This window comes from Salvia hispanica, chromosome 6, assembly GCF_029641045.1.
Source record: "Salvia hispanica isolate PSC_SH4W2 chromosome 6, Shi_PSC_v1, whole genome shotgun sequence".
Taxonomy (NCBI): Eukaryota; Viridiplantae; Streptophyta; class Magnoliopsida; order Lamiales; family Lamiaceae; genus Salvia; species Salvia hispanica.
The window spans coordinates 35,577,564-35,690,956 of NC_142697.1; the positions used below are offsets into that span (position 1 = coordinate 35,577,564).

At 36.7% G+C, this 113,393-nt stretch overlaps 10 protein-coding genes and 5 pseudogenes across 11 annotated transcripts; 4 read left to right on the forward strand and 11 right to left on the reverse strand.

Annotated features, from left to right (window-relative positions):
- Positions 1–5,987: 5,987 nt before the first annotated feature.
- LOC125206730 (uncharacterized) lies at positions 5,988–19,951 on the reverse strand. Its single transcript, XM_089061592.1, has 3 exons — positions 19,084–19,951; positions 6,443–8,215; positions 5,988–6,355 (listed from the first exon to the last, which is right to left on the reverse strand). The coding sequence occupies exons 1-3, from the start codon at positions 19,949–19,951 to the stop codon at positions 5,988–5,990; spliced, it is 3,009 nt and encodes a 1,002-aa protein (XP_088917718.1).
- A 1,901-nt stretch (positions 19,952–21,852) lies between these two features.
- On the forward strand, positions 21,853–23,693 carry LOC125206732 (putative membrane protein At4g09580). Its single transcript, XM_089061593.1, has 4 exons — positions 21,853–22,007; positions 22,397–22,694; positions 23,015–23,185; positions 23,286–23,693. Exons 1-4 carry the CDS (start codon positions 21,853–21,855, stop codon positions 23,412–23,414), a joined length of 753 nt encoding a protein of 250 aa, XP_088917719.1. The 3' UTR covers positions 23,415–23,693.
- Positions 23,694–25,186: 1,493 nt separating this feature from the next.
- LOC125199391 (uncharacterized) lies at positions 25,187–28,429 on the reverse strand (annotated as a pseudogene). The gene is made up of 2 exons (XR_016132281.1): positions 25,777–28,429; positions 25,187–25,688 (listed from the first exon to the last, which is right to left on the reverse strand). The product of XR_016132281.1 is annotated as an uncharacterized LOC125199391 (transcript).
- A 3,092-nt stretch (positions 28,430–31,521) lies between these two features.
- On the reverse strand, positions 31,522–34,738 carry LOC125204591 (uncharacterized). Its single transcript, XM_048103281.2, has 2 exons — positions 32,028–34,738; positions 31,522–31,934 (listed from the first exon to the last, which is right to left on the reverse strand). The coding sequence occupies exons 1-2, from the start codon at positions 34,693–34,695 to the stop codon at positions 31,567–31,569; spliced, it is 3,036 nt and encodes a 1,011-aa protein (XP_047959238.2). The 5' UTR covers positions 34,696–34,738; the 3' UTR covers positions 31,522–31,566.
- A 5,542-nt stretch (positions 34,739–40,280) lies between these two features.
- Positions 40,281–42,110, reverse strand: LOC148923723 (L-type lectin-domain containing receptor kinase SIT1-like; annotated as a pseudogene).
- Positions 42,111–45,936: 3,826 nt separating this feature from the next.
- Positions 45,937–47,265, reverse strand: LOC148923724 (uncharacterized; annotated as a pseudogene).
- A 2,307-nt stretch (positions 47,266–49,572) lies between these two features.
- On the reverse strand, positions 49,573–52,846 carry LOC125206735 (uncharacterized). The gene is made up of 2 exons (XM_048105971.2): positions 50,112–52,846; positions 49,573–50,037 (listed from the first exon to the last, which is right to left on the reverse strand). The coding sequence occupies exons 1-2, from the start codon at positions 52,768–52,770 to the stop codon at positions 49,664–49,666; spliced, it is 3,033 nt and encodes a 1,010-aa protein (XP_047961928.1). The 5' UTR covers positions 52,771–52,846; the 3' UTR covers positions 49,573–49,663.
- A 5,653-nt stretch (positions 52,847–58,499) lies between these two features.
- On the reverse strand, positions 58,500–60,310 carry LOC125206736 (uncharacterized; annotated as a pseudogene).
- A 2,364-nt stretch (positions 60,311–62,674) lies between these two features.
- On the reverse strand, positions 62,675–63,043 carry LOC125206737 (uncharacterized). Its single transcript, XM_048105973.1, has one exon. The coding sequence runs from the start codon at positions 63,041–63,043 to the stop codon at positions 62,675–62,677; it is 369 nt and encodes a 122-aa protein (XP_047961930.1).
- A 2,493-nt stretch (positions 63,044–65,536) lies between these two features.
- On the forward strand, positions 65,537–68,761 carry LOC125206738 (uncharacterized; annotated as a pseudogene).
- A 1,415-nt stretch (positions 68,762–70,176) lies between these two features.
- Positions 70,177–73,445, forward strand: LOC125206740 (uncharacterized). The gene is made up of 2 exons (XM_048105975.2): positions 70,177–72,836; positions 72,905–73,445. Exons 1-2 carry the CDS (start codon positions 70,181–70,183, stop codon positions 73,276–73,278), a joined length of 3,030 nt encoding a protein of 1,009 aa, XP_047961932.1. The 5' UTR covers positions 70,177–70,180; the 3' UTR covers positions 73,279–73,445.
- Positions 73,401–77,205, reverse strand: LOC125203102 (calcium-dependent protein kinase 11-like). Its single transcript, XM_048101388.2, has 7 exons — positions 76,483–77,205; positions 75,189–75,332; positions 74,915–75,067; positions 74,724–74,839; positions 74,244–74,411; positions 73,894–74,118; positions 73,401–73,820 (listed from the first exon to the last, which is right to left on the reverse strand). Exons 1-7 carry the CDS (start codon positions 77,030–77,032, stop codon positions 73,674–73,676), a joined length of 1,503 nt encoding a protein of 500 aa, XP_047957345.1. The 5' UTR covers positions 77,033–77,205; the 3' UTR covers positions 73,401–73,673.
- Positions 77,206–77,911: 706 nt separating this feature from the next.
- LOC125203100 (erythroid differentiation factor-like protein) lies at positions 77,912–84,546 on the reverse strand. The gene is made up of 9 exons (XM_048101386.2): positions 84,214–84,546; positions 83,538–83,659; positions 82,991–83,198; positions 82,344–82,923; positions 81,959–82,210; positions 81,693–81,884; positions 81,548–81,622; positions 79,006–81,459; positions 77,912–78,641 (listed from the first exon to the last, which is right to left on the reverse strand). Exons 1-9 carry the CDS (start codon positions 84,372–84,374, stop codon positions 78,348–78,350), a joined length of 4,338 nt encoding a protein of 1,445 aa, XP_047957343.1. The 5' UTR covers positions 84,375–84,546; the 3' UTR covers positions 77,912–78,347.
- Positions 84,547–86,565: 2,019 nt separating this feature from the next.
- Positions 86,566–93,602, forward strand: LOC125205939 (cell division cycle protein 48-related / CDC48-like protein). The gene is made up of 10 exons (XM_048105158.2): positions 86,566–86,670; positions 88,289–88,527; positions 88,890–90,791; positions 90,890–91,078; positions 91,228–91,367; positions 91,917–92,159; positions 92,275–92,461; positions 92,723–92,788; positions 92,864–93,110; positions 93,198–93,602. The coding sequence occupies exons 2-10, from the start codon at positions 88,315–88,317 to the stop codon at positions 93,548–93,550; spliced, it is 3,540 nt and encodes a 1,179-aa protein (XP_047961115.1). The 5' UTR covers positions 86,566–86,670; positions 88,289–88,314; the 3' UTR covers positions 93,551–93,602.
- A 262-nt stretch (positions 93,603–93,864) lies between these two features.
- On the reverse strand, positions 93,865–100,052 carry ABCG25 (ATP-binding cassette family G25). The gene is made up of 3 exons (XM_048105160.2): positions 99,831–100,052; positions 98,847–99,690; positions 93,865–95,083 (listed from the first exon to the last, which is right to left on the reverse strand). The coding sequence occupies exons 1-3, from the start codon at positions 99,936–99,938 to the stop codon at positions 94,065–94,067; spliced, it is 1,971 nt and encodes a 656-aa protein (XP_047961117.1). The 5' UTR covers positions 99,939–100,052; the 3' UTR covers positions 93,865–94,064.
- Between the last annotated feature and the right edge of the window lie 13,341 nt (positions 100,053–113,393).

The window sequence follows — 113,393 nt, forward strand, 5'->3', positions numbered from 1 at the left end:
GGTTTTCAACTTGACTTTTTATGCTACATGTTATGAACTTAAAAAGTGGTTTCAAATATTATAAAACATATCACGGTTGCCTATATTAAATAAGATTTTGATGAAAATATCTTATTTGAGTGAGTTTGGGAAATACCAAACAAAATGCAAAGTTCGTGATATTATATATCAATTTCAAAGTTCATGGGAAATACCAAATTTTGGGCAAAGTTCATGGTTTTAGAGACCAATTTCCCAATAATTAATAAGAAGCTTGACTTTCTAAGTTCTATAGTAAAAGGGTAAAGATAAATTAATAAAAATTGTACATATAAAATACCCTCAAATTTTAAACCGGTTTTTATTTAAACCGGTTTTTTTGTTAATTATTATTTCTGTAAAGTTCAATCAATATCAAATTACATTAATATATATGGAAATAGAGTATGAAAATATTAAATATGGATGATCACTTCAAAATAAAGTGCCACTTATTTGGAGAGATCGCAGACATTGAGGTTACACTAATTGGTTGATACCATTTTTCCTAAAGCATTAAACATTACTATTTAATAAAAAAAAATTGAATAAAAAATAGTATTATTATTTTATTGGATGGCAAAGCATTACGAAATATTTAATAAGAAAATATTTGAATGCAAAATATTAGTATTATTATTTGGTTAAATGATAACATTAAAAAACTAAGTATATGTACGTGTAGTTGTTTATATAGCACAATGTAACATATAATTTTAAGAGTTATTTAATAATAAAATAATTAGATGAAAAATACTGATATTATTTCGTTGGATTAGCAATAAGAGATTATGTACAAATGAAGTACTCCCTCTGTCTCAGATAATTTGGGACACTTTGACCTGGCACGGATTTTAAGAAATCTAATGGAGAGTGAGTTGAAAAAGTTGGTGGGATGTGAGTCCTACTTTTAAAGTATTAGTTTTATAATAAAATGTGAGTAGGAATGAGTTAGTGGAATATGAGGTCCACTACCAAAAATGGTAAAAGTGAAGTGGGACAAATTATGTGGGACGGACCGAAATGGAATACTGGAACGAATTATCTGGGACGGAGGGAGTAGCATTTTTTATAATTACAAATTAAATATTAGTATTTAATAATGAAATAATTGAATGCAAATTACTACGATTACTCCAATTGATAATCACAATAATAAGAAATTAAGTACTACATATTCATTTAGTTGTTTTAATAAATTGAAATTTTAATAATTATTTAATAATTAAATGTGAATGACAATAATTATTTCGTTTGATGATAAAGATTAAGAAATTAAGTATATAAATAGTCATATTTATAACTTAAAATTTTTATTTAAAAAAATTAATAACAAAATAATCAGATATGAATGACTATGAATAAATTGTTTGATGATAACACTAAGAAATTTAGTATATATGCATGTAGTTGTTTCTATAACATAAAATTTTAAGAATGCTTTGATTATAAAATAATTGAATTAAAAATACTATTATTACTTATTTGGATAATAACACTGATAAATTAAGTATATATGCTTGTAGCCTTTTTTTAATTCAGAAATTTCAAAATTATTTCATAATAAAATAATTGGATGTGAACAACTGTGATTTTTTCATGTGATGATAATTCTAAGAAGTTAAGGAATCAAAATAAACATAAGAATTTAAAAACTAACGAATTAAATTACTTTCTCTGATAGATATTTGGCAACCAAACATGGCCTAAAAAATCAAGCATATGTTCATCCATGTTGTTATTTTTATAGCTTAGAATTTTAAGAATTATTTAATAATAAAATTGTCACTGGTTACGAGTGACTATGATTATTTTGTTTGATGGTAACACTTAGTAATTAAGTATACATGCATATAGTCATTATTTTAAGTATATACTGATATAGTCATTTTTTTATAATAAAAAATTTAAAAATCATATAAGAATAATTAGATGCAAATGCCTATGAGTATTTCTTTTGATGATAGCACTAATTAAGAAATTAAGTATACATGCATGTAGTCATTTTTATAAGTTAAATTTTAAGAATTACTTAGTACTAAAAAAATAATTGGATGCTAAAACTATTGTTATTTCTTTTGATAGTAACACTTTTTAATTAAGAATATATTCATATAGTCATTTTTAGGTGTATAATTTACAAATTTTAAAATTTATTTAATTATAAAATATTGAATGTGAATGACTATGATTATTTCGTTTGATGATAGCACTAATTAAGAAATTAAGTATATATGCATGTAGCATTTTTATAAGTTTAGAATTTTAATTAAGAATTACTTAGTAGTACTAAAAAATTAATTAGATGCAAAATACTATTGTTATTTCTTTTGATAGTAACACTTATTAATTAAGAATATATTTATATAGAAGATAATTTACAAATTTTAAAAATTATTTAATTGGAATATATTTTAATTGAATGTGAATGACTATAATTATTTCGTTTGATGATAATACTAAGAATTAAGTATGTATGCATGTAGCCATTTTATAATTAGAAATTATAAAAAATATTTATTAATAAAATAATTATTTCATTTGATGATAAAACTAAAAAATCAAGTTGAAGGAAGAAATATCCTCATTATTGTTAATGGAAGAATAAATTATACAACTTGCAAAGATGTAGTAGTAAATTATTTCCTAAAAGTGAAAACGCCGATTATGGAAAACTTAATTTTTCCTAAATGCTAATAGAAGGGTAATCACGTACTACATTGTTGTAATTAATTATGATTCATTTATTGTAAATATAAAATTCCTAAAATGTCCAACTTTGTATATACAATTTTTGTTAATTTCTCACTACCCATATTAAAAATGATATTGACAAACCAACGACCATCGTACATTTCGTTAAACACCAACGCGGTATAACTTGGCCTCTTTCTTACTTCTTTTCTTCTCCTTTCCATAATTGTAAGACAGAAAAATAATGAAAGTTGAACCCAAAATCTTCACCTTCTATAAAGAACAACTAAATAAATATTATTTAATCACTCTTATATAAAAGAAAATTGGTGAAAAAATATAGTAAAATGTAAGCCAATTTTTATATATTCATTTTATAATAAAATGTGAGCGAAATAAATTTAGTGGAATGTGGAGCTTGTTGCCATTTATGAAAGATTCTTACCGGAACTTCAAATATGGGACGAACTAAAATAAAAACCGGACGACTAAAGTGGAACAGAAAGAATATTTAAAAACAATATTTAAAAAGATACTGCTTTTTTTTTTTTTTTATCAACAGTGCTTTTACAATAAAAAAGTTAATCGCAGCAAATATAAACATTATTAACAAATGGCTCTGTACATGCACTCAAATAAAAGTACAATTATCGGGAATATTTCTGTAAATGGGTCAATACTTCAAACGTAACTTAGTAGAAAGTAGAAAACAAAAGTATTGAGTATCTAGATTATTTTTGTAAATTCTTAATGATTTTTATATTTAGCATTGATTTGGGCTAGATCATGATAGACCGTGAGCCTGGCCAATATTGAAACCCATTTACAGAAAAGACCACAGCTGAGTCCAATCCATGGAAGGCCCTTAACTAGATTCATCCACCGATTGTTGTCCCATTTTGCAATTTTTATTAAGCCATTAATAAATGTTTTATTGCCTGCTTACAATTTTTTGGTAATACATCACACAGTTCATTAACTTTTTTCACTTATATTTTTTATAAAATTATTTCATTAACTTTTTTCACTCATATTTTACATAAAATTATTTCATCAACTTTTTCCACTCATATTTTTTATAAAACTAATTTATAAAAATAAGACTCATATTCTACGGATTGTGATCAATTGCTAACTCAACTTTTAATTGATAACTACAACTAATTTAAAATCACATGATTAGTAGACATCTAGTAGTCTACAAATTATCACGTGTAATTTCGTTTTATTATTATTATTTAAATTTTAAAAAATAAGATAAATACCATAATTAGGGTTTTTGGTCAAAATGTCAATATAGTATATTAAACATATCAATACGAGTCATTGAATATGTCAATACAATTTAGCATTGACATTTTATACGTATTATACTGACATATTATGATAGTTATATTGACATTGAACTACTACAAAAGAATAAACGAAAATCCAAGATTTTTTTTCAAATTTTGACATTGGAACATATGCAAGTTATATCTTGTTAGAATCCTTATAAAATCTTTAATTTGATATAAGTTGTGTAAAAAAATAATTTAAATTGCGATAGTTATAATCAATTAAAATTTTTGAATGTTTTTTTAAAGTTGGTTATAACTAATTTTTGGTCAATTGACATTAATACCCTTAATTGACATTTTGTGTGAATTGTATTGATATTCATGGATGGGTGATCTCATGCCTTGATTTCATAATTCAATATATATTATTTAGTGGGATGAGTTAGCAATATAAGTATAACACACCCACACATTCCACTATCCTTTTCCAATAACATTTTATTACATTTCTTAAAATCTATGTCTACTCATAAGGATGAATGTGAGATGGTTAATTATAAGATACAATCTAATGCGAAACAGAGAATATAGTATAGACCCAGGACAAAATTTTTAGAAATATAGGGAGTTGATTGTATTTCCAAAAAGTTTTTGAGAGACCTGATTATAAGAGCATCCGCAATGGTGCTTAGGCTAGCTATAGGCCAGCCATTCTCTCCCCTGCCACGTCAGCAACACTAAAAAATCCACCTGCCACATCAGATTTAGGCCAGCCATAGGCCAGCCGCAATAAAAATAATTCAAAATATACTACATTTACGGAATTAAAATTACGATTAAAATACGGCATTAAATTTACGAGACATATACGGGAAAATTCATTAATTTTATTTAAATAAAAAAAAGTACATTAACTAAAAATCATAAAAATAACATAATAAAAAAAAATCCGGGCTTCCACACACGAGCCACCTTGAATCTGTTATAGTTTGCCGCTAGCCGAATCGGTATGACATATTTCTGTTTTAGGTCTTCATTTTGTATTGGGCTAGTTGTTGTTGTCCATCGCTAGATGTTGCTCTTGTACAGAAATTTAGAGATAGAGAAAATCGCGTTTATATAGTTTTTCAAAAATTAAAAAAAAGAATTAAATTTTTTTTTAAAAAGAATTTAAAAAAATTAAAAAAAAGAATTAAAAAAAAAAACAAAATTCGGCGCTGGCCGATCGCTGGCTGATCGGGCCGCCACAATGGCGGCCAGCGCATCGGCTAGCGCATCGGCCAGCGCCGAGCGATCGGCCAGCCCACGCCGATCGGCTCGCCGATTTCGCGCTGGCCGACTCCAATGGTTCGGCTAGCCGATCGGCCAGCGCGACGAATCGGCTAGCCGGTCGCTAGCCGCCCATTGCGGATGCTCTAAATGTGAAGAAGTTTAGCGATCAAACTGTAATCACCCAAAAGTGGAAGGAGCTTCTCGAAATTTGGTAAATTTGACAAATCTCAATGAGTTTTGATCTATGTAAAACCCATTCTTAATACAAAAATAATGAACCAAGCGTACAAAGGTCATTTTTAGGTCATCGTAAGCTTATTTTTACGTCATTATAATAAAGATGACATAAAATGATCTTAACATTTCCTCAAACCCGAATTTTATAATATTACCTAAAACTTCTTTATAATAACCCACCGTGTTTTTCTTTAATTATTGACAATTAGATTGAAAAATCTCATGGTCAAGATTTGGTCTGGATTTTGTATGGAGATGCATTTTTGTATTAATCATTTTCCTATATAGATATTGAAGAATTTAAAAATAAAAGAAAACATAAAGAAACTGCACAACAATTACAACTGAAAACATAGATAGAAACGAACATCTATTTCAGTGTTGATACGAAGCAACATTTCTGTAAATGAGAGAAAACAGAAACTGCCTGTACAACTGTAAATGTTGCCAATACATAGAATGGAACATCTATTTTAATGTTAGCAGTTAGCACGAACCCACATTTCTATCATTTTTATAAACTGGAAACACTTTTTTAATCTTTTCCAATTCATTGAAAACCTCTGTCATCGACATGCGATCTCTTGGAAGTTGCTTCGAGCATCTCACTCCAATCCTCAGAATTGAAACAATGCAATCCCAAAACTTTTCATCGACATTAAGTTCTTCATGCAGGCATGGATCCACTACTTCGGTTACACGGTCGGTTAAGGCTGTGCTAACGAAGTCCTGGAGATTTAGGCATCCTTCGAATGCATCACTTGTTGGTCTTCTGTTTGTGAACATCTCAAGAACAAGAATTCCGTAACTGTATACATCCCCTTGAGTTGATGCAACATAATTCATGCCATACTCTAAACAGAAAACATACATAGACGGCAGACTTAGCTATATGCATATAAAATACTAGTCAATTAAAGAGTTTAAAATTTGAAGTAAACCTGGAGCAATGTAGCCTATGGTACCCTTTATTGCAGATGAACTGCTTCTTTCCGCGGATGGCAAGCTCTGTGTAATGCTTGAAACAATTTTGGCTAAACCAAAATCACCAACTTTGGCAACCATGTCTTGATCCAATAGAATGTTACTCGGCTTCAAATCTCCATGAATAACTATGGTGCCAGTTCCACAATGCATGTACTCAACTGCCGATGCAATATCTATGGCAATATTGAGTCTCTGAATAGCACTTAGAGCTCCCCTGCCTTCACTCTCAGAATGAAGCCAGTTCTCGAGGCTTCCGTTGGCCACAAATTCATATACCAATGCCTTAAATTCATTCCCTTGAAAATCAGAGCTGTCACATACACTCACAATCTTGAGCAAATTTCTGTGTCGTATGCCTCTCAATGCATTGCATTCTGATGCCAAACTCTTACAAGCTCCTCTTACGTTAAGATTAAGAACCTTCACTGCCACATCTGTCTGCTCATCATCTTCATTGATAATTCCTTTGTAAACAGATCCAAATATCCCTGCACCAAGTAGATTTGTCTCCGAGAATCCTTCTGTGGCAGTCAAGAGATCTGCATATGATAGCCTCAAAAAGTCCGACATTTGGAATATGGGCATTTCAACATTTTGCGGTGCTCGTCGCTTGTAGATTATGATCACAGAGAAGCACACTGCAAGGGCTACTAGGCATGTGACTCCAACAATAGTTGGGATCAATATATTACCTATACCTTTGTTGTTCGATTTTGGTGATGATGGACAAGAAGGAAGGTTTAGGATTGCAATACCTCCACACAAGTATTGGTTTCCTTCAAGTGAGACTACACTTTCATTTTGGAAAACTCCAAGAATAGGGACTTCACCTTGCAGCTCATTGAAGGAAAGGTTAAGGTATAACAGACGAAACTCGCTAAGAAATCTTGGAATGAATCCTGAAAGGTTATTATGTGAAAGATCCAAATATTGTAAACCTCTCAAACTCTTGAGGCTGTCAGGTATCTCTCCTTGAAGAGAATTCCTACTGAGGACAAGCCAACTGAGCATGATGCAACTACTCAAAGAAGTCGGGATGTTTCCGGTTAATCTATTGTAGGACAAGTCCAATTCCACAAGATTTCTCAATGCACCAACTTCTGATGGAATAGCACCCATCAAGGCATTGTGGGATACGTTAAATCCGATAGAAATGGATGAAAGCCTCATAATTTCAGGAGGTATTGAACCATTGAGATTGTTCTCTGCAAGATCTAAGAGTGACAAGCTGGTGCAGTTGCCAAGACTTGCAGGTATACTTCCATAAAGATTGTTTTGCTTCAAGAGGAGAAAGTTCAACAAAGTCAAGTTCCCAAATGACATTGGTATCTCATTTGTCAGCCTATTTCCTCTTAGGTAGATTTCTTGCAAGTCATGAAGTTTTCCAATGGACCAAGGAATTGGACCTTCGAGATCATTGGCCTCAGCTGATAGAACGGAGAGACCAATGAGGCTTCCAATACTCGATGGAATCGTTCCTATTAACTGGTTTCCATCAATGCTCAGGAAATTCAACTGCCTGGAAAGATTGCCAATGGAATTTGGCAATGAACCAGTGAAGTGGTTATTTGCCAACAATAATTTTCTTAGTCTGGTGCAATTTGTGAGGGATGATAAAATAGTATGAATATCTCCTCTGAAATTGCTAGCTGAAGCCCCAAGACTTCGGAGGACTGAAAGCCTAGTAAAATCTATCAGATTTCCGGTGAAATTGTTTGCAGATAAATTTATAATTTAAAGGAGGGAAGATGATAGGGATCTCAACAATCAAATGCATCAGAGACTACAAGTCGACGTGCAAGACGTCAACAACACCAGCCATGCAAACGTACCAGACACCGATCATGAAGAGGAACCGCCGAGTGAGAAAGGTCGATCGAGAAGCATAACAAGGAGCAAGAAAGATAGACCCCAACGCAACAGATCACAACCAGCGAAATTCAAGGACTACACGACCTACTGAGATAGAGATGGAAGATTTGTTTAGTTTTCCTTATTTTATTTTTTTGCCTTGGTTATTTTATTTCCTTGTTGAACGCTATTTTGTTTAGGTTAGTTTTTGATAAATTTTTTCGGGTTTTCTTCTTGATTCTTTCCTGAATCGTAGAGTCGAATCAAGCAGGGTCCGAACTCTATATATAGAGTTCATTAGAGAGTCAAAAAACCAACGAGAAATAAGACAAATATTATTTTCTCGAAATATCGTATCTTCCAAACCCTAGTGACTGCTAGGGTTCTTCCTTCAAATTTACTCAACTTCACAAACGTACAGGTGCTCTAATTCTTGTTAGGATCCTAAATCCTATCAATTGGTGCTTTTACATTGAGCTCTCTTCCTCCAAATTGCAACAATGACGGCTGATACAGAATCTTCTTCAGCAAACAAACCACCACCAATGACCAATGAAGAACTCAGCGATTTGCTGCTCGACTTGCGTGTCCGATATGCCGGCCAGGACAAGAAATTGATGTCTCATCAGTTCGACCTTGAGGCCTTCACCCGCAAGCAAGAGGCGACGAACAAGCGGATCGAGGATCGCCTCGAGATTCTGATCGAGGCAAGTTTGGAAAGGAAGCACAACCCACCCGATCCGGACGCGCGAGGACCTAAACCTAGGCGTTGGAAATTACCGCCGTCGGTTGTTACACCGTCGGCCGGTGCAGATACCGACCCCTTGCCGAAGGTCAAACCGGAAGCCCCTCGTTTCAACGGAGAGAACGCAACGGAATGGATCCGCAAGATACAACGGTACTACAACCACCACTTCACCCCACTCGAGGATCGCATATACCTCACGTCCTACCTTTTCGACCACCCGGCATCCAGTTGGTTGACATATTGGGAGGACAACTGCAAACATAAGGATTGGGACGATTTCCTCTTGGCAGTCAAGCATCGATTTGACCCGGATTTGTACGTTGATCATGTGGGCTGCCTTGCGACACTCCGCCAAACCACTACAGTTGATGCTTATCAGACTGAATTCGAAGATATTATGCAAAAGACCTCTAACGTCACCGAAGAGACCCTGATGTCACTTTTCATCGCTGGGTTGAAAGAACCGATTAAGCAGCAATTGCTGACCAAGGGCCCTACGTCGCTCGATGAAACTTTCGCTCTTGCCAAGCAGTTCACAGCATGCCTAAAGCTCACTACAGCCGCGACACAGCCGTCCCACGCAGCCTGGTCTGACCGTGACAGCCGGCAGCGGCAAAATAATGCACCCACGCTGACTGCCGTTGTCCCCCCTCGCGCGTCTCAAGCGGGCCAACCACGTTCCGACATTCCGGTTGTCCGCATCTCTGCAGCTGAACGCGCTGACCGGACTCGGAAGGGATTATGTTGGTACTGCCCAGAAAAATACTCCCGCGAACATGTTTGCGGCACCAAATTTTATGCTTTAATGGGTGCCGACGATGAGGATGACCTCCTGGAGACCGAGACAGACCGGCATGGGGACGAAGATGGAGAGACCATGGTCATTACCGGCGACGTCTCGAGCATCCATGTTATCAGCCCCAAGATCAGACCACGAGCAATCCGATTGAAGGGACGGATCAATGGTTCTGAGGTGTCCGTACTGATCGATGGTGGCAGTACACATAACTTCATCAAGCCCACCATCGCTGAACAGCTAAGTCTTCCTGTCCATGCTATTAGTCCCTTTCGTGTATTTGTAGGCAACGGCGAATCTTTGCGTTGTTCTTATGCTTGTTTACAGACACCAATTATGATGCAAGGGCACGCTTTCGACATAGATTTGTTTATCTTACAGGTGAAAGGGCCGGATGTGATTCTGGGTGTGCAATGGCTCCAGGAGTTAGGAGATGTCACAAAGAATTATCGGGATTTGACGATGCAATTTGATTGGGGTGACCACACGGTCTCTCTTAAGGGTGATGGCGCTGCCCAAAGCAAATCTCCTACAACAATTTATTTTCGTTGATCGGTCAGGAGCCGGAGTGTGATTTATTTGAGTTGTTCACGGCTGAGAAGGAGGCCACCCCATCAGACGAGGTTATTACTCTGCCGAACACCGACTCTAGCCTCACTGCCGTTCTGGAGGATTTTCGCGATATTTTCGCACTTCCAACATCCCTCCCTCCCCCACGACAATGGGACCACAAGATTTATCTTCCAGAGGGCACGCGACCAATTAATGTCAAACCATATCGCTACCCCTACTTCCAGAAATCCGAGATTGAGCGCCAAGTGCGCGAGATGTTGACACAGGGAGTCATCCAGCACAGTACTAGCTCGTTCTCCTCACCCGTTTTGTTGGTTAGAAAGAAGGATGGAACCTTTTGGTTTTGTGTGGACTATAGAGCCTTGAACGCGGCCACTACAACGGATCACTTTCCAATTCCTACTGCCGACGAGCTATTTGATGAGCTTCATAAAGCACGAGTTTTCTCAAAATTAGACTTGCGCTCCGGATATTACCAAATCCGAATGCATACCGCTGACATTCACAAGACGGCATTTCGGACTCATGATGGGCATTTTGAGTTTCTAGTTATGCCTTTCGGATTGACCAATGCACTGTCCACGTTTCAGGCTGCCATGAACAGCATTTTTCGGCCATTCCTTCGCAGATTTGTAATAGTATTTTTTGATGATATTCTGGTATACAGTGGATCTTTGGCTGATCATGCGGTGCATCTGGAGCAGGTCTTGCATGTGCTCCGCATAAATTCCTTTTACATAAAGCTATCTAAATGTTCTTTCGGTGTGGATACGATCGAGTATTTGGGACATATAATCTCGGCAGGGGAGCTCCGGGCTGATCCAGCAAAAATCGAAGCCATGACGACCTGGCCAATTCCGAAAACAGTGAAACAATTGCGAGGTTTCTTGGGCCTAACGGGTTACTATCGTCGTTTCGTTAAGAACTACTCCATCATCGCAGCTCCAGTCACCGACTTGTTGAAAAAAGATGCTTTTCAGTGGCCTCAATCTGCGGCCGATAGCTTTGATGCTCTCAAGGCCGCGATGTCAGCAGCCCCGGTCTTGCATCTGCCAGATTTTGAGAGCCCCTTCTCCATCGAAACTGATGCTTCAGATTTCGGGATAGGCGCCGTCCTCCTCCAACACGGCCACCCGTTAGCCTATTTCAGCAAAAAGTTGGGGCCGAAGAGACGTGTGGCATCTACTTATCATAAAGAATTGTATGCTATAGTGGAGGCAGTACAAAAGTGGAGACAATATTTACTAGGCCGTGAATTTATCATCCGCAGTGATCAACGTAGCTTAAAGGACTTGTTATCTCAAATCGTTCAGACGCCGGACCAACAATTCTATTTGAGAAAGCTTATGGGCTTCAAATTCACGATAGAGTACAAATCCGGCGCTTCCAATCGTGTCGCAGATGCATTGTCACGTCGGGATGTGGATTTACCGGGCGATGACCCCTCGATCTTGGCCTTGTTGTCACAGCCTGTTTCGGCCATTATGCAGCGCATTCGGAATGAAAATAAGACCCTCCCAGATTTGATTGAGCTACATCAGGCAGTAGCAGCACGCACGGCACCTCTGCATGTTTCAGTCGCTCATGGTATCCTATTCTTCAAGCATCGTGTATATCTCAGTCGCGACTCCGACGTCCGCCTAGATATTCTGGCAGAATCTCATGATGCAAAAATGGCCGGCCACCCAGGGGAGAAAAGAACGTTTGCGCGGGTGTCGTCCTCTTTTTTCTGGCAAGGTATGAGAGCCGATATCCATCGATATGTAGCAGCGTGCGCAGTATGCCAGGCCACAAAGTACATCACGGATCGACCGTCCGGGCTAATTCAGCCTTTACCGATTCCAGATAAAGTTTGGGCGGCGGCATCAATGGACTTCATCGTTGGTCTCCCTCCGTCGTATGGATACACGGCGATAATGGTTGTGGTCGATCGTTTGTCCAAATATGCCCATTTTGGAGCACTTCCGACTGGATTCGATGCGCTCAAGGTCGCTAAACTATTTGTGAGAACTGTGGTTAAGCTGCACGGCTTTCCGGAGAAACTATTGACTGATCGGGATACCATATTCATGAGTGATTTTTGGAAGGAGCTCTTAACTATGAGCGGGACAAAATTACAATTCACCACCGCTTACCACCCGCAAACGGATGGCCAATCGGAGGTGACAAATCGGTCGCTTGAACAATATCAGAGAGCTTTTTCCTTTGAGCAACCTAGGAAATGGTTCGAGTTTCTTCCATGGGCCGAATTGGCCATGAATTGCAGTGTCAATACAAGCATCGGGATGTCTCCTTTTAAGGCTCTTTATGGTCGGGACCCCCCTAACATTTTCGGCACTCCGGCGGTGCCCGCAGAAAATGCAGCTGTCGCTGCGAATTTAGGGGAGAGAACAGAGCTGTTGCAATTGTTGAAACGAAATTTGGCTTTGGCCCAGAAGCGCATGGTTCACACAGCAAATCAGCATAGGAGGCACGTGGAATTTCAAGTGGGTGATCGCGTTCTTTTACGCCTTCAACCGTATCGGCAGGTTTCGGTAGGCCGACCAGCTTCGGCGAAACTTAGTCGACGATATTACGGACCTTATGAGATATTGGAGCGGATTGGGGCAGTCGCGTATAGGCTGCAACTTCCGGTTGGGAGCCGAATCCATGACGTATTTCATGTCTCACTTCTTAAGCCATTCGTTCCCCCTTTATCGGAGTCCATTACAAGTCAACTTCCGACCACTTTCAAGAATGGTCGACCGATTGATGTACCAATCCGAGCAACGGCGGAGAGGACAGCGTTGTATGAGGGATTGCCGCAACAACAATGGCTAGTTTATTGGTCTTCCAATCCAGCTGCACCTACTTGGGCACCGAAGTTGGAGCTTTTGAAACATTTTCCTTCACTCAGCCTTGTGGACAAGGCTGTTCTTAACAGGGGGAGTTGATAGGGATCTCAACAATCAAATGCATCAGAGACTACAAGTCGACGTGCAAGACGTCAACAACACCAGCCATGCAAACGTACCAGACACCGATCATGAAGAGGAACCGCCGAGTGAGAAAGGTCGATCGAGAAGCATAACAAGGAGCAAGAAAGATAGACCCCAACGCAACAGATCACAACCAGCGAAATTCAAGGACTACACGACCTACTGAGATAGAGATGGAAGATTTGTTTAGTTTTCCTTATTTTATTTTTTTGCCTTGGTTATTTTATTTCCTTGTTGAACGCTATTTTGTTTAGGTTAGTTTTTGATAAATCTTTTCGGGTTTTCTTCTTGATTCTTTCCCGAATCGTAGAGTCGAATCAAGCAGGGTCCGAACTCTATATATAGAGTTCATTAGAGAGTCAAAAAACCAACGAGAAATAAGACAAATATTATTTTCTCGAAATATCGTATCTTCCAAACCCTAGTGACTGCTAGGGTTCTTCCTTCAAATTTACTCAACTTCACAAACGTACAGGTGCTCTAATTCTTGTTAGGATCCTAAATCCTATCAATTGGTGCTTTTACATTGAGCTCTCTTCCTCCAAATTGCAACAATGACGGCTGATACAGAATCTTCTTCAGCAAACAAACCACCACCAATGACCAATGAAGAACTCAGCGATTTGCTGCTCGACTTGCGTGTCCGATATGCCGGCCAGGACAAGAAATTGATGTCTCATCAGTTCGACCTTGAGGCCTTCACCCGCAAGCAAGAGGCGACGAACAAGCGGATCGAGGATCGCCTCGAGATTCTGATCGAGGCAAGTTTGGAAAGGAAGCACAACCCACCCGATCCGGACGCGCGAGGACCTAAACCTAGGCGTTGGAAATTACCGCCGTCGGTTGTTACACCGTCGGCCGGTGCAGATACCGACCCCTTGCCGAAGGTCAAACCGGAAGCCCCTCGTTTCAACGGAGAGAACGCAACGGAATGGATCCGCAAGATACAACGGTACTACAACCACCACTTCACCCCACTCGAGGATCGCATATACCTCACGTCCTACCTTTTCGACCACCCGGCATCCAGTTGGTTGACATATTGGGAGGACAACTGCAAACATAAGGATTGGGACGATTTCCTCTTGGCAGTCAAGCATCGATTTGACCCGGATTTGTACGTTGATCATGTGGGCTGCCTTGCGACACTCCGCCAAACCACTACAGTTGATGCTTATCAGACTGAATTCGAAGATATTATGCAAAAGACCTCTAACGTCACCGAAGAGACCCTGATGTCACTTTTCATCGCTGGGTTGAAAGAACCGATTAAGCAGCAATTGCTGACCAAGGGCCCTACGTCGCTCGATGAAACTTTCGCTCTTGCCAAGCAGTTCACAGCATGCCTAAAGCTCACTACAGCCGCGACACAGCCGTCCCACGCAGCCTGGTCTGACCGTGACAGCCGGCAGCGGCAAAATAATGCACCCACGCTGACTGCCGTTGTCCCCCCTCGCGCGTCTCAAGCGGGCCAACCACGTTCCGACATTCCGGTTGTCCGCATCTCTGCAGCTGAACGCGCTGACCGGACTCGGAAGGGATTATGTTGGTACTGCCCAGAAAAATACTCCCGCGAACATGTTTGCGGCACCAAATTTTATGCTTTAATGGGTGCCGACGATGAGGATGACCTCCTGGAGACCGAGACAGACCGGCATGGGGACGAAGATGGAGAGACCATGGTCATTACCGGCGACGTCTCGAGCATCCATGTTATCAGCCCCAAGATCAGACCACGAGCAATCCGATTGAAGGGACGGATCAATGGTTCTGAGGTGTCCGTACTGATCGATGGTGGCAGTACACATAACTTCATCAAGCCCACCATCGCTGAACAGCTAAGTCTTCCTGTCCATGCTATTAGTCCCTTTCGTGTATTTGTAGGCAACGGCGAATCTTTGCGTTGTTCTTATGCTTGTTTACAGACACCAATTATGATGCAAGGGCACGCTTTCGACATAGATTTGTTTATCTTACAGGTGAAAGGGCCGGATGTGATTCTGGGTGTGCAATGGCTCCAGGAGTTAGGAGATGTCACAAAGAATTATCGGGATTTGACGATGCAATTTGATTGGGGTGACCACACGGTCTCTCTTAAGGGTGATGGCGCTGCCCAAAGCAAATCTCCTACAACAATTTATTTTCGTTGATCGGTCAGGAGCCGGAGTGTGATTTATTTGAGTTGTTCACGGCTGAGAAGGAGGCCACCCCATCAGACGAGGTTATTACTCTGCCGAACACCGACTCTAGCCTCACTGCCGTTCTGGAGGATTTTCGCGATATTTTCGCACTTCCAACATCCCTCCCTCCCCCACGACAATGGGACCACAAGATTTATCTTCCAGAGGGCACGCGACCAATTAATGTCAAACCATATCGCTACCCCTACTTCCAGAAATCCGAGATTGAGCGCCAAGTGCGCGAGATGTTGACACAGGGAGTCATCCAGCACAGTACTAGCTCGTTCTCCTCACCCGTTTTGTTGGTTAGAAAGAAGGATGGAACCTTTTGGTTTTGTGTGGACTATAGAGCCTTGAACGCGGCCACTACAACGGATCACTTTCCAATTCCTACTGCCGACGAGCTATTTGATGAGCTTCATAAAGCACGAGTTTTCTCAAAATTAGACTTGCGCTCCGGATATTACCAAATCCGAATGCATACCGCTGACATTCACAAGACGGCATTTCGGACTCATGATGGGCATTTTGAGTTTCTAGTTATGCCTTTCGGATTGACCAATGCACTGTCCACGTTTCAGGCTGCCATGAACAGCATTTTTCGGCCATTCCTTCGCAGATTTGTAATAGTATTTTTTGATGATATTCTGGTATACAGTGGATCTTTGGCTGATCATGCGGTGCATCTGGAGCAGGTCTTGCATGTGCTCCGCATAAATTCCTTTTACATAAAGCTATCTAAATGTTCTTTCGGTGTGGATACGATCGAGTATTTGGGACATATAATCTCGGCAGGGGAGCTCCGGGCTGATCCAGCAAAAATCGAAGCCATGACGACCTGGCCAATTCCGAAAACAGTGAAACAATTGCGAGGTTTCTTGGGCCTAACGGGTTACTATCGTCGTTTCGTTAAGAACTACTCCATCATCGCAGCTCCAGTCACCGACTTGTTGAAAAAAGATGCTTTTCAGTGGCCTCAATCTGCGGCCGATAGCTTTGATGCTCTCAAGGCCGCGATGTCAGCAGCCCCGGTCTTGCATCTGCCAGATTTTGAGAGCCCCTTCTCCATCGAAACTGATGCTTCAGATTTCGGGATAGGCGCCGTCCTCCTCCAACACGGCCACCCGTTAGCCTATTTCAGCAAAAAGTTGGGGCCGAAGAGACGTGTGGCATCTACTTATCATAAAGAATTGTATGCTATAGTGGAGGCAGTACAAAAGTGGAGACAATATTTACTAGGCCGTGAATTTATCATCCGCAGTGATCAACGTAGCTTAAAGGACTTGTTATCTCAAATCGTTCAGACGCCGGACCAACAATTCTATTTGAGAAAGCTTATGGGCTTCAAATTCACGATAGAGTACAAATCCGGCGCTTCCAATCGTGTCGCAGATGCATTGTCACGTCGGGATGTGGATTTACCGGGCGATGACCCCTCGATCTTGGCCTTGTTGTCACAGCCTGTTTCGGCCATTATGCAGCGCATTCGGAATGAAAATAAGACCCTCCCAGATTTGATTGAGCTACATCAGGCAGTAGCAGCACGCACGGCACCTCTGCATGTTTCAGTCGCTCATGGTATCCTATTCTTCAAGCATCGTGTATATCTCAGTCGCGACTCCGACGTCCGCCTAGATATTCTGGCAGAATCTCATGATGCAAAAATGGCCGGCCACCCAGGGGAGAAAAGAACGTTTGCGCGGGTGTCGTCCTCTTTTTTCTGGCAAGGTATGAGAGCCGATATCCATCGATATGTAGCAGCGTGCGCAGTATGCCAGGCCACAAAGTACATCACGGATCGACCGTCCGGGCTAATTCAGCCTTTACCGATTCCAGATAAAGTTTGGGCGGCGGCATCAATGGACTTCATCGTTGGTCTCCCTCCGTCGTATGGATACACGGCGATAATGGTTGTGGTCGATCGTTTGTCCAAATATGCCCATTTTGGAGCACTTCCGACTGGATTCGATGCGCTCAAGGTCGCTAAACTATTTGTGAGAACTGTGGTTAAGCTGCACGGCTTTCCGGAGAAACTATTGACTGATCGGGATACCATATTCATGAGTGATTTTTGGAAGGAGCTCTTAACTATGAGCGGGACAAAATTACAATTCACCACCGCTTACCACCCGCAAACGGATGGCCAATCGGAGGTGACAAATCGGTCGCTTGAACAATATCAGAGAGCTTTTTCCTTTGAGCAACCTAGGAAATGGTTCGAGTTTCTTCCATGGGCCGAATTGGCCATGAATTGCAGTGTCAATACAAGCATCGGGATGTCTCCTTTTAAGGCTCTTTATGGTCGGGACCCCCCTAACATTTTCGGCACTCCGGCGGTGCCCGCAGAAAATGCAGCTGTCGCTGCGAATTTAGGGGAGAGAACAGAGCTGTTGCAATTGTTGAAACGAAATTTGGCTTTGGCCCAGAAGCGCATGGTTCACACAGCAAATCAGCATAGGAGGCACGTGGAATTTCAAGTGGGTGATCGCGTTCTTTTACGCCTTCAACCGTATCGGCAGGTTTCGGTAGGCCGACCAGCTTCGGCGAAACTTAGTCGACGATATTACGGACCTTATGAGATATTGGAGCGGATTGGGGCAGTCGCGTATAGGCTGCAACTTCCGGTTGGGAGCCGAATCCATGACGTATTTCATGTCTCACTTCTTAAGCCATTCGTTCCCCCTTTATCGGAGTCCATTACAAGTCAACTTCCGACCACTTTCAAGAATGGTCGACCGATTGATGTACCAATCCGAGCAACGGCGGAGAGGACAGCGTTGTATGAGGGATTGCCGCAACAACAATGGCTAGTTTATTGGTCTTCCAATCCAGCTGCACCTACTTGGGCACCGAAGTTGGAGCTTTTGAAACATTTTCCTTCACTCAGCCTTGTGGACAAGGCTGTTCTTAACAGGGGGAGTTGATAGGGATCTCAACAATCAAATGCATCAGAGACTACAAGTCGACGTGCAAGACGTCAACAACACCAGCCATGCAAACGTACCAGACACCGATCATGAAGAGGAACCGCCGAGTGAGAAAGGTCGATCGAGAAGCATAACAAGGAGCAAGAAAGATAGACCCCAACGCAACAGATCACAACCAGCGAAATTCAAGGACTACACGACCTACTGAGATAGAGATGGAAGATTTGTTTAGTTTTCCTTATTTTATTTTTTTGCCTTGGTTATTTTATTTCCTTGTTGAACGCTATTTTGTTTAGGTTAGTTTTTGATAAATCTTTTCGGGTTTTCTTCTTGATTCTTTCCCGAATCGTAGAGTCGAATCAAGCAGGGTCCGAACTCTATATATAGAGTTCATTAGAGAGTCAAAAAACCAACGAGAAATAAGACAAATATTATTTTCTCGAAATATCGTATCTTCCAAACCCTAGTGACTGCTAGGGTTCTTCCTTCAAATTTACTCAACTTCACAAACGTACAGGTGCTCTAATTCTTGTTAGGATCCTAAATCCTATCAGAAGAATTCGAGATGGAAGCTGGAAGCTCTCCAGTCAAATGGTTGGAGCTCAAATGAAAAGTTTTCAAGTTGGGAAGTGTAAAGGAAGGGATGATGCCATTGAGTTGATTATCAGCCAATGAGAAAATCTCGATGGTCGACAGATTAAAAAGGCCTAATGGCACCGAACCAGTTAGATCGTTGTTGATCACATTTAGCAGCCGCAATCTTCTAAGCTGAACAAGCGACTGCGGAATCTCTCCCTGCAAGCCACAATCTCTTAAGGAAAGTTGGAACAGATCTGTGAGGTTTCCTAGGAATGGTGGAAAAGTCCCTAAAAGCATGTTGTCCGACAAGCCCAAAGATTGGAGGTTGACAAGTGAAGATATCCCGGGGACTATGGCTCCGATGAGCTCATTGTCGATCAAATTCAGATAGTAAAGATTTATGCATTGTGATAGGTTTGATGGAATCCCACCTCCCAAAGAATTATTACTAAACTCGATCTTTCCAAGCCTTCTGAGGCGGCCAATCTCCTGAGGGATTGGGCCTCTGAAGGTGTTGTTTTGCAAGTTGATGGTTTTGAGGAAAGAGAGGTTACCTATATGAGGCGAAAGAGATCCCACGAGGCCTTGTGATGGAAGAGAAAGAGAGACAATTCTGTTTGGATGCCTTTTGCTGCATGAGACGCCATTCCACAAGCAGAAATGCGTTGTTTCGTTCCATGAGCTCAAAGACTGCAGTGGATCGTCATGTATGGATTTCTTGAATGCCAGAAGAGCTTCAAGATCAGTATGGTTGTTTGAATGTGAAGAATGAATGGTGTTAAAGAGGATGAAGAGAACAAGGAAGGGAGTAGAGATGACATGTTTTGCCATGGTTTTTTGGTGTCTTCCAAGTAGTAGTATAGTTTTTCTAGCTTGTTTGAAGAGGAAGATCATATACTCAATTTTTCAAAAACCAAAACTTGTGTTCATACTAGAAACAATTTGATCAAAATTACACTTAAATTTCTTCATGCATAGTCTACTTTGGACTTTTTCATGGCCATGTTATTGTCTCAAGGGACAAGAGGATGAAGAGAGGGATACGAATAAGGAAGTGATTTTTGGTGTCATGAAATAGTATAGCTTGATGTAATAGAAAGATCAACTATACAAATATACAATTTTCCACAACCATAAGTTGTGTTCATATTGAAATGAAGTTAATATTCTTCAAGCATAGTCTACTTTGGACTTGGTCATTCCATCTATAATTTATTATTATGGACCCCTTCGAGTTAGACTTTCATAACTAATTTGGACTTTGTCATTTCAATATGTTTGGGTAGGAGGAACAATGAGCGATGAACATAAAATCTCCACATGTAACAACGAACATCTAAAAAAAATATAGTACCATAACTTTATCATATTAGTTACTCTTAATAAATTGACATGTTATCGGTTTTTAAATTATTTCAAATAAACTTCTTTTTGTTAAGGATTGCAAAGTAGATTAATGAATTAGATTTGCCATGTTACCAATATTTGGTCATCCACGTTTTGTATCACAGTTAAAATGGCTGTCTTTATTGGACTATGGTTTTGTAAACATGATTTAGTTTTGGGCTAACTTCTAAGTGACCATATTAACCTCATTACATTTTCATATTTCCAACTTGACCAGTGAACTCTACGTCCGGCATCCTCTTATCTGTCGCCGGCGAAAAGTAGGGTGCGGTGAGCAGTGGCGCCTTTTTCTCCTTCTCAATCTCAGTCACGGTTGCGTCGCCTAGGCTGGAGAGACTGTATAAATTTCGCTGGGTTTCAATTGCTCTATAAGGATTGATTTGTCCATTTGATTATTAGTGTTGGTAGATTAATCTTGATATTTACCCAATTAAGGATTCAGATTTGTTGTGTATTTTATCTTTTTTTCATGTGTGTATTGAGACACTGATCGACACTACTCTCAAACCATATTGAAAATTATTGTAAAAGTTCATTGTATAACATTTTTGACCTTTTATATAGAGCTGACAAGTGACAAGGACTCTAATGAACAATGCACATGTTATTGACAATGGAAATTTAAATATACATATAATAGAAAAGAGTATTTGTTTCAATATTGTTACGGAGCAACGATTCCGTTATCTCTATGTACGGGAAACACATTTCGTATCGTTTTCAATTCATTAACAACCTCTGCCATTGACATGCAAAATTGAAACAATGCAAGTCCAATACTTTTCATCCACATTTCACTGTCGGGTAAGGCTCTGCTAATGAAGTTTTGGAGATTTAGGTACCCCTCGAATGCATCACTTGTTGGTCTTCTGTTTGTGAACATCTCAAGCACTAGAACTCCATAACTATATGCCTTCCCTTGTGTTGATGTAACATAGTTCATGCCATACTCTTAGCCAAGTACATACATAGAAAAACTTAGGTATATACAAATAAAAAACATTTCAAGTGAACTTGGAGCAATGTAGCCTATGGTACCCTTGATTGCAAATGAACTGCTTCCTTGGCAAACATGTCTTGATCCAAGAGAATGTTACTCGGCTTCAAATCTCCATGAGTGATTATGGATTCAGTACCACAATGCAAGTACTCAATATCAATAGCAACATCGAGTCTCTGAAGAGCACTCAGAGCTCCTCTGCCTTCATTCTCAGAATACACCAGTTCTCGAGGCTTCCGTTGGCCACAAATTCATACACCAATGCCTTAAAATCATTCCCTTGAGCTCATACACCAGCGCAAGAGACGCCATTCCACCCGCAAAAATGCGTTGTTTCGTTCCAAGAGCTCAAAACATGCAGCGGATCATGGTGTATTTGCTTCTTGAATGCAAGAAGATCTTCAAGATCAGTATGGTTTTTGAATGTGAAGGAGTGGTTGTGAAAAGAATGGGAGTAGAGATGAACACGAGAGAAAACTAGTTAGTCTACTGTGTGTGTGTGTGAGATAAAAATGGCTTATGTATAGGTTAAATTGGTATATTTGATGACTTTGGTTGCTCGATTAATCGATGATAGGTAGCTTTAGCTCAATTTGCTTTTGAATGCGTTTCGATTTGGAATTTGAGGGTTGTATTATGCAGTATTTTATATGTAAATTCATGAGATAGAGTTAGACAGTTAGCTAAAAGTGAAAGGAACAGACCATACGTGATCGAAAATCCGAGACTCTGCTCAATTTGCTCAAGTTCATCTCCTGCCAAAAACAGATTAACATTAATGAGAAATGTAAGAAACTCGACTTGCATAAGCTATGTTGTGTAGATATCATTAGTTCTACTCAATTCTGGTTGGATTTTTGTAATGGTAGCATTGTGACATTTATATCGTGTTCCAGAGATCATCTTGGAAGTTATGCCCGACACTACCCAGCAAAGTTCATTCTTGGTTACTGTTCGACATACATATTCATGCAGACATTTATGATACCAGGGACAATTTTCATGTCCTTGCTAGCTGGAGCTCTTTTTGGAGTTGGCCGAGGCCTATTTTTGGTTGTCTTTAATGCCACTGCTGGTGCATCGTCTTGCTATTTTCTGTCTAAACTAATTGGCAAACCCATTGTTCTCTGGTTGTGGCCTGAAAAGCTGCGATACTTTCAGACAGAGGTGTGCTTCTCTCTCCCCTTTTAATCTCAAGTAGCAAGTATCCTATGTAATATCCCCACGATTCATTTGATCAATGTGGTGGGGTGCTGTGTTGTTTGGATATCATGTTAAAATGGATGAACGGCGGAGAAAACTAGTTAGTCTACTATGTGTGTGTGTGTGAGATAAAAATGGCTTATGTATAGGTTAAATGTAGACACCTTGGATTTTGCTTACTTTTTAAGTATGTGCATCAATGATTCTACTTATGTTAGCTAGTCCCATTATCCAGAACTTTTGACTTTGACATGCTGCTGATATTCGTCTTTTATTGATAGCAGATAGGGAGGCATAGAGACAAGTTGCTCAACTACATGCTCTTCCTGAGAGTTACCCCAACATTGCCCAATCTTTTCATCAATTTGGCTTCACCAATTGTAGATATCCCATTTTATATCTTCTTTCTTGCAACTGTCATCGGTCTCATACCAGCCTCCTATATTACTGTCAGTGTAAGCCTTTTCACTTTCCTCAATCATACATATCTCTTTCTGAGTTTATTATGGCCATTGGAATTTGATTAGATAAGCATGCGTCGTTTTCATTGTTTAGGCTGGTCTTGCGCTTGGAGATCTAAAGTCGGTGAAAGATCTATACGATTACAAGACATTGGCTGTGCTCTTCCTTATTGGGTCTGTTTTATTATTTCCAACCCTCCGGAAGAGAAAAGCAAGTGTATGAATGGATCGGGTCGTGTATTTCTCCCGTCTCCGAGGAGCCCAGGGAACAAAAGGATTCTTTCATCGGGGTGAGTATTGAAGGCTATTCATTTTTTGTTAGAAGATAACACAGCAGAAATTGTGAGATATTACATTGTGGCATGAAGCAACACATGATGTTGCTGTATGTATATATATTTATTCAACTCAAATTTCTAATATCAGATAATAGAATAGTTATTCTTGTGTTTGATCCATACATTATTATTCAGGGATTATACTATTCTCATACATTATTGTGTTCACGTCTATTACTTGTCTCATTTACCTCAATGAATACACATTCGTATCATTACCAAATCTTGAAGAATATATAAATGAGACATAACATCAGAATATAAAAATTAGACACAACATAACAACAAACAAGGAAAAACTGCCCAGTTAGATTATTGTCACCTATATTTAGCCACTGCAATCTTCTAAGCTGACCTAGGGACTCGGGAATCTCTCCTTGCAAGCTGCATTCGCTTAACGAAAGTTGGGATAGAATTGTGAGGTTTCCTAGGAATGGAGGGATAGTCCCCGAAAACATGTTTATCGACAAGCCTAACGCTTGGAGGTTGACAAGAGAAGCTATCTTGGGAACTATGGCACCGGTGAGCTCATTGTCAATAAAACTCAGATAATCAAGATTTGTGCATTGTGTTTGATGGAATCCTGCAAAAAAATTATTACTAAGCTCGATATGTTGAAGCCTTCTGAGGCGACCGATCTCCTGAGGGATTGGGACGTTGAAGGTGTTGTTTTGCAGGTTGATGGTTCAGAGAAAAGAGAGGTTACCAATGTGAGGCGAGAGCAATCCCACGAGGCCTTGAGACTGCAAAGAAATAAGAGACTCTGTTTTGCTTTGGGTCAAGTCCGCACGAATTTGTTTTTGGGTCAGCGACACAAACATGGGTCGTTCCAGCCCTGGCCCCTGGGTCATCCTGGGCCCGACCCTTACCGGGGGCTCATCCAGGAACAACCCAAAGCCAACCTGGCTCTGATACCTCTTGTTACGATCGTTGATTGCAACATTAGTTTTATATTGTCCGCTTTGGGTCAAGTCCGCACGGATTTGTTTTTGGGTCACTCCCAAAAGGCCTCAAATTAATTGGGGTTGGACAAAAAATTATATACACTTCCAACTTCTCTCTCAATCGATGTGGGACATGTTTTTAACCCAACATTTTCTTAGTAAGATGGTTATAAAAATAGTTGTATTGATAAACATCAAGGTGCATCATGATTTAATATTGCAAAAATAAATTATCGTGAATACTGACTTTTCTGTATAGCCAATATGACAAAAAACAACAAAATATAAAAAATTTAAGCTAATATTATGACCATAAAATCAAAAAGCCATCGTGCATTACACGACAATATTGCAAAAAATTTAAGCTATGACCATAAATCAACAAGCCATCGTGCATTTCATTACAATATGACAATAAAATCAACTCTATCTTTCTTCTTTTCATATCTTATTGAATAAATTTGGATGAGGCTGACTATTCCACGGCTTTCCTATCTCTTCAACGGATGAAGCTACTCTGCTCCCCCTGTGTTTCTCCTCCCACCATTCCGGGAAACCGACCACCTCAAAACATGTCTCCTTTGTATGTTTTCTTGTTTGTATGTCTCATCCATACTCTGATACGATTTTGAACGACATCAAGAATATATATTTGGGACACAACATAAAGGAACTGCAAATTATTGACTATTGTAAACATTAAAGCTAGATAATGTAAAGAAAGTTCAATTACAACAACCAGAGCAACTGCTACAACTGAAAGATATTGTACACTCAACTTCAAACATAAGAAGATGAGAGACAAAATTTAAAGCAATAAGTAACAGAAACAAACATTTTTTCAGTGTTGATATGGAGAAACATTTCTGCCATTTCAGAGTATAGGAAGAACATTTCTTATCTTTTTCAAGTCATTAACAACATCTGCCATCGACATGCGATCTCTTGGAAGCTGCTTTGAGCATCTCACTCCAATCCTCAGAATTGAAACAATGCAATCCCAATACTTTTCATCCACATTAAGTTCTTGATACAGAAATGGATACACTACTTCCATTACACGGTCGGTTAAGGCTGTGCTAACGAAGTCTTGGAGATTTAGATACCCTTCGAATGCATCACTTGTTGGTCTTCTGTTTGTGAACATCTCAAGCACAAGAACTCCGTAACTGTATACATCCCCTTCAGTTGATGCAACGAGGCTCACGCCATACTCTGAACAAAATACATAGATAGACAACGGACATAGATAAATGCATGTAAAAAAACTTGTCAATTAGAAAGTGTAAAGTTTGAAGTAAACCTGGAGCAATGTAGCCTATGGTACCCTTGATTGCTGATGAACTGCTTCCTTCCGTGGATGCCAGGCTCCCTGAAATGCTTGAGACAATTTTGGCTAAACCAAAATCACCAACTTTGGCGAACATGTCTTGATCCAAGAGAATGTTACTCGGCTTCAAATCTCCATGAATAACTATGGAGTCTGTACCACAATGCAAGTACTCAACTGCACATGCAATATCAATTGCAATATTCAGTCTCTGGATAGCATTGAGAGCTCCCCTGCCTTCATTCTCTGAATGAAGCCAGTCCTCGAGGCTTCTGTTGGCCACAAATTCATACACCAATGCCTTAAAAGCATTCCCTTGAAAATCAATGCTGTCACAAACACTCACAATCTTGAGCAAGTTTCTGTGTCGTATGCCTCTCAATGCATTGCATTCTGATGCCAAACTCTTACAAGCTCCTCTTACGTTAAGATTAAGAACCTTCACCGCCACATCTGTCTGCTCATCATCATCATTGATAGTTCCTTTATACACAGATCCAAATCTACCTACACCAACTAGATTCATGTCCGAGAATCCATTTGTAGCATTCAAGAGATCTCCGTAAGATAGCCTCAAAATGTCTGGCAGTCGGAATATTGGGTTTCCAACATTTTGCAATGTTCTTTGCTTGTAGATAATGACGACACATAAGAACAATGCAAGCGCTAGGCATATGGCTCCGACAATAGCTGGGATCAAGATTTTCCCCAAACCTTTCTTGTTGGATTTTGGTGATGACGGACAATAAGGAAGGTTCAGAGTTGCAATACCTCCACACAAGTTTTGGTTTCCTTGAAGTGAGTTGCACTTTCATTTTGGAAAAACTCCGAGAGTTGGGACTTCACCTTGCAGGTTATTGAAAGAAATGTTGAGATACAACAAGCTAAACTCAACAAGAAATCTTGGAATCACTCCTGAAAGGTTATTCTGTGAAAGATCCAAATATTCTAAACCTCTCAAAGCCCTCAAACTATCAGGTATCTCACCTTGAAAAGAATTTCTATCTAGGTAAAGTGAGCTGAGCATCACACAACTCCCCAAAGAAGGAGGAATGGTTCCGGATAATCTATTGTTGGACAAGTCCATGTATCCAAGATTTCTCAAAGCCCCAAGTTCTGATGGAATAGTACCCGTCAAAACGTTGCCAGATAGATCAAGTCCAATGGACATGGAGGAAAGCTTCATGATTTCAGGAGGTATTAAGCCACTGAGGTTATTGTATGCAAGACCTAATTCTAACAAGTTGGTACAGTTGCCAAGACTTTGAGGTATACTCCCAGAAAGATTATTTAATGCTAAGGAAAGAATGTTCAACAAAGTCAAGTTGCCCAATGAAAATGGCATCTCATTTATCAGTCTATTTTTATGGATAGTGATAAGTTGCAAGTTATGGAGTTTTCCAATGGAGGAAGGAATTGGGCCTTTTAGATTATTGGTATCAGCTACTAAAGAAGTGAGACCAACAAGGTTTCCTATACTGGATGGAATGCTTCCACTTAACTGATTTTTATCGAGGCGTAAGGACGACAAGTGATCAGAAAGATTGCCAATGGAGTCTGGTAACGAACCAGTGAAATGGTTTCCATTCAATTCCAAAGTTTCAAGGTTGGTGCAGTTTGTAAGGGATGACAAAATAGTACCTATATCTCCATTGAAACGGTTAGATGCAACCAAAAGCACTTTAAGAGCTGGAAATCTAGTTAAATCTATCATATTTCCGGTGAAACTGTTTTCAGATACTTCTATGAGTTCAATGAGGGAAGAGTTAGATAGCGAAGCTGGAAGTGCTCCACTGAAATTATTACCATTCAAATAAAGGTACTTCAACTCGGGAAGTGTAGAGCCTATGTCGACAGGTATGCTTCCATGAAGTCGATTGTAATCAAATCCGAAATACTCGACACTTGAAAGATTATAGAGGCCGAGTGGAATAGAACCAGTTAGATTATTGTCATACATAAGTAGCACCTGCAATCTTTGAAGTTTAGCGAGCGACTCTGGTATCTTTCCCTTGAAGCGGCAAGAACCTATCGACAGTAGGGATAGATCTGTGAAGTTTCCTAGGAATGGCGGGATAGTCCCTGAAAGCATGTTTTTCGTCAAGCCTAAAGTTTTGAGGTTGACAAGGGAAGCTATCTCGGGAACTATGACTCCGGTGAGCTGATTGTCAACCAAATTCAGGTAATAGAGATTTGTACATTGTGATAGGTTTGTTGGAATCCCACCACCAAAAGAATTATTGCTAAACTTGATCACTTGAAGCCTTCGGAGGCGACCCATCTCCTGAGGGATTGGGCCGCTGAAGGTGTTGTTTTGCAAGTTGATGATTCTTAAGAAAGAGAGATTACCAATGTGAGGCGAGAGCGATCCCACGAGGCCTTGAGACTGCAGAGAAAGAGAGACGACTCTGCTTGGATGCCTTTTGCTGCAGGAGACACCATTCCATCTGCAGAAATGCATTGTTTCGTTCCATGAGCTCAAAGTGTGCAACGGATCGTCGTGTATGTATTTCTTGAATGCTAGAAGAGCTTCAAGATCAGTATGGTCGTTTGAATGTGAAGAAGGAATGGTGGTCAAGAGGATGAAGAGAATAAGAAAGAGAGTAGAGATGACATGTTTTGCCATGGTTTTTAGAGTGTTCAACTAGTAGAATAGTTTTGCTAGCTTCCTAAAATATATAGAAAGATAATCTACCCAATTTTCCACAGCCAAACTTGTGTTCATACTTAAAAGGACTAGATATTTAACAACAGTCTGCGTGATTAAATATCTTAAATTATGTTACAGTAGTAGTAAATTGGGCTTTGAATTTTTTTCAGTAATTGTATTAATTCTTAAAAGTCCATTAAAAATATATTATCATCTTAAAATATTAATTAATGTTAAATAGTAGTAATATTTTTTATATATCAAAATCAACTTATCTAAATTAAATATACTTATATAAAGTAAATTAAATATTTCTTTATTTCCTTTAATTTTAGTTTTATAATTTAAAATTTCAACCTTCTTATTCATTTTCATTTTTTTTAATTTTCTAAAAGTTTGGGATGTTATAGAAAAATTATACTACTTCAGTCCCACCATAAGTGATTCATATTTTTTTTTTATTACGTCCCAACTAAGGTATGTCATTTTTTTTGTTAAAATATAACACAATTTTTCTTTCTTACTTTATTACTCCATCCGTCCCAAGTTAAGCGAGTCATATTTTTTTTAGGATGTCCAACTATAAATGAGCCATTTTTTTTTTTAGCAAAAAATCATCCCTCTTACTTTATTATCCATCTACTTTATTCTCACTTTACTTGTTCACTTTTCTCTCTCAAATGCTTTACTCTCTCTACTTTTACTTTTTAAATATCAATTACTTAAATTCCATGCCCAAAAGAAATGCTTCGTTTATTTTGGGACGGAGGGAATATATATTTTCACCTTTATTTTTTTTCTCACATCCTAATTTGTTCTTTTTTCCACTTAACTTCCTAAAATCTTTTTCTTAAATTTTGTATCCTAAAGAAACATCTCGTTTATGGTGGGACGAAGAAAGTGGGATATGTTTTTTAAGAATATCTCGCATGAATTATTTAAATTAAAATACATGCTTGTAAAAATAATTAAGTTAAAATTATTTAAAATATTTACTATCTTGTTCAATTCCACGATATTTAGTTCCTGGATGCACCATTGGTTATAAAGTATTGCTAAACATCAATGTGCCATTCAATTGTTTTGATAATATTATTAGTAATGTTTATTTATATGAAATTCTTTTATAAATAAATATATATATTTCTATGGTATAAATGAAAAAAAAAATATAGCTTATATCTACGAAAAACAAATATAGCTTATATCTACGAAAAAAAATAGTACAGTACTACCTACTATGTTGTTACCAGCCATATAAAAAGGAATCAATCAAGACTAATGTCATTCCTCTTTCTACGTTCATTTCATGCCACAAATATTTTATTGTAGCATGAATGATTTAAGATTATAATCTTGTAATTGGTACTTTTATGGGAACTTTTTATTTCTGTTGCAACGGGTCTATTATTCTTAACAAAATTTTCAACATAATCAATAAGAAGACTAGACTTTTTTGTATTTATATAAAATCATCAACAAACTATCGTGCATTTCGTGGGGCTCCGACAAAATTTTTAAGCCAATATGGACAATAAAATCAACAAGCCATCGTGCATTTCATGAGCCTCCGACAAGTAAAATTAAGTCAATATGACTCTCTCTTTCTTTCTTCTTTTCATATCCTTTCAAATGTATATAAGAGCACTCCCAATGGAGTTCCCTAAAAACTCCCTTATTTCTCCCTAACTCCTGCCACATCAGCGCCACATCAGCACCAAAATTTATCCCCAGTTTTTAGCCAAGTGCTACATTGGTTTCTCCCTTATTTCTCCCTTATTTCTCCCTAACTCAACATTTCATTTTTACATCATTATTTTTTATATTATTTAATTTTCCCTACAAATGTATTTAATAAATAGACTAATAATGAACAATTCATCGTTGTATTAATCATTGGAAAATATAATACAACGAGAAAAAAAAAACTACAAATAAAAAACGCAAATAAACAAAGATTTAAAAAAAAAAAATCTAAGACGGAGGGGCCGGAGGGGCGTCGGGATCGAGCCCCAGCGTACTCTGCAGGTGTTGGATGCAGGAAGTGGAGGAAATATTTATAGGGGTGGAATGTAAAATAGCCGTTGGGTTCAAAAAAAAAAAAAAAAAATTTTAATTATCGCCGATTATCGCCGAGCGTCGCCACAGTGGCCGGCGATCGCTCGGCGATAATCCGGCGTTAGAACGCCACTCGGCGAAGCAACGGCAACATTATCGCCGAATTATCGCCGACTTCGCCACAATGGCCGGCGATAATTCGGCGATAACCGGCGATTTATCGCCGAGAATTCGCCACCTCCATTGGGAATGCTCTAAGTTGAAACTAAAAATTCTAAAGAGAACAACTAAATAAAAGTACAGTTAAATTGAAAATAATTTATCGTACTACTCAAAAAGTTAATTGTAGCAAACATAGATATGTAAACAAAATACAACTGCAAACAATTATACTCGAACCAACAAAAATCTTATAGAACGGCCCATATTTTAGATAAAATATATTCCCTGTCCACGATTTAAAATATCGTTTTAATTTGTTATGAATTAAAATTTTTTTAGAGAAAATGAATAAAAAAATTAGTAACATGTAAATCTTAGTTTTATACGAAGTATCAGTTTTATTATAATAAATGTGAGTTAATAAATATGAGTTAATGAGCATAAAGTCCACTTATAAAATGAACAAAAGCAAATGAAATTTTAAATCGTCGATAGAGTGAAATGTCAAATGCACCTATTATTTGGTAGATGGAGCAAATATATTTTTAAGTGTAGAATATTTTTACAAATTTGAAATTACTTATGTTAAGCATCGATATGGACTAGGCCACAATAGACCTCAGCCCGGCCCACCATATACTGAAAATAACATAGCTGAGTCCAATCCATGGGATGACCTTAACTATATTTTGGTGGGTTAGATTAATCGTAATGAGAAATGATTGAAAAATCATTCCAATTTTAGTACTCCCTCCGTCCCCTATTTTGTGATAGTTTGATCGGACATGATTTTTAAGAAAAATAGTGAAGACTATTCATTTTTAGTTTGAAGATAATACAACTGAAAATATTGCAAAAGCTAGAAAGAACATCTATTTCAGAGTTGGTACAGACTACAGAGCAACACTTCTGCTGCCACTTTTATAAACTGAAAACACGTTTCTTATCTTTTCCAAGTGATTAACAACCTCTGCCATCGACATGCGATCTCTTGGAAGCTGCTTCGAGCATCTCACTCCAATCCTTAGAATTGAAACAATGCAATCCCAATACTTTTCATCCACATTAAGTTCTTGATGCATAATTGGATCCACTACTTCTGTTACACGGCCGGGTAAGGCTGTGCAAACAAAGTCTTGGAGATTTAGGCACCCCTCCAATGCATCACTTGTTGGTCTTCTGTTTGTGAAAATCTCTAGCAAAAGAATTCCGTAACTGAATACATCCCCTTGCGTTGATGCAACATAGCTCATGCCATACTCTGAGCCAAATACATACATAGTCACCGACGGAATTAGCTATATACGTATAAAAAAACTTGTCAATTGAAAAGGCTTTAAACTTGAAACTAAACCTGGAGCAATGTAGCCTATGGTACCCTTTATTGCTGATGAACTACTTCCTTCCGTGGATGGCAAGCTCTGTGAAATGCTTGAGACAATTTTGGCTAAACCAAAATCACCAACTTTGGCGACCATGTCTTGATCCAAGAGAATGTTACTCGGCTTCAAATCTCCATGAATAACTATGGAGTCTGTACCACAATGCAAGTACTCAACTGCACATGCAATATCAATTGCAATATTCAGTCTCAGAACAGCACTGAGAGCTCGATCTTCACTCTCAGGATCGAAATGCAGCCAATTGTCGAGGCTTCCGTTGGCCATAAATTCATAAACCAATGCCTTAAAGTCATTCCCTTGAAAATCAGTGCTGTCACATACACTCACAATCTTGAGCAGGTTTCTGTGTCTGATGTCTCTCAATGCATTGCATTCTGATTCCAAACTCTTAGAAACTCCTCTTAAGTTAAGATTAAGAACCTTCACTGCTACATTCGTCTGCTCATCATCATCATAGATAGTTCCTTTATATACAGATCCAAATCGCCCCGCACCAAGTAGGTTCGTCTCTGAGAAGCCATCTGTAGCACTTAAGAGATCTGCGTAAGATATCCTCAAAAAGCCTGGCACTTGGACTATACTGATTCCATCATTTTGAAATGTCCGTCGCTTGTAGATAATGATCACACATAAGCACATTGCAAGTGCTAGACATATGGCCCCAACAGTAGTTGGAATCAAGATTTTCACTAAACCTTTCTTGTTGGATTTTGGTGATGATGGACAAGAAGAAAGGTTTAGGATTGCAATGCCTCCACACAAGCCTTGGTTTCCTTCAAGTGAGATTCCACTTTCATTTTGGAACACACCGCGAGTAGGGACTTCCCCTTGCAACTCATTGAAAGAAATGTTGAGGTACAGCAGGCGAAGTTCGACTAAAAATTCTGGAATATTCCCTGAAAGATTATTTTGCGAAACATCCAAATATTGTAAGCCTCTCAAAGCTCTTAAACTATCTGGTATTTCACCTTGAAGAGAATTTCTCTCTAGGTGAAGCGAGCTGAGCGTCACACAACTACCCAAAGATGTTGGAATGGTTCCGGACAATCTATTGTTGGAAAAATCCATGGCCTCAAGATTTCTCAAAGCCCCAACTTCTGATGGAATAGTACCCGTCAAGACGTTGCGAGAAAGGTCAAGGGAAATGGCAATGGAGGAAATTTTAACAATTTCAAGAGGTATTGGACCATTGAGATTGTTATATGAAAGAGCTAAGAATAACAAGTTGGTACAGTTGCCGAGACTTTGAGGTATACTCCCAGAAAGATTGTTATGTCCCAAGTCGAGATAATTCAACAAAGTCAAGTTGCTCAATGAAAATGGTAACTCATCTGTTAGTCTATTTCTAGAGAAACTTACTTCTTGCAACTTATGAAGTTTCCCAATGGAGGAAGGAATTGTACCTTTTAGATGATTGGTGTCCACTGAAAACTTGGTGAGACCAACAAGGTTTCCAATACTAGATGGAATGCTTCCACTTAACTTATTTTCATTGAGGCCCAAGAGCCACAAGTGATTAGAAAGATTGCCAAAGGAATCTGGCAACGAACCAGAGAAATGGTTTTCAGACAATGTCAACATTTGAAGGCTCGTGGAGTTTGTTAGCGATGATAAAATAGTACCTATATCTCCATTGAAACGGTTCGATAATACCAAAAATCTTTGAAGAGCTGAAAACCTGGATAAGTCGATCATATGTCCGGTGAAACTGTTAGCATTTAGTTCTATGCGTTCAATGAGGGAAGAGTTAGATAGGGAAGCTGGGAGCGCTCCTGTGAAATTATTATGATTCAAATAAAGGCGCCTCAACTTGGGAAGTGTAGAGCCTATGTTGGAAGGTATGTTCCCATGGAGTCGATTGTAATCAAATCCGAAAATCTCGACACTTGAAAGATTGTAGAGGCTTAATGGAATAGAACCAGTTAGATCGTTGTCGCCCATAACTAGCCGCTGCAATCTTTGAAGCTTAGCGAGCGACTCTGGAATCTCTCCTTGAAACAGGCACGTTACTAACGAAAGTTGTAATAGGTCTGTGAGGTTTCCTAGGAATGGTGGGATAGTCCCTGAAAGCATGTTTTTCGACAAGCCTAAATGCCTGAGGTTAACAAGAGAAGCTATCTCGGGGACTATGACTCCGGTGAGCTCATTGTCAATCAAATTCAGGTAATTAAGATTTATGCATCGTGATAGGTTTGTTGGAATCCCGCCTCCCAAAGAATTGTTACTAAACTCGATCATTTGAAGCCTTCTGAGGTGACCAATCTCCTGAGGGATTGGGCCTCTGAAGGTGTTGTTTTGCAAGTTGATGGTTCGGAGAAAAGAGAGGTTACCTATGTGAGGCGAGAGTGATCCCACTAGGCCTTGAGATGACAGGATAACCGAGACAACTCTATTTGGATGCCTTTGGCTGCAAGACACGCCATTCCATCTGCAGAAATGCGTTGTTTCGTTCCACGAGCTTAAGGCATGCAGTGGATCGTCGCGGATGAATTTTTTGAAAGCCAAAAGAGCTTCAAGATCAGTATGGTTGTTGGAAAGTGAAGAGGGAATAGTGGTGAGTAGGATGAAGAGGAGGAATTGAATAAGGAAGAAGGCACTGGAGATGAGAGGTTTTGCCATGATTTTTTGGTATGTTCGTGTAGAAGGGTAGTTTTGCTAGCTTGCTTTAATAGAATGATTATCTCCTCAATTTTCCAAAACCAAAACGTCTGGTCATACTTATTTGGACTTGGTCAAGTGAACTTGATGTGCATGTTTGATGGGGGAAGGGTCTACATAATTAGTGAGAATTAAATGAAAAGGTAAGCCAGTATCGCATATTTTTTTCTTATGGGTGTCTCCAACGGCGCCCTTCCCACTCGCCCGTCGGCGACGTCCGACCGGACGGGCGCCATTGTGGGAGGGAAGGGCGCCCACGCCCGTCCCGAGTGCCCCTGCGATGGGCTCGCCCCTCCCGTCGACGGGCGAGTGGGACGGGCGCCACTGTGGTGAAGGTCGTCCGTCCCACTCGGACGTCCGACATTTTATATATATATATATATTTTTATTATTAATAAATAATAAACTCTATAAATAGGGCTCCCCCAACTTCATTTCATTCACACCACTTGTGTTAACAAGTTTCTCTCTCTCTACAAATTTCATTTCTACTACAATGGAGTACAATAGAAACTCCCCCACCACGAGCGGAGGGAACACACACTCTATTCCCATCGGCACGGAGGGAAATTTTGCGGGGATGAATCCCCAAATGGCGGGGATGGGGGTATGCCGACGTTGACTCCCCAAATGTTCTACAATATGTACACTTGGATGAGTCAAATGGGTCAGATGATGCCGGGGGCAGCGGGTATGCCGGCAAATATGTCGGGGATGGGTGGGACTGCGGGATTGGGCGGTATGCCGCCAAATATGGCGGGGATGGGTGTGACTATGCCAGGGGCAGCGGGGATGGGTGGTATGCCGCCAAATATGGCGGGGGTGAGAGGGATGGTGCCCGGGGCAGTGGGGATGGGCGGTACGCCGCCAATATGTCGGTGAGTGGGTCGATGCAGCACAGGAGCCCGAGGACGCCTGGGGAATCTGTCTATCGGCCATATATAGATTTGTTGGCCGATGACTCCCCTTCTTCTGTTCCGGAGACTCAGTACGCCGGCATCGAGACTTTCTCCTTTGAGGATCTGGGGCTATCGCCGATCCATGAGACTCCCCAGGAGGAGGCGGGGCCTGCAAGGGGCAGGAGAAAAAGCAAGGCCACGGCCAGGAGCGGGGGTAGGGGCAAGGGCAAAGTCCTGAGCTCTTCCTCACACACGGGGATGGGAGGGGAGGAGGGTATGGATGAGACTGAGCGGAGGACGATCTGGACCGTGTGGGAAAATGTCGCGCTTGCGAAGGCATGGGTCGGTGTTGTAGAGGATCCCTACACCGGAGCGAACCAGTATGTTGACCGAATGTGGCATCGCATCAGTGCCGCCTACTGCGCCAACAAACCGCCTGGGGCGAAGCCTCACATCCCCGAGCAATGCCGGAAACAGTGGCTCCGGTTGAGGCCTAAGCTCAGTCGTTTTGCCGCAATCTACCAAAACAACATGCGCATGGTAAGCAGCGGCATGTCTGAGGATGATGTGCGGAGACAATCCTTATCCCAGTACCCCAGCAAAGACTTGGGGATCAAAGAGTTTGAGCAGTGGGAGGCCTTTCTCGTGGTCAAGGATTCGCAAAAGTTTGTTGTGGGTGTCGAATCGGGCTGGACGCGGACGAAGATCAACTCTTCCGGTGAGTACAGCAGCAGTGCTGGTTCGCACGAGCTTCCCGAAGCCGAGGAAGTGGCCCCGCTACCGCGAACAGACACTCGTCGTCGTCGTCGCCCGATGGGGCAACAGGCTGCGCAGCGGATGGCGAGGGGAAGCGGCAGCGGCAGCGGGTCCTACGAGGTCGAATCGGAGGTCCCAGGAGAAGAAGATGACGACAGCCTCGCCCGCGCGCAGCAAACGAAGACCCTGATGCAGATCACTTTCAAGTGGTATAACACGCACGATCCAGTCTTGAGAAGGCTGTGCAAGGAGATGGTCGACCGATGTCGGCGCGATTTAGGGATGCCACCCATTGATGATGATGACGTCGAGATCGGGGGCGGGGACGTCGGAGGTGGCAGCGGCACGGGCGACGGGGACGAGGACGAGGAGGAGGAGTGAAAGCCGAGGGGATTATGTAATTTTAATTTTATTTTTAAACTAAGGTTTTTTTTATAATGTAATTTTGTGTTTTAATGTAATTTTCGTATTTCCCGTTCGTATTCGTGTCGAATTTTATTTTCGTGAATTTAAATTTTAATTGTGAATTAATTTAATTGTGGGAAGGGCTAGTGGGAGGGGCGAGTGATGTGGCAGTGGAATGGGAGGGGCTAGTGCTGACGTGGCATGGGAAGGGCGAGTGGGAGGGGCGCCGCCGGAGACACTCTAATTTACTAGCTTGACATGAGTTTTTTCAATAACTTAAAAGGAGGATCTCTGACAAGGAAAGGTATATGAAAGAGATATATCATATGTTTATCTTTTCAAAAAATGAAATATACCCTTTCAAAAAATAACACATTCCAAGGAAAAGTATATATAAAAAGGTATATCATTTTTAAAAAATTAAAAGAATTGTACAAAATGCATTAAAAACATAAAGTGTAATAATATTTTCTAAAATATCTTCTCCATTGGAGAATAGTTTTCATGAAAAGAGGGCAAATATGATAGTGAGCACTGATGGAGAGGTAAAGATTCCTCTTCAAAATAAAAATAGATATAATACCTTCTCAAATATCTTTTCCATTTGAGAATAAGTTTATATAAAAAAATAAATATGGTAGTTATATGACTTACCTCTCCATTTATCTCTCCCACCGAAGATACTCAATAAATAATGCGAACAAATATTTGTTGTACTTATTTAATTAATAGTACAATTCACCAATATGATTTCTAACCCCCTTTTTTCTTATGAAATACAGCCTTTTCAATCTTCTCAAAGTGATCAAACGTGATATAAAAATGAAATAAATCTGATACTTCCCCCTTCCTCATTAGTTGGCATCGGTTGACTTGATACGTGTTTTAAAAAATATAGCAAAAAAAATTAATGAAATATGAGTCATACTTTTATATATCATTTATATAATAAAATGTGAGTAGAAAGAGTTGGTGGAAAGTGCGGTTTGTTAATTGGGAATTGACGAAAACGAAAATTGGTGTCAATTAGTAGGGGATGAAGGAAGTATATAAATAATTTTGAGGCGTCGACTTCACCTAAACTAAACCAGATGATTTTATAAAGAATTATATTGTATGTAATGAAAATGAATTGTTGTGTGTGTGTTGTGTAGAGATGCAAACAATATTTCAACTGATCTTTTATATTTTTGAGTTTTTAAGATTTTCAAACAACTTACAAATAATGATTTTGTTGTTATACAATCAATTTTTAATCATTATTAATACATTTCGAATTAAAAAAATTACGGTGTCTGATTCTTTATAATTGGTATGGTCATTTTTGTTGTATGTTTCCATAATATTACTATAATCTACAATCTCATAATTGCTGCGTTAATGTCATCATTTATTATCTGTCTCTTTATCCTGATACACATAATTTTCAAATAATTAATAAGAAGACTTGACTTTCTAATTTCTATAGTAAAAATGATATTGACAAGCCAACGACCAACGTACATTTCATTAAACACCAACGCGGTATAACGTGGACTCTTTTTCTTTCTTCTTTTCTTTCTCCTTTCAATAATTGTAATTTTTATATATTCGTTTTCTAATAAAGTGCGAGTGAAATAGGTTTAGTGGAATGTGGAGCTTGTTACCATTTATGAAAAATTCTGACTGGGACTTCTAATATGGAACGAACTAAAATAAAAAGCGGACGGCTAAAATGGAACAGAAAGAATATTTAAAAAGATACTGCATTTTTTTTAATCAACAGTGCTTTTACTATAAAAAAGTTAATCGCAGAAAATATAAACATTATTAACAAATGGCTCTGTACATATTTAACTTTTAAGAGTATCTAGAATATTTTTGTAAATTTTAAATTAATTATTTTTATATTTAGCATTGATTTGGGCTAGATCATGATAGACCGTGAGCCTGGCCAATATTGAAACCCATTTACAGAAAAGATGATTCATCCACCAATTGTTTTCCCATTTTGCAATTTTTATTAAGCCATTAATAAATGTTTCATCGCTGTTTACAATTTTTTGTTAATACATTCCACAGTTAATTAAATTTTTTCACTTATATTTTTTATAAAATTATTTCATTAACTTTTAGATCAGATAACTCCAAATTAGAGGACAATTTGATAATTAGGTACGATTTGATAGAGGGTAGTGATCCATTGCTGAACCAAAACGAATGGTCCGTCCAGACCCAACACTGGTCCGGAACCGTTGATGGTGATTTTGGGCAACCAGTCTACTGGTTTCAACATATTTTGACATATTCTTCATTTCTATCTATTTATCTTAATCTTCTTTCTCAAACTCTTCTCTGAACTCCAAAATCTTATCTAATTCACTCAACCTTGTCATTTCTTGCATGATAGTCATGCGAGGACTATGTGCTTCACATGAATAATTTCTACGATCCAACTCTTGTTCTATTTCAATTTCTTCGTTATTGACATGATGATGATCTTGTCATTTATATAAGTGACAGTCATTATCCTAATCTCAACAAATTTCCTAAATTTGAACCAAGTAATAATAATTTCACTACGAAACAGTCATTATCCCAATCTTAAAACAAGATATCAATCTTTAACAGAAAATTAGACGAGAAATGTATTTCCATAAGCATCCGTATTTTCAAATTAAAAGAATAGAAACTATAACATCAATTAGAGGAAAAAGAAGAAAGGAAAAAATCAAGAACACCATGTTATTATATATGAGAAAACTAGACTAACAAACACGCAGTAGAGATAAGTACCACTCACTGTGAATTCGAATTCAGCTTGATCTTGTCTTTGTAAACTCTAATGATTTGTAAGAAGAAAATGAGCACTATAAAATCTACAAGCAAAAATGTAGAAAGACAGCTATTTATCAAATGAAGGCGTTTATGACTAAATCCTAAGAAACACAGAATGCTTTCGAGTGTGAACAGGAAAGTTTAGATAACCTGTACCTGGTAGATCCATGTGTTAAATTGCTGAGAACTAGTGGCCCTCTAATCATCTTCAACAGAACCTAAAAGCAGCAAACCAACATTAGATTTTCTTTAAAATAAAAATTAGAGCCAAGTCAGTTTTCTTTAGTGGCTAGAAATTTTAAGACATCGAAAGAGTATAACAGAACTGATCACTCAACAACTGAAGGAAGTCATCCAATGGGAAGGAAAATGTAAGCACCAGAAGCCTACAAGGTTTGATATGATTCATTATTGAGAAATAGTGATCGATGATTTGTGACATTCTAATTATCAAGCAAATATACCTGAGAATCAACTTCTCCCCAGACTGCATATAACAAAATTACCAGAGCATATAACAATATTACCAGAGTCTTTCACATTTAAAACCTACAAAACCACTTACCTTTTAGAACGGCAAAGTGTAACGTAGTAAATTCCTACAGAACCATTCAATATCCGGAACTGATTCTAACAGGGTAACTCCATGTTAAATGAGAAACTCAACAATTATGACATGTCTCCTTTTGGCGACCATGTCTTGATCCAAGTGAATGTTGCTCGGCTTCAAATCTCCATGAACAACTATGGAGTCAGTACCGCAATGCAAGTACTCAACTGCACATGCAATATCAATTGCAATATTCAGTCTCTGAATAGCACTAAGATTTCCCCCGCCTTCACTCTCAGAATGCAGCCAGTTCTCGAGGCTTCCGTTGTCAACAAATTCGTACACCAATGCCTTAAAATCATTCCCTTGAAAATCAGTGCTATCACATACACTCACAATCTTGAGCAAGTTTCTGTGTCTTATGCCTCTCAATGCATTGCATTCTGATGCCAAACTCTTACAAGCATCTCTTACTCTATGATCAAGAACCTTCACTGTTAAATCTGCCTGCTCATCATTATCATTGATAGTTCCTTTGTATACAAATCCAAATCTCCCTATACCAAGTAGGTTTATCTCTGAGAATCCTTCCGTGGCACTCAAGAGATCAGCATAAGATAGCCTCAAAAAGTCTGGCCCTTGGAATGTCGGGGTTCCAACATTTAGATGTGCACGTCGCTTGTAGATAATGATCACACATAGGCACACTGCAAGCACTAGGAATATGGCTCCAACAATAGTTAGGATCAAGAATTTCCCATAACTTTTCTTGTTGGATTTTGGTGATGATGGACAAGAAGGAAGGTTTAGGCTTGCAATTCCACCACACAAGCCTTGGTTTCCTTCAAGTGAGATTGCACTCTCATTTTGGAAAACTCCGAGAGTTGGGACTTCACCTTGCAACTCACACTACTAGAAAATGGTATTTTATGGCACTTAAAAGTGTCAAGAGAAAATAATTATCATGGCACTTTGTCTTTAATGGCACTTGATGCAAGTGTCACTGAAGGATCATCAAGAGAAACAGGACCTATCTACATTGGATTGCAAATAAAGGATCATCAAGTTGGGAAGTGTGGAGCCTATGTCGGAAGGTATGTTTCCATGGAGTCGATTGAAAGCAACTATAAAAATCATGATACTTGACCTAATGGAATAGTACAAGTTAGGTCATTATAACCCACAGTTATCAGTTGCAATCTTCTAAGCTGAGCGAGCGACTCTGGAATCTCTCCATGGAAGCGGCATTCATTTAACGATAGTTGTAATAGATCTGTGAGGTTTCCTAGGACTGGTGGAATAGTCCCGGAAATCATGTCGTCTGCCAACCCTAATGCTTGGAGCATGGAAAGAGAAGCTATCTCAGGGACTATGTCTCCACTGAGCTCATTGTCAATCAAACTCAGGTATTTAAGATTTATGCATCGTGATATGTTACTAAAATCGATCACTTCAAACCTTCTGAGGCGACCAATCTCCGGAGGGATTGGGCCGCTGAAGGTGTTTTTTTCAAGTTGATGATTCTTAGAAAAGAGAGGTTACCTATGTGGGGTGAGAGCGATCCCACTAGGCGTTGAGACCGCAGAGACAGAGAGACGACTCTGCTTGGATGCCTTCTACTGCACGAGACGCCTTTCCATCTGCAGTAATGCGTTGTTTCGTTCCATGAGCTCAAAGCATGCAGTGGATCATCGTGTATGGATTTCTTGAATTCTAGAAGAGCTTCGAGATCAATATGGTTGTTGGAATGTGAAGGAGTGGTGGTCAAGAAAATGAAGAGGGGGAATACAATAACGAAGGTAGTAGAATTAGAATGTTTTGCCATGGTTTTTTGATGTATTGGATTTGTAGTAGTAGAATAGCTCTGGTGGCTTGCTTAAATAGTTAAATAGAAAGATCATCTACTCAGTAGAATAGCTCTGGTTGGCTTGGTGATGTGCATGTTTTGAGTCAAGGGTCTATTGTCCATATACAAAATTTTCTACATAATTAATGTGAAGACATTTCTTCGACGTAAAATTTATGCCATATTTATTATATAGCTTCCTCAAATTAACGTGGACGCTTTCTTTCTTCTTTTCCTTATGTCGTTTATAATAAGCTTGAAGCCAAAATCTCCCCCGTTTAAAAACAACAACTAAAGTGGGGTAGTATGTTTCAAATTATTTATTCATACTAATACTCTTTTTGGAGTAATAGTCATTTGAATCATGAATTTTAATTAAATTTTGAATGATTCCAAAAAATTTGGCAACAAAATATTAAATCACAAACATTCAACTTTTCTCAGTCTATAAAACAATGTTTGGTCAATGGATCTATACTATCACATGCAGTGAAGGCTAGAAGTAACTCGATGAAGGAATAGAGGAAGTACTAGACATTATATTTGGTGAATGGATCTATACTATCACATGCAGTGAAGGCTAGAAGAGAAAAATAAACTTTTTCATGTTGTTAACATGCATATTCACCATTACCACCACTACTTGTACTATCTTTGAATATAAAATTATGAACTCTAAGTATCTCTGATTTTCACCTAGAAAATATTTTTCTGTAAATTGAAGCAAACGTGGTTGCTAGTAGTGCCATTATGGCTAATAATTAAGTGTACTCCGCATAAGCTTTAAATTGAAGTTGACGTGTTTTTCGAGGTGACTTTTTATCTTTTGCCATGTAGATGGTAGGTAATATGCTAAGTGTACTCTACATAATTTTAATTTGACCAAAATTGGTCAGATCAATTCAAAGTTCATATATTTAAAAATTACAATTTTAAAAGAAAACCCAAAAATATTAAAAATTCGTGTATTAAAAGTTCACAGTTCTAGCTAATATATTTAGGAACTGAATTTAATTGGCAAACAAAAGCTCCATATTGGTGACCCATCCCCATTATCGAATTAAGTTTAGTAAGTTAGTTCTACTCCACTTTAGGTACCCTTGAATGCATCACTTGTTGATTTTCTGTTTATGAACATCTCAATTCTCAAGTGATTAGAAAGATTGCCTCTTGAGGCAAGAGCGATCCCACTAGGCCTTGAGATGGCAGTGAAAGAGAGACGGCTATGTTTGGATGCCTTTTGCTACATGTGACTCCATGGTTGGACCTACGTGCAAAGAGGGAAGGGCTTTAGCTCCTAATGAATCCAAATTTTTTAATTTTTTTCTATTGTGAAATTTTAAAATTTATTCATATTTTGAACATATTAGTATATAAAAGCTCCTAATAATAATTTAAATTACATGAAAATTTAGCCTCTACTCATGCTCATTCTGCCTCCACCCCTGATACCATTCCACTAGCTAGCAGAAATGTGTTGTTTCATTCCATGAGCTTAAAGCATGTAGTGGATCGTCGTGTATGGATTTCTTGAATGCTAGAAGAGCTTCAATATCGGTATGGTTGTTGGAATGTGAAGGAGCGGTGATCAAGAGAATGAAGAGGGTGAATAGAATAAGAAAGTGAGTAGAGATGGGAGGTTTTGTCATGGTGTCTTCAAGTAGTAGAATAGTTTTGCTAGCTTGGTTTGATAGAAAGATCCACTACTTAAATTTAAGTTCTTCGTACCTTAAAAATAAGAACTACTCCATTTTAGTCTGTCCCTTAAAACGTTGCTCGAGTTAGATTCAATTAATAAATTTTATAAATGGCATGTAGAACATGATCAAGATCTCAAGTTAATGATATAGACAAGTGGAATTAAAGAGGGTATATCCTCTACTACCCGGAGGTTAAACTGATACATTCACTTTTTTATGAGAAAATAGCTACTATTGGAAACTATCCAAAATTTGAGGAGCTCTTTGCGCAATTAAAACATAGATCAAAGATTAGACCACTGATTTTTGGCACCATTCCAAGAATCATTTAAGATATAGGGAGATGACATGTTTTGCTATGGTTTTTTGGTGTCTTCAATTAGTAAGAATAGTTTTGCTAGCTTGGTTTCTTTCATAAAAAGATCATCTACTCAATTTTTCCAAAACCAAAAATTCTAATTTCATCAAGTTTGAACACAATTTTAGTTTTGGAAAGTTGTGTACATTATCTTTCTGTTAATTAGGTTGAAAATTTGGTGTGGTTTGTAATTGTAACCATATTACTCTCTCCATCCTAGATAATTTGTCCTATTTTTCTGTTTTGGTCAGTCCCACTCATTTCACTTTTTAACATTTTTGGTAGTGGACCCCATATTCCACCAACTCATTCCTACTCACATTTTATTATAAAACTAATACTAGTATATAAAAGTAGGACCCACATTCTCACTTTTCATTACATTTCTTAAAGCCCGTACTCGGTCAAAGTGAGACCGGGACGGAGGGAGTAGTTATGAAATTCTAAGTCCAACGTAGACTTTACTTGTTGAAAATTAAGTTAAAGTAGACTTAGAATATTAGTTATGAAATTCTTCTTCTACCGAACAACAACCGTGCGGCCTCTCGGTGGATCTGCGGTGGCGCCACCTATTGGGAAAAATTCTTCTTTTGTTCTAGGAAGCTAATTGCATTCCATCTTAATGAAGAGGAATAGATTTATTCTAACTCAGGGAGCATGCGTCACTGTTAATGAAACGTATAAGCGTTGTGCGTTTTTGCGCAGCGACACATAACGCTGATGTGTCTCTAAAGATGAAACGCATAAGAATATTGCGTTTTTACAGTGACGCATAACACTTATGCGTCTTTCAGTAGTGACGCATAAACATTATGCGTCTTTGGTCGGGTTTGAAATCGGGCAGAGGCAGCAGAACAGAACACTTCTAAATCGGGCAGAGGAGCAGCGGCGAATTTCAACATTTTCAATCGGCGATTTCCAGCTTTTTCCGGCGAATTTCAACCGTTTGCAAATATCTTCCGGTAATTGTTCTTCAATTTGGCTACATTCATCATTTATTGCTTAATTTGTGTAGGTTTTCCCTAATTTAGCAAAATTAGGGTTTATGAGGAAATTGATGAATTTATGATGAAATTGATGAATTTAGGGTTGATTTTTGTTGTTTTGTTGCCTATTTGTGTGTTTCACATGTATATATAATTCAATGGATAGAAGAAGAGGGCGGGGATCAAGCTATGGGCAGGGAATCAGGGTCTGGGGAAGAAGATGAAGAAGTAATATCTCGACCACCAACCGAGGGATCGTCACGACCAACTGTGAAGAGTTCATCAAGTAAGTTTGGGAAGGCCATGCATAATGTATTCATGGGATTGTCAACAAGGAAGAACAAAGGGAAAGCTCCAACAAAATTCACCCCTTCGGAGAAATAGGTTTTTGATAGGGGTTGGCGTCATATGTATCTTTCAGTGTGAATTTATATGTTGTAATGGTCTTTGGTGAACTTGTGTTTATAAATATGTTGGTATTTGTTTATATTGAAACAAGTTTGGATCACATAATTAATGTAAATTCTTGCAAAAAAATTTTAAAAATTGACAATACAAAGTATCGATTGTCAAACACTCATTCCACCTGGTTGAAAAAAATGACAACAATATTCATCTGACATAATAACTGTCAAGCATGTAACAATACAAATCATAATAATTGTCAACAACGTCTACCACAAAATGTGGATAAGTAAACATAGTAACTGTCAAATAAGATCCATCACATATGCCCCAAAAACAAACATCAACAATATTCAGCCTCGAAGCCATGCCCTCTCTTGTCAGCCGTTCCTGCAAATCAACAAAAATTGTCAATAAAAAACCTAACAGCTCTCAAGTACACAACTCAATTCCAAAAGCTAGGAAATATATACCATGAAATTACTGAACAGCACCGTCTGAGCAATTTCTTCGGTCATGCCCCTCTTTCTCGCAATTTCTGCAACGACGGGGAGCTCTCGGTTCATCATCCTCGCGGACATCCATTTGATTACGTATCCTCCTTCTTCTAACTCGACCACGCCTTCTAGGAATCAACTGCTGAGGGGTGATGCGCAATTTCCATGAAGGTTCAACCCAATAATCTTCGTGTCTTTGTGCATCAAATGAAACTTGACCATAGTACTGTGATCTCCATGTACCTAGGTAGTAGCACTTATCTATGAGGTCAATCATGACGTGACCTTTGTCTCTAGCAACTTCACAACCATGTGAACAAGGAATTCTCCGCGTCTGCCACTTACCACAACTGCACGTCGAATCTAGATACTTGACTATTTGAACATTGTTGCCCTTTGACACTCCATTTTCTATTCTTCCTCGAGTTCGGACATGGTACTTTCCTATATCTCGGTCAATTACAGTAATGTAATGTTTTCGCCCCTTTGAGTCATTCTTAGCAAGCATGTTCCTCGCCCACGGGGTTAACTCACCTTCAGTGTGTTCAATTTTTGTCTTCTTCTGCACCCACCATTTCACCGTCCTCCAAAATGTCAAATCAACCAAAGATCTAATTGGCAACTCTCTAACACCCCGCAACACGTTGTTGTAGCACTCCGACATGTTTGTTGTGGCCACCCCCATCGAAGTCCACCATCGTAGCATAGTGACCAACATTCTTTTGTAATCCTATTGAGCATTCGCATTGCACCACGACTGACATCAGATAGTGCTCGACTTCTTCTGTCAAATTTACGTACCTGAGTACAGACTCCCTACTTCCTGATCATGGCCTTCACACTGGGGCCCTTGTGTTTCTTCAACGCATTTGCCCTCACATGGACCAAACAAAATTTGTGGTGTATCTGTGGGGCCCTTGTCATGATTTCAGACTTCATTGCTTTGAAGATTCCTTTATGCCTATCTGATATAATGCACACCTCCCTCTCGTATTTCACCACATGAGTTCTTACATGATCCAAAAACCACGACCAACTGTCATTGGTTTCTTCATCCACCACAGCATATGCAATAGGCAAGCATGTCTTGTTAGCATCAAAACCACAAGCAACAAGCAGCTTACCTTTAAATCTTCCTCAGAGGTGAGTCTCATATATTGTTAACACCGGTGCAGCCTTTTGGAAAGCATGTATTGCAGGGCCCAAATGCCCAGAAAACATAGTTGAACACATTTGTACGTCTCTGACTCAACAGCTCATTGTGCTTCCACTCAACAATTGTGCCCGGATTCTGTGACTGGAGTTCAAACATGTAGCTTGGCAACTGCCTAAATGATTCCTCCCATCCACCATATACAAACTCTATAACCTTTCACTTTGCATACCATGCCTTCTTATAACTGATTGACACACCAAATTTGCCTTGAACATCAGCTATTATTGAGAAGACCTTGAAATCGGCACATTGTCGCACATGATGTCGAATAGACCTCTTCTAGACAACCTTGAACTGTCATCAAATTCTTTTTTTTTTTTTATGCTTCTTCTTACAACAAATTACATACTCATCTCAAAAAGTAAAGGGATTTTAAAACTACAACTACAAATCACTAACAGCAGGAGAATTAAGTGACTTTCTGCACCAGTGTATACAGCTTAACTACGAAATATTTATACCATAAAAAAATTCAAGATTACATTTGTCAGAAACATATACAAAAAAAAAAGAAAAAAAAAAGTGAAAAGATTGTATGAATTTTACTCATCTTCCTCATTGTGTTCTTGTTTACCTTGGAGTGCATCGGCCAAATTAAATTTAAGATTCCCTCTCATGGTTCTCGAATTCGCCATAGTCAATGCGTCCATCCTTCACATTTTCAAAGCATAGTCAACTAAAAGCAGATGCCTACAATCTTCAAGGCGATTCAGGGGATACTTACGTTGTCTATGTCGATTTCTTTAATGATCTCATCTATCTGATCATCGATCAGGCCAAAATCTTTGCAAGCTTGTTGGAGCTCGTCAGTGGTGATGTAGCCACTCCCATCTTTGTCGAAGAAGGAGAAAGCAGCGAGAAGATTTTCCTCTCTTTCCATTTTGTTCATGTGCAATGTTGCTGCTAGGAACTCACCATAGTCTATAGTCCCATTGTTGTCTATATCAGCCTGCAATCAAACATAAATATTTAAACATACTTACCATTTGGGAAAAATAGGTAAATAGGAAAAAAATGTGCCACTTTTTGCCCCAAAAATTGGGATGTACAAACCGCGTTCATGAGTGAAAGGATCTCCGATTCCATTAGATCGGACCCGACTTTTTTCAAACCTTGTTTGAGCTCCTCATACGTTATTGTTCCACTGTTATCTGCATCGAGCATGCTGAATAACTGTCTCAAACCCCCGATTTCTTCCTCCGAGAGGCGTTCCGCTATAACCTGCACGTGCATCCACCCAAATTACAGTTTATCAATTTTATCAGTTGTCTTATACGTCTTTTGGTGATGTTCAAAACGGCATTTTTTTACTTATTTTAATCAAACAACGTTGTTGTGAACATCAGTTGTTTTGTACACAGATGAGACAACTGGAAAAAAATGAAACTTCGTGATTTAATATTCTGTTTCTAAAACTTTATGGGACTTCATAATTTAAAATTTTCGATTACTATATGTCATTTGTTTCTATAGGATAAATAAAAACGTTGATACTATATGTCATCTTGCCTTTCAAGATTGTTCTGAAGATTCCATTGTCGGTTTCTGCGAAGTTGAGCAACAGAAAGTCCATGAGATCATCACTCTATCAACTGTTATCTGTGTATCTTACATTTCGCACAAAGAGTCAGACGGACTAAAGGGATCGAGTAAAAAGGTTTATTACCTGCCCAAAATGGAGGAACACCACATAGAAATATGTAAAGAATTATACTCCTTGCGTCCACCCTTAAATGTATCATTTTTTTTCGTCCACCTGCCCATAAATTTTATATTTCACTTTTTCTATTCTGAGCAATTAGATCTCACATTCTATTAACTCACTCTACTCAAATTTTGTTACTATAAACTTAAAGTTGGACTCATATTATAGAAAATCCTTCCATCTCTACCCTTCTCATTATTCTATCTCTGTTCTTCATCCTCCTCTCTGCCATTCCTTCTTTATCATGTGTGTGTGTGATGAGAATGACTATTTAAAGGTTAAATACAACACATGATGTTGCTGTATGTATATATATTCATTCAACTTAAATTTCTAATGTCAGCTTATAGAGATATATAGTTATTCTTGTGTTTGATCCATGCATTACTATTCTCAGATTATTGAATTTCATGTGTGCTACTTATCTAATTTACCTCGATAAATTCACACTTGTATCATAAGCAAATATTGAAGAATATAAATATTAGACATAACTTAAGAATATAAAAATGCGACACAACATAAAGAAACTACCTTTACAACAAACATGGAAAAACTGCAAATTTCTCTATGGTTCTTTCAAATATGAAAAAGGGCTCTCTAAATAGTGAACAAAGAGTAACATCAAATCTTAAAGAATATAGCAATGGGACATAACATCAAGAAACTGCAAATCTTGAAGAATATCAAAAAGAGACTTAACACATAACATCACAATTAAAAAAAGAGTGAACAGAAACTGCCTTTACAACTGAAAATGTTGCCAACAGATAGAAAGGAACAACTATTTCAATGTTGGCACGAAGCAACATTTCTTCCATTTTTATAAACTGGAAACACTTTTTTAATCTTTTTCAAGTCATTAACAACCTCTGTCATCGACATGCGATCTCTTGGAAGTTGCTTCGAGCATCTCACTCCAATCCTCAGAATTGAAACAATGCAATCCCAATACTTTTCATCCACATTAAGTTCTTGATGCAGAAACGGATCCACTACTTCTGTTACACGGTCCGTCAAGGCAGTGCTAACGAAGTCTTGGAGATTTAGGCAGCCTTCGAATGCATCACTTGTTGGTCTTCTGTTTGTAAACATCTCAAGCACAAGAACTCCGTAACTGTATACATCCCCTTGAGTTGATGCAACATAGCTCATGCCATACTCTGATCAAAATACATACATAGTTATATCCACGTAAAAAATTTGTCAATTAAAAAGTGTAAAGTATGAACTAAACCTGGAGCAATGTAGCCTATGGTACCCTTGATTGCTGATGAACTGCTTCCTTCTGTGGATGTCAAATTTTGTGAAATACTTGACACAATTTTAGCTAATCCAAAATCACCAACTTTGGCGACCATGTCTTGATCCAAGAGAATGTTACTCGGCTTTAAATCTCCATGAATAACTATGGAATCAGTACCACAATGCAAGTACTCAACTGCAGATGCAATATCAATTGCAATATTCAGTCTCTGAATAGCACTGAGAGCTCCCCTGCCTTCAATCTCAGAATGCAGCCAGTTCTCGAGGCTTCCGTTGGCCACAAATTCATACACCAATGCCTTAAAATCATTCCCTTGAAAATCAGTGCTGTCACATACACTCACAATCTTGAGCAAGTTTCTGTGTCGTATGCCTCTCAGTGCATTGCATTCCGATGCCAAACTCTTATAAGCTCCTCTTACTCTAAGATCTAGCACCTTCACTGCTAAATCTGTCTGCTCATCATCATCTTTGATAGTCCCTTTGTATACAGATCCAAATCTCCCTATACCAAGTAGATTTGTCTCGGAGTATCCTTCTGTGGCACTCAAAAGATCGGCATAAGATAGCCTCAAAAAGTCTGGCACTTGGAATGTGGGGGCTCCAACATTTAGATGTGTACGTCGCTTGTGTATAATGATCACACAGAAGCACACTGCAATCGCTAGGCATATGGCTCCGACAATAGATGGGATCAAGATTTTACCTAAACCTTTCTTGTTGGAGTTTGGTGATGTTGGACAAGAAGGAAGGTTTAGTCTTGCAATACCTCCACACAAGCCTTGGTTTCCAACAAGTGAGATTGCACTTTCATTTTGGAAAACTCCGAGTGTTGGGACTTCACCTTGCAACTCATTGAAAGAAATGTTGAGATACACCAAGCGAAACTCAACAAGAAAACTTGGAATCATCCCTGAGAGATTATTCTGCGAAATATCCAAATACTCTAAACCTCTCAAAGCCCTAAGACTCTCAGGTATCTCACCTTGAAGAGAATTTCTGTCAAGGTGAAGCGAGCTGAGCATCACACAACTGCCCAATGAAGTTGGGATGGTTCCGGATAATCTATTGTGGGACAAGTCCATGGCCGCAAGATTTGTCAATGTGCCAACTTCTGATGGAATATTACCCGCCAAGGCATTGTGAGATACGTTGAGTACAACAGCAATGGAGGAAAGCTTAACAATTTCGGGAGGTATTGAACCACTGAGATTGTTGTATGAAAGATCTAATGATAACAAGTTGGTAGAATTGCCAAGACTATTAGGTATACTCCCAGAAAGATTGTTTAGTCCCAAGTCCAGATTGTTCAACAAAGTCAAGTTGCCTAATGAAAATGGCATCTCGTTTGTCAGTCTATTTTTATAGAGATAAATTACTTGCAACTTATGAAGTAATCCAATGGAGGAAGGAATTGGACCTTGTAGATTATTTCTAAAAGCTGATAATGTGGTGAGACCAACAAGGTTTCCTATACTAGATGGAATGCTTCCACTTAACTGATTTTGGTAAAGTCTTAGGAACCACAAGTGATTAGAAAGATTGCCAATGGAATCTGGCAACGAACCACTGAAATGGTTTGTAGACAACGTCAAACCTTCAAGTTTAGTGCAGTTTGTGAGGGATGATAAAACAGGACCTATATCTCCATGGAAATGGTTATAATCAGCTGTAAGAATCTCAAGAGATGAAAGCTTTGATGAATCAATCATTTTTCCGGTGAAATTGTTCCCAGTTAATTGTATGTGTTTAATCAGGGAAGAGTTCGATAGCGAAGCTGGAAGCGCTCCACTTAAATGATTGGATTGCAAATAAAGGATCATCAAGTTGGGAAGTGTGGAGCCTATGTCGGAAGGTATGTTTCCATGGAGTCGATTGAAAGCAACTATAAAAATCATGATACTTGAAATATTATATAGGCCTAATGGAATAGTACCAGTTAGGTCATTATAACCCACAGCTATCAGCTGCAATCTTCTAAGCTGCACGAGCGACTCTGGAATCTCTCCATGGAAGCGGCATTCGTTTAACGAAAGTTGTAATAGATCCGTGAGGTTTCCTAGGAATGGTGGAATAGTCCCTGAAAGCATGTTGTCTGACAACCCTAATGCTTGGAGGTTGACAAGAGAAGCCATCTCGGGGACTATAGCTCCACTAAGGTCATTGTCAATCAAATTCAGGTATTTAAGATTGATACATCGTGATATGTTTGTTGGAATCCCACCTCCCAAAGAATTGTTACTAAACTCGATCACTTCAAGCCTTCTGAGGCGACCAATCTCTTGAGGGATTGGGCCGCTGAAGGTGTTGTTTTTCAAGTTGATGATTCTTAGAAAAGAGAGGTTACCTATGTGGGGTGAGAGCGATCCCACTAGGCGTTGAGACCGCAGAGACAGAGAGACGACTCTGCTTGGATGCCTTCTACTGCACGAGACGCCTTTCCATCTGCAGTAATGCGTTGTTTCGTTCCATGAGCTCAAAGCATGCAGTGGATCATCGTGTATGGATTTCTTGAATTCTAGAAGAGCTTCGAGATCAGTATGGTTGTTGGAATGTGAAGGAGTGGTGGTCAAGAAAATGAAGAGGGGGAATACAATAATGAAGGGAGTAGAAATAAAATGTTTTGCCATGGCTTTTTGATGTATTGGATTTGTAGTAGTAGAATAGCTCTGGTGGCTTGCTTAAATAGTTAAATAGAACGATCATCTACTCAGTTTTCCAAAACCAAAACATTTGTTCATATTTGAAGAAAGTGAAGGAAATTACACATCATTTATTTCTTAAAGACTTGGTGATGTGCATGTTTTGAGTCAAGGGTCTGTTGTCCATATACAAATTTTCTACATAATTAATGTGAAGACTAATCTTCGACGTAAAATTTATGCCATATTATAGCTTCCTCAAATTAACGTGGACGCTTTCTTTCTTCTTTTCCTCATGTCGTTTATAATAAGCTTGAACCCAAAATCTCCCCCGTTTAAAAACAACAACTAACGTGGGGTATTATGTTTCAAATTTTTTATTCATACTAATACTCTTTTTGCATGGTATTTGTCTTTTATTAAGATTGCTTTAATAAACAAAACGTTAATTGAAGTAAATGCCGATATAATTACACGATTTTAAAAGTCTTCTCGATATTATTCTTTAATAAAAGAAGCAACTCAATTATGAAGAAATTAAGGGAGAAGAAATTAAGGGAGTAGTAGACTTTATTTTTGGTCAATCTATACTATCACATACACTGAAGGCTAGAAGAGAAAAACAAACTTTTTCATGTAATTGTTAGATTCACCATTACCACCACTTCTTTTGCTATCTTTGAGTATAAAATCATGAACTTTGAGTATTTCTGATTTTCATCTAGAAAATACTTTTCTTTAAATTGAAGCAAATGTGTTTGCAGTTAGAGGTGTCAAGTGGGCCGGGCCGGCCCAGGCCCGGTGAGGCCCAGCGACATTTCAGCCCAACCCGACCCAGGCCCATGTCGGTGGCGGTCCAGGCCGGGTCTGGGTTTTGGTATACATAATGAGCCCAGCCCAGGCCCGGGCCCAGTTGATATGTGGGTCGGGCCGGACCGGTTCTGGGCTGGGCCAAGTTCAAAACTTTTACTATGCTATAACTATTAATTAATCTGTATATATATTGCCACTAAATAAGGTAAGATTTTGTAGACAGGAGTTTTATATAGGAATATGTAATAATTGATTTGTGTATTACACATACACGCATATGTGATACAATCCCACAAAATTAGGAATTATAGAACCATTTTCAATTGAGATAAATCAATTAACAACTACTCCTTCCGTTCCAAGGAAGATGACCCCTTCTTTGGGCGGCACGGGATTTTATGCAGTTATATTTTGTGTGGTAAGAGGAGAGAGTAAGAGAGAGGGAATAAAGTAGAGATAAAAGTGTTTCCATTTTAAGTAATGGGTTATCTTGATTGGGACAAACCAAAAAGGAAAGTGGGTCATCTTCAATAGGACGGAGGGAGTAATATCTATAATGGGAGGTGATGAATGGCTAACTAATTAGCAATTCAAAATTGAGACCAATTTTTAACCATTAGATTAGAAGATCTTGTGGTTGATATAATGTCAAGTGTAATAAATTTTAAATTTAAATAATTATTAATTAGATTAAAAGGGTATTAATGTCAAATCCTATATGTAGTAATTATAACTAACTATTTTCTCTCTCCTCAAAATCATCTCAAATCTTTAAATTTACGTAACTCTCTCAATTTAAATTATTTTTTCATAAAAAAATATATCAAATTAAAGATAATTTAATAAGGATTCCAACGATATCTCAATTGCATATGTTCCGACGATGTTCGAGTGATGAAATTTGATAAATTATATTTCAATTTTCGTACATGTTGATAAGCAGCTTTTATCAACAAATGCAACAAAAAATCTCAATATGTTGTAGGCAAAGTCTCAATATTATGCATGTCCAATCTCAATAAAAATGTGTTGATATTTTCTTGTCCTTGTGTTGATATTCTAATTTCATATTGTTGATATTTGTAATACACAATGTTGATATAAAAAAACACCTACGAAAATCATATGATAACATAATGACGATATTACCCTTTTGTTGATATTTTGTCTACTATTTATTGAGATTTGTGAGCTTTAATCTCATCCACTCATTTTAAAATCCAAAGGTGGAGATTTAGTCTTGATTTTGGATTAGGGTGCTACAAGCATTAGAATAGGACCATATCTATAATTATGCAAATTAAATGTAATAATGGAAATCAAATGATTTAGGTTGAGTAATTGAATTAATTAATTATTTTTTAGTAATATCATTAATAAAATTTAGAATTATTTTGAAAACATACAAATATAAAATAATCATGTATCTGATAATATATTAATAAAATGGATATGTATGAAAATAATATCCAAACTTCATAGTCTATATTTTTTTTTTATACACACGTAAGGGAAGGGGTGCGATCATATCATAACTCATATTTATGTGATAGTCTAATAACCCTATCATTTTATGGGTCAAAAGTATCATTTTTATTAAAAATGATATGTATACATGATAAAATGATATTTTTCAGCATGCATAAAATGATACTTTTATTCCATAAAACGATATTCTGTTCCATAAAATGATATTTTTCATCCATAAAATGAGGGTTATTAGGTTATCACCATAAATATGGGTTATGATATGATCACATCCCCGTAAGGGAATATATTATATATACAAATTACATTTTGCATGCATATGGAAAACTAATCAATTACTCCTATATATATGGATTATATTTAGTAGAGATAAATTATTAACAACCAATCTCTACAATTATGCAAATCAAAATTATTATAGCACAATAGGATCCTCTATTTTTGAAAAAAAAAAAGTCAATAACTAATCTCTTTAATTATGAAAATCAAATTTATTAGTATAAGTTTTAATTTAAGTTACGTTTTATTAATAACGTATCTTCAAAATATACAAATATAATATAACCATGTGTCTAACGATAAATAAATACTAGGAGATATGAATATGTTATTTGTATTTTACTTATGTTATGCATAAATAAGACTATTGAAATAATTAAAAATATAGTATAGTATAAAACCAAGTACATAAGTTAGCTTCTGTCGGGCCTGGGCCGGTCTTGGGCCCGGGCCGATCCTGGGTTTATAAAACAACTCAATTGGAGCCCATTTCAACTAATGAGCCCAGCCCAGGCCCACTTCGTATAAAACCAAGTACATAAGTTAGCTTCTGTCGGGCCTGGGCCGATCCTGGGCCCGGGCGGTCATGGGTTTATAAAACAGCCCAATTGGAGCTCATTTCAACTAATGAGCCCAGCCCAGGCCCGCTTCGTTACACTAGTGGGTCGGGCCTGGGCCGGCCTGAGCTGGGTCGGTCCGGCCCATTTGACATCTCTGTTTGCAGTAGTACCATTGTGGCAAATAACTAAGTGTACTCCGCATAATCTTTAAATTGAAGTTGACGTGTTTTTCGAGGTAACTTTCTATCTTTTACCACGTAGATGGTAATATGCTAAATGTACTCCATGCAATCTTTAATTTTACCAAAATTGATCATATCAACTCAAAGTTTATGTATTTAAAAATTACAAGTTCAAGAGAAACCAAAAAATATTAAAAATTCGTGTACTCCCTCCGTTCCAAATAAGATGACCCCTTCTTTAGATGGTACAAGATTGTATGCAACTTTATTTTGTGTGTTAAATGGAGAAATTAAAGTAAGCGAGAAAAAATATATAAAAATAAAGTGTTTCTAGTTTTAGTAATGAGTCATCTTAATTAGGACAAATCAAACAGAAAACTGGATCATCTTCAATGAAACGAATGGAGCATTAAAAGTTGATAGTTTTTTCAAACAGTTTTAGCTAATGTTGAGGAACTCCTTATTTGAAATTTGAATGCTTGGCTAGAAACCCAATGCATATATCTTTGGGCTGAATTTAATTAACAAACAAAAGCTCCATATTGATGACCCATGCCCATTGTTCCTACATGGCATCACCATTTAGGCCCACCAACAAAGGTGTATTCATTATTTCTTGTTTGTTGGGCCTAGAAAATTAGTTGACAGCCAGATATGATGGAAGCCCATTTTCTTTTATTTAGCGTTCACACCCAAATTTTGCCTCCTCTTTTCCCTTTCTTCCACTATCGAATTAAGTTTTGTAAGTTAGTTCTACTCCTTTTTATTGGAAAATCAAAGTTTTAAAATTTTCATATTTCTATTTAAGTTTATAATTTCTGTATATTCGTGTTAAACATTAATCTAATGGAGTATAACTCTGTTAAAAGACTAAGCACATTTAAAATATTGTCATCGATTGCTAAGAAAAAAAGATGCAAGGAAAATAAATTGGTGAAATTTTTTTGACGACAAATATAATACTTTTAGTGTATGACACTTTGTAGTTAGAGTACCTTTCTTCGTAATATTGTCATTTTTAGGTCAATTGAAAAACTTATAAGTGAAGTACACATGTAGGCAGGAGAAAAACTAGTATAGAAAGAAAATTCTGGAAAGCTAATAATAACTACAAGATCGTAATTGAATGATCAACTAACAATCCATTACTATAAATGAGGTAATTTGCTAAGTTATATTGATAAAAATACATTAACTTTAGTTTTATCTCTTACCTCAAGAGTTAACAACCTCTAATTCAATACATTTGTCCACAAAAATAGACTATTTTTTCTATTTTTCACTGTCCATTAAAATTAGACCAATCTAAATATGGAAACTTTTTAACAAATACTAATCCTATACATCATTCTAAATGTGGACTCAACAATCCATAAACAATACTTTCACCACCTTTTCTCTACCTCTTTCTTACTTAACCAATAATTACGCATTAAAACCAATGTTTTTTAGTGGACGGAGGTAGTATATCTTTTCACAATGGTCATCTATAAACGAAGATTTGTGAGGTTTCCTATGAATGGTGGGATGGTGCCCGAAAGCATGTAGTCTGTCAAGCCTAAAGCTTGGAGGTTGACAAGAGAAGCTATCAACTCCACTGAGCTCATTGCGAATCAAATTCAAGTAATTAAGATTTATGCGTTGTGATAGGTTTGTTGGAATCCCGCCTCCAAAAGATTTGTTACTAAACTCAATCGCTTGAAGCCTTCTAAGACGACCAATCTCCTGAGGGATTGGGCTGCTGAAGGTGTTGTTTTGCAAGTCGATGATTCTGAGGAAAGAGAGGTTACATATGTGAGGTGAGAGCGATCCAACAAGGCCTTGAGAATGAAGAAATAAGGAGACTACTCTGCCTGGATGCCTTTTATTGCAGTAGACGCCATTCCACCTGAAAAAATGTGTCGTTTCGTTCCATGATGTCAAAGCATGCAGTGGATCGCCGTGTATGGAATTCTTGAAGGCCAAAAGAGCTTCGAGATCAGTATGGTTGTATGAATGTGAAGAAGGAATGGTGGTCAAGAGGATGAAGAGAATAAGGAAGGGAGTTGAGATAACATGTTTTGTATTGGTTTTTTAGTGTCTTCAAGTAGTTGAATAGTTTTGCTAGCTTGGCTTAATTTATAGAAAGATAATATACCCACCAATTTTACGTTATTTTCTTAGTAAGATGGTTATAAAAATAATTGTATTATGGTTATAAAAATAATTGTATTAATAAACATCAAGGTGCATCTGGATTTAATATGCACAAAATAAATTATCGTGTGTGTGAATAAGGGAGAGATATGTAAAGAATACTAGACCTCTCTGTATTTATATAATCGTGCATTTCGTGAGCCAATATGACAAAAATCAACAAACTAAAAAAATTTCAGCCATAAAATCAAAAAGCCATCGTCCATTTCATGACCATATGACAAAAAATTTAAGCTAATAATAACTACAAGATCGTAACTGAATGATCAACTAACAATCCATTACTATATATTAGGTAATTTGCTAAGTTATATTGATAAAAATACATTAACTTTAGTTTTATCTCTTACCTCAAGAGTTAACAACCTCTAATTCAATACAACATTTGTCCACAAAAATATGCAACCTCACTGAGCATCACGCAACTCCCCAAAGAAGAAGGAATGGTTCCGGATAATCTGTTGTGGGACATGTCCATGATTCCAAGATTTCTCAAAGCCCCATCTTCTAATGGAATAGTACCAGTCAGAATGTTGTGAGATAGGTCTAGAGCAATGCCTATAGAGGAAAGCTTAACAATCTCGGGAGGTATTGAACCACTGAGATTGTTATATGAAAGATATAACAAAGACAAGTTGGTACAATTGGCAAGACTTTGAGGTATACTCCCAGAAAGATTGTTTAATCCTAAGTAGAGCTTGTTCAACAAAGTCAAGTTGCCTAATGAAAATGGCATCTCATGTGTCATTCTATTTTTAAGGAGACTGATTTCTTGCAACTTATGAAGTTTTCCAATGGAGGGAGGAATTGGACCTTTTAGATTATTAGTATGAGCTGATAAAAGAGTGAGACTAATGAGGTTTCCTATACTAGATGGAATGCTTCCACTTAACAGATTTTTATGGAGGTTTAAGAAGGACAAGTGATTAGACAGATTTCCAATGGAATCTGGCAACGAACCAGTGAAATGGTTTTGATACAACGACAAACTTTTAAGGTTGGTGCAGTTTGTCAGAGATGATAAAATATTACCTATATCTCCATTTAAACGGTTATTTCCAGTTGAAAGATATTGAAGAGCTGAAAACCTAGTTAAATGTATCATATTTCCGGTGAAACTGTTATCAGTTACTTGTATGCTTTCAATTAGGGAAGAGTTAGATAGCGAAGCTAGAAGCACTCCACTGAAATTATTAGAATTCAAATAAAGGTGCCTCAACTTGGGAAGTGTAGAGCTTATGTCGACAGGTATGTTTCCATGGAGTCGATTGAAATCAAATCCGAAAATCTCGACACTTGAAAGATTGTAGAGGCCTAATGGAATAGAACCAGTTAGATTATTGTCACTCATATTTAGCAGAAACAATTTTTAAGCTGAGCGAGTGACTGGGGAATCTCTCCTACGAAGCCACAGGATCCTAACGACAATAGGGATAGATCTGTAAGGTTTCCTAGGAATGGTGAGATAGTCCCCAAAAGCATGTTATCTGACAAGCCTAAAGCTCGGAGGTTGGCAAGAGAAGCTATCTCATGGATTATGCCTCCGGTGAGCTCATTGTCAATCAAATTCAGGGAATAAAGATTTCTGCATAGTGAAAGGTTTGTTGGAATCCCACCTCCAAAAGAATTGTTAGTAAAGTTGATTTTTCCAAGCCTTCTGAGGCGGCCAATCTCCTGAAGGATTGGGCCACTGACGGTGTTGTTTCACAAGTTGATGGTACGGAGAAAAGAGAGGTTACCTATGTGAGGCGAGAGAGATCCCGCAAGGCCTTGAGAGTGCAAAGAAACAGAGACGACTCTGTTTGGATGCCTTTTGCTGCAGGAGACGCCATTCCACCGGCAGAAATGTGTCGTTTCGTTCCATGAGCTCAAAGCATGCAGTGGATCGTCGTGTATGGAATTCTTGAATGCCAGAAGAGCTTCAAGATCAGTATGGTTGTTTGAATGTGAAGAAGGAATCGTGGTGAGGAGGATGAAGAGCATTAGAGTAATACTGAAAAGTTTTTCCATGTTTTTTTTTGAGTTTCAAGTGGTAGAATAGTTTTGCTAGCTTGGTTTAATATAGGGACCATCTACTCTATTTTTCAAAACCAAAGATTGGTTCATAGTTGTAGGCTTTCACAAAATTTTCAACGTAAAGAAGTTTGGTTCTTACTACACTTTCCACAGAACAACGTCGGCTCTTTTTCTTTTTTCTTTTTATTAAGAATGCTTTTACAATCAAATAGTAGTAATTAGCTGTAACACACATAGATATAATTAGATTAAAGTCTAAAATTGATCTTGTACATGTTTAAAAAAACTTTAAGGTCTTACACATTAAGTTACTTTGCTTATGGTTTCAATTTTTTTTTCCATATTTAATGGTTCCATAAAAAATCTATTTAGTCCTACACATTTTAAAGTCTAGGTAGGTCAGAACCGATATCGGTGTATTTCATGAATACTAAAAGAGCTTCAAATGATGAAAGGTGTTGCCATGGAATATTGGTAGTAGAATGGTTTTGCTAGTTTTGATTTAATTGTAGATCATCTCCTCAATTTCCCAAACCAAAAGTTGTGTTCATACTTGAAGAAACTTGATGGAATTTAGTTTATGGTCTACTTTGGACTTGGTTATTCCATCTTTAATTTATTCATTTTGGCACCTTCAACATAGTCAATGATAAGACTATACTTTTCTCTATTTAAATCAAATGGACAAGCCATTGAGTTGGGTTGTTGAACCTTTTTAGGTTCATATGCACCTTACTTAAAGAAATGTATATTCTCTGAGTTAAGATCGAAAGAGACAAACTATATAAATCCAAAAGTCATTTTTCCAAGCATATTCGTAGAAAACATGTTGAAGAGTTCAATCATTGTAAAACCATCCAAAACATGCATCCATAAAAGTTAATTTCTTTATATATTAATTCGTTGTATAAAAGTCGAAAGAGCAAACTCTACGCTACAAATTGTAGTATCATTTTTTTTTCCAATGGGAATCCGAGAAATTTAATTTTGTACAAGTCGTCTGATCAATAAATTTTGTACTCCCTCCGTTCCCTCATAGTTGAGGCGAAACTTTTCGGCACGGAGTTTAAGAAATGAATGTTGAGTTTGTTAAATAAATAGATAAAAAAATAAGAAAGAGAAAAAGGTAGAGAGAATAAAGTAAAAAGTGAATAAAGTAAGAGAGAGTAAAGTAAGAAAGAGAAAAAAGTTACTATAAATGGAAATGACTCAACTATAAGGGAACTTTCCGAAATAGAAAAATGACTCAACTATGAAGGTACGGAGGGAGTACACAATATGTTGAGGCATATGTTCGAAAAATTGATCACAAAATAGACGACAAGATAGCTTTTTTTTTCACATATTTATTCTTCAAAAAACTCATGACAAAATAGAATTAAGAATGCAAGTACTCAACTGCAGATGCAATATCAATACCAATATAGTTACAAGGGTCAGTTTTACCTCAAATTTTATTATCTTAATATTATTAATATATTACTCCCTACATTCTAATTACTATATAATACCACCTCTATCATGAAAATTTACTTTGTAGTTGATAGAGAGCAAAAATTATATGGTCTGAACATACCAAATGACAATATGACATTATGTCATTATGTGTTCCACTAATGATTCCTTGATAAGTGGAATTATAGAGGATCCTCTTCTACCCGGAGGTTTAAACTAATACATTCACTTTTTTATAAATAAAATATCCATTATTGTAAAATTTGGAAACTATCCAAAATATAGGAGCTCCTTGCGCAATTAAAATATAGATCAAAGATGATTAGACCACTGATTTTTTGCTCCATTTCAAGAAGCATTTAAGATATAGGGTGATGACAGTTCATCAAATCTTAAATGAGGTGCAATGTTATTTTAACACTCACTCGACTTTTGACAATTATTCATTTTATAATCATCTATATATTTTATGTATACATATATGATTGTCCAAATTGGCATAGTTTCCATAATTTACAATAATACCTTTTTCTATAGAGAAATTTAATATATTTCCATAATTTATGCATCTAATTGGAATGTAGTTGGAAGTAAGACTTTATATATGTTTCCACATGTCAAAATTTCATTAGTAAGATATACCACGTCACTTTGCCACTTTAATATGGCATGACTAGGGAATTTTTTCTCGTTTTGCTATGTCTTTTTGGTGTCTTCAAGTAGTAAGAATAGTTTTTCTAGCTTGGTTTCTTTCATACTCAACTTTTCAAAACCAAAAATTTGTATTCATACTTGAAGGAACTTGATGGAAATTATGACAATATAGCTTTTTCCGTATTTATTCCTCTAAAAACTCATCACAAAAAAGATGAAAATAACCAAAAGTTTTGAAATACATGTAATCTAAGAGCAAGCCTCAATGAAATCGAGGACTTGTAACTGAATAGGATCCCAAGCATACGTAAATTCCACAAATTCACCACTATATAGAGGATTCAGTGTCTTCACGAGGCAATGACCGTCTTCATCAATAGAGATGACGGGAGGTTTGACCTCGATACTTGGTAAAAATTTTGGACACGTCAATTTCAAGAGAGTTAACGTGCACGCGCATTGGTTGGAGACCTTGACTTTCCACTCAGGTTTCGACTCGATTGACCGTCCTGTCGGGATTTGCTCGATCTTCACCGAATCCGTTAGGCATGTATTTGCCATTGAAACTTCAAACAAACCAACGCAGAGAATTGCTACGAAGCAAATGAACTTCGACATTGTATGATTTAGTAAGGGATGAGAATAGTCAATTTGGTTGTGGATGTTGTAATATTGCTGTCCATTGTATTTATACTACAAATTATTAATCCAATCCTAGAAAATATTAATATCTGCGTTATAATATAAAATTTAAGTGTGTCAATAATGGATATTGATTGTCAATCGGCTAGAATCATGTAAATTGAGTACAATAATATACTCCCTTCGTTCCATAGTAATGGCGACGTTTCTTTTCGGCACGAAGATTAAAAAAAATTATGTTAGGTGAGTTAAGTAAAGGGAGAGTAAAGTGGAAAATGAAAAAGGTAGAGAGATGAAGAGAAAATAAAGTAAGAGAGAGTAAAGTAAGTGTGAAAATATGTGTTGACTTTTACTAAAAAAGGAAATGACTCTATTACTATGGAAAGTACCAAAATGGCAAAATGATTTTATTACTATGGAAAGGTGGGTATGAGATTTCAAAAATCATCAAAAAGTGCTCTCAAAATTAAGTTATAAATTCCTAAATCGTCTGAGAGTGTAAAAGAAAGAAAGATGGACTATTCAAATCATGTGATTTTATTTATAAAAATATGCATCTAGAATAAGAAAAGGACATTCGTTTTATAAGGCTAATTTGCATTCCTACATGGAAGGTGTATAATCTTCAGTGGTATTAATAAGAGTTATTTGAGTTTATTTATGTAGCCCATTTTATGGCTCTAGGCCCATCGCGGCTTGCCAAGCCCCGCAGTGAATTAATTAGTTTTTCCAATTAATTCATCAGCTGAAGGGATGGTTTAGCATCCCAATTAATTAAATAAAAATTTCTTGATTCTTATCTTAGTGCTAGCTCATCTTATACTTAATTATCTTGTGCAATCTTAACATGTGTTCAAACCAGCACATTAGAAGATATAATCGGGAGATGGGTGTCCTAAATTACAATGTCATTACAATAGTTTTATATTACTGGAAGATGGGTGTCCCAAATAACCATGCCATAGCTATGTTTCTCAATTTGCAATGCCATGACCTCTAGTCTTCTAATTTATTTTATTTAAAATTTGTTGTCATTATATTGATGTGGAAATTCTAATTTTCATCATGTTTGAACACAATTTTGGTTTTGGAAAATTGAGTACATGATATTTCCGTTAATTAGGTTGGATATTTTGTGTAGTTTGTAATTGTAGCCTTGGGTTAAAGTAGACTTAGAATATTAGGTACGTATGAAATTCTAAGTCCAAAGTAGACTATACTTGTTGAAAATTAAGTTTACGTAATTTCCATCCAGTATGAACACAATTTTTTAGTTTTGGGATATTCAGTACATGAGCTGTCATTATGTGGAATTATAGCTTAGAAGTTGAAGTGGATTAGTAATGAAATTTTTGTAGTATACTTGAAGCAATTTCTGATTTGCAGTAAAAATTATGTTGAAACTTTTTCATACAGTACTTATACCGATGAAGTTAAGTAGACTTAAAAGATCGGGAAATTGAGTATAATTGAATAAAATTAACTGTTACTAATAAGAATAAAATTTCTGGTTTGGAAAATTGAGTACGTGATCTTTCTATTAATTGTATCGAAAAATTAAGTGAGTTATAGCTCGAGTTAAAGTATACCTGAGAAGATGAATTAGTTATGAAATTCCATGTCCAAATTAGTAGACTACACTTGAACAAAATAAAGTGAACATGACCGAATCAAAGTAAACTATACCTAGGGGTGGGTAGGTAAGGTATACCTTACCGAAACCATCATACCGTATACTTTATCGTAAATACGGTATGCGAAAAAGTCATACATTTACCTTATCAAAGTTTTCGGTATACCGAACTTCGGTATACCTTATTTTCGGTATGACAAATTTCCATACCGATACCGTACCTCATTTTCGGTATACCGTACCGAAGTTTGGTATACCTTACTTTTGCGGTATACCTGACTTTCAACATCAATTAAAATAGAAAATTAGAGTTTTTAAAATATTATTTATAATTTATAATTTTAAAAATAAATTAAATATAATGTATTCATAATTATATTTATATTTCACCATAGATTTTATAATTTAAAAATATATAAAATATATTTTATATATAATTGTGTTTATATTTTTGTGGTATATACCTTAATTTACGGTATATACCGAATTTCGGTATGCAGCGGTATACCGCGGTATTTGAAAATTCATACCGTTACCTTACCGGAATCTTTCGGTAAGGTATCATACCATACCGAAAGTCACGGTATACCGAAAATTCGGTATTTTTGATATTTTTTCAGTACGATAAGACCGGTATTTCGGTATTTTTCCCCAGCCCTAACTATACCTGTAGAAAATTCAGTGCACTAGACAAAGTTAACGTCGAGTATACGTCAGAAAATAAGTGCAAAAGTTCCACGAAAAACATGTTTTGGTTTTGGAAAATTGAGTAAACGAACTTTCTATTTAAAGCAAGCTGAATAAACTATTCAACTACTTGAAGACACCAAAAAACCATGGCAAAACATGTAATCTCAACTCCCTTCCTTATTCAATTCCTCCTCTTCATCCTACTCACCACCATTCCCTCTTCACATTCCAACAACCATACTAATCTTGAAGCTCTTTTGGCTTTCAAGAAACAAATACACGATGATCTGCTTTGAGCTCATGGAACGAAACAACGCATTTTTGCCGGTGGAATGGCGTCTCATGCAGCAAAAGGCATCCAAGCAGAGTCGTCTCTCTTTCTCTGCGGTCTCAAGGCATTGTTGGATCGCTCTCGCCTCACATAGGTAACCTCTCCTTCCTCAGAATCATCAACTTGCAAAACAATACCTTCAACGGCCCAATCCCTCATGAGATTGGTCGTCTTAGAAGGCTTCAAGTGATAGAGTTTAGTAACAATTCTTTCGGAGGCAAGATCCCAACAATCTTATCACAGTGCACCAATCTTTATAAACTGAATTTGATTGACAATGAGCTCACTGGAGGCATAGTCCCCGAGATAGCTTCTCTTGTCAGCCTCCAACATTTAGGCTTGTCAAGAAACATGCTTTTGGGGATTATCCCATCATTCCTAGGAAACCTCACAAATCTATCCCAACTTTCGTTGCGAGATTGTGGCTTGCAAGGAGAGATTCCGGAGTCGCTTTCTCAGCTTAGAAGATTGTGGTTGCTAGTTGTGGGTGGCAATTATCTAACTGGCTCTATCCCATTAGCCCTTTATAATCTTTCAAGTGTTGAGTTTTTCGTATTTGGTTACAATAAACTCCATGTGAAGACACCTGCTGAGGTAGGCTCTCTTCCTAAGTTGTCGCACCTTAGTCTATCCAATAATCATTTCACTGGTGTGCTTCCAGCTTCACTATCGAACTCTTCCATGATTGTAAATTTAAATCTAAATAGTAACAATTTCAATGGAAATATGATCGATTTAAAGAAGCTTTCATCTCTTGAAGTGCTTGTGGTTGACTATAACCGTTTGAATGGAGATATAGGTAGTATTGTATCATCCCTCACAAACTGCACCAACCTTAAGATTTTGTCATTGGGTGATAACCATTTCACTGGTTCATTGCCAGATTCCATTGGCAATCTTTCTAATCACTTGTTTGCTCTATCCATTATAGAAAATCAGTTAAGTGGAAGCATTCCATCTTGTATTGGAAACCTTGTTGGTCTCACTCTTTTATCAACTAGTATCAATAATCTAAGAGGTCCAGTTCCTTCCTCCATTGGGAAACTTTCTAAGTTGCAAGAACTCTATCTCTATAAGAATAGACTGGCAAATGAGATCCCATTCTCATTAGGCAACTTGACTTTGTTTAACTTTCTCAACTTGGGACGAAACAATCTTTCTGGTAGTATACCGCAAAGTCTTGGAAACTGTAGCAACTTGTCATTTTTAGATCTTTCAGATAACAATCTCAGTGGCTCAATACCTTCCGAAATCATTAAGCTTTCCTCCATTTCCCTTGCACTCAACCTATCTTGCAACAGCTTCACGGGTACTATTCCATCAGAAGTAGGGACTTTGAAAAATCTTGGAATCATGGACTTGTCCAACAACAGATTATCTGGAACCATCCCACCTTCTTTGGGGAGTTGTGTGATGCTCATCTTGCTTCACCTAGGGACAAATTCTTTTCAAGGTGAGATACCTGATAGTCTGAGGGCTTTGAGAGGTTTAGAATTTTTGGATCTTTCGCAGAATAATCTTTCTGGGATAATTCCAAGATTTCTGGTTGAGTTTCACTTGATACCTGGTAGCTTGTTGTATATCAACATTTCTTTCAATGAGTTGCAAGGTGAAGTCCCAACTCTCGGAGTTTTCCAAAATGAAAGTGCAATCTCACTTGAAGGAAACCAAGACTTGTGCGGAGGTATTGCAACGCTAAACCTTCCTCCTTGTCCATCATCACAAAAACCCAACTACAAAGGCTTAGGGAAAATCTTGATCCCAACTATTGCCGGGGCCTTATGCCTAGCACTTGCAGTGTGCTTATGTGTGATCATAATCTACAAGCGGCGTGCACATCTAGATGTTGGAACCCCCTGACATTCCAAGGGCCAGACTTTTTGAGGCTATCTTACGGAGATCTCTTGAGTGCCACAAATGGATTCTCGCAGACGAATCTAGTTGGTGCAGGTAGATTTGGATCTGTGTATAAAGCAACCATCAATGATGATGATGATGAGCAGACGGATGTGGCAGTAAAGGTTCTTAATCTTAACATAAGAGGAGCTTCTAAGAGTCTGGTATCAGAATGCAATGCATTGAAAGGCAGACGACACAGAAACTTGCTCAAGATTGTGAGTGTATGTGATAGCACTGATTTTCAAGGGAATGATTTTAAGGCGTTGGTGTATGAATTTATGGCCAACGGAAGCCTCGAGAATTGGCTGCATTGCGATCCATTGAATGAAGGGTTTAGAGCTCTAAGTGCTATTCAGAGACTGAATATTGCTATTGATATTGCATATGCAGTTGAGTATTTGCATTGTGGTACTGACTCCACAGTTATTCACGGAGATTTGAAGCCGAGTAACATTCTCTTGGATCAAGCCATGGTCGCCAAAGTTGGCGATTTCGGATTAGCCAAAATCATATCAAGCATTTCACATAATATGTCATCCACAGAAGGAAGCCGTTCATCTGCAATCAAGGGTACCATAGGCTATATCGCTCCAGGTTAACTTTATCTTTATCTCTATCTGTATACGTGTGCATTATAATTTGCGTGATGTTTTATCAACACGAGGGGATGTATACAGCTACGGAATTCTTCTGCTTGAGTTGTTCACAAACAGAAGACCTACCGGTGATGCCTTTGAGGGGTAGCAAAATCTCCAGGAGTTCGTCAGCAACGCTTTACCAAACCGTGTATTTGAAGTGGTGGATCCGTATCTGCATCAACAGGTGAACGAAGGTGACAAGTATTGGGGTTGCATGGTTTCGATTTTGAGTATTGCACTGAGATGCTCACTTGAACTTCCCAGAGATCGTACCCCGATGGGAGAGGTTGTTAATCAACTGCAAAAGATAAGGAATGTTTTTTCTTGAAGACAGGCGCGGCAGAAATGTCGCTTCCTATCAACGTTAAAACAGATCAATGGCGGACATAGTTAGGCAAAGAGATCGTTCTATTGTTGTTAATCTTGAGAACCTTTGTAATAACGAAAGAGATTTGTGAGAATAGTATAGATTATGCAATTTTCGTCCGTAGAACGAAAATGGAAAGATAGACGTGTTTTTGGGGTATAGAATGAGTAATTTCATCGAAGTAAACAAGATGATTAGACAAGAAATCAAGTTAAGTCCACTACTGTCATTATGTAGGACCAACCAAACAAGACTATTCCACTCACCCAAAATGTACTCCAGTTATATCCCTAAAAATGAAGTGTGGACTTGAAATAATTAACTTCTACCTCTGTCTATGAATAATAGACTTAATTTGACTTGACATGAATTACTATAAAATAAATCAAAAAATATGGGAAAATGTAGGTCCTATCTTTATATATTAATTTTATAATAAAATGTAAATAAAATAAAATCAGTGGAATGTAAGTTTATTACCAACAATAGTGTATTGATGAGGAAATTCTAATTTCCATCAAGTATGTACACCATTTTGGTTTTGGAAGATTGAGCACATGATCTTTCAGTTAATTAGGTTGAAGATTTTGTGAAGTTTATAATTGTAGCCTTGAAGTTAAAGTAGAATAAATAATTACTCCCTCCGTTTATGAAATTTTGTCACATTTTTCTATTTCACCTTTTACCATTTTCGATAATGGACCACATATTCCACTAACTCATTCAAACTCACATTTTATTATAAAACTAATATATAAAAGTAAGACTCACTCTCCACTAACTTTTTTAACTCATTTTCCATTGCATTTCTTAAAATTCATGCCTGGTCAAAGTGTGACAAAATTTAAAGGACGGAGAGAGCAGCACCTTCTATATAATAAGAATATTATTATAAAATCAAGGATATAGAACCTTAACATACCACAGTTAGGATTTGCAGTTGTTAATTAAATTCGACATTAAAGAGGCCTCTCATTTATTAGAAAAAATATAACATGCAAAGCAAACCAACACAGAGAATCACATTCTGAGCATAGCTAATGTGATATTGGCCTAAATTTTGTGTCGTGGGTTAAGAAATGTATCAGGGTTTGTCAATTTAATTTTTCTGTGAAAAAAGTCTAGTCTTCTCATTTATTATGTTGAAAATAATGTGTAAATATACTGATGAGGGGAAATCTAGTTTCCATTAAGTATTAACACAATTTTAGTTTTGGAAAATTGAGTAGGGTTAGGGTTAGAATGAACACAATTTTGTGGAAAATTGGTTGAAAATTTTGTGTAGTTTGTAGTCTTGAAGTTAAAGTAGGGTTAGAAGATATGAAGTTCTGAGTCCAAGGTAGACTATACTTGAAGAATATTAAGTGCACATGACCAACAAGTCCAGTTGACCAAGTCAAGGTAGAGTATGCTTAGAGAAAATAATGTGTAAGTTCCAAAAGTTCCATGAAGTATGAAAACAACAGGAGTATTTGGTTTTGGAAAATTGAGGAGATGATATTTCTATTAAAGAAAGCTGGCTAAACTAGCCTACTACTTGAAGACACCAAAAGACATGGAAATACCTTTCATTTCAACCCCCTTCCTTATTCTCTTCATCCTCTTGACCACCTTTCCTTCCTCACATTCCAACAACCATACTGATCTTGAAGCTCTTCTGGCTTTCAAGAATTCCATACACGACGATCCGTTGCATGCTTTGACCTCATGGAATGAAACAACGCATTTTTGCTGGTGGAATGGCGTCTCCTGCAGCAAAACGCATCCAAGCAGAGTCGTCTCTCTTTCTCTCCCGTCTCAAGGCCTTTTTGGATCGCTCTCGCCTCACATAGGTAACCTCTCTTTCCTCAGAATCATCGACTTGCAAAACAACACCTTCAGCGGCCTAATCCCTCAGGAGATTGGTCGTCTGAGAAGGCTTCGAATGATCAACTTTAGTAACAATTCTTTTGGTGGTGGGATTCCAACAAACCTATCACGATGCACAAATCTCTATGAGCTGAATTTGATTGACAATGAGCTCACCGGAGGCATAGTCCCCGAGATAGCTTCTCTTTCAAAACTTCAATCCTTAGGCTTGACACGAAACATGCTTTTGGGGACTATCCCACCATTTCTAGGAAATCTCACAGATCTATTATACCTTTCGTTACGAGATTGTGGCTTGCAAGGAGAGATTCCCGAGTCCCTCGCACAGCTTAGAACATTGCGGTTTCTAGTTATGGGTAACAATAATCTAACTGGCTCTATTCCATTAGGACTCTATAATCTTTCAAGTGTCTATGCTTTCGCATTTGGTTTCAATAGACTCCATGGGAATGTACCAGCCGACTTAGGCTCTACACTTCCCAAGTTGACGCACCTTGATTTGCAGTATAATCATTTCACGGGAGTGCTTCCATCTTCACTATCGAACTCTTCCCTTATTGAAAATCTGTACATACAAAGGAACAACTTCAACGGAAAGATTATCGATTTGACAAAGCTTTCATCTCTTGAAATGCTTTTGGTTGCATCTAACCGTTTCAATGGAGATGTAGGTGCTATTTTATCATCCCTCACAAACTGCACCAACCTTGAGGTTGTGACATTGGAGGATAACCATTTCACTGGTTCGTTACCAGAATCCATTGGAAATCTTTCTCATCACTTGTTTCTCTTGACCGTTCATCGAAACCAGTTAAGTGGAAACATTCCATCTAGTATAGGAAACCTTGTTGGTCTCAATACTTTAGCAGCTTTTAGCAATAATATAAAAGATCCAATTCCTTCCTCCATTGGAAAACTTCATAAGTTGCAAGAAATCAGTCTCGCTGAGAATAGACTGACAAATCAGATACCATCTTCATTAGGCAACTTGACTTTGTTGAACGTTCTTTATGTAGGATCAAACCATCTTTCTGGGAATATACCTCAAAGTCTTGGCAATTGTAGCAACTTGTTGTTTTTAGACCTCTCATATAACAATCTCAGTGGCTCAATACCTCCCGAAATCATTAAGCTTTCCTCCATCTCCATTGGACTTGACCTATCTCACAACGTTTTGACGGGTATTATTCCATCAGAAGTTGGGGCTTTGAGAAACCTTGGGGACATGGACTTGTCACACAACAGATTATCCGGAACCATTCCTCCTTCTTTGGGGAGTTGTGTGATGCTCAGCTCGCTTCACCTAGGGAGAAATTCTTTTCAAGGTGAGATACCTAATCGTCTGAGTGCTTTGAGAGGTTTAGTATCTTTGGATCTTTCAGAGAATAACCTTTCAGGGATGATTCCAAGATTTCTTGTCGAGTTTCGCTTGTTGTATCTCAACATTTCTTTCAATGAGCTGCAAGGAGAAGTCCCAACTCTTGGAGCTTTCCAAAATGAAAGTGCAATCTCACTTGAAGGAAACCAAGACTTGTGCGGAGGTATTGCATCCCTAAACCTTCCTCCTTGTCCATCATCACCAAAATCCAACAAGAGCGGTTTAGGTGAAATCGTGATCCCAACTATTGTTGTAGCCATATGCCTATCTTTTGCAGCGTGCTTCTTTGTGACCCTTATCTACAGGAGACGAGCATTGAAAAATGTTGGGTCTCCCATATTCAAAGCTCCAGACCTTTTGAGGCTCTCTTATGCAGATCTATCGACTGCCACATGTGGATTCTCTGAGAGGAATCTGCTTGGTGCAGGGAAATTTGGATCTGTATACAAAGGAAATATCATTAATGCTGAGGATGAGCAAACAGATGTAGCAGTGAAGGTGCTTGATCTTAGTGTAAGAGGAGCTTGTAAGAGTTTGGCATCAGAATGCAATGCATTGAGAGGCATACGACACAGAAACCTGCTCAAGATTGTGAGTGTGTGTGACAGCACTGATTTTCAAGGGAATGATTTCAAGGCATTGGTATATGAATTTATGGCCAACGGAAGCCTCGAGAAGTGGCTGCATTCAGAGAATGAAGGCAGGGGAGCTCTTAGTGCTAATCAGAGACTCAATATTGCAATTGATATTGCATGTGCAGTTGAGTACTTGAATTGTGGTACTGACTCCATAGTCATTCATGGAGATTTGAAGCCAAGTAACATTCTCTTGGATCAAGACATGGTCTCCAAAGTTGGTGATTTCGGATTAGCCAGAATTGTTTCAAGCATTTCACAGAGCTTGCCATCCACGGAAGGAAGCAGTTCATCTGCAATAAAGGGTACCATAGGCTACATCGCTCCAGGTTAACTTTATCTTTTATCTTTATACATGTGCATTATAATTTGCTTATGTATTTGCTTCTACACACAGAATATGGTATGAGTGATGTTTTATCAACACAAGGGGACGTATACAGCTATGGAATTCTTCTGCTTGAGTTGTTCACAAACAAAAGACCCACCGGTGATGCCTTTGAGGGGTACCAAAATCTCCACGAGTTCGTCAGCAACGCTGTACCAAACCGTGTATTTGAAGTGGTGGATCCGTTTCTACATCAACAAGTGAATGAAGATGACAAGTATTGGGGTTGCATGGTTTCGATATTGAGTATTGCACTGAGATGCTCACTTGAACTTCCCAGAGATCGTACCCCGATAGGAGAGGTTGTTAATCAACTGAAAAGGATAAGAAATGTTTTTCTTGAAGAGAGGCGCAGTAGAAATGTCGCTTCCTATCAACGTTAAAGCAGATCAATGGCAGACATGTTAGACTAAGAAATCATTTTACTGTTGTTTAATCTTGAGTTAGGCCACAATTAAGTAGCAGAGCCTTTTGTAATAAGAGATGAAGAGTTAAGAGACTCAAATTATGGACTAGACAACCTTCAACTGTTATCAAATTCTGTTCTTTTGATGCTTCTTCTTACAACAAATTACATCACTCATCTCAAAGAGAAAAGGGATTAAAAAAAACTATTCCTACAAATTACTAAAAGCTGGAGAATCAAGTGACTTTCTGGACCAGTGTATACAGCTTAACTATGAAATATTTATACCATAAAAAAAATTCAAGATTACATTTGTCAGAAACATATACAAAAAAAAAAGAGAAAAAAAAAAGTGAAAAGATTGTGTGAATTTTACTCATCTTCCGCATTGTGTTCTTGTTTACCTTGGAGTGCATCTGCCAAATTAAATTTAAGATTTCCTCTCATGGTTCTTGAACTAACCCCGGGATTACCTTTCCTCATCATCGTCGCGAATTCGCCATAGTCAATGCGTCCATCCTTCACATTTTCAAAGCATAGTCAACTAAAAGCAGATGCCTAGAATCTTCAAGGTGATTCAGGGCATACTTACGTTGTCTATGTCGATTTCTTTAATGATCTCGTCTATCTGATCATCGATCAGGCCAAAATCTTTGCAAGCTTGTTGGAGCTCGTCAGTGGTGATGTAGCCACTCCCATCTTTGTCGAAGAAGGAGAAAGCAGCAAGAAGATTTTCCTCTCTTTCCATTTTGTTCATGTGCAATGTTGCTGCTAGGAACTCACCATAGTCTATAGTCCCATTGTTGTCTATATCAGCCTGCAATTAAACATAAATGACTTAAACAAACTTACCATTTGGGAAAAATAGGTAAATAGGAAAAAAATGTGCACTTTTGCCCGAAAAAACAAGTTCTTGTAATAGGAAAATTGGAATGTACGAACCGCGTTCATTAGTGAAAGGATCTCCGATTCCATTAGATCAGACCCGACTTTTTTCAAACCTTGTTTGAGTTCCTCATACGTTATTGTTCCACTGTTATCTGCGTCGAGCATGCTGAATAACTGTCTCAAACCCCCGATTTCTTCCTCCGAGAGCCGTTCTGCTATAACCTGCACGTGCATCCACCAAAATTAGATTTTATCAATTGTCTTATACGTCTTTTGGTGATGTTCAAAACGACATTTTTTTCATTTAAATAAGTTTTTTTTTCCTTTCCTTTATTTTTTTACTTATTTTAATCAAACAACGTTGTGAACTGATGTAAAGACATCGTTTTATACACAGATGAGACAACTGAAAAAAAATGAAACTTCGTGATTTAATATTCCGTTTTCAAAACTTTATGGGACTTCATAATTTAAAATTTTCGATTACTATATGTCATTTGTTACTATAGGATAAATAAATAAATTGATACTTACACGAAGAGCCATCTTCTTGAGCTTGTTCATGGCCGAGAACTGCTTCAACCGCGACAACACAGCAGATCCTAGAGGCGCGTCAGGCGCGACCGTGTCGTCCACGATCCATGGATGGCCTGTGACAAAATCCTAATCATGTTGAGATCGGAATAGGAAGGTGTGAACGAGGAATGAAGAAAGATGGTACTAACATAGGACTTCATGAGCAGATATTCTTTGTTTGGGATCTCTTTCGAGCATCTTTTTCACCAGATCTTTCGCACTGTCGGAAATGTGGGGCCATGGTTCCGACACGAAATCAATCTTGCCTTTCAAGATTGTTCTGAAGATCCCATTATCGGTTTCTGCAAAGTTGAGCAACAGAAAGTCGATGAAATCATCACTCTACCAACTGTTATCCGTGTATCTTACATTTCACAGAAAGAGTCGGACGGACTAAAGGGATCGAGTAAAAAGGTTTATTACCTGCCCAAAATGGAGGAACGCCACATAGCAATATGTAAAGAATCACACCAGCACTCCATACGTCAATTTCGGGCCCATAGTATTTGTGCAGTACTTCGGGAGCAACGTAGTAAGGACTTCCGACAACATCGGAGAGAGATTGCCCTGAAAGAGTAAGATAAGCTTAACTCAAGTTCATCTAAACCATCATAAACACTCTATGTTGATCCATAGTTCCCTTGTATGGTTCAGGAAATTCATCAAACACCTTCTATGCATTCCTCAATTCTCTTATTTTGCGTATGATGCTGATATTTGTTGGAGATTATATCAGATAATATGATAATATTACAGCTCCGTAGTCTCATAGAATGGATATTCAACCCTATATATATATACTCTCTAGATTCTTTGAATGGTTCAGGAAATATATCAAACACCTTATGCACATTATCATAATCTCTGTTGTTTTGCTTGTGATCCTAACATTTCTTCGCAAAATAAAAGCTGATATAATATTATTACTGCTAAATAGTTTCACATGCTTCTTCTCCAAAATAACACACCAGGATGATTCACCAAAATTAAAATTAAATTTCAAAAATAAATCACACCACACAAAATCTCACTTCCAATCCTCCAAATTCTACACAAATATCATTTAAAAAATAAAATACAAAAAAATAATTATTCCGGCTGTTTCCACATATCCTCCTAGCTTATAAACTCATTTATGCACGAATTTTAAGTAACTATCTGATTTTATGAAGAAAAAATAGAGAAATGCGCTAGCGAAATATTGCACCATTTTTATACATTTATTTTTATAATAAAACATGTATAATGATTTAGATGGAATCCATTTCTAAAAGTAAGAATAAAAAAAATAAATGAGACTTTAAATTCACACATCCAAAATTATAAAGGAGACATTTTTTTCTAGATGAACGGAGTACATTTTAGGGTCAAATAGATTTTATAATATCCTTAATCTACTAAATCATATCCACCAACTTTTTCTTAAATCGTGCCATACATTTTTGTAGTACTACTATATTTTATTTAATAAAGAGTTTATTTAATACTCTCTCTTTTATAGTAGATGTCACACTTGGAAATTAGCAAATGAATTTAAGAGGTGTTGTTTCATGTGTTAAGTGGAAAGTATAAATAATATATTTATATTAATATGAGAGGAAACTTTTTCTAAAAATAAATGTGAATCTTTTTTGGGACAAACTAAAAAGGAAAGTGATGGAGGAAGTAATTAATTTAGCAACGGAACATACTGGCAAACCAAATCTCAACCACATACCTGGCTTATAAAAAACCGACAACCCGAAATCCGTCGCTTTCAGCTTGGCGTCCTCATCCGGCGTATCAAAGAGGAAATTCTCCGGCTTGAGATCCCGATGCATCACCCCGAGCGAGTGGCACGACTCCACCACCCCGACAATGGTCTTCATCAGCAGCGCGGCCTTCTTCTCACTGTAATGCCCCTTCTGCACGATGCGGTCGAAGAGCTCGCCGCCCTTGCAGAGCTCCATGACCAAGTGCACGAACATGTTGTCCTCGTAGGTGCCCTTGATCCGTACCACGCTCGGGCACTCCGAGAGGTGGTGCATGATCTGGATCTCGCGCCACACGTCGTCGCAGTCCTCCTTGCATAGGAGCTTGCGCTTGGGGATGGATTTGCACGCGAACTCGAGGCCCGTGGCCTTCTCGATGCAGTGGTAGGTGGTGCCGAACTGGCCCTGCCCGAGCTTGCGGCCGAGGCTGTAGTGGTCGCGGAGGCGCGGGGTTTGGTAGGGGAGGATCGTGGCCGTGACCTTTGAGGCTGATGATGCCGTGGATCGTTTCTTCATTTTTCTTGATTTTTTTTTATGGTGTTTTGGGAAGGGGAATTGGTTGTGTTTTTTGGTTTTGTTTGTTATTTTCTTTTGAGAAAGTAACTAACTTTTGGTTTTTGGTTTAACGGTATTTGCCGTGGTTTGTGGCTGCAAATTTGCGTTTTGGAGAGATGCGAGTGTTTTTGCGGATTGGGGCTCATTTTTTTCGGTTTGGAATTTGAGGCAATAAAATGGATTGTAATTATAATAGCAATGAAATTTATTACACCATTCGTCCCAACTAAGATGACATATTTCTTAGTCGGCGCGGGATTTTATGAGTTGTTGGTTAATGTGTTTAATTGGAGAGAGGAAAGGTACAGGTACGTGTAGAGAGAAAGAGAGTTGAATATTTAATTGGAGGGAAAAAAAGTGGTTCAATATATTAATTAGAGAAAAAAAAGTCTTCAAAAATAGAAATGTATATCTTATTTGGGACAAACTAAAAAGAAAAATATGTCATATTAAGTGGGACGAAGGGAGTATTTTATTATATACTACTCCCTCCGTCTCATAAAAATAGACTTTGAAGATGACACGAGTTTTAATGCGAAATTAGTAAAGTATGTAAGAAATAGAACGAAAAATTGATTAGAGTATTTCAAAAGGTGACAAATTTTGTGACACCACAAAATGAAAAAGGAATACTATTTTCATAGAACAAAGGGAGCATTAATTATTGTGTTATATTATCAATTAACAATTTATTAAGATCTTGATTTGATTATAAAAATTATGACTCATAATAACAAAATAATAATATAATTACATTAATTATATTTTTGAAATATTAGAATCAAAATAAACTGATAAAACAAAACAAAACAAAACAAAATAATTAACAGTGCTCACGGATAGTGTTCAAATAAAATATGTAGCATAACACGAGCAATAGTGTTCAAATAAAATATGTAGCATAACACGAGCACCATCTGTATCATGGTTCATGGTCAGCATCCTATTAACAAAAGACCATCCATGCCCGTACAACATCGGTCTAATTTACTAAAGGACCAATGCGCCAAACCAGAAACATGGTTCACGATCAGCATCATCGTTCTAACAGAAGACCATCCACACCGTATCGAGTCAAACCTTCAAAATTCAAACAATATTATCCATATTGGTCGAATCCACTACAATCTGAAACCGTACTAATTCCAATCAATCTTCGTCTTGACATCAAAGATTCAGGCAAAATAATCGAAATCCCAAAACTTCAGCAATTATGCATCTGCCCAATTCTAGTTAAATCTTCAGCAATCACGCATAGTTGCATTAGATATTCTAGCTACGAGGTCCACAAGCTGTGCATCTTGTTCAGCTGACCGAAATTGGGTGACTTCAAAGAGATCTTGTAAAGCTCTGAAAGCTTTTTTGCATCGGAAGATTTACTAGGGGTTTGCTGAGTGATGATAGGATGTTTATTTGCTCTCGTGGAGCGTGCTGTGGCCAGCATACTCTTCAAGACTGTTTGAAGCTGACTCCAAAACTTAGCACAAATCTCAGGAGTTTGATCACGAAGCGATGTGCTTTCAGATGCAAGGCGTCCTTCAAGCAGACGAGTTAGGGCTGATTCAAGCATCTGTGCAGAAGCCGCAAATCAATAAAATTAACACATAAAATTTAAATACAACTGTATACACTGCATACAAAGTGTGCAGATTTGCTAGAGGTGCATGCTAAACAACAACTGTAAGAAGATGCACAATTCCGGTCTATTAGAATTGCACAAAAGCTGTTCTCTCCTCACCCCAAATAAAAGTTTATAAGAAAGAGTGCGTAGGTATCAAGCAATTTTTGCCTAATAATGCAACAAGAAAAACAGATTTAGTAAGGAAGCAACACATTCAACATGATAATGTGTATACGGTGATTTCTGTGATGTGTCTTGTAAAAAAAGATATGCATTAAGATTTCATGTACACTGAGACAAGCAGGAGACATACCATGCTTGAGCGGAGGTAACTTGAAAGGCTAAGCAACAAAGCTGATCTATCAATAAGGATAGTCAAGAACATCACAGGGTGTGTTTTTGGCCCATAGAAATCAATGGACTTTTGCCAATTCCTTTCTGCGAGGGCAGCATACTGCTTTACCTTTTGAACAACACTGCTTTCAACTTTGTTTAAAGTGTTTTGCTTTTGATCCGACTCCATAAACCTCAAAACACAATCCCTTTGATAACAAGCAAGTTGAAAATAAGCATATGCCGCCTCTTGTCGCCTCACCTCACCAAGTGACTCATAGACAGCCAAGGCCTCCCGAATTGCATCATTTGCTGATATTTCATGCTTCCTGTGTTCAATTTGAGTTCGACTCGGTGAAGGACTAGAGCAATCTTCCAGAACACCATTTTCATAAACCTCGGCAAAAGTGTTTTCCCTAGCTAGTAGCATACCAAGCTTCAGATACGTATGTGCGAACTGCGTGTATACTTCATTTTTGACACTGCTGGATAGGGGACCGACTTTTTCAATAAAAGCATTAAGTTCTGTTTTGGCAGCTCCATAGTACCTGAGTGCTTCCCTGTACTGTAATTTGGCAGTCTCGAGTGCCTGCATATATGCATTTTGGAACATGGCATGTTTCTTGAGACTTTCAACTTTTGATGCCATATCTTCTGCTAATGCACGGCGCCCGTGGCCCAAGTTACAGTTGATCAGGATGACATTGGTGTGGTCCTCAACTTCTCTAAATGCATCTATTGCCTTGGCAAAAGCAGTTTCAGCTTTGCTCAAATCCTTCCTTTCGATCCTGTTTCTCCCTAATTCATTGCACACCCATCCTTTCTTTTTCAGTACTGATTGTGATTCCATTGAACTAGGAGGAAGCCTACCCATAGCTTTGAGAGCTTCTTCATAACAGCTTAGTGCACCAGACAATTTACAGTCTGCATCTCCACTCACAGAACCTCTCAAGAATTTAAATATACCACCACTTTTAGCTGCAGACTTTCCTGTGGAAATAGCTTCTGGATGAGTTTCTTCTGCGCCCCTTGCATTATCTTTTTCTTTTGAAACATCAGCTGTTTCAGAGCTGGCAGTTTTCAAATTCATCTCCTCCATTGCATCTGAAAGTGTAAAATTCTCATTCCTACTATCAATATCACTCTTCGGATGCTTTATATGTTCGGGTCCATAAGTATTTTTCAGGCCCACTTTATGAGAAACATGATTATTGTTGTCCCCAGTATGTGTATAGAGGCTGTTTCTGCCATGTGGTTTCTTATTCTGCTTTCTACCATAAGCAGATGGGTATGCATCCCGAGCACTGCTGCTGGCACTGCTGCCGCTACTGGCCCTGTCACTCTGGCAGCTGCAGTTCACTAAAGAACAAGAACGACAGTTTTCCGTAAATTGCCCTATCTTCTTCTTCAGCCTTACAACCTCTTTCAATACTTCAGATGATATTTTCAAGCTCTTGGTGCATTCTTTCACTTCTCTTTGGCTTGAGACGTCTTGACCTTTCTTCAAATAAAAGTCAACATGTACATCACCCACAAGAGTCCAAGCTTTAGACCAGAAGAGATAATTAGAGGACACAAGAACATCACCATTCATAGCAGACTCATTTTCCCTTTTATCATCATTTGGGGTGAATGAACTACAAACCATGGAAGAAATGAATCCTGTGTCTTGAGGCATTGATCCATAGACCAAACAAGCTAGCTCTACAACCTTCAAAGCTTGATACAGCTGGCAATCGTCCTTATAAACTTGACCAAGTGCCATATAAGATTCTCCCAACAATAGAACAAGTTTCCACAATTTATCATCTATTTTTGATGTGGGAAGCCACTCCCTAATATCACAAACTTCAATACAATCGGAGTCTCCACAGGCACAGACAGAGAAATCCATTGACGAAGTCAAATCATCTTTAACGTCATTTTCAAGGTTCAGATCTTGCCTAGCAGACTGAAATTGCCTTGTCCACCTGAGCGACTTGATGGCTTGAGAGACATGATGTATAGCAGCAAGCTTAGAGGACAGTGGATCAGAAACAGTCTGAACCAGATCTTCAGTTTTTTTCAGCAAATTAGAGGCTGCAAAGTCATAGCTATTAACATCCGAAAAATTCCTACCTCCTGCTGTCATATCTACTACTTCTTCCATTTCAGGTGAAGGTATATCTTGGCCACATGACTTCTGAGAAGTCTTTTCTAGTTCGACATGTTGTAGAGAACCTGCATTGTCAGGCTTTTCAACTGTGCTGACAGGTGGATACACAATATCTTGAATACTTGATGTTGAGCCACTAATAAAATCTACTGACTCTTCTTCAGCATCAGAAATAATAACTTCTGACTTTACCGGAGGCACTGCAGATGTTAACTCAAACTCTTCTTTGTAGGTCAAGAGGAGCCTTGCAAATTGTTCATGAGCAAGCGCGCGTACCACCTAGTCCCACACAATCATAATTAAAATCACACTGAGTCTTGCAAATAATTAAATCTATAAATATTCACTCAGTTGAACTGAAACATACTAGATGATCTGGTTCGTCCAAGAAACTAAGACACTTTTGGAAAAAGCTTGCGCATCTTGCCCTGTTATTAGAAGACTAAAAAAAAATTATCAACATACAGTAGATGGCAGAACATAATATTGAACATCAAGGATCTGCAGAATACCATTGACAGTGATAATCTATGTGCTATTCGGTAAAGTAGAGTGCCCAGGGAGAGAACGGAATCACTTCTTCTCCCATAAATCCAAGATGGCAACGGGCCAGTAGCATCATGACACTTATCAGCAGAATGGTTTTTAGGAATGACCGAAAGATCAAACAGCTGCACAACATCTTCTCCAGCACTTTTATAAAGCTGCAATAGAAATAAAACAAATCTTACAACAGGGACAAAAATCATAAACCGAACAATCAACAGAAAATGAGTACCCAGTAAGCCCCAGGGTCTTGTTTGCAGTTCTCCTCAAGGAACCTCATAACAGAAAGACCATTTTGCTGGACAACATTAGGATGAAAAGCAGGAGTTCCATCATCAGATACACCTTTCAGTAGAAAAATATCATCGGTTTTCAATAGCTCGTATCCCTGAACAACGCCATTCTCGTGATAGCAGATGGCCAATTCAGGAACACTAGCCATAAAGTTGTCCAACCATGCCTCAAGCCAGGTCAATGGAGTGACCTGCAAATGAAGTCAAACGAATATTCCTTGTCAGAAAAAGAAGGAAAAAGATAGGTGGTGATAAAAACACAGTTTTGTTGGTGTGGGGGAGGGGGGGGGAATAATTATGATCTTTTAAATGGTCAACACCCACCTTCCGTGAAACATCCCATAAATGCAAGCTCACGGCTGCAAATTTTTCATTGCTAAAGATTAGCAAGTCACTTCCCAAAAGCATACGGAAGTTATGGAACTGCCAGAATAGGATCCGTAGAAAATCATCTGCACCAACTTTTCTGTACTTTTCAGATTCTTGAACTGGGCACCTAAGCTTTTCTTTGACTTCTGAGACCTTCTTGGTAGTTTCACTACCTTTATGTCTTTTATTCTTTTTCTTCCCCCAGAAAGTATCATCCTCCTTTCTGCCTGAGGGGAACTCTTCTTGATGGCCATATTTGTCTTTCTGAACAATACCTTCACGCTGCCTATCCGCTGCATGATGCCCTTGCTTCGGGTGGTTTGAGGATCCAATCGACCCTTCACTTGTTATGCATTCATCAGTGTAAATAGATGATTTAAACTGCTCCTCCGTTGATGTGTTATGACTCGGAGGGCAATCACAAGCCTCCATTCTTACCGAATGCATAGCAAAGTTCAGAAACAAGGACTGATCTACACATTTTGGCTGATGGTTTTGCCTTCGGATAAGTTTTTCTCCTTCTTCAGTATCAGGCCTGTCAAACAACCTCTAAGAACTAAAGCATTCAGAACAAAGAAACTGAAATATGAATAGAATCTTACCCGCTATTCAGGACGAGTGTTTGTCCAACACGGTGAACTGCAATTGAGACTCGAGCCTTGGAGTATGGTATCTTAAATACTTGTTTTAGAATATCAGCTGGGGCTATCACATCTATCTCGTCTCCATATTCTGCTAAACCAGTTACAGCAAGTGCCTCCCCTTTCCTTGCAAGACTTGACGTAATAGGCACACCTTGCCAGGACGAATCTGCCAGAAGCAACATAATTAAACTAACTGATACCATAACTATAGCATATTACATACAAGAGCTAAAAATCATGGAAATGTCATACTCCCTCTGATGGCCATAGATAGATAAAAATTTCCATAATATTTATCCGAATAAAGGCTATGCACCTGGAGAAGAAATGGCATATCATCCCCTATGGATATGCAGTATTTTCTTTATCACCAACGTTAAAAGAATTATCTCTTCTATCCCATATTTTGGAGTATCTTGGTGTATGTCTATGTGTTTTGCATTAGTCTTCTGTATGAGCTAGCCCCTAAATGATAAAATATTTCAAGCGATGTGTGAATCATTACCTCCATCTGTTTTTGCCTGTGTGGCGGCAATTGGTAACACTCTTTCAGGAATACTTGATAGTAAAGGGAGCGCATTCAGATCAGTTTCTGCAGGAATCATCCGATACCTTGGAGCGCTTAACCTACGTTCCCCAAAATTCAATCAAATAACAATAGATAGATTTATTACTCAAATGAGTACACCATTGAACTTCTAAAGTAACGGACGTGTAATGGAGTAATATTTAATGATACAAAAAGGAGAGCCTAAGTGAAGACAAACATTATTTTGCAACACACATGCTATCATATCCTAAACAGAAATACATTTATCATCAACCACATCTCTATATTCAGTAAGCTTCACATCTTGTCACACTCAAATGTGGAAACACTTATGATACAACGCAATCGAAAGTTTTAAACTAATTGAAACATGTACAGGTACAAAATACACATGGATTCCCTGATAAATCAGTTTGCCTACACATTTCAACCAAACTAAGCATACACATCAGTAGGAAACACGATCACCCTATCTGCTAGTTCAATATACTGTTCCCACAATTCTGACTCCGAAATTTACATCCTATGAAATCACCAAACCTCCTATTACTTCAAATTACGAATCCAACAAATATGCTTGCACGGACTATACAGTATACACTACCATTATTCAACAACAAAATTCACATACGTATTCGGAGACGGAACTAGAGCGGCGGAGCTAAAATCGTGAAAAGCCTCATCGGTTGTCACCGGAATTGAGCCGCAAAGAAAACCGGCGGGCTTCGGCCGCGCGATTTCCAGTTTTCCGACGCATTGTAATTCCAGCGAACCTGATCCCTGCTTCTCCATTTATCTCTGAAAACGCTGAATTAATAAGCAGCAGAGCTGAAATTACACTTTTCTAGGGCTTAAAAAATGACAATCAATTTTGATGGCGAACCGAGTTTGCTGATCATTGAATGTTGAGGTTTTTCTGGAGTGGTTTTTCCCTCTTCTGAAAATTGCAGCTAAATCGCTTCAATCTAAAACTAAAATAGTCGTATGATTAAAAAACAATATAAAAAGGATAAAACAAAAGGAAACAGGATAAATAATAAATTAAAATATAAATAAATATGGCAAACAAAATAAAAAAAGGAAAAATATGAAATGGGGAAGAAAATTAGTTTAAAAAGAGAAAAGGGAGAGAGAAAACATATTACTTGAAATACTAAAAATTGTGAATTTTTCATTTATGAATTACTCCTGGTAATTAACAAGTTAATAAGCGAGGTAATTAATTCCGGTGTCATAATTTTTTATTGGGATATTGGCCTCTAATATCATGAATTATTTAAAAATTTGGGGTATTTTCCACAAATTTTTTTTATTGAATAATATCACGAATTTTATCCAGTGTTTGTTTTTTCCACGAATGAAAAAATTAATGTTATTTTAATAGATTGAGGAACAATTTTGGAGGGTGTGCTTAAAAAAAACTATCTTCAATGATTGAAAAACTTGAAGCTCTCAAAATTGTTGTCGAGAAATTACGAAAAAAAAAATATGTAACATAATATTATTTGTGGGAATTTTTTCATTTGTGGGAAAAAACAAACTAGGGGTAAAGTTTGTGATATTATTTGTCAATTTTAAAGTTTATGGGAAATTCCAACTTTATAAAAGTTTCATGATATTAGTACGTCAATATCTTTTTTTTTTATTTGATACTTAAATATTTTCTCATAAGTGATCGTACATAATTGTCAAGCGAAATAAAAAAGAATAAAATGTGGAAAAAGAGAAGAGTGAACTACATAAATGGTACCTGATCTTTCACTTTCGCACGTAGATGGTACCTAATCTTTATTTTATATCGTTTTTTGTACCTATAAATCACATTTTTGGTACCTAATGCAATTTTCTTCTCGAAATGCCCTTTAAACAAATATATTTTCCCATTTATGTCATAAAGGGTATTTTGAACATACATAAAATTAGTACCAAAAGTGATATTATAATAGCTTCTCTCATTCTCCTAATTTTTTATACTATTATTATTAATCAATATTATTTGTAAATTAATAATTAATTTATTTTTAATATCATCAAATTTACTTAAATATAATTTTAGTTATAATTATATTTAATTATTATTGTTATAATACTAAAAACTTATAGTAATTAATAAATAATTATAGTATAATTATATAAATTATGAATTGGATAATATTATGTAATAATAACGATTATTATTATTATTTTATATTAAATTAGTAACTAATCAATATAGCCTTAATAAAAATTTAACATTGTGAATGGTATTCATAATGATATAAAAAGTTGAATATTTTTAGTTAGGTGTTTCAACCTTAAAATGAGTATAAAATAATTTAATAAAAAATATTCAATTGATTTAATTACTTTAAAAAGAAGAAAAAAGAAGGAAGAAGGAAGAAGAAACATAAACTAAGGAGAAAAAAGAAAAAAGACAGGAAGATAAAATACTTTTAAAAAAATGAAGAAAAAAGAAAGAAGAAGAAAAAGAGAAATAAGAAAGGAAGAAAAAATAATCACATGTTCGGTACTATTTAATTGAAATTTTCAAAAATATCCTCCATGAAAAAAAATCACATATTTGATACCTAGGGTTATTTTTATCACTGGATACCAAAAACGATATAAAATAAAGATTATGTATCATTTATGTGCGAAAGTGAAAGATCAGGTACCATTTACGTAGTTCACTCAAAAGAGAAAAAGAAAGTAGTAATAAATGAATATATCATTTTTAGTTTAATTGCTAAAAAGCAGGTGTGAGGTATTTCTGCCTTTTTAGGGGAGGAAAGGTGAATTTTCACAAGTATAAGGGCCTATTTGGTAATATATTCAAACTTCGAGGAGCGTGGCTGCAATTGCAAACCTATTACCGTTGGGCCAATAATGACACAATTATTGTTATCTTTTTGGGCCTAAAAACAATATTGGGGCTATAAAGCCCTTTACCGTTAATGGGCCTTTAACGTAACAATAAATATTAATACTATATTTGTAATTTAAAATAGGCAATGAAAAAAGGAAAAACCTCTCTCTCTATATCACCGCAACCCCTGAGTTTTTTCACCTGACATCTCAGTTCTCAGCATTTGTTGGAAATCATCTGAAGGTAAACATTCCAATTCCTGCGAAAACTCTGTTGATTTTGTCTCAATTGCTGATTGTTTCCTTGTTGAGCTGTATTTATCTCCATCTCCTGCGAAAATTTTCCTCTATTTTTGGAAATGCATCTCCTGATTCTCCAGCTGCCGTCTGATGTTTACTCTAATTTCACGGCATACGGAATGCATGCAATTGCATTTCAAGCTATCGTGGTTTTGTAAACTGTATCGTTGTGATTGGTGTTTGTTGATTTAGTTTGTTAATCGGGAATGATTTTGGTTTGTTGGTGTTTTAAAATTGGCAATTCTATTGCTCTGTTTTTTTAATTTTTTGTTTCATAGGTTTAGGATATTGGATAACTGGATTTATTTTGACTAGATGTTTGCTTGTGTGTGTGTCGATTAAGAGGGAGAATCCCTCTTTTGTTACTCGTGAAATTTTTTTATAATTGTTGGTTCTAAAATTGGCGATTCTACTGCTCTTGTGTTTCTTTTTCTTTTTTTGTTTCCAAATTTTTGATATTGGAGGACTGGAACTATTTTGACCTGATGTTGTTAATTTACTTTTGTTACAAGTGAATAATTTTGGTAATTGTTGGTTCTAAAACCTGCAATTCTACTGCTCTGTTTTTTCTTTTTTCTTTTTTCTTTTTGATTTCCTAGGTCTAGGATATTGGAGGACTGGAATTTTAAATTGAATCAGGCGTAGCTAGGATTTCACTCAGAAGGGGCAAAAATATACTCCTATGTAGGAAAATTTTATGTATGCGAGAGGGTGCATTTAGTGTAGTTTATAGATATAATGGGAAATTTATGCATAAATATACAACGGTGAAGAAGGGATGTGGGGGGGCATTTGCCCCAGCTGGGTATATGCTGGCTCCACCCTTCACTTGATGTTTGAGTCTGTGTTGATTTAATAGAGAGAAGCACTTGGTGTGGTGGAAGATTGGGCTGAATACTAGTTTTTTTTTTTTGTCAGAGAGGAAGTGAAAGCTAATTATAAGCATGAACGATATTGATCTTTACTCTTAGTTCTAAGATGGTACTGATTTCTGGACAATGTTGTTATTCTATGGAAAAGAAAGTTATTTACTTAAGGAGTATTTATTTTCTAGCAGCAGTGGTAGTAGCTGTAGTGATGTTTGATTCAGTATTTTTGTGCTGGCTGAAGTTTAAACCCAAGCTGATATCATAAAGTGCTGGCATTGTTTCACTTTGTTAAAGAGTAGAAACATCTGGAATTTTTTTTTTGGTTAGCAACAGAAAATTGATTATTTGTTTTGCGTGTGAGGCATAATCTAGATAGAGTATTGCTGTTTATTAGGGACTTTCAAACTGTGGGTTTCTTTGTAGAGTGTGAACGATGTTGTAAATTTTCTGTATTGCTTGCGATTTTTACCAGCACCAAATTAAATACTTCTTCTTTTGGCATGGGTGAATCCCTAGCATCCTGTCTCAAACTGTTCCTTGGGGTGATTGCATTGGTCATATGGCCAAATTGCATATGTAGTTGCCTAGTGGTTCATTGTATTCCTTTTAATTAATTTTCATGATTATTGAGTTTCAGTTAAAACTTTCTATGTATTTGTAACTTAATATCTATTTCTGTTGTGTTACTTTTAGATCATGGGAAGACTGTAGTGGTTCTGATGTTCTCAAAAGGATCAGTTGTGGTGGATGGGCCAGATTCAAGGCCTGTTCGTACAAGTGATAGGCTCAAGAGTAGGCCAAGGCATCATAATCACCGCATGTATTATACTCCAAATATTGTTATGCGGAGTAAGAAAAAGAAGCAGAAGAAGAGAGCTTCATCTGCACATTTGGCAAAGTTTTTCCAACAGGAAAGAAACGCAAAAGAAAACGTATGAAGTATAATGTGATTGTTTTTTACGTAATTAATTACTTACTTTGTAGAACAGAGAAGTATAGAAACATACATGGAAGAAAAATATAGTATATTTCATAGAGAGAGATTCTCCTACATATACAGGGATTAGAAAGCTAAGATTACAACTAGGTTAAATCTAATCCTAAAATAATACCTAATAGATATACAAGGAAAGTTAAATACACATATATTCTGCAATATATTTATTTATTATTCGTCTGATTTGTTCAGTGAGGTCCAAGTTATACAATTCTCTTGCTGTAATATTTTGCGTCAAACTTCTACTATAATTGAGGGATTCCCTATTATAAAAGAAGTTATTTTTCTTGGTTGCAGTCAGCGGATGCCAATCTTAGGCGGTCAACCAGGAAGCGTAGGATGCCAATGAATCTTGAGGAATACACTGATAGTTCTGGAACAGAGGATAATGACTTGATGGTGTCTCCAGTGCCTAGGTATCGAAGATCCAGCAACAGAATAAACAATAACATTGCAAGCCAAGATGAGTTGACACCTCGTCGTGAAGGACTAAGACCTCGTCGTGAAGGACTCCGGCCTCGACGTTCCAGAGGAGGTTCTAGAAAAGCATTGCGCATAGAATCCGATGAGGAACAAAGCACATCTGATGAAAAGGAGGTAAATGACGAACCAGATAATGCTAAAGATATGGAGGATAATGATGCTGATGATGGAGAGGAGGAAGAGGAGGTTGCGGGTGAGGAGGATGGTGAAGATGAAGAAGAAGAAGATGGGGATGATGAAGAGGGGGAAGAGCAAGAGGGTACAAGGCGATATGATCTCCGCAATCGAGCTGAAGTCCGCAGACTCTCGATAGAGCAGAGTAAACAAATGCCAAGATCTCCACGTAGAGTACTTCATCAAGGAATGGGTTCTAAAGCAGGCAGGGATTCAAGGAGGGGCTCACGAGTTCATAAACGTCATCGAATGACTCGAGCTGACGACTCTGATGATTCACTTCTAGTAGATGAGCTTGATCAAGGTCCTCCAATACCATGGGGAAGAGGTGGCAGCAGATCAGCTGCGCCTTGGTTGCTTGGAGGGCTAGACATGCAAGGGACTGCATCATTGGGGTTAAATGTTGCTGCATCTGGTTGGGGTCATCAAAATGATACACTTTCTAATTTATCTTCTGGTATTCAAACTGCTGGTCCAAGCTCCAAAGGAGGGGCTGACATTCAGCCCGTTCAAATTGATGAGTCTGTAAGTTTTGATGATATAGGTGGTTTGTCTGGGTATATTGATGCCTTGAAGGAAATGGTATTCTTTCCACTGTTATATCCAGACTTCTTCGCAAGCTACAATATTACTCCACCCAGGGGAGTCTTATTATGTGGTCCTCCTGGCACGGGGAAAACATTGATTGCTAGAGCATTGGCGTGTGCTGCTTCAAAGGCTGGGCAGAAAGTCAGTTTTTATATGCGTAAGGGGGCTGATGTCTTGAGCAAATGGGTTGGGGAAGCTGAAAGACAATTGAAATTGTTATTTGAAGAAGCTCAAAAGAATCAGCCCTCAATCATCTTCTTCGACGAGATTGATGGGCTGGCACCTGTTCGGTCTAGCAAGCAAGAGCAGATTCATAATTCAATTGTGTCGACTCTGCTTGCCCTAATGGATGGTCTTGATTCTCGCGGACAAGTAGTCTTGATTGGTGCTACCAACAGAGTTGATGCTATTGATGGAGCCTTGAGGCGCCCTGGGAGATTTGATCGTGAGTTCAACTTTCCCTTGCCTAGCTGTGAAGCACGTGCTGAAATTCTGGAAATACATACCCGTAAGTGGAAGGAGGCCCCTTCAAAGGAGCTTAAACTGGAACTTGCAGCTAGTTGTGTAGGATACTGTGGTGCTGATTTAAAAGCTCTATGCACTGAAGCTGCAATACGTGCTTTTCGGGAAAGATATCCACAAGTCTATACAAGTGATGACAAATTCTTAATAGATGTTGATTCTGTGAAGGTGGAAAAGAATCACTTTCTAGAGGCTATGACAACAATCACCCCTGCTGCACACAGAGGCTCCATTGTGAACTCGAGGCCATTATCACCTGTTGTTTTTCCGTGTCTGCAACAACTTCTGGAAAAGGCTATGAGTATCATTTGTGACATATTCCCTGTTGTTTCATCAGATGTAACAAAGCTCTCAATGCTTTCCTATGGATCCGCAATTTCCCTTGTCTATAGGCCTAGGCTTCTATTGTGTGGTGACGATGGTGTTGGGCTGGTAAATGTCTTATTTTTTCTCCTCTTTTAAATATGTTTTTTATAAATCATTATTAGGCTTACATGTGACGAGTACGTAATGAATGCTTCGGTTTGCAGGATCATCTTGGGCCTGCAGTTTTACATGAACTAGAGAAGTTTCCTGTTCACTCTCTTGCTCTGCCATCTTTACTTTCTGATCCTGGAGCTAAAACGCCAGAGGAAGCTTTGGTGCATATTTTTGGTGAAGCCAGGAGAACTACACCATCTATACTATATTTGCCTCAGTTCCACCTTTGGTGGGAGAGTGTGAGTGAATTATCACTTATTTTTTGGTGATTATCTTGATCTGGTTTCTGCTGTTCATTGATTTATGTGTATGCACTACTCTTTTTATCAAGGAACAGTAGCATCAATATTTTGCTGTTGATTGGATCATTGGATAAACATTTTTTTAGGCACATGACCAACTCAAGGCTGTACTGCGAACACTGTTGGAAGAATTACCTTCGGGTTTGCCCATATTACTATTGGGAACATCTTCTATCCCGCTTGCTGAGATATATGATAGTCCCTCAATATTTTCCGACCGCCATGTGTATGTCTATCAAAACTTCATATATTATGACCTGCTTGCTTTCATGATTCCGGTCTAAGTTTAACTTGTAACTGCATCACATTGTCCAAACTTATACACCAAATATTTGTTCTTGATTTCCTATTTATAGTCGCTATTTATGTTTTCTTCTAATATGAGCAATGTCTAATGTTTTTTTAAAATTTTGTTGCTTTTTTAGGGGAAAAAAAATCAATTAGGATGCCAGAAAACCTTGATTTGGGACAGTCATTCATTTTCTTTTCTTTTTTGAGACAATCTATTATATGCCTATGTATTTTTACTCTAATTTTCAAGTAACTGCACTCCCTATCTGTATTCCAAGCTTTAACTGTGAAGGTTTTCTTTTTCGGTGGAAGTTAGGGCAATCTTTCTTAAATAATTGGAATGGAGAGGTCTTGTATGTAGAATTGCTAGATTTCCATTTTCCAATTTTGTGCTTTTACCTCTATTTTTCATCTGCTGTACATTGTTGTTCAAATTATGCTAAAATTTGTTCCTCTTCTTTGTTCATTTTGGGCCCTTTAACAGTTTGAATTTAAGCTCACCATCAAAAGAAGACAGATCATTGTTTTTTGATCGTCTGATAGAAGCAGCATTGTCAATTCAAACTGAGAGTGTGACGACATCAGCTACATCTAAGGGCCTTCCTGAACTTCCAAAAGCACCAAAAGTGCCTACTGGACCCAAGATCTCTGAGCTAAGGGCTAAAGCTGAAGCACAGGGACATGGTCTTCGTCGACTACGGATGTGCCTTCGAGATGTTTGCAATCGGTGAGAATTGAGATATACGTGATTAATTGCTGGTTTCCATGTCAAATTCATGTATACATCTTTTCATGGTTGTCTCAAAAGCTTTCCGGATTCTGACTCTTTTATTTCTCTACAGGGTTCTTTATGATAAGAGGTTCAGTGCCTTCCATTATCCAGTCACAGATGAAGATGCACCAAACTACCATGCCATAATCCAGAACCCTATGGACATTGCAACGTTGCTGCAGCGTGTTGACAGTGGAAAATATATCACATGTAAATCATTCGTGGAGGATTTCGACCTCATTTTGGCTAATGCTAAGGTTCGACTTTGTGTAAAACTGTCAAATAATGCTCCAAATATACCTCTGCATGTTGAATGGATAAAATGTGGCTACATTCATATTGATGTGCACTATAACTATAAAAACCATGTAAGACTTGCGACGAGTTCTGATGATTGCTGAATATTTCATCGTATCCCTTCAAGCGGCTTGACCTTACTATATCTGTACATTTGCATGTTCGTCCTTCTCTATAAATAATATGACTCATCTTCTGGCATTTCTTCTGATCTTCCACAGAAATACAACGGGGATGATTACAACGGATCTAGGATCGTCAGTAGAGCACATGAACTTCGCGATTCTGTATGTTCCTAAACCGTTTAAAACAATTATCTTTTCTAGCTGAAACCTCAAATCCTAACATTTTGCTCTTTTCAGGTTCACGGCATGCTATCCCAGATGGACCCTTCCTTGGTTACATTTTGTGACAAGATCGCTGAGGAAGGTGGCCCAATCTCATTGCCCGCTGAAGACGGGACTACTATCCCTCAACCTCCTGTTACCCAAATGATGTCGATGACTAGGGCAAGCGCCCGCCTTAATAATGTGCAGCCCGAAGTTAATCTAGATCGGTGCAACGAACCATCTAAGAAGTCGAAGAAACAAACCGATGCCTCTCAAACAGGTACCATCTTCACTTTTCATTTCAACAATATCGTCTAGCTGAACACCGTGTTTCTTGACAACTAATTTCTTGGACTGTTGGGAGCAGAAGAGGGATCGGACCTTGATTTGGATCCACCACCAAAGCCAACTGAAGAAGCCGAGGCAAACTGTACAGAGCAGCCGACAGTAGAGATGCCAGTTTCCGATGGCGATGAGCAGATGGGAAATACAACACAAGACAGTGCCATGTCGCATGCAGAAACTGCCGATCAAGTGGATTCCATCAAGAAGCTGCTGCTGGATCGGTCGGAAGATTACAACATCCCACAGCTTGAGAGATTGTACACAAGCATAATGAAGGGCGTTTTTGAAACAAAGGATAGGTCTGAGGTAAAAGATCTTAAAGCCTCGATTTTGCGGATTTTGCTTGAGTTTGCTAAAGACAAGTCTAGGTTCTAGCTCCAACCCATTTTCTAACTTTTATTATAGAGTTTTTTCAGAATTCAGTAAATTAATTCTTTCATATCTCTCTCACTCATTCACACACACACACAGAATTATCTCTTAAGGATCCATGGTTAAATCAGAATCGTTGGTTCGGGCCAAATTTGGATCAGTGTTGGCTTTTTGAACTGTAACTGTTACCCCGGAACCGGTCAAGTATGTTGTCGGGCAGATTATTGCTCCACTTCCGTTGGAACCGTACGGTTCGAACAGTTCTTGAGCCCACGGCGCCCGAGAAAGTACCAACATCCAAATACATGCGATCTTGATTAGAATTAAAATGGCAGCTAGCTAGTTAATTGCTAGCTCATGACATTGAAAAAGTAATTGTCTTACAATTCCTTAATTACAGTTGATGATCTTGATTCAAACTAATACTTTCCTACTTCCACGATTAGAGTTAGCTCGAATCCACCGCAAAACGTATCTCTTCAACAACCCACTTTTGTGTATATCCCCTCTTCCAACCTCAAGCTTTGATTCGCCTTAGGGCGAGATAGGCCAGCAATCTGTACCCTACAAACATGATCACCATAATCCCGACGCTCAACGCCGGGTGGATCTGCCCGGTGATGTCCTCGTGCACGAATCTGCAAGTCGAGGTCTCGTGGAGCCTCCTCGTCGAGGAGCAACCGAGCATCGAGGAAATGCTCTCCCCATCCCCGTATTGGACGTTGATCAGTAGCCGGTAAGTGTAGAACGTTGTGGACGTGTACTTTATCCACGACACGAACAGGGGTACTCTGTGCACGTAGTACCCCCCGGTCAGCACGAACGCGAGCATTATAACTGTGACCATCGTCGACGCCTGCTTGGCATCCATGATGAAGGCGCCAAGCGCGAGGCCGAGGCCGATGGACACCAACACGTATCCCAACAAGACGAGTAGCGTTAGGACGAAAGCTGTCAGCTCGGGCTTGAGCCCCGCCATCCAATAGAGTATGGATAGAAACAGGGTAGGGAGGATGAGCTCCATCGGTAGGTCCCCAGTGATCCGGGCCATGAAGTAGGACGACAAGGTGTACATCCCCGCGGCCTTCTCTTTCATGAAGATGGCCCGCTCCTGAGGGAAGGCGAACACCGCGTTGAACGAGGGGAACACGCCCCAGAAGATGGAGACGAAGAAGAGGAGGCCTAGCCGGTCTTGGACATCTCTGTAGTCGGAATGCCACCACATGAAGCCACCTAGCAAAGCGGCCGCAATCACTTGGAACACCCTCAAAGAGTTGAAAGCCTCGTGCTTTCGCTCTTTGAGGTTGCGTTGCAACAGAACGCAGAAATGGTTAGCCCAAGTCACTAAATGGCTCGTGCAGCTGTACTCCTTTGTCGGGGGGCTCGCGTTCCTCTCCCGCGAGCTTGCCACCACCACTGGAGCTTCCATGCAAGCCCTTTTAACCTTTGGAGCAAGCACATTGTTGTAGGATGACACTAGAGTTTGCCTCACATTAGGCCTTTCCCTTTCATTAAAACCATCAAGTTGGCATACCCCTACACACAATAAAAACAAGATTTATTACATCAACAAGAAAAATTACCAAAAAATCAACATATGGTAAAAGTATCACTCATATTGATCTTATGACCAAATAAACAAGATATTCCAACATATGACAATACTTATTAAAAAAGTGGCTAGATATTTAAGACATGTTATGAGTAGTAAACATAGAAATGAACTAATTAGAGCTGTCCAATGTTGGTGGTGAGTTGGGAGTCCACTCACTATAATGGCTGCTAATGGATTAATTTGGGCCACCATCACCACCACTTACCTTACCTAGCTTCATTTCCAATATTAATTTATTAATCTCACACCATAAAAGAATTGTAACAAAAATTCATTTGCTTTAATTAAGGTATATATGCAAAGAAAAGGCAACACCACTTTCCAGATCACAGATCTATGTCTCATGACGCATCCGCAAAATGTTGTCTTTTTTCCTAGTTTTATTGAAGAAATACAAAATAACACATAAATTAGAATATATCTAAACTATGTTGATATATTAAGTAAAAACATATTATTCCTCTTGTCGAATTAAACATCACATATGCCTAGTGTGTGTAGTGTGTGTGTGGAGCCATTGATGATGGACTTAAAATGCATCCATTCAAATATTCTTAGGTATTCAAAATGCCAACTTTTTAGTTGGATGCTATCCTACGCAAGCAATCATGTTTATCATAATCCACATTATCATAATTAAGTCTAGCCACAAAGAGAGATTAACAAAGCTAATCCATTCCTAATCTAATATTTAATTAGGTTGAATGCTTGAAATAGAACAACCTTAATTATTAAACAACTAACAAAAGAATATTGAGCAAGTGGGAGATGCTTTAATTTGTACTCTTTCCACAAATATAAACTTGTGTTAGTGACAATGTCCCACCAATCTATTTTCGACACCCAAATTAGTGCAAGAAAGAATCAACGAATTAATTAGGAAGTTCTTCAAAACCAACCCTTTTTATGTCACGGCCTCTGTTAAATCAATCTTGTCATTAAATAAATATTTTGTGACCTAGACTTTCACTAACTATAGTTGGCAAACATATTCAGGTGCTTGACAAATGACCATAGCACTAATATGCATAAGTACTAGCTATTTCTTTAAAGGCATTATTACTTTATCGTAGTACCATGTATGACTCTGGATCCTATTCAAATTCTAGTCGGTCCCACAAAATTTCAAGTTTCAATTTTTCGCAATTGTGTTACTGCAAAAAATTTGATGCCTATGATATTAATGTTAAGGAGGTGATGATTAGACGTGTCAGTTTAACGTGTGTGGCTAATTAAGTGGGACGAACTGATATTAATGTTAAGGAGGTGACGATTAGGCGTGTCAGTTTAACGTGTGTGGCTAATTAAGTGGGATGAACGTGTACTAAAAGACCTCTCCTTCTCTCTCTCTCACACACACACACACTAGTTTAACTTATGTCATCTAAGTCAAAAAAAAAAATTGGGAGTGAGATGGGGTCTTGTTGAAAAGTCACAATCTAGCTCCATCCTCCACCCTCCATCCATTTCAAAGTGATTTTTGTGCGTGTGTCAATCCAAAATTTTTTAAAGATTTTGGTTTGTGGGAAGGGGGTGGCCATATACCCTACCCTAGTGCAGCCACCACTTAACTCCAAGAAAATAAAACACACACACACACACACTAATAACATATCGTTTTCTCAATCCTTTTTCTACAATGATAGGTCAAAACAAACGAGCTATATATGTCGGTAAGGATCATCTAATCAAATAATGCATTCTTTTTTCCTATGCATAATTATCATACTACTATTTTCAATAATGCACATATACTTTTATCGAATATCTCAATGAGAAGAAATTGAAAATATGGTGACTTTTATCTCACACATTATGATAAAAAGAAAAGGGGCATATAAAGGACACTAGATACATAAATATTTTAGATGATAGAGAATTTTTTGTGAATTCTTTTAGATTAAAGAATCAAAAACAAAATGTGAAGATATAGAGATCGGGCCCACGTTCACAATAAGGGTAGGGAAATAGGCATCAAATGACACATTGCCAAAATTTTTATTTTTTTATTCTATCTTTTGTACAATGTTTCAAGATCCTACATTTTTTTTAATTGCTTTGTTTGGAGTTATTTTGTAAAAAGGGAACGAATCTGACGACGACACCAACTCCCATCTCAACAATTTAAATAAACTTTTTCGTGAAAAGAAAAAAAGTATAGAAATGCAATCTTCTTCGACTAGAACTAAAACGGATATTCTAGCCTTGTAGGTGTAATGTATTTGACATAATTAACATCTAAATCAATGTAACAAAAAAAATTCCATCCAATCCAACTATAGAAATTATGATAGACATGAGATATCATCACTTTTCCCAAAAATAAATAGTTGTGGAAAACACTACATCAAAATCACTAAAAGAAAGTGGGCATCATGAGGAAATGGCTTAAAGAAAAAAAAAGTGAGAAAGCAAAAAAGCTCAAAAGATAGGAGACACGTGGTATGAAAACCAAATATCACTCATTTATTCTCCTAATAAAATTCCCCCCACTACCTTTACATCTCATCAAGAAAATTTAAATTAATAAAATTAATCCCGATATTCGTCTACCCGTCGAGCAAAGGGGGTTGGCTACACTGAGTACTTACTAACTATCATATCAGATACTAATACTATTTCTAATTCGAAGTGTATACTTTGATTATAGTCGAATCCAGCTCACACTTAATATATAACTTATCAAATATCATTGTCACAACCACCTCTCAATGCACAACTTGTGCTGACCTAGAAAGTCGTTGATCTTTTCTTTCAAGTAGAGTGAATACTCACTAGAGTGTCAATTTCTAAATGAAAGTTTTGAATTATAAGTTGGCCCAGCTTTAATGTTGAAAACGACGATGTATATATAGTACAAATTGGGAGAAAAAATTTATGGATGCGGGAAAAGTATCTGTTCCCCAACAATTAAATGCTTTTATTAAAACAATTTCAGGTGTGACCACTCTTATTTCTTGGACCGTATTTGGCTTTGCTACAATGAGTTACACTACAAATATTGACATTAATTGACCCAAAAGTCAAAATTAAGTTCATACTATATAAACTCAAAAAAAATTCAAAACTTATGTATGGATATAATTAACAAAAAAGGGCAACCCTAGCTAGGTTCTAAGATTGACCTAACATATACTACTACTAAATTGATAATAACTATAGTGAAATTTAGGATTTAATTAAGATTTGAAAATGAGCAAGTGGGAAATAGGATTTTCTACAGAAAGAAACAATAGTGCAATAATGGTCTCTGTCTAATTAAAGACAGCAAATATGTTTGTTTTCAGCCAACAGACACCAAAAATCACTCTCATGAATCTTGTCAAACATTTATTAAGCTTGACTATATATGACTGCAAATAGCACTATATGCATATATCATTATCCTCAATTTCAGTATCATTAACATACGTATCCAATATAAATTCTAATCTTTTTGTACACTTACATCCTATTCATATCAATACATTATTTTTCTACACGTAATTTTATGCAGCGTGAAATAGATAAAACGGAGAATAAAGTAAAAAAAGTAACGTTTTTCCATAAAATGTTTCAATTTAATTGAGACCAAAGAAGTATGTATAACAAAATTTTATTCTATTAATACGAATAAAAATGTAGAAATAATCATCGGGTCCGCCAAAAATAGTACTATAAATTAATTAAATAGGAAAGACGTACCGTTAGCGAGATCAAGCAAGAAATCGGCCGGATTCATGGGGAAAGCCGGCGCGAAGCCGACGCTGTTGAAATACGGCGCGGCGTCGGCCCTGGCGCCGGAGTATATGCACCGGCCCTCCGACAGCACGAGCAGATCGTCAAACATCTGGTAGACGCGGCTGGAGGGCTGGTGCACGGACATCACGACCGTCTTCCCCCTGGCCGCGAGCCCGCCCAGGGCCGCGACCAGGCGGTACGCGGCCGTGGCGTCGAGCCCGGACGTCGGCTCGTCGAGGATGAGCAGGCTGGGGTCCACCAGCATCTCGTGCGCGATGCTGACCCGCTTCCGCTCCCCGCCCGAGACGCCGCGCACGAAGCTGTTCCCGATGATGGTGTCCGCGCACGGCGCCAGGCCGAGCTCCGCGATCGCGGCCTCTGCGGCCGCAACCTTCTGCTCCCGGCCCAAATAGGCCGGGAGGCGGAGCAGGGAGCAGAAGACGAGCGTCTCCCGCACCGTCAGGTGCGGGTACAGCACGTCGTCTTGCGCCACGAAGCCGGTCTTTTTACCGATCTGCTTCGTGAATTTCCGGCCGTTGAAGAGGACGGCGCCGGCGAGGCCGTGGCTGTGGTGGAGCCGGCCGGCGAGGGCGTTGAGGAGCGTCGATTTGCCGCTGCCGGAGGGGCCAAGGATCGTCAACAGCCTCCCCGGCGCCGCCGTGCCCGTGATCCCATTCAAAATCGTCCGCTCCGCCGCCGGATTCTCCACATCAGCGGACGCGCCGCCGCCAAGCATGCCCATTATGCTATTATTTCTCGATTTTGCTCCGCCGCCATGCAACTTCACTCTGTAAGAAACATCCACAAACTGAAAAAAAAAAAAACAATTCAAAACAATTAGTACACAAATTTCAAAATTCTGATCAATTAATTGAATATTACTAGTAATTATAATAATAATAATAATAATAATAATAATAATAATAATAATAATAATAATAAAATTACCTTAAGCATGATGGGGAAAGAGCAAAGGGGATTAGATTGATTTTGAGGATTTTGACCGCCATTGTTATTATTAGGTGGAGCTTCGGCAGCTTCACTTGACACCAACATTGTGTTTTCTTTGTTACAGTACAATTGCAGAATTTAAGGGGGAAATTGGAAAAATTATGTGAAAAAAGTATTGGAAGTTGAAAGCGAGAGAGAGAGAGCAACAAAAGAAATTAGATGAGAGAGAGGCAAAGCTATTGCTCACACCTCTATTTATTTGGTTTGGTGTAAGCCACATGCTACGTGGCACTATGCTTGCTAAGCCATGTGTACCTACCTTTTCCCCATTATATATATGAAGGCATTTCACAAATATATGATGAAAAGATTGGATTTGGCAAATTAATTACTTTGTAAAGTATTAACCTGTGGTCTATTTTAGAATTTTGATTCATGAAATTTTGATTTGTTTGATGTTATCTTACCGGAAAATTGATTGATCACTAGTAGGAGTAGTGTCTTTTCTTTGTAATGAATGACAACATTTAACTCACTGAAAGTAACACAAAAACGAAGTCTGCGTATTCCAGCTACATCGAAGACTCAATTTTATTAAAAAATCTGTCCTGTGATAGTTACGAAAAAGTTCAAACTTCATTTTTTCTGCTAAATTTTAAAGTTGTGGGATAAGCCATAATTCGATCCCACTTATTATTTTTTGAAAATTTTGTTTTTTGAAATAAGGATGTGACGTGATTGTACTTAGGGTTTAAAGTGCACCTAGCAGGCTAGCATTAATGTATTTATATAGTCAAAAAATTACATATGGATAGGAAAAATTAAAAATAGAAAATTTTGATAGTCAAAGATGAAATAGGTGCAAACTTTCATACGTGTATAGTTGTTATCGATTGAATGACTTGAATATTATGGGTGATGAGTAATAAATGACTATATTCTTTTTATGATACCTGAAAACTTTATCCCAATGCCAATTCTGTGAAGCTTTGAAATTATTATATGTGTGTGTGATTGTGTGGTATATGTGTCTATTTTTAGGTTGGGTCTCTTACTTGAGAGAGAAAGAGAGATGTTCAACAACAACCATAATGGGAAAAAAGGGTTCAGAAACATTGAATGACGTATTCATATACTCCATTCAAAGTAACTAGTGATAGTGCTTAGCTGTGGATATTAAGAGAGAGATGCTTGGTTTTCAGTACATGCATGATGCATATCCATATCTGAAAAACTATAGTAATTGGGGTTAGGTTTGAATTAAAGTTGGGAGGAACTCAATGAGGGTCAACAACAGATAATACTCCATATTTTAGGGTTTGTTAGTTACCTAGAGGCTAGTGATTATTTTATCCTCTTTGTTTTCTACCATCTTCTTCTGTTCGTCCACTGTTAATAGTCTTGTTAACAAACGAATACATCACAAAATTTAACGTAAAATGATAAAGTAAAAGAATAATTGGAAAAATTGAATCATGCAAAAATAGAAAAATTGAACTAGTGATTTTGAAGTGTGAATTGCTCCCTTCGTTCATCATTTTAAAAATTATTTTCACTTGGGGTAGGATTTAAGAAATTATTTTATTTTGTGAAGAAAAGTGAACGTGGGTCTCATATCTAATAGTGTTGCTATTAGTTTTATAATGAATTGTGAATGGAAAAAGTTAGTATGAATGTGAGAAATAATAAATGAATTTATAAATTATATATGAACGTCCCAAAATAATAAAATGAATCTTTAAATCATGGACGGATGGGAAACGAAAGAACAGGGAAAGTTATTGTTTTACGTACATTAACTAACTAGATATTAAAATAAACACGGCTAAGGAAAATTATTGTGAAAAGTGTCAATTTGTTTCGTAGTTGTATTAAAAAAATTTGTGTTAGGTTATCAAATGTTGAGTTTTTTATAAATATTAAGTAAGAATGACATTTAAAATATAAAAAATTAGGTATATGATTAATAGAATGGGTAGACTCATATGTATCTGAGTACAAATTTCTCTTTAATCTTATTTTCCTGACACAATGTATCAATGATCCTAGATTTTAAAACCAAATTAATTTAATGAGTTTTATGATAGTTTGAGATATTTTGGACTCTCTACGATATAATATCTCTCTACAAAATCGTACGAGAGTGATGAAACTAAACTAAGGTTACGGCACATAGATGTTGACCGTGACAAATTCTTCTATTTTCAAAATTAAATAAAAATAATACTGTTTGAATAATTGCATTATAAACATGCATTCTCGAGAGCTTAGCTTTTATTGGGTTTGTTATATAGCTAACTCATCCCTAAATTGCTAACTACAACTAAATACTTCCTCCGTCCTGCTTTAGCAGTCCCATTGACTTTTCTGCACTCATTTTGTAAAAATGATAATAAATAATTAAAGTGGAGAAATAATAAAATAAAAAAAAGAATATTATAGAGAAGAGTCTTATCTACATTATTCTCTTTTTTACTTTATTATTTATCCACTTTAACTATTTATTATCATTTTTACAAAACGAGTGCAGAAAAGTCAATGGGACTGCTAAAGCGGGACGGAGGGAGTAATAGGCATTAGATTTTTAAATTAAAGGTGAAGATCATTCAACCCTTGAGTATTAATATCATGCACAACAAATATCAATAGGAGTACTATTAATATCAATTAACTACAAAATTAATTATAACTAACTTTTAAAAGAAATCCCAAAACTTTAAATTCATATAACATATATCAAATTAAAAATAATTTTATAAGGATTCCAACGATATCCTACATGCATATGTTCTGACGTTAAAATTTAAAAAAAAAATCAAAAATTTTTAATTTTTGAGTACAACAGAATTGTCAACATACTATATTAAATATGTCAATATAAGCAATGGGTTAACATTCTTAAAGCATTGTGTTGACATTCTCAAAGCATTATATTGATATTTTCATCCAAAACCCTAATTTGGAGTTTTTTTTTATCTTTTTCGATTTAATTAATAAAAATAAAAATTACACGTGGCAAATTGTAGACCACACGTTTTCTAAAATCCTATGACCTTAAATTAGTTGTAGTTAGCAATTAAATGATGAGTTAGCAATTGATCCCCTAGCTTTTATTTAGTTTAAATTTTGCACTATTTACTTTACTTAGTAACATAATTTTTATTGAAAGTATTGATTTTATAAAGTAGATAAAAAACAATGCTTCCTCTTTTTTATTTTTTACTATTTATTTATTTGTTGCCACAAAAAAATAAGTGAACCGAAGCTAGTTTGATCTTTAAATAATTTGTAGAATTAGTGAGCCGGTGGTAAATTTTGAAGTAGTAGAATTAAAACAAATACACTACTACTACAAAATAAAATAAAATAATACTCGTAGTAATTAACATGGATTAAATGAGATAATGGAGCTAAATATTGGTGGTCACTATAAAACATAGTGGAGAAATATTTAGTTATATAATACTTTCAATCTTTTAATTTAACTAAGTTTTAGTTCATGGTCTAGAATAATAGCCGAAAATTGGTGCTTGTCGCGGACAATGAGACAGGCGGGGCAACTTGTCTAACAAATTCAATGTATATCTAAATTTATACTCGAATTTATGAGGGACGACTTAATTAATTGTTCTGTTTCTAATATATTAACAAAATCGAGAGATTTATTGAAACCATTTTTTACGAGTAGAACTACCATATAGCCAACATCACTATTTTTGTTTTAATATTTAATTTATATCAAATGTTATAAAATCATTAAATTCAAAAATTATAATAGAATAAACGTTCAATATTAATTTATTCTTATGTATGAAAGTTAAGGAAAATATATAAATTTTTACTATAATTATGATGAGTTTCATTTTCCACTTACTTTGCATTCAAAACATATTTATTTAATAATTAACAATAGTATTATTTTTGTTGGTAGGATTCATAATTTACTTCTACTATTCAATTTATTTTTTTTAATATTCATATAGTAACTATTTTTAAAGTCGACCGGAAAAAGTATAAGAAATAGTTCCAAGTTTGAGCTATTGCAAATGGGAGCACTGGGGAATTCAGTGCCATGGATTTTTGTACTATCACATCCCAACAACTTATAATTAATGAGATCGTATGGATAATACATTTTATATAAATATATGTGATTAATTTATTCATGAATAACTATATTCATTCACATGGTCAGAGATGTACAGAGTATAGAAAATAGTAGAATTAAGTTTATTGGATCAACAAATTTCATGAAAAAGAATAATCATAAGTTGCATCTTTACGAGTTACAAGTGTGCTAATTTCATAAAATTATGACAGAATAATTGGCGGTGCGTGCAACTCAAAATTTGCTCAAATAAGCCAAAAGATTACTTCTAAGTAAAGATAACATCCCCTGTAATAATTTATCGTATTCCGAAATTGAAAATTCTAAATAATTATTGTATTCTGAAATTGAAATTCTGGATATGTCATTATGATAGTGTTGTGAGATAGATTTAACCTTTCGATATAAAGGTTGTAGGTTGAATGGGTATGATTGAATTTTATTGTTAATTTTCAAGTCGGGATCGAGTCGGGTCCTTTGTCAAAAGGATCATCGCGTATACAAATCTTTGTCTTCAATTTAAAACACGTTTTACAAATATATTAAAAACAACAATTTCCGGATGATGGGTACATTTTGAATGTCTCTATTTCACCACAAATCAAAAGTAGTGCTATCAGTGTAACCCATTGATTGTAATATTGTGCAATAAAATTAAAATTTGATAAAAATTAGTGAACCATTAAAACGACATTCCATTTTTATTTTGATTCTTGAATTTTTTTTCAATGATCATAATAACTGTGTATATATGTCAATGATTGTAATGACTTGAACCATCAACCTAGTAGACAGGAGAAAACCATATACTAGTACTAATTAAGTTTTATTTCATCATCATCTTCAGTTAGTTATAGGCATTTGTTCTTAAATTTAAGGAAACAAGTGATTTTATTCAAATCAATTCCAATTTGAAAAATATTCCAATGCACAATCTAAAATAAGTTACGTTGTGAAGGCGGTTTTTCTTAATTTCAATGATGGGAAACAAGTGATTTTATTCAAATCAATTATAATTTGAAAAAATATACTCCAACATACTACACAATCTAAATATTCAAAATCAAATAATTGGGCCTTCTTAAGTCAGAGAAAAAGCCCAAACAACTCAAGTTTATCGATGAATTTAGAAAATCATAAATCTAGGAGTTAATAGGGCCCACGAGTCAATGAAATTTCAAAATCAAATAATTTTGCCGTCGTCACTAGTCAATTATTTTCAATTGTTTTGACCATCTTTTTTACTTCATATTTAATGGGTTGATTATGGATTAATACACCAACTTTTACTTAGTTGGAGATCTTAAATTCAACTACGCACTTTGCAATAACGTCATTCATCATTTCAATTGCCACGTCACTATTTCACATAAATCTCAAATTACTATATCACAATAGTAGTAACATTGTATCTCAAATTCCATATTTTTTTTTATTTTTCTCAAATTCCATATTTTTTTAGAGTAAACATCAATTTTGGTCATAAACATATGACCAAAATACGAATTTGGTCCACAACATTCACTTTTTGATAAACATGTTCATAACAAATGAAATCTTCGTCGAAGTAGTCCATTTTTTACAGTTCCGTCAAAAAACTAACGGTCATACTACTGTGCAATTAGCGTTGACAATTAGTTTTTTAATGAAACCATAAAAAAAGGACTACTTCGTCGACATTATATTTGTTATGGACCTGTTTTTCAAAAAATAAATGTTTTGAACCAAATTCGTATTTTGGTTATATATTAAGGATTAAAATTTACCTTTACTCTTTTTTTATTAATAGTAAAATGCAAATATATGATAAAAAAAAGTTGAAGATTGCTTGAATAAAATTAATTGGTCATGTATAATTGGTAATGAAATTAAAGATGCCTTCTCATTTCAGCTTTATTACTTTTTCAGATTTGAATTATGGAAATGCAACGACTTACTTAGGCAACATTAACTGACCAACACTATCATGTTATTCAAATTAAAAAAACTCTCATGTGATTGGTTACCATGTATTTGTCAAATAGTGGTTATGTATTATTCTTAATATATATAATTAATTTGTCAAACAGATATATGTATTCTTAATATGTATTTTTAAAAGTTAAAACACATGTATATATTCTTGATATTTATTTTAAAAAACATATTTTGATTTTAATATGTACTTTTGTCCGTTTCAATTGGCCGCATGCAAATTCACGTGTCAGATTAATGCCAGATATGTTTTTATTATCTTTTACAAAATTTGTTTTAATTTGTTTTGTAATTGAGATCTTGTACGTTTGTTTCCATAAATTAAGGCCACATGTGATCATGCTTCCCTAACAATAAGTTTAACGAAAAATACCACTACTTAAAAAGTACTATTAATAATAATATTATCTCATTTAGAGTATAAATTAATGAAGCATAATTTAATAGTAATAGTAGTATTACTATTTTTCGTTTTCTTCAACAGTACTATTTTGATAATAAGAGCACAAATTTGTGATATATCTCACTCATCTCAACTTTTTTCTTCTCTCAAAACCCTAAATCTCCCAAAACCTACGGTGAGTTAACTTTTCGTTTCGTTGTCGCCCCGTCGTTGCCTGCACGCCGATTGCTCGTCGTCATTTGTCCAAACATTTTAGATTAATCCCATTTATTCACTTGAATATGGTGAGTTGAACCTCCAAATTTTTAAATTAGAGGATAAATATTTTATCGAGTAAATTGCAATTCAATTTCATAAATAAATTAGTTTTATTATAACCCTTTTAAAAAAAATCCATGTAATACTCAAAAGTGTGACTATTAAACTATTGAATATGAATTAGTGGATAGGTGAAGAAGAAAAATTGAAGACTGCAACAACATAGAATTGGGACATGAATCATGGCATCGTGGCATTTCCACAATGGTGTGAGGGAAAAAAGGCCATCGACGCGTGTCGGTTAAGCGAGGGAGACAGCGTGTGGTGATCACATGCCTCTCACTCAGCAAAGTCGCACCCCACTAACGTTTGTTCTTTCGGCTGTTGCATGGCGCATACGCGCACTTTGCAGCGCGTCCGTTGCACGCCCACTCTCTGCGTTTTCGCTACAGGATTGGATAATTTCCTCGATTTAGGGTGTTTACCGTTATAATATCAATTAATTAGATTAAGGATAATATATTTTATTACGGTTTACACGATTATTTGCTAATTTTGTTGCCCTAAGACCATCTCCGACCATTTACACCAAACTTAAACTCATTTTTTAGTATACGTTACATCAAAAAGTAGTTTTACTCCATCCATTACACCAAATTCAAATTTACACCATTTTTTTATTTTTTATCTCACAAAATTTTTACAGTAACACCTTATTTGGTGTTGTTTCAAAAAAAAAACACCAAAAATGGGATAGAATTTGGTGTATAGTTGGAGTTGCTGATGGGTTATTTTTTTTATTGCTTTCGAATTCCCTTGAAAATCGATGATCGAAATAGTGTACGACTATGATTTATCTTTTATTTAATTTTGTTGCTTTTTTATTTTTTGCTATTTGCAGTTATATGATCTTTTGAGTGCTTCTTGTTGTTTGATTGTTTTAGTGTAGGACTATGATTTATCTTTTATTTAATTTTGTTGCTTTTCTATATACATGCTATTTGTAGTTATATGATCTTTTTAGTGCTTCTTGTTGTTTGATAGGTTTTTTTTTTTAATCTTTGATGTATTTTCTTCTTTAGTTGCATTTAATATGTGTATTCGACGTTGATTGTTGTGAACGTGTGCTCGTCTCATATATGACAATATATATCGATCTTAGATATACTTTGGTGAACATGTTAAATTATCTTGAACTTTTAAATTTCATAGTGATTGCCAACTATGCTACATATGATTAGTAACATTTTATTCATGAAAACTATCGGTGCCGCAGTTCAAGATTATGGTTTAATTTTTGTATAGTTTCGTTTGTTTTATAATTCTGGTTATTTGTGGTCGTAAGATCTATATGCTAGATGATGACGACGGGTAATGCTGGGACGTGTGTTGATTTGTCCGCTTCGAGGATTTTATGTTTTCTTGTATTTTTTCATTACTTTTCTTTTTTAGTGATTTTGTAGAGTTTTTGTTTGTTTATCTATACTATTACTTCATTGTTCATAATTTTTTTCACTTTTAGCATTTCTTTTGGTGTAAAAAATTATGCATGGTTGAATTGAAATATTCTAAATATACAAAAGTATTATATTTTCTTCGTCCACAGCTAATAGTTACTCCCTCCGTCCGCGAATAAGATTCCCATTTTTCTATTTTGGTCCGTCCGCGAATAAGAGTCTCAGTTCATAATTACCATAAATAGTAAAGAGGCTCCACATTCCACCAACTCATTCCACTCACATATTGTTTAAAACTAACATATACAAGTGGAACACATATTCCACTAACTTTCTTCCAGCCACTTTTCTTGACATTTATTAAAACTTATGCCGGAATGGAATGTGACTCTTATTCGCAGACGGAGGGAGTATATTTTACAATTTTGATACATCTCAAAAAGATAATCTAACTTTTATTTATAATAAATAACTCTCTAATAAAATGGGCTATATATATTCCCCAATATCCACTAAAATTATTTCAGCCACGTTTTATATCTATCTCTCTAATGTGTTGTTAATTTTGTACCTATAATTCGCATAGTTTACTATCAAGATCATTGATATAGGAAGGGAAAATTATTTAGTATATGATGATTATGTACATCCAATCTAATACTAGCATGTTGAATACGGTAACTACTCTTTCCGTACGTTTTTAAACAACAGCAAAACATAAGACTATTATGCATGTGATGATAAAATATGTCAATATGGTTTATATATTATATATGCTTAAATTATCTTACAATTTTCGGAACATGCTAATGTAAAATTAAAAAAAAAAAACAAAAACTTGAAAACTATAAGCGTAATTTACATTCATATATTATAGTGAAGATTACATATAAAAAAAATGGAACTTTAAAGTTATAAGCTTTTATAACAAACTTAACCAATTCAATAGATTAAGAAAAAAAATTCTTAGTTTATTCCCTAGAGAATGAGTATGACAACGTGAAGTTGTTCATTATTTTCAACAATTTTGACTGATTGCACTACTAAAATGTTGTAAAATAATAGCAGTAATAATTAATTAGACACCACGTTGTGCAAAACACAAAAATATCCCTAGAATATATTCAATGTTAATTATATTCGATCCTATATATCATGATAATATGTTGTCAAAATTGGTAGGCTTTAGGGGCTTGACCTTTTTGACACTTCACTCCACTATATAGAGTTTGAACTTCATTAATAATTGAGCAAAGTTAGGTAAAATTTCATCATATTCTGAGCAAGAAAATGGAAATGCCGCATACGCAATCATTTTCTCCAATATAGTTTTTTGAAAGCAAAATACTCTTTTCATTCCCGATTAATTATCACTCTTTGTCCGGACACGAGTTTTAAGAAATGTAAAGAAAAGTTGGTGGAATATGGGACCCACTTTTTTATATTGATTTTATAATAAAATATGAGTGAAATTAGTAAGTGGAGTGTGTGACCTACTTACTATTTATAGTAAAAATAAAGTGTGACAATTATTGAGATACGGACAGAAATGGAAAAGAGTGATAATTAATCGGGACGGGGGAATAGAATTTTGAAAAAAATTAAAAAGTGGTTATTTGACTCCACCGAAAAAAGAGGAATATTTATTTTCTCTTTTACTATAAATAACTCGTCCGTGAGTGATGATTAATCTCACAATGAATGATAGATATTTTTAATGAGTTTGAAATATATGATTATAAAACTCTAATTGTCGGTTAAATTGGTAAACTCCACCAATGTTATTGTTAATGGAGTGGCTAAACATAGTTCGTTGGTTTAAAAATGTTGTTTTTCTTGTTAATTTTTTTTTGCATACATTGATGTTTGATGTGACTACACGTTGACAAGTATTTAATTACTTCTATTTTTTTAAAAATAATTACTTAAAATATAAAGGTATGGACAAGAATGATTGAGTTTAATGCAAATATCATAAACTTGATTTCTATCATAATTTTGGATCTTGACTTGCACTAATTTTTTTCTTAATTATTAAAAATAATTATGATTTACTATCATGGATGAATCCAAAAGTTGCACTATGTATATTCGATAAATGATACAATATTGCACATTAAATATAATAGGAATATAAAATAAATTAGCTAGAAAAATGTGTTTAATTCGTTTAAATATCTTTTTCAGAAATATTGTAATTAGTTTCTACGCATATAATATTTGAATCTAAATAGAATTTGAATTTGTCACACCTACTATAAAATTTAACCATACATAAAACACATCTGATATAAGTCGGGCCTCAATTTATTAGTAGAAGGGAAATGTCTAACCAATTGAATATTTTTTGGTTGAGCTGCATTTCGTGGTCAACAAACGAAAATTGGAAACTACATTTAAAAAAGAGAAGATAGAAGCACTATTTCATTTTATTTTATTTCATTTTTTCATCTTCAATTGGTCGATATTCGTGATTGGAGCCCCAATATAACTCGAGTTAGATAGTATTGATTGAAATAAAGCATATTCATTACAAGTCCAAATTTAATAGCCCACAATACTGATCTGGGCCAAACATTATTGATTGATTCAAACTATTTAAAAATTTCATTAGACCCAAATATAGCCCACAACTTAAGTAGTTGATTTTCTAAATTTCCAACCCAATATTATTGTTAAACAAAATTGCAATATCACTATTCACTAGCATCATTCTTTAAAAATGTGCATATCATGATAATTAGAAAATGCAATTCTTGCAATTCAACTTCCAATAATCATGCAACCATCCTATCCATATGACTTATTTAAATCTAGAACTAATGTCGAATTTGGAATTTCTTAGAAGATAAAATGTTCTTGGACTATTATTTAAAGACAGTTTTACTTTAGATTTTAAAAGAAAATAGTTTTACTACAACCTAATTCTCGATAACCAAAAAAGTCCATTAAAGATGAAATTCATAAAACCTTTTTTTCCTCAAGGTGAATAAATTTTTATTTTTAATTATCTTCGTTTATTTGGTAATTCTACGTTACCATAGATATGAAGATGTACTTGATGACGTTTGACGAGAACATATCACAAACACTTTTGGAGTTGATCTTGTAAATTTGATTAAATTTGGATCAAATTTTTATGGAATATAATCTTGATCCATTAAACGACGATATGATATATCAATGTTGATTGTTGAGTATGAATCCAAAAAGGGAGCAAATCGTGCTCAATATGTTTTCTTGTTTCCTTAATTATACCTTTTCTTATAACTAAATTTAGTGCTATTGAAATTGCATATACAATAAATAAAGGAAAATGTTTTAGAGACATAATGTCTCCAAGCCATAATGTCATAACTAGGGTTAAATAGTAATATTACATTATATTTTATTTTTAATAAAATTTGTAATTTATAAAGGTTCTTTTTTGCCCCTACATCTAGAAAATGAAAAATTTGAATGAGTGGTATTAATTACGTATGATATAAATAAGATGACTTCATTATGGGAACTATATATATGGAAGATATGGATTAATATTCCAATACATTCCTATATAAGTTCGAAGATTATTTGTCTAAGGGAATAATTTTTATACATAGTTGATTTATTTATTTTTTTAATTTGCTGGAAAAATAAATTAATGAATGTATAAGTAAAAGTTTATCAATTTTTAGCTATTTTCCATTAATATGAAAAAATAATAAAACAAATAATTTTAAAATATTAAAAAATCAAATGCTTTAATAATTTTACAAAAAATATAAATTTAATATTTGCTCTTTCGGACATATTAATTTTGGTCCGTCCACTGCAATTAGTACCCTTTTTATTTGTGGAAATTTGTTCACACTTTTGATTTATTGGTATAAATTAAGTTTGTGATTTTGATTTTAGGAATTTCATAGATTTTATTGTAATTCTTTACAATCCCAAATTTAATTTCATTTAATTCTTCATTTTTGAAACGCTATAGTCATATCTTAATAAAAAAATATAATCATATGTTATTAACTCATTTATTATTTACTATTTTTAAAATTAAAAAAATTGAGTTATTATAACCATAATATTCAACTTCAAAGTCATACGTATAAAATTAAAATAGTTACTTATTTTATAGCACAATTAAGAAAACAAGTTATATTATGTAAAACTAACAATATTATAATCACAAAATAAAAAATAAAATACAAAATACGGAGTATATCTTATATAAAAATTAAAATACAAACTAACTAATGGTATATAAAAAGTATAAAAAATAGAAAGAAAATCAAATACAAAGCACATTACAAATATAATTAAGATATAAAAATAATATAGTAATAAAATATACTAGCTTCCTAATACTACTACTTAAGAAAATATAAAAATCTGCCTACTATTTATAAAAATAATGTCTAATCTAATGCATTAATGAAAATGGAATATTACACTTTAGCTAAAATCAGTACGCATATATATATAATTTGATTTGGCATGTATAATCCAATTAGGATATATTAGTCCATATTTTGAATAATCTTATGTCAAATAGACATAGAAGTATTATGGCTTGGAGATATTATGTCTCTAAATCACTGCTCATATATAAAATACTTTCTCACATTATGAATCTATGATGATATATTCCACTTTGGAACAAGCTTACTTGGTTTTGTTTGTACACTTTTTAAAAAATCTCATATTAATAGAGTAGAAGTTATACTTATATATTACTTGTATATTTTCTAATTCTATGACGTGGGAGGGAGAGTTTAAATCCCAATATAATGAATCCATTTAACCAATGATTAAATTAGAGATGAGATTTAGCTCTCTTTTCTCCAAACAACCGTTTGATTGAATTCTTAAAAGGAGGAAATATTTTTTATGGTCTGCGAACTTTGTTAAACTATTATTTTAGGTTCTTGAATTTTGAAAAAACATAATTTGAGGTCCATCAACTATGAGTTAGTATCCATACAGTACTTTTTTACTATTTTCAAATTTTTTTGGATGAAAATAACTTCAATAATACATAGAAGAGTTAAGTTTGTCTGCTATGTCAATTTTTACACCCTTTTCTTCATACATAAAAGAAAATGATTAGTCTCTTCAATTGATGATCACGAGAATATTCACATATACAGGAATAGAAAATTTGGGAAAGTGGAGAACTCATGATTTTGGCCCTATCATCATCTGCTCTCCAAAAATAAAAATAAAAAGATTTGATAACTGAAACGCATAAAATGACAACCTAATTTCCAACTGCAAAAACATTATTACATCTTGAGTTCAATCACATCATCTGCAACAACAAGAGGGTCCAATCTGTTTTGAGTTCACTCAAACCCTCACATGCACATCGCTTT

What these genes read in the sequence shown, in the direction of transcription:
- LOC125203100 (XM_048101386.2), bottom strand. Translation starts at nt 84,374, where the DNA reads ATGGAGAAGCAGGGATCAGGTTCGCTGGAATTACAATGCGTCGGAAAA. An exon ending in ATAGATTATCACTGTCAATG is followed by an intron (nt 81,623 to 81,692) that starts GTATTCTGCAGA and finishes ATTTTTTTTTAG; the next exon opens with TCTTCTAATAACAGGGCAAG. An exon ending in GTTACCTCCGCTCAAGCATG is followed by an intron (nt 78,642 to 79,005) that starts GTATGTCTCCTG and finishes GCTTCTGCACAG; the next exon opens with ATGCTTGAATCAGCCCTAAC.
- LOC125205939 (XM_048105158.2), top strand. Translation starts at nt 88,315, where the DNA reads ATGTTCTCAAAAGGATCAGTTGTGGTGGATGGGCCAGATTCAAGGCCT. An exon ending in TCCACCTTTGGTGGGAGAGT is followed by an intron (nt 91,079 to 91,227) that starts GTGAGTGAATTA and finishes ACATTTTTTTAG; the next exon opens with GCACATGACCAACTCAAGGC. An exon ending in ATATTTTCCGACCGCCATGT is followed by an intron (nt 91,368 to 91,916) that starts GTATGTCTATCA and finishes GCCCTTTAACAG; the next exon opens with TTTGAATTTAAGCTCACCAT.
- LOC125206730 (XM_089061592.1), bottom strand. Translation starts at nt 19,951, where the DNA reads ATGGCAAAACATGTCATCTCTACTCCCTTCCTTGTTCTCTTCATCCTC. An exon ending in GAATTCTTCTGATAGGATTT is followed by an intron (nt 8,216 to 19,083) that starts AGGATCCTAACA and finishes TTTAAATTATAA; the next exon opens with ATTTATCTGCAAACAATTTC. An exon ending in CATAGGCTACATTGCTCCAG is followed by an intron (nt 6,356 to 6,442) that starts GTTTACTTCAAA and finishes TTTTCTGTTTAG; the next exon opens with AGTATGGCATGAATTATGTT.
- LOC125206737 (XM_048105973.1), bottom strand. Translation starts at nt 63,043, where the DNA reads ATGTCGAAGTTCATTTGCTTCGTAGCAATTCTCTGCGTTGGTTTGTTT.
- LOC125206735 (XM_048105971.2), bottom strand. Translation starts at nt 52,770, where the DNA reads ATGGCAAAACATTTTATTTCTACTCCCTTCATTATTGTATTCCCCCTC. An exon ending in CATAGGCTACATTGCTCCAG is followed by an intron (nt 50,038 to 50,111) that starts GTTTAGTTCATA and finishes TATTTTGATCAG; the next exon opens with AGTATGGCATGAGCTATGTT.
- LOC125204591 (XM_048103281.2), bottom strand. Translation starts at nt 34,695, where the DNA reads ATGGCAAAACCTCTCATCTCCAGTGCCTTCTTCCTTATTCAATTCCTC. An exon ending in CATAGGCTACATTGCTCCAG is followed by an intron (nt 31,935 to 32,027) that starts GTTTAGTTTCAA and finishes TATTTGGCTCAG; the next exon opens with AGTATGGCATGAGCTATGTT.
- LOC125203102 (XM_048101388.2), bottom strand. Translation starts at nt 77,032, where the DNA reads ATGAAGAAACGATCCACGGCATCATCAGCCTCAAAGGTCACGGCCACG. An exon ending in CGTTCCTCCATTTTGGGCAG is followed by an intron (nt 75,068 to 75,188) that starts GTAATAAACCTT and finishes TCAACTTTGCAG; the next exon opens with AAACCGATAATGGGATCTTC. An exon ending in ATCTGCTCATGAAGTCCTAT is followed by an intron (nt 74,840 to 74,914) that starts GTTAGTACCATC and finishes ATTTTGTCACAG; the next exon opens with GCCATCCATGGATCGTGGAC.
- LOC125206740 (XM_048105975.2), top strand. Translation starts at nt 70,181, where the DNA reads ATGGAAATACCTTTCATTTCAACCCCCTTCCTTATTCTCTTCATCCTC. An exon ending in CATAGGCTACATCGCTCCAG is followed by an intron (nt 72,837 to 72,904) that starts GTTAACTTTATC and finishes TTCTACACACAG; the next exon opens with AATATGGTATGAGTGATGTT.
- LOC125206732 (XM_089061593.1), top strand. Translation starts at nt 21,853, where the DNA reads ATGCGTTGTTTCGTTCCAAGAGCTCAAAACATGCAGCGGATCATGGTG. An exon ending in TGCGATACTTTCAGACAGAG is followed by an intron (nt 22,695 to 23,014) that starts GTGTGCTTCTCT and finishes TATTGATAGCAG; the next exon opens with ATAGGGAGGCATAGAGACAA. An exon ending in CCTCCTATATTACTGTCAGT is followed by an intron (nt 23,186 to 23,285) that starts GTAAGCCTTTTC and finishes TTCATTGTTTAG; the next exon opens with GCTGGTCTTGCGCTTGGAGA.
- ABCG25 (XM_048105160.2), bottom strand. Translation starts at nt 99,938, where the DNA reads ATGTTGGTGTCAAGTGAAGCTGCCGAAGCTCCACCTAATAATAACAAT. An exon ending in CTTTCCCCATCATGCTTAAG is followed by an intron (nt 99,691 to 99,830) that starts GTAATTTTATTA and finishes TTTTTTTTTCAG; the next exon opens with TTTGTGGATGTTTCTTACAG. An exon ending in CTTGCTTGATCTCGCTAACG is followed by an intron (nt 95,084 to 98,846) that starts GTACGTCTTTCC and finishes TATTGTGTGTAG; the next exon opens with GGGTATGCCAACTTGATGGT.